At 38.5% G+C, this 138,164-nt stretch overlaps 3 protein-coding genes across 3 annotated transcripts; 1 reads left to right on the top strand and 2 right to left on the bottom strand.

Annotated features, from left to right (window-relative positions):
• Positions 1–3,867: 3,867 nt before the first annotated feature.
• LOC140240683 (phosphatidylinositol transfer protein alpha isoform-like) lies at positions 3,868–27,585 on the bottom strand. The gene is made up of 10 exons (XM_072320436.1): positions 26,981–27,585; positions 18,295–18,325; positions 17,090–17,238; positions 15,133–15,232; positions 9,173–9,253; positions 7,755–7,835; positions 7,029–7,106; positions 6,360–6,455; positions 5,425–5,547; positions 3,868–4,791 (listed from the first exon to the last, which is right to left on the bottom strand). Exons 1-10 carry the CDS (start codon positions 26,995–26,997, stop codon positions 4,750–4,752), a joined length of 798 nt encoding a protein of 265 aa, XP_072176537.1. The 5' UTR covers positions 26,998–27,585; the 3' UTR covers positions 3,868–4,749.
• Positions 27,586–36,209: 8,624 nt separating this feature from the next.
• On the top strand, positions 36,210–38,299 carry LOC140240372 (uncharacterized). Its single transcript, XM_072320141.1, has one exon. It carries the CDS (start codon positions 36,259–36,261, stop codon positions 37,294–37,296), a length of 1,038 nt encoding a protein of 345 aa, XP_072176242.1. The 5' UTR covers positions 36,210–36,258; the 3' UTR covers positions 37,297–38,299.
• A 7,206-nt stretch (positions 38,300–45,505) lies between these two features.
• Positions 45,506–137,850, bottom strand: LOC140241246 (uncharacterized). Its single transcript, XM_072320998.1, has 45 exons — positions 137,714–137,850; positions 111,278–111,369; positions 110,037–110,104; positions 109,226–109,330; positions 106,104–106,180; positions 103,120–103,243; positions 101,934–102,091; positions 85,853–86,012; positions 84,830–84,895; positions 83,849–83,944; positions 82,738–82,779; positions 81,829–81,948; positions 80,970–81,062; positions 78,402–78,494; positions 77,645–77,761; positions 76,487–76,561; positions 75,368–75,463; positions 73,527–73,565; positions 70,448–70,522; positions 69,778–69,915; positions 69,120–69,203; positions 68,330–68,533; positions 67,640–67,735; positions 66,945–67,040; positions 66,259–66,354; positions 65,384–65,537; positions 64,968–65,067; positions 64,462–64,522; positions 63,753–63,860; positions 63,195–63,266; positions 62,372–62,696; positions 61,503–61,961; positions 59,486–60,991; positions 59,083–59,143; positions 58,248–58,382; positions 57,704–57,838; positions 57,105–57,226; positions 56,490–56,631; positions 55,799–55,926; positions 54,964–55,350; positions 51,313–51,372; positions 50,728–50,948; positions 49,618–49,803; positions 48,851–48,962; positions 45,506–47,998 (listed from the first exon to the last, which is right to left on the bottom strand). Exons 1-45 carry the CDS (start codon positions 137,764–137,766, stop codon positions 47,937–47,939), a joined length of 6,999 nt encoding a protein of 2,332 aa, XP_072177099.1. The 5' UTR covers positions 137,767–137,850; the 3' UTR covers positions 45,506–47,936.
• Between the last annotated feature and the right edge of the window lie 314 nt (positions 137,851–138,164).

Below are 138,164 nucleotides of genomic sequence, written 5' to 3'. Positions count from 1 at the left end.
ATTTTTAGAGTGTAGATCCTTTCAAATGAGCAAGAAGGTACTATGATTCTTGCTTAGCAGGGTACTATGATTCTTGCTTAGCAGGTGCATTTCACTTACATGGTGCTCCATGCTATCTTTTTTTTTTGTCGCTTTGAGAATGAATAGAGTTAATTTATTTTTTATCTGTGTTTGAGCAGGATTATCGATGCTGATATCGGTACTCGGTAGCAATATCTGAACTCGTGTGTATTTCGAGTCACCCGCATGCTTCTTCTTCTTCTTCTTCTTTTTTTTTTTTTTTTTTTTTTGCACTAAGAATTCATTTACATCTGTGTCTGTTTGAATTATCTACAGCAATTTTGAAAAAGTGTTTTTAATGTGGTATGGTCTTGTGACTTTTTGTTATTACGTAATATACGCAGCATTTCTTCTTTGGCTCTCTTATCGCTACGCCATCTTGCCGACGCTTACGAGATGTAATGAATAGAAACCGAGATCTGATGTGAAAATAACGTTCGTGTGCCTTCTACGTCACGTTAACTCTTTTAGAACTATATCAGCCTAATATTCTCTTGACCAAGTATAACCCATGGCACACCTCGCCACGCCAGAATGCTTCTTACATTTCTTGTGGGAGGGCAGATCAGTACTCGTTTATGTCAGCTGTTATGTTGGGGTTTTTTTTTCAGGTACAAAATTCAGGTACAAATAAAAGTCATTTTACATCATGCATAATATAGAATACACAATATGACTGACAACAACAACAATCAGTCTATGAATTAGATTCCAGTTGGTATGGGATACAAAAACCATTGGGTGTTTTGCTGAAATGTATTCATCTTTTGTGTTTCTGTTTTGCTTGCTTGCTTTAATAAATGACAACATTACGAAAAATGTATTTTTTTTCTGTCTAGCAGAAAATATTTAGTGTTTTGCATACAGAAAAAAGACATTGTAACATTGAATGTTTTCTTCAGAACCGAGTAAGAAAGGTAATTTGAATCTTCTACAACATTATTTCTTGTAACCGCTGTTTTGCGAGTTACGACACGCTATCACAGCACACGTGCCTTAGCATCTACAACATTTCGAAGCTGTTATATTAATTCAAGGGTTTAATATAGATTTAATGAGATCGTTCTGATATACTTAATGATACTTGACACTACATCAGAAAGGTATGTTTCGAGAATTTCCCAATCTAAATTGAGTGAATTCATATTTCACTCGGCCCGATAATAAAGTGTACAAACAAGAAAAGATAGCAATAAATGTTCAATCAGAATCACATTATTGCTATAGGAAAGTCATAATCTCATTGATTGCTCATCAAATGGTGTTACACGGGCCTCTGACGGGCTCTGCAAAATTTAGATCATTTTCGTACATACAAGTATATTGATATGTATGTGTATAACGTTATAATACATATATATACATATAATTATATACATGACATGTGTTGTTAGTTTATGTGTGTGTGTGTGTGCGTGTGTGTATTCGATATCATGGGTGCAAAGATGAGTACATTTCTGTAAGAAAATAACATCTATAGCATATTTTATATCTATGCACATTTCAATAGTACGATTCATGCTTCATTGACAGATGTCACGTGACTCATTATCTTCTTTACCACACCAGTGGTGGATCCAGAGGGGGCGCAACCGGCGCACGCCCCCTTTTATTTTTCGTTAAAAACGACAGAAATAAAAGAAAAAAAAATGAAATGAAACCCGGAAGTGGCATCAGAAATATTAGTTGCGCCCCCCCCCCCTTTACAGAATTCCTGGATCCGCCCCTGCCACACTGTGCATGGTCGTACATCTTATTTTATAACAAAGTGCGTTCGACGACTGATAATCCATATATATATATATATATATAATTATATATATATATATATATATATATATATATATATATATATATATATATTATATATTTATATATAGGGTTTTAACATATATATATATGATTATGTATATATATGTATATATATATATATATATATATATATATATATATATATATATATATATATATATATTTATTTATTTATATTTTTATATATATATGATAATACTAATAATAACAATAATAATATTGAAGTGACAGATTGAGACAAAGGAAAGGATTCTACGATGTCATGCATTCTTGATGTCTAACTCTTGGAGGACTAAGTCTTGTTCTGTTTTTGTTTTGTTTTTTTCTAACGCAACCACATGTCATATCTATCACCATAAGAACAATCACGCAGTCATAAGACAAAATATGTATGCAGCTGTGCGAGTTACGGTTTTATTTGAGACCTTTTGTCTCACTTACATGAGTAATATAAATAAATGCATTAAAGGCATACAGATAAATAATAAAGGTGGCGATGAATCTAGATTCGTGTATCAGCTCAATGCAGCATACTCGATTTCACCAGCGCATTCATTCCTCTCTCGTTACTGTCTTCCTCACCCTTTGTCGATCATAATTATAGCTCCTTTGACATAATTATTCATAAGCATGACTTTAGAAAGACTTCTGATTGTCTGATAGCGTTATGTTGTCTTTCGGACGACTGCACACCATGACAAAACATCATAATCGGGCAGAGCTAAGGCAGCTAGAACTCAAGCCAAAAAGCAGGCAATCATAGCTCTATACGCAGTCAAGTCAGACAATGAGGGCGCTATCCATAGAGGTTCTACAACAGTATGTGGCGCTAACCAATATGGGAAGCACTACACTAGCATCTTCCGACGTGATTGTTCAATATCATTGCACATTAATTTTGTACTCGGCATTACGTCGTCCGGCGCGTGTAGCAATTCTATAGCATATACCACTGCCTTCACTAAAATCATGTTTTGTCAAAAAAATCAAAACATGACAAGATTCTCAGAGAGCAAGTGGATGAACAACGAATTAAACACAGGTGTCAAAATGCATAAAAAAAGAAAAATACATCCTTTAAAAATATATTGATTCAATAACAATGCATGTCATCAGATTGTGTAGCTGCTTGGTTACAGGCGTAGGCCTCCTTTTGAGAGGCCCCGGTACACATCATATGAGAAACATTGCTTAAAACAACAGGATAAGAATCATGCGGAGAATAGATCTCATTCACATAGTCAAGATAACTCTTGATCTCATACTTAATGGCTAAAAAGCTTCTTTTTTGTCAGTGCGGCAAGTACAAATGCGGCAAAAGTGAAATTCAATCCGATATTCAATAATTCATCAGAAAATCATTTTCCACTGATACGTATGAAATGCAAGAAATATAGTACCCATCCAATCACTGTCCGTGTTCGACGTTTCTCCTCACTCCGAACAATCTTTTGCATTGTTGAATGCGAACATTACACACACTCATTGTTACCTCATAATGGAACAATTACGACATCAGCGCAGAGGGAAAATGGACGGTACAACTACCAATACTAGTAGCACAATGATGCTACGGTCGGGTTGGGCGTAATAAGTTCGAGTAAATACCTCCATTACACAACGTGTAAGCCCGATGCTATCATCGGAGAATGCAGCGATAAAAGTTGCTTTAACTCGTATATTTTAAGTTCAAAAAACTTTGAAAAAAAAAAGAAAAACACCCACAGTGCTACGACTCACGCAAAGTGATTTCAAGTGTCTTCCCGTTTCAATGGGAAAAGTATTTACTTGAAGTCACGTGTAATATCATGGCACTTGGACGCACATACACGATTGTGTGACCCGAGTGTAAAAACATGCAGAATCTTCCATTTTCACAGAGCCGTTGTCAAATCAATTTTCTACACAGGTCTCAACAAATGCATCAAACAGACTTTGTAACGGAGCGATGCAATATGCGTGAGTCGCCAACCCACTCACGATAATATTTATGTTAGGATTTAAAAATGCGGAACGTAATCATTTAATTTACAGGCCTAGTAATTAAACTCACTCGTTATACAATGATCTAATTCTTCTATAATAGTTCAAATACGTGTGTGTATCCATAATTTTTGTGAATGTGACTCTGTGTGTGTGTCGTGTGAGCTGACTATGGAGATAGTTAATGAAAAGAATCCGTGGTCCCATCACTCAAACCATAGAGCGATAACTATCTCTTCAGTAATTGCTATGCACTCTATTCAATTGTTGCAGCTAGACTGCTGCAGTATTGTCTTTACTGAATGGCACTTCGAATCATTACAGCGTATCTTTCGAATAAATAGTGTCGTGTGCTACGCGACATAAATCACGGCGGCCAACATTCACAAATCCAAATCACGGAGATTCCTAAGAGTAGACATGATTTGAAGAAATAGTAAAGGTATCAGGGAGTCTCCATCGGAATCACGTAAACTTGGCAGCTCCGGTTAAATACATGCTATGCTACATAGTACTCATCCCTGATACAGAGATAAACTATTTAAATATCTTTATATCACTAAAACCATAGCCTAATATAATTATTATGATATATAGACTTACAATATAATTTCGGATGTAAAGTTACAACAACTGAGCGTCAATTTCATACCTCTAATCCTTGGGGTTACATGTTTTGAATACTGACTTCATTTACGACTGAAAGCGTATCAATTCACCGACAACCATTTTTTTTTTTTGTACAGTCAATAAACAAATTTATTTAATTCTACCCCGTCATATTGTAATTTAGCTGCAGTTTGAGAGTATGGGAAAGGGGAACGTCATTCGGTCAAGGCCATCAGATCCCCCTCCCCCAACCCCTCTCTCCTCCAGGCCCCCAAATCCTGTGATTTAATGTGCTTGCTGTGACGTCATCCCGTTACGTTCCCTCATCTGTAAGACAAAAGCACAAGGAAAAGTGGTAAAGAGACCATAAATGATATCCAGGTGTTGTGGTATCAAAAAAGAAAAGTTCCAAAACTAGTATATCAAACAAGGAATATCCAATTAAATGATCCCAAATTCGAATTCGGTCATTAGCTAAATCTTGAATGGGCGTTTGATCGTTTTGCTTTCAGGAGACATCGATACCCTAACAGACGTGAATAGCAGGTGTACTGTAAACGATGAATGAAAGCACTGTGCTTCCAATATTTCAGGGTCACCTCTATACGCTATAATATCGGACAGCATTATATGTGATAATAAAAATTTTAACCCCTCCTAAGTTCCATTTTGGAATCTGTTAAGTAGCATAAACAAAATATAAACATTACAAGTATCAAAGCAAAGCAAAGCAAAACAAAACAAAAACAAAAAGAAACAAAACATGCAGGATCACTGAGAATAATTCCGTCGAAAGTCTGAAGAAACATGTCAGACCTGGGTTTGGTCATAACAGACGCAAGTAACGAAGAGATGACATGATTAGTGCAATATTTGCTCAACGTTTCGAGCAACTATTGACGTAAAAATCACATTTAAAAGCAGCTACCCCCGTCCGAAGATGTAAAATAGTTCATTCACCTCGTCCAGTCGCTGTTGCGTTTCCGTCTCTAGCTGGCGTATGTCAGCAATGGTCATTCCGTGACACTGGTCGAGGTAGCTGTAGAGCAGACGGTGAAATCTCAAGTACCGCCTTCGCATGGACTGCAGTGAGAGAGAGGGAGCGAGAGAGAGAGAGAGAGGATAACAACGGAGCGGACGAAGTGAGTGAACGGACAGTCTGCCATTGACAAATTTAGAATTTTTTGTTTCTCTTTTTCTTTGAAAGGTTCGGTTTCGCTTTCAACGAGAAATGATTTACAATCTATTTCGAAGTCAATGATGTGTTGACGTAGTCGTATTTTCCAGCTACAGTACTACGGATTTAGAATATGCTTGTGACATGACATACAGAACCCTGTTTCAATGATTAAATGACGACAAAACTTCACGTGTTGGTTTTGAACGCGTTGTGTGCCAAATGAATCTTGCACACTATACACGTAACAATAAAGGCTGTTAAAAATAAACGATTGGAAACTAATTCTTGTTAAATTTTCAGTTGCAATTGCTCAAAGGGTAATCCCGGTAGACTCAAATTAATTTTCTTTTCCGTATTTCAACATTCTTTTTATAGTTAAAAATTTTCGGCATAAATAGAAAATCCGTACATGCTACACAAACTATATTATTTACCAAACACACACACATACACAGATGCTGTAAATAAATTATATACACCCTATGTATGTATCTGTGTGTCTATTCATGATACGTTTCATGTAGATATTAAGTACATAAGTCATAAATGTGAATTATTATCATTATCATAATCACTATTATTAATTACACACAGACCACAAAAGTTAATATTGCCAACTGATACTCTGATTACATACGGCAGCTTGTTATCATCGTTGTAAAAAATGTAATTTTTTTTTTCTCATACAATACACGTATCTATAGGCACTGGTTACCTTTTTGATTTGTGCTTGGATTTTCTCTTGGAGGCCGAACCATTTGAACTCAGTCTTGACGAGTTTGTAGCAGCACAAAACGGGCGTACACGTGTCCTGCAAGGAAGCGCAAAGAGAATTTTTGTCAGCCGTGACTTGTAGTAATCAAAATACAAATTTCTACCAGATATATAAGTTCCAAGACAATGATAATAACAGTAGTAAACAAACGAACAGTTCAAAAACAACTGCAATAGTTATGATAATGAAAATGATGATGATAACAAAAATACTATACTACTACTACTACTACTAATAATAATGATAATAACAATAACACTCAGAATTATTATTATTATTGTCATTATTATTATTATTATTATTATTATTATTATTATTATTATTATTATTATTATTATTATTATTATTATCATTATCATTATTATTATTATCATCATCATTATCGCACCGTTAATATGAGGATTTAAGGTGATCAAAGTGGATTACTACCAACACGAACACGCGGCATCAAAGGTTATCAAGTTTGTGTTTCGCTTATTCTTTACAAAGTTGTGCTTTGTTAGAAAGCACTGTGGAAGGTCCATGAGGGTTTTGAATGCTTTGCCAAAAGAGCAAGCTGGATTACATTGTACCTTCAGGAGGTAATACTAATGAAAACAGCCTGCATACCTGCCAGTGTCGTCCAAAGGGTCCCCGTTTCACCTTTTGGAACGTCACCTTGGACGGGTCGGTGTTGAACTGAGATTCCTACGTCGAACAAATGAGAAAATATTCACATCTCAATAAAGAATACTCAACTTTGAAATCACTTATACCGGCAGTACCACCTCGGGTATTGATATCCTCTCCTCCTCCTCCTCGTCGCCATCACTATCGCCATCACTATCACCATCACCAAATGACCACCATTTTAGATTTTAGATTAAAATCTATTCAGGGACTGTTTTAAGGAGGTCAGACAGATGTAGAAAGGAGTTGACAGTGATAGAAATATGACGACGGGATACAAAAAAAAAAAGAAAAAGAAAAAAGATTTCAGTCTACTGTCAGTAAAGGAATCATTACAATTATTTATGTTCGCACTTACACGATTCTACACAGATTCGCTACTTTTGACACATTGAATTGGATTACCAAAGGACTGCTTTACAGAGTAAAAATGTCGTATCATGAAAAAAGGTAATCAATAAATTTGTTACATTTCGTGATGTACACTGTACAGATATACAGCAAATATTATTCAACTACAGATGGTATTGATGCTGAACAAACAAGCTTAGAGACATTTCTTAAGCTGTGTGAACTGTACATCATGAAGTCACCGGACTCTGAAATTCGAACGCTATATAAGTTCCTCGATTTTAGTCCCCTTGTAGGGAGTGTTCGTTTACTTACCGAGTTCGGTATCCTGTCGTTGATGATATCGATGTTGACTACCTCTCTCCTGGACAGTTCTTCTGGTCCTAGATCGAATACCTTGATGAGGAAAGAAGAAGTAGGGCAGAGGACAGGAGAGAGAAGACAGAAAATAGAGAGAGAGAGAGAGAGAGGAAGAGATGTAAGCGCCAAAACGATCTCCATTTCCATTGTGCGATGACTTAGTCAATGAATGACAATTAAAACAATGTCAGACCACACGATGATGATTGTGATAACAGTGAAAAAATCTAGGCCTATAATCAGTGTATTATTGGTAATAATACTACTAGTACTACAAATACTCTTTAAATATACAGTTATTGATGGTGGTTATAATAAATTGTGGAATTACTTTCAACAAGGGTTTCGACGGTAAGAACACTATAGCATCAGGACTGATACACACATAATATTATACGATTTGAGTCTACACACGCTCGAATTAAGTTATCCTGCATGTATTAAACCGTAAATACTTTGATGCGAATATACCATGCCCAACAGACGGCTTAACTTGAAGACTCGACTCCACGTTGCCTTTAGTAAACAGAGTGAAATTATGTCATCTTCCCCCTGCTTGTTAAACTTAAAAATCCCGTCACTTTTTTCCCTGTCTAATCTTTAATGAAACATTTTAATTCTTGTCCTCCCGCTTCCGATTATAGTAGAAAGGTTTATTTATTCATATCATATTTCGTAGCCCAGGGGCTAAATTGTGTATGACATTATAAATAATATATGCAGACAAATTTAAACAATTACTCTTTGCTAAAGGCGGGGTTGTCGTTATTGATGTGTCTGCATTGTTATGATGCACACTAATGCACAGGGTATGTAAAGCACTCTCCATTAATAATGATAGGGAAAAATCATTAAAACATGCTATTCACAAAGACAAAGCGCAGAGCATATTCTTTGCGCAAAAAACTTTCCCACACAACCTCACCGGATACAACCGTCCAGTATTATCGATTGAGGAAATGTGCCGTGAAATAACCGTGCATGTCTCTAGAGGGAATTTCCCGTTTCTGTTTCTCATTTGGCAATTTATTCTCACGCTCTGTTTGTTGTCTACAATTTAGAACTTCAGTGCAAGTTTAACAAACATAACTGCTTCTTTTGGCAGTTATTCATAATTATGGATGTACAAAAATGGCTAAGAAATAGAGGGGAAACGTTAAAGTTACGACGATAATAGACCCCCTAATAATAAAAATCATTATCGTTATCACGTCTACTATGATGGTTATTATTACCATCAGTATAATTATTATTATCAATCATCATAATTATCATCGTCACTAAAATTTTCATTACCACTTCATCATCGACATTTTATTCGGCAACTCAAAATGGCGGGAACACGGAAGGAAAATGACATGTGAGTTGCTTACATTGTCAATCTCCCCTCTGTCGTCTGCTATGCTGATGGTCTCCACCACTGTAGAGTAGTTGTCCTTCATGTAACCTGGGTTCTGCGAATAGAATGTTATATGATTATGATAATTTGTGAAGTGTTCTATTTTCAGAAGTGAAAACAAGGGTGCATGTCCGGATAAGCGTCAGTACAAGTTGGACAGTATGTGCTTGAAAAAACAAACAAACAAAAAACTAACAAACAAAACCAAATAAACAAACACAAAAACACGAGGAAGTCAAATAAAAAAAGGGAAAAAAAAAACTCTCCTAAAAAGAAATATTGAAGCATGTATTGTACTGGATGCATACAGAAGATAGCTCACACCTTCTATAGACGTCATAGCCCTCTTAAATTTTACAATAAACCGTAAAATACTGCTTAGGCACTGGAATTACATCCAATCGCTTGTCCACTTGCATCCTCCTTCCTCTCTTCCTCCTCCTCTTTCTCTCCTTCTGCTTCACCTCCTCACTTCGTCCTCATCAAAATTCTTTACTGCAGAAGGTATACATCTTGACGATGACATACGCGAACTTATTCTGCACAACTCTAACCCTCCATATAAATACACATTATATACACTCTGTTGTCAATTAAATCAGTCTGCATCATTGCTTAAAACAAAGGGAACAGACATGTCCATTACTTTTTTACAAATATTTGTACGTTTTTAAAATGTTTCCTATGTTAACAGGACAGTAAACTGCAACAGTGTCGACGCATAGCATCTATCATTTGCGATGTTACTCTTGAGTAAACCCACAGCTCACTTTCAGGGTATCGACTTCATTTGAAAGAAGCCATAAAAATGTGGTTTTATTGTGCCTCATGACAGCAGATGACCCACACTGCCTTCATTCACCCAAGTCAGGGAGCCGGAAAATATCCAGCATTCTCAGCCACTTTCTCTTCCAAAGTTTTGCCATTTTGTTTCTTTCTGTAATTTCATCTGTTTTATTTCTGCTTTTCCTGCGTGAGAACACCAGACGGTACAAGCCAGTGGCGTACCGTGGGTCAAGACATTGGGGGGGGGGGGGGGGCACCTCATGGCAGCAACATCAGAATTGCATAACGTAACAATTAAATGCGAGCGAGCGGAGCGAGCGAGCTTGAAAATTTTGACATTTTACAGTCCCCAAACTGCCGTTTGTAGCTATATATAATAATATATGTATATATATATATATATATATATATATATATATATTTGCTTTGGAAATTAAGGGGGTTGCACCGGGCGCAACTGCTGGCAGTTGCTGGCAGTAACATCACGAGAATGGCATAACGATTAAATGCGAGCGAGCGAAGCGAGCGAGCTTGAAAATTTTGACATTTTACAGTCCCAAAACTGCCGTTTGTAGCTATATTTTTTCGATTTGGAAATTAAGGAGAGGGGGCGCACCGGGCGCAACTGCTGGCAATTACTGACAGCAACATCAGGAGAATTGCATAGCGATTAAATGCGAGCGAGCGAAGCGAGCGAGCTTGAAAATTTTGACATTTTACAGTCCCAAAACTGCCGTTTTTAGCTATTTTTTTTTTTTCGCTTTGGAAATTAAGGAGAGGGCCTGGGCGCACCGGGCACAACTGCTAGCAATTACTGGCAGTAATATCAGGAAAATGGCATATAACGGTTAAATGTGAGCGAGCGAAGCGAGCGAGCTTGAAAATTTTGACATTTTATGTTCCCAAAACTACCGTTTTTAGGTATATTTTTTCGCGTTGGAAATTAAGGGGAGGGGGCGCATCGGGCGCAACTGCTGGCAATTACTGACAGCAACATCAGGAGAATTGCATAGCGATTAAATGCGAGCGAGCGAAGCGAGCGAGCTTGACAATTTTGACATTTTACAGTCCCAAAACTGCCGTTTTTAGCTATATTTTTTCGATTTGGAAATTAAGGAGAGGGGGCGCACCGGGCGCAACTGCTGGCAATTACTGACAGCAACATCAGGATAATTGCATAACGATTAAATGCGAGCGAGCGAGCTTGAAAATTTCGACATTTTACAGTCCCCAAACTGCCGTTTTTAGCTATACTTTTTAGCTTTGGAAATTAAGGGGAGGGGACGCACCAGGCGCAACTGCTGGCAATTACTGACAGCAGCATCAGGAGAATTGCATAGCGATTAAATGCGAGCGAGCGAAGCGAGCGAGCTTGAAAATTTTGACATTTTACAGTCCAAAAACTGTCGTTTGTATAGCTACATATATATTTTTTCGCTTTGGAGGAGGGGGCGCCCGGTGCGCCCCCTGGATCCGCCACTGGTAGTCAAGGGTGTCGGTTTATGTTTATGATTGGGGGAGGTATGACCAGCGAGGGGGCGTCGAAGTGACCAAGCGGGAGAAGGATGTCCAAAATCTGCACTTTATGTAGAGCATCCCCTAATTTGTTTGTGTTTGTGAGTGTGTGTGTTTCATATAGATGGAAAAGTTAGGAAATAGCCAAGGTCAAGTCTTATTATTGGCAATGCAAGGCATTTTAACATAGACTAGTAGTAGTATGTAAAGCAACACTGCAAAATCAATGATCAAGCTTTGATAGCAAGTGTGTACAACCTATCAAACATCACATTGCGCAACATTGCAGCGACTCTTTTTGCCATTCCGATGTTCTGAGTACACTGCGCACATCCTGCTTGTATTCAAAATGCCAACCAGGAATCACACTGAATCACAATCTTTTGTCGTCTCCGGGCTTTTTGAACAATGATTCACTATAGAAATCTTAGAAAAATATCTTTTTTCTTGATCATCCTTTCATGTCGATTTCAAAAGCAGTTTACTAACCCTTGAATTACCATTTTGGTAGGTTTTTTTTTTCTTTTTTTTTCTTTTTTTTCTTTTTCTTTTTTTTTTTTACCAGCGGATTGGGGGGGGGGGGGGGGGAGGGGGCACGTGCCCCCCCCCCCATGCCCCCCCCCCGTAGTTACGCCACTGGTACAAGCTATAAGCTTTTTTGGTATAGGTTACTCCACCTCCATCAACCTAAAAAAAACAACAAACAAACAAACAAAAACAGAAAACCAAACATGACTTCCATTCAACAGCAGAAGCACCCCTCCAGTACTGCTTGACGGACATGTCGAATTGTATTCACAACTCTATGACAGAACTGGTAAACTCTCCCTCAAGTTTCTCATACATTTAATGCATCACTGTAGTTGTAAACTCGCACGTCCTTTAGTTTATGTCATATACGATCTTATGTAAAACGTGTACATAAATGTGACACAAAAGAACGTCCACGGGTGAAATTTTGAATGTGAAATGCTCGAAGGGACATCATCAAAAGACCAAATAAGTTTGTGAGAATATTGCACGAGGCTTATCACACGCTTCCACTTTGCTCTAGTGGTTGGCTATCAAAGCGCAGAGACTGTCACGTGGTGTCACAGTTAGTCAAAGTCACGCAACACTTTTGCTTACCATTTTTCGGTAATACACTACAGTACCCGCATGATCTGTATTAAACTCACGGGTTGTTGACATCGTGGTATTATGTAATAAAACCTCTCAAAGACCTTCATACGCATGAAGCTTAAAGGAGTGTATCGTTTCTAGCGGGACGCTGTTATAGTCCTATAACATTCATGTCATAAACAAAAGTGCACTGATGTACGATCATGGGTTACATGAATTACAATTGAAAAGAACTGATGAGGAAGTATTCTAGTTTGTCTCGATCATAAGGGCGAACCAATCGATCGGGAAACGAGGAAACGTCTGCCCACTGTGCTTTATACAGCTATTATGGGATTGCATTCTGGTACACCATGCATGCAGGGTTGGAAAGAAGGGGGGGGGGGGGGTGCAGAACAGAAAAGGGAGGGAGATAAATCCCGTCTGAAACTAACTGCACGCAACAGAACGAACACCAGGAAACGCAATAAAAAAGGTCACATATTATTTTCCTTCTTACACACAAAACGACAGACAAATACAAACGCACTTTAAATGTCTTTAAAAACGAAACCTAGAAAGGTCCTTCCAAATCAGCGACATCCCTGTTTCCTATACAAGATTTGTTTGAGGTAAAGTGAGTATCTTATATAATAATCGCTCCTCCACCACGTACTTCCCTCCAAACCGCTCCTCCTCCCCCCCCCCCCCCACCACGTTCCGCGACCCCCTTTCAGCATCGACTAAGATACCGAAATATGCTCCAGCGAGAAGCGACACACAGTAAAAATCAACACAACAGACGTTTCATTTTAGTTAAACTAAAAGGGCCGAATTCACGATGGTGGTACAATTGAAACCATGGTTTAAACCATGGACAATTTGCATGAAGCGCCAAGTGTCGCATGGCCTATTTCGTTACGAAGTCAGTCATTTCGTTGACGAAATGACAACAGTTTCATCGAAGAAATGATCATTTCGTTAACAAAATGAACATTTCGTTGACGAAATGACTGATTTCGTAACAAAATAGGCCATGCGACACTTGGCGCTCCACACAAATTGTCCATTATTTAAACCATGGTTTCAATTGTACCACCTTCGTGAATTCGGACCAATGTATTCTTCCGACCGACCATATTGCTGACGCCACTGCTTAAGTGCAGACTGAGAAAGACTGTTACTGTCATCGCTTGTTATTGGGTTAGCCCACTGTAAACATGACAGCACAATTACCATTTATTCTGATTGCTGTTATTGATTTCCATCCATATTTGTTTGATTCTTTCTTCCTCCCACAGTCACGGTAAATACTCGCATTGTCCTTCTATTTTGCTTTCTGCTTCACGAGTCCTGAACACTAGGGACTCGATGCACAATGGCCTGCCACTGATCGTAACAATAGTAACAATACTAGTTACTATAGCAATAAGTAGAAATCTGGAGAGGTGATTGCTGCTGTGACGGTGGCTTATAGCGTTGTGGTGACGTCTATAGTTTAACGCAATAGGGATGTGCAGGTATACAAACCATAACAATATGGTAACAAGGTCTGACTCCTGCAGACTACGAAATGAGGTCAGTTTCCTATGCTTGCCGAATCATTGTTAAGTGGAAATCTATGCCAGTGTTAAGAGGTTAGGTTTTGACACAGCTTACATTATAGAGTTACACAGTTCTTTTTTTTTTTTTTTTTATAGCATTCGACATCGGGTTACTTCATAGGAAATGAAACGCTGCTTCGTTTGTATATGAGATGAGCCATTTTTTACCCGACGTTCCTACGTAAGAAGTTTGCTGTTATTGTTTTTCTCAATATTTTGCAAGTCTGTGTTTGAATTCGGTCCATTCCTTTCCCTTTCATTCTTAATGTGTAAGTGTAGATTTACTGTCCTGTGCAACATTCTGTGTCTGTAGCACTTTGGAACACATTGTACCATGCAATAGAAACGAAACTGATTTTGATACTGCCCTCCAATTTTCATCAGTCGAGCTTCAAGGAAGTTGAACCCTGTAGAAAGAAATGGACTTTCCCTCAAGATCTTCTTTGGTTTTCCCCTCCAAATTTTCAATTCCAAAAATGAGCTATTTCACGTGAAGAGATCATTCCCAAAGTAAATCAGATATGTAGCAATTACAAAAATTAGCGCATCAAGTTTTAAATTCCCATCCGTGGTCAGTGTTGATATCTCAAGTGCGCAATAGTTTGTTATTCGATTGGTTTGAGAAACAACGGAAGGCAAAATACTCCGGCGAGTTTCCTGTACGCAAGTCTACCACTGCGCCCATGGCGGATGAGTATCGATTACCTGTGTTTCTTGGACTTACACTTAATGATGCTCATTTCAAAACAAACCAAACAATAGAAAAAAAAACCACCAAAACAAAACGAGGAAGCGAAGAGCACCACGAACTTTTGATTGTTGTCACTTTTGATTCATGTCCTTCCATCTCATGAGATGAACCTATACTTGATAAAGTGACTTAGCTACACAAGTGACAGTTTTCCTGAATAAAGGGAAGTAGACTTACCGAGTACTCTGTTCTACAGCGGGGAAAACAGTTCGTCGTTTTCTCGTGTATCGTGAACGCCCCGCTGGGGAGGAGCATGCGTATAAAGCCAGGGACTTTCCTGGGGGTGGGTGGGGATAGAAAGGAAGAAAGGGTGATAAGTTCAAATTATTATGCAATCATAATATCATGGCTCTGTCATTTAGTGAGCAGTGGATATACGACTCCATGACTGATACGATTAATACGGAGAATGCAGGTGCCATTAACTTACGTCATGTGCAGAGGTTAAGTTGTGATGTGCATTTTGTTTTTCACCATAAAGTGCACGTTTGTCTCTTCTACGGACACAAAACTGCTAGGAAATGTCAAGATTTTGTTGATGTTGTTGATCAGTGAGCCTCGACGGTGAAGTTTTTAATTTTGACTGAAAATACGTCGGGCATCTTTGGGCGGTGCATTGATCATTTACCATTCAAACGGCATGACCCTAAAAAAATATATGATATACCCTCATAATGTTAGAGCAGTAAAGGTCCAATACTCCATGGGTCATACAGTTCAATGACAGATACCCATATTAAAATAAGAAAGAAAGATCTAGTTATTGTTTGCAGCGAACCGACTAGGCTAGACATTTCTGCGGGTATTCAGCGATGGATGTCCGTATAACAGGAAATGTGTATCTAAGAATATACGTATTATATAAATGTCCGCGTTACGTATACCAGGAACAAGACCACTAAGATGAATGTGGGACATGATGGGGCGGGAACCGAAAGAAATCTTGAGACCCGCATTAGTACCTCCCCCTCTTCCATCGTCATGCCCAATTACCAGACCTGCTGCAATCGACTGTAGCAGGACCACATCAGGCTTCAATTATAATTCTATATGTGCTTTTGTACCGGACTACGCAACGACATTTTTGATATGCATGTAAAATGGATTCAAGCACCGAAATGTGTTGAATAGCTCTGTTACACCACCCATGGGGGTCATCCATTATCGTATCATTAGTGCGACGGTCTATTTTGTTGCAGCATCAGGCATGCAGAACCTACAAATACAAACGGAAAAACACTACCTGGGAAAATATGAGTGTGTAAAATGTGACGGTAGATTTGGCGGAATTCCAGAGTTTATGCTGGCTTCTCTTTTTCATCCAAAACCCAAACAAACAGCCCAAAATGCATTCCAGTTAATCACGCATATCATCATAACTACCCATGGGTTTCGAGCCTTATCATACTGTCGATGTTATGCATGCATACTTTTTATGTATATTATTTTTTTCATTAGATGTTATTCAAAGTATATTCTGAAGTAATATATATATATATATATATATATATATATATATATATATATATATATATATATATATATATGTATATGACGAATAGTTTATACTTTGAGGTAACATTAACTCACTGCCCTAAATATCCAAGCAGCCCCCTTTCGCCTATTAGAGGTGAAACATAATCGGCAGCGCAGACTTTTGTTTGCGTGTACACACAATGCCTAAGGACCAGTGGAGTGAAAAATACACACCCATCTACCTGTAATCAAGCATGGAACAGTGGAATAGGGTAAAAATAAACCCAGCGGGATCTATTCGATCAATACCAGTCTGGAATGATATCAACATTCAAGATTTGATGAAGGTTAAGAACAGTTTATATTCATTCTTGACGAAAGTCATCCCCACCCGCTAACCACCTAGCCCCCCCCCCCCCCAAATAAATGAATGAATAAGAAAGGGTAAATGCATGAATCTTTGTATAAATCTTGTAATGACCTAAAGCTAAAACTCACGCCATCATCTCTGCGTGAAATCAAATAGGCCTACCATTAGATTTGTTCCGTCAAGGCCTTATTCTTACGTATAGTACTCATGGATAGAGCACGTCTGAATGACTTTTAGTCCGCCATAATATTCTGCTGGAGAATGCCGGAGTTCCTTTCTCACACTTACTTTTCCATGTGGATGATTTTATGCGTGTACAGGCACGGCTCCCCATCGTCCGTCTCGGTTTCTCGTCTCACCACCCACTCGATTCCTTCTCCCCCGCCAGTCTCCGCCTTCGACACGGCGCACACCGTATAGAGGCTGGCGATATTCAGCTGCAAAACAAAATATGCATACATGCACACTCATTACAAGCCACGAATCGTTGGTTGCAAAAGGCACCAAAGACGTTCAATAAATCGCCAGAAAAATCGAGTCTACGGTCATCCTTTCTTACTTAGGGTGCACAGGCATCACCATCAAAGACGAATTCCAAGCTTTATGTCTCATTTGTTGCGTATCGTCCTTCGTTTGTAAATTTATAACAATTATGACTGAAAAAAAAATGTTTAAAAAATTAATTGACAAAACATCATGGTTCTGTATATATATATATATATATATATATATATATATATATATATATATATATATATATATATATATATATATATAATACTTCGATATATCTAGCGACCATTTTGAAGTGTAGACATTGTGATCAACAACACTGTTCAAACCTGTTTACGCCCCGAAAATCCACTTTTGACCTAACATGTAAATAACTATTTTTCATCATCCACCCTTTAATCTGAATCAGACTATCCCAATTCTATTCTCTCTGGTTCTATGCTACCCGCAGGGTGCAGTTTAGCCAACCCTAGACACAAGCATCACCACGTCCATGCTAATCGGAAGTTAGATCTCGCTCAGTCATGAGCTTCCGGGGTCACTTAACTACGGTATTTTTGTTGTGTTACTAAGGCGGAAAGGAAACTGGCTGTCATTAACACGGTGTCCAGTGATATCTAAAACTGAAAGGCACAGACGTTATTTCAGAAGAAGGGTGTAGTGGCCAAGCCTAAATGGCCAGGATGAAAATGTGATTTTGCTTTACACGTCAAAGAATATAATCAATAAAGGCATTTTCCTACCTATACATAAGAGACTAACATTTGGACAATATTGTTCTCTACGCGAGAGATGCAACCCATAAGTCAATTATAATAAGCATCAATACCTGTCATGTGGGATAACTAAGAAAAAAACCACGAAAACAGTAACGACGTCAAACCACACTACCTGCTGAAACGATATTTATTTATGATAATTATTAGGCACGTTTTACCAACGCACGGTGATAATTGGACAAAGTAACACTCATTACTTACCTCCTCAAGTGTCAGCGGTAGAACAATCCGGCTGTGCGGGGGGGGGGGGGGGGGAGAGAGGGAGAGGGAGAGGGAGGGAGTGAGAGATGAAATACATGTAAGTGTTAATCGAAATGTGGTAGCAAAAAAGGTATCGTATGGCATACGCCGTCATAAGAATTATACGATTCACTATAGTCACAAATCATGCATAACTGTAGGTTATTGGTTATTTGGTGAGGTATTAAGAGTGTATAATTTTCGTGCTAGGGCCTATATAAGCGTCTTCTCTAAACAACATGGTTGATCATTCTGTATTGACACGGAAGTGTAGACACGATTGAACTCACACTAAAAGAATAATGTACAGGAGAAGTTATTTCTTGTTCATGAGAAAGTTCACTCTTTGTATAAATGAATACCTAATCGTCGCAGCGTAAAATAGTTAACTAATGACGAATAATACAATACAGAGAACGTGGTATATATAGGATGAAAGGAATTTACAAAACATATCTTTGAAGAAAACTTGTAAAAAAAATACTGCAACATCAATGCAAGCAAATTACATTACGCGTATCCTTTGGAATCATTGTGACGTCATATCCAGTCCTCTGATTCATTTTGTATAATGAAGTCTGCATGCTTCTCGTGACTTCATACAAAACTGTATCACACAATATAAACCAGGTGCCAATATTGTGTTCCCACAAGTCTTTCATTGAATAAATGCGAAAGGTCATGTAAATCGTAGAAGATCAACTTCTTTGAGCATTAACACTATTTGGGAGCAGATGAAGGAGAAGAGGGCAATTTGTCTCGACTTTGTATGACTACAGCAATACTTTGTCTCTGAATTTTAAAACATATTTCCTTGCGATGCAAAAGCAGTCACCTCCAAACCTGACGGACGGTGCTTCTTTGCACGGAAATCCACAAACCAGAAAATGAAGACTTATGTCAACTAAAAAAGAAAAAAGAAAAGCTAACCCCATAATGTGGTTAATGACTCACAGCTTCGTATAGTCGGAAAAGGAAGCCACTGTAACGTTTACACAGCAATAATAGATGGTTTGGGTAAACATTCACCTGAATCCACTTTGAAATATACAGGTGCGAACATAAGTGTATGAAATACATGCACGTGAGGCCTTCGACATAAATTACTCACACACACACACACACAAACACACACACACACACATACACACACACACACACACACACACACACACACACACACACACACACAAGATTGGACATGCTGGACAAAATGTTTGCCTGACTACAATCATAGCAAACACACATCTAGGAATATCTAACAATGGCAGCCTTGGGATCAATACACATCTATGACCCAACCTGACCCTACTTTGCGGCAGACGCCATTATTTGAGTGTGCACCTGTACAGTAGACCAGTTGACAAAGTCACGCGTGTTTCACCTTAGCTGCCTCATGATTCTGTTTCATGTCGCACACAAGCTTCTTTCGGTTTCATTCACTCTTGATTGATTGATTCCTTTGCCTCTTGATATTTATTCATCTTAAGTTGAAACGGTATAAACACACCCACTGGTGCGTGGTGTGCAGCGCAGCTAGCTCGTTGGAAGAAACCAGGAAGTATAGCATGTTTAATGTATTTGGTCTGGTAATGGATCTTGGATCACATCCCAGCTCATTACAATTGATTTGAAGATCTCCACTGTCTTTTCAGACTTATGAATTACCATTCGCGATGTATCAAAAATGTACTTGATATCTAAATTAAGTAAAACATGCATCACAATAGCGAGTACTCACAGTAATCATCATATTATTGGAATGACTCCATGGAATCAGTTTGCTCAAGCTAATGGCGATGCGAGGTCGGGCAATAAGACAAGTTTCTCGGCCATGTCACGAGCTACTTTTTCGACTAACATAATTACTGACCGGATAAATACACACAAAGAATAAAGCACAAGGACACAGACAAGACAGACATATACTAGACGCACACACAAATAATGAAATGTCCTTGTAGAAGGCAAATCAATAGTAGCAGGACTACCAGCATGACCAGAGAGCAATGTAAATAGCTCTGAGATTCGTGGAACATTACGCCATCCGAAGTTACCCTTCTCTGGAACTGTTCTGCAAATTCTTATCGAAGGTATTGGCAATGGAAAGCAAGTAATTCAATGTTCCACGTCGCGTGTACACACAGAGTAATGCTAGTGTACTCTCAAGAAGATGGATAAGAACAATAAGTGAGTGAGTTTGTTTGTGAAAGAGAGGGAGACAGAGACAGACATATCGACAGACAGACAGACAGACAGAGGAAGCAGATGCACTCTATGTTGACAACCTGTACATGTATATTTTGACCGGCAAATTCCTTCTCACGCCGTGAAGTCAAGCTTACGCGCAAAACAATGTAAATTAAATCAATGTCAAGTGCTGTATAACGCAAGTTTTAAAAACCATGCATGCATCACAATAACCTTGTGATAAAAAAATCCCAGCAACCCTTGATGAAAGAACACTGCCGAGAATGCCCAACGTAGGTGGCTGACGTCAATGGGAAAGTTAGAAGGCGCCGTACGTGAGTTATTGTTCTCATATGAAATTACATTAATTAATTTTCATAGTTATAGTGGTAGGAGTTACGAATGCGAGGACCCTATCGATCTTCAGGCATCGCACTCTACACACTTCGTGTATATCCCTCCACCAACGCGCATTGTGGCGTCGGTAGACGCTAAAGAGATGATCCATATCACTTATACAATACGTAAAACGATATGGTAATTCAAAGTTAACTGTCATCAAAACAAGAGTAAAAAGCAAAAATAACGCAAAACCATTTGTTTTGCGCTGCTGAGGACATGTGATCGTAACAACCCAGTATCAATACGACACAGGATCAGCTGAGCTTGGCGCAATGAAAATGAAATACCGGACTGCAATCTAATGGCTTAATAGCGAGCTTTATTATCTGCTACGCGAGCGTTAAGACGATGCAGCATCACGGGTTGAACAATAAAAAACAGCAGCCTCGCATATGTGCAGAACACCTTTTTAGCCTAATAACATCGTCCTTAGCTTTCGCGTCGCAGACCTAAATCTCAATTTTGTCATCAACAACGCAGGGCTTTACTACGTACATGATTTATGCATTTTGATCATTACGTGAGACTGAGCTCATGCCTCAACGCTCTTGTGTTGTACAGGGGGGTGAGACGTCTCACTTCCCCGAGTTGTATAACACTTTCAAATTTAATCGCGCGCTTGTTTTCTTGCGACAAACGAGGTAACGACTGTCATCTCACCTATCACCAGTAATTAATATTCTCCTATTGTCTGAATTCATTGGAAAACAAGTTGCATAGATTAGTGTTGTTGTGTGGCCATGCAAGCTTCGATGTTGTCATCACAGGTGCTAGTAACTTTCGGTGTAGAAGTACGCAGGAGATTGTTTGAATGCAATGCAATTATCAAAGAGGAACAGCTGTAAAAGAATGCAGAACTATCACTTGGGATAGAAAAAATGTTGATTCAAAGAGCGAAATACAGACCTTATCGGAGAAAAAAGAGAAGAAAAACAAAGAGAAATAGCAAAATCGTGCAAGCCATGTAACTAGTAAGCCGATCTGAAACGTTCGTTCGAGTTGATGCTTGATATCTCTTCGTCGATCCATACGACCGCTTTTTCACCATTTTCTACATTCGTTTTTCACAAGTGACTGTTTACACGGAATCAAAACAGTATTAGCTTATGACGTTTGCCGTGCAGATGGCGAAAAAAGGAGAAAACACAAGAAGCATAACAATATTATTGTATAGCAGCTTAATATTGTATTTATTTGAATGATGTGAGCCGTATTCGCATTTTCCCCCCGTCCTCTATTATGCTTTCAGTTTGTGCTATTCGGTCGCGAATTTGAACTTATAGCCACTTTTCAAAACTGCTGTTCCGTAAACGCAGGCTATCAAGTTTTTTTTTTTTTTTTTTTTTTTTATATAAGTACACATTACAGCTCTACTTGAACAAAACTCAACTTACTGACATTATGGACACGATAAGCAGTACTGAGAATCAACATGCACACGAAGCGAAAGATCATGTGACATATCTATTTAGGTAGAGCTCAATAGATCGCTATGTAAAAACCAGGAAAAGCGGGAAGGGGGGGGGGGTGGAGAATTGAGTGCTTCAAAGCTCGTCCTGTTTAACTCTTTAACATAAGAGAGGGTGTGAAAAATACAAACAATGTGATCAAATTCCTGGATATTTCTTTTGAACTCTTACTGGACCCATGTAGACGATTCACGCGTGCGTGCTAGGCCTACCAAGTCAGTGATCAAATAGAGTGAAGGATACATGAATTCGTTGTCGCTATGTCGGGCAAGTGGAGGTCGTGTTTGTACAGAACAATCAAACCACAGTGTGCATGTTTGCACACCGGTCTATATGCACCAAACAAAGCATGTTGTCTCGAAGGGTTTACTGACGATGACTCATTCGTCAAACATTCAACGACATTCCATTCATGGACATCATGTCGCATTATGTGCAATAAACATTGTAAGCCTCTGAACTAGACCCCCATTTGGAGAGACAGCTAGACAATATGAAAGGATAAAGCCTCAACGGGAAAAAACATACATAGCGAACACAATACCTAGTAGGGTTACACCTGCTTGTTCAACTTTATCAGAACACGCGGAAGCTAACAATATAGGGCCTACAGACCCTTTCAACATTTCTGCCAAGTTAAGCCATCCCAGAACAGGTAAAAAAAAAAGAAGAAAATGATTAATCCATAGATATAGATATACAATGTATTTTTCTTTATCTACACTACACTATTGTGAGACTCTTAAGTGTTTCAGACAAAAACCACTTGGTAACTATTATAGGCCTACTAGTTTTTAACTAAATTACACCATTAATATACCGTTGAGGAGGAACATTTCGATTTTGTTATCACAAGGCAGTATTTGCCAAGACCCAACATCACCAGATGCAACCTTCCCTTGGGTTTTACAAGAGAGTTCAAGGTATTATTTACAATACACTTAACACGGCAATAATGGGCGAGATTGCACGCCTCTCCTTTATCAGTCGCATGCAGATATAAAGCTGTTATCGAGAGTCAATACCACACTCTCTAATCTTATAGTTATGCCTTGTGTGAACATTATAACCTGGTTTACTCCGGTAAGAAGCAGCTGCCACTGACAGTCCGCCATTACAGCTGATTATGATATTCATTATTTAAGAGAAAAGATCATTAGTTCCCTTTTTATGGGCGTATAAACGAGACCTGCGAGGAAGAACTCTTGGAATCCCATTATTCCTCCATCATCAGCTCATGTACTGACATGGGGTGGTACAGAATGTGCAACAAGCTATTTACAATGACTAGGGCCTATAAATGCTTTACCTTTTGCTGGTGTTGCTGGTGGGCGTTGGTGTGTTTGTTCGTGTATATTGCCTCTAGCAAATTTTCTTTGGTAAACAACACAAAAATTAAAGTTTTAGTTTTGCACAATCAATTATATAAAGATACATTTCGGTCGCATAGAGACAGATAATCGCTTGATTTTCTTCTTTATAACTCGGCTCGAGATTCCTCATGAATGATGCACATGGTAAAATAGGAAAAAAGGCCAGAAGACATCATTTTGCAGGTTTTTACCAGACATTAATTTATGTTGCAAAAACGGAAATAGCAGAACTCGCTCGTGGACGTCGATTTATGATTACCTATATACATAAGAGAAAGAGAAATAGAGAGAGATCGAGTGAGAGATCTGAAATGTTAAATCAGCTTCCGTCGAAGATTGAAAAGAGAATTAACAAAACACGGTGTATACAAACTTTTATTGAAAGTACCGTTTATAGATCTGGCAGTTGTTAGTATGCATTGCTACAAACCTATATTTTGATAAGTCAAATGAGTATAAGATAACGATTTCCGCTATACTCTCGTCACAGATTTTGCTTTATCGAGTGAATTTCTAGATCAGGAAGTAACACAACTGTCATCATTTCAGGGGTTAATTAAAGGTAAAGTGAAAGTAATCCAAATACACACTATATAATTATATACAGAGTTTATGCACACGAATGTATAGCATCGTACATAGGAAAGGCAGTGTCTACATTACATAAACTGCTGTAAGGTTTGTACATGGTAAAGGATATCTCTAGAATTGCTCTTGCCGCCAATTGAGCTGTTGCCAAGATGTTATCATGTCCTGTCTCTTTCACCTTCCCGGAAACTATAGTCTATACTTGTATGTGTGTGTGTTCTCTAATATGTTTTTTTGCGTGTTTGTTTCGATTTGTTTGTTTGTTGTTGTTGTTTATGATTTTCTTTTTTTTTTTATCCACATCGTCTCACGGTTAACTCTGTTTCGGAAAAGTGATTTGTGAGCTAAACTTACCTGCATATGTGTTAAATAATCTCATTTGAATGCAGTATAATGCGCATACCATCTTCCAAAGGGTTCAAAACATAGGTCATGTCCATTTAATATATATGTATGAATATATGTAATCACTTAGCCTACGGAATGGGCCTATGCATTCATCAATAGTGTATGAGTGACTCATACCCTCTTCGCACGGAATGTAATGGGCCTCACAGCCATCATCAACATGTGCGTGTGTATAAATTGGCCACAAACGGTATGTGTACGAGCAGCAACCATGCGAACTGGTTTAGGAGTTGAACGGGTGAAGAACATGTGACGAGGAAGAATTCAGAAGGAGTGAAGATTGATAGAAAAGAATGGGAGGAAGAGAAGGAGAGCGAGTGGAATTTTAGTGAAAGAAGTGAGAAGGGCACGAGCAGACTAAACTATAGAAATACAATTTCGGCAAAAGAAGGGAGACCGAGCGAGTAGACGAACGCACAGAAAGTCCATGTTAATTCTTAGTGTCTTAATAGTTAATTCTTAACAGGGGACAGAAATCATCTTGGGCCCCATTTCATAAAAAAAAAAATGTGATATGATAGTAACCCTTGCTGGAATAGCAATAAAAACGATTGCCATGGTAACGGCGAGAATCCAGCTTCCTGGTTGGCTATTGCTGTACTAAGTTGTCATTTTAGCAAGAGTTGGTACCCTATAGCATCTTTTTATGAACGGGGGCCCTGATCATTAAAATTCGACTCCTAAGTATAGGAAGTAAGACCCAGATTGCCATCTCCAAAGAGTCTCTCTTGGTCTTATTCAAGCACTAATCTCAACAACAATCACCCAGCGATGGCTGTCCCCCATAAAGATATAGGCTAGTGCAATGTTGGATTACACACGGAAAAGGTTTGTCTACAATTAACAATGAGGCAAAGAGACAATAAAAATAGGATTATTTCACGAGGTGACATCAGCTTCCTGTAAACTGCCGGGTGAAGATAAAGGATACTGAACTGGGCAAAAGACACAATATAAAGGATGGCAATCACTGAACTGTATTTCAGTGACCATGCACTGTGTGCCTTTGATCTTAAACAGGTCGGGGATATAACTACTCTTCCCAAGTTTATGTTGGGAGTGTGTGGCCAATTAGGTGATTGAAGGACAATGAACTTGATTGCTTGTTACTTGTTACTTGTTGTAGTAATCCCAATCGTAGATCCAATCTACTCTAGTATATAGCCAGAAAAGGACCCGGGGAGAAGAACAAGACGTTGACTTTATAGGGGAAAGAAAGAGGTGCCTTATAGAGTGTCAAAATTCAGCGTCTGAAGAATACAGCCCACGCAATGGTGATCTCGTACAGGGTAGGTATCACAATGGCAGGGTTATGTTGCTCATGGTGGTAGTAGTAAGAATAGTAGGGATATACATTTCCTATACGAAGTAGTGGGGTAGTAATAGTCATGCGGAATTGTTGTGGCTATTTAGTTGTGGCCGTTTAATGGTAGTCACAGTAGGTAGCATGATGTGACAGATCAGGAACAGAATTAACAACGGTTGTGGCAGTAGTAGCGGTTTGATGGTTTAAATGGTGAATAAAGGCTGTTTATCATCGGCATAAACGATCAGTTTTTCTATGAAGAGATTGAAATATAAGTGACGAATATGCGAATTAGAGCAATACAGGCAAAACGGGAATACGAAGACTGAATTATAGTCTATCATCCATCATGACAAACGCACAAAAAAATCATGGATACACTATACATGTAGGCCCTAAATTGCTCTCATGAAAACGATGAATGCGAGCAATGTTCATTAACGGTATGTTAATCATATCGTATTTGAATATCGCGACATAGTCAGTCGCTGATCGTATATTGATCATAAATAATAAAAGCTGCGAAGGGATCAAAACATAATAATTCCAAATGCAGATTCACACGCCAGTGACGGTCTCACACCCAAACATGCAGACAAACTGTGCCCTACTGTTCGTTCAAGTTATTCATAATGAACAATTAGTAAATATTATCTGAACAAGATAATAAATAGCATTTTAAAACTCTTCAGGGCTGGAGTGAGAGACTAGGAGCTTGCGACAGAATACTACGAAGCAATGGAGAGTGGGCGGTGACTGAGAAAGCGCCGAGCGTGTAGTGAAATTGACTTGAGCAGTATGAAGACGCCACTGCAGATTGTATTTCAATTGAGTATGCCTGAATATCAGTCAACATTCATTGTCAAATTCAACTCATTTATAACATGGTATGATTAGTGAAATATACTCACTATTCTGTGATGTCCATGGCTGTGGTTTGGAATTTCGTTGTGGTATGGCGATGGCAAAGTTCACACACAGACGGCGTAAATAGGGAGAGGTCGAGTGTATTCGTCCGTCGGTGAATTCTTCTCCGCGACAACTGAACGTGTTTCGATACGCTCGCACACTACTACCATACAGCGTATACCCACGGGTGTGTGCGTACTACTGGCGGTGGTATCCCATGGATGACTCACATGGCACGCACCGCGTCCACTCACCAATCGATTCTCCTGTTTACGCTTATGAATGAATAATGCTGATCCGTTATGTTTCTCGCCCGCTGTATCTATGGCCTCCGCAACCTTAGTTACGTAATGTCCTTCGCCTATGTCACTTGACCTTTAGGTGAGCTGAGACCCCGGCTAGGAAAGTCAATGTTTGATCATGTATTTGTAGGTTACTTACTGTTCTTGAAAAGGAAATAGTTATTTACTCTTGAAATTGAATTTGTTTGTTTTTTATGTTTTTTTCTACGAGATGAGTTGCTTGTAGATGAAGAGATGGGGTAGAAAACGGGAATAGAAAGGGGCGTCTCATGCACTAGTCCTGTGGTGTGTCGTGTGTGGCTGTAGCTAGTCGGGGTTATAGTTAGTTGGGGCAGTGACAGTGATGCGATCTTGAATCACCATGGAGCTGACTCCACAGTAAAGTGCGCGCACTTGTCAACTAAAATGCGCGATATTGACAATGACGATTAACACACGTCATAATAAAGCATCAGAGAAAGATAGAGGAAGCGTAGAGAGAGAAGTGATAGAGATGAGGAGGTAGCTAGAAGGAGGGGGAGAGGCAGAGGGAGGGAGGGGAGGGCGGGGAGGAATGAGGCAAAGGGGGTGGAGAGGAGAGATGAGTATCTTGGCGTCGTTCACGCGTGGAAAATAATTGAAGTATCCGGTCTCGTCAACCTGTGTGAAACGTCCGTCATCGTATAACGGCTTTAGGTCATACCTGACATACATACCGATCAACCCGGTCAGTTTACGGGCTTGAATAATAATAATTAAGACGCATTTGAAATACAAGTATGTGTATTACGAGCTGCAAGGATATAATGATATACATGTGGTTGTAGCCTACAATATTTATACAACCATAGTATAATATTATATGTAGTTGTATGTATGTAGGCTATGTATGTACATTATATGAGTATACGTATATAGATATGTATGTTTGTTATCAGGAATATTATGCTTTGCGAGTGTAGTTTAGCTGAAAACATGAGGTCTGGACTCCTTTGGCGACTTTGCAAACATGGTACGAACAATAATTTGTAGAAGGAAAGATAGTTGGCTGACCCCCCCCCCCCCCCATGATCCCTTATTTCTCCCTCTTCCTTCCCCTTCTGTCTTGGCTTCGTCGTCTCAGGAAAACCACCCTCGATGACGTCACTATTCACTGCGGTTAGATGTACCAATGAAGTACTAGGTATAGTGCACAATGATGGGATTAAAAGTGTATTGCGTGCCCGAGCTTCGCGAAGTCAAGAATTATGATTCAAAGGAGAATACAATAATAGTCTGCGGGTTCTATAGGATAGTCACCCGTCGTCTACCTTTTGGTTTCACAAGGTCTCCTTGAATACTGAGCAACGTTTACGTTTCTCTTTTACGATGAGTAGCTGAATTAGGCCTATTAAGTCTACAACGAATTTACTCCGAAATAAGGAAGCTGCGACCGGGTAGGAAATTTATATTACGTGAGTTTAATTAATTCGAGAGATTTCGGCTATTGTAGTACATTGCACAGCGATCATTCATTCTGCTGTTGTGCCCGTCTATTCAGGGATATGGGTCACCTCCCTGGCCTGTGATGACCTTGTAGGGTATCCACCGTCGGACTGCAAGGGAAAACGAACACGTGGTAGCAAACAGAAAAATTGGGTCAACTGTTATCGGAAGTTCGTGAATATGTCACGTAGGCGTCATACACCCGTACCTTTTCGGTGGAAAACAGAAGAAGGAATCCGGACGATTGAGTCAGATGTGCGCTCAGTCATCTTATTAGTAGGTCTACACTACACTATGAATGACAAACATTGTGCTACCACTGATTCGACTTCAGATTGCAAATCTTTATAAATGCGGAGTTTGAATGCACACACATATAAACGCCATTTCCAAAGTTGTTTTTTTTTTCAAGTAAGTACGTCCTCATCAAATAGAAAAACAAAGTGTTTTCAATGATACGGCACTTGTTACTATAATGGGAGATTTAAAAAAAATATATCATTAAGATTATCACATAGTATTTATAGTTTCTTTGTTTTTCAGCAGCTTTAATCATAGGATCGGTTATTTGATTTAAACTCTTCACATCCTCTATATCCCTCTATAGGCCATGTAGGCCGCAGGAGCAGATACAACTGCAATTTTTGATCTTTGTAGAATGATGACAGCAGAGAAAATGGTTTATTTTATTTTGTTCGGTGCAGGTTGTTTTTTACAAATAATGTTATAGAAACAATGTACCTTGAACGGAGTCAGTCACTATAATTGTTAAAAAAAATCATGAAGAATATTCCTACAAAAGATGTTATGTTGTAGGTCCATGTGTGCTGTGATACCGCGCGAGGGATTTCCTTTCCTCAATTCATTTTCCTTATAGGTATACCGGTACTAAAACAATCTGGGAGATTTCAAATTGTGTGTGTCAGACCTTGGATACTTTATTTCAGCAGAGGTTTGTACTCACCATCATATATATAAAACAATCCAGAATAAGGGCTAGCTATCCCATGTCTGCACTTCTTGACCTCTTATACTTCGGACACCGTCTTCCTCGAAGAAAGCTAACAGTCCACAACTTGAAAATAAATATTTCTACAGATAAGTCCATTCCCAGGTGAATCATTTCATTTTTATCTTTTGTTTCAAATTCAACAAATCACTTAATAGAGCATGCGCCTACATTTGATTCATCTATTTATCATGGAGCCCAACGCATATCAAGTTTCGTGCAGAGCTGATTACATTTAGTTTACATTTAGCCATTCACTAGATTAAAACAATAGAATCCCGTGCCTGTGACACTAAAATACAAAAGATCGAGCAAAGAATGCAATCAGCTGAGAGTACAATCCATCTGCGAATATTCCTCCTGTTTTTTTTTTTTTTTTTTGGGGGGGGGGGGTGGGGGGGTGGGTCAGAGGATGTGCTTGTACTGTAGGCCTACTGTAAGATTTTGTAAGATTTTATTGACTCTATCGACCCCCTCTCGGGGTATGAGAGTACAAACATATTTACAATATATGAATACAAAAATATAAGTGATAATGTACATGTACATGTGAAAATAACAGATATGAATAAATATGTTTACAAAACAAGGCGTAAAGGACGTCTAACTACTCTATACCACTACGTGTACAAACATTCACATCTACTTTACTTTCTACAAAAATACTGTCTTTCTTCTTTGGTATTGAAGAGAACTGAAACATAATAATTCTGACAAATTTGGCTAGTTTTTTCAAATGGCAAGCATTAGTTGAATTTAATAATTTGGCCATAATATGTAATGCACTTGGTCTACTGGCTGTCAAGCTACTTGGTAAATACGCAATAATCTCTCTTTGTTGAAAAAGGGACAAACAAAAATATAATGAAATTCATCCCCTATATCGTCGGATGAACAGATAGTACAATGCAATTCATCTGTCAAGCTTGCATCAAACCTGCCCTTATTAACGGGTAATCCATTAGATCTACATCTTAATTTACTTAATGTGATATAATCTTTCTTACACAAGACCTGTAAATACTTCTCTAACATCAAGTTATTCTTAAACATTCTATAATTTGTACAGATTCCATTTGACCATGTTGCTGCTCTCCACTCTTGAATAAACATATCAAAAAGTCTAACTTTTGAGGTGTGTGAAATCCATGCAGCACTAAATCCACCCCCTTGTGCTAACCACACATTCCCTAGCCCTGCATAATAAAAAATATTTGCGATAAATAATAACCATTGTGATTTTGACGGAGAGTTTATGTCTCCTTGTAAATCCAGCAGAAATTTGAAAATTGTACATGAGTGTTTGGTTTCTTTTCCCTTGACTAATCTCAACCAGAATCCAATCATTCGACATTTAATATGGTTCAAAATTACTCCACGTCCAGTTTCACCATAAACCATACAATCAGGAGTACATTTGTTCGCAAGCAAAATTTCTCTTAAGAATTTCCTATGGAAAATTTCAATTTGGTCTATGCACTCATAACCCCAGACTTCACAACCATAGAGTAAAACAGGTAAAACAAGATGATCAAATAGGTGGCACTGTGTGTCCACAGAGAGCTGTAACTTTTTAGCCTTGACCAACATGCTATAAAGTGCTTTTCTAGCTTGTGTGACTTGTTTAGAAATTGCCTTTTTAAAACTACCATTATAATTGAATTTAACTCCAAGGTACATAAAGTCATCTACAACCTCAAGTGGATCACCAGCATAAACGAATTCAGGAATTCTTCTAACCTTCCCACGGGAGAAAATAACAATTTTAGTCTTGCTTGCATTTACAGTCAAGCGCCATGTCTGACAATAAGTTATCTACAGCTTCAAGAGCTTTTTGCAGCTCCTCCGGAGTTTCTGCTAAAATTATTGTGTCATCTGCATAAAGTAAACAAGAAAGACTTAAAGCTTTTTGACATTATCAGAATCCAGGTGGTAAGAAATCTCACTTTCCAAATATTTAAGTCCACCATATGAATTTCCAATGTATTCTTGAAAATCATTCAGATAAATGGCAAATAAAAGCGGGGAAAGGTTTTCACCCTGTCGTACACCAGTGTTACAAATAAAAAACTCTGAAATCTCCCCCCTAACCGCCACACATGATTTAGCACTTTCATAAATATTCTTAATGACAGTAAACAGTTTACCCCTAAGTCCCATCTTCAACATTTTGTACCATAAAGATGATCTATCAATTAGATCAAATGCTTTCTTGTCATCAAAATGAATGCACAGTATAAGCGTTTTTTTATTTTGCAGATAAACATCAATGATAGTCTACAAAACAAAAATATTATCAATTGTAGAATAATTAGAACGAAAGCCAGCCTGTTCTTCACCTAACATATTAGCAGCTTCGAAAAACTCTTAAATTCGATGATTCAAAATGGAAGTAAAAAGTTTTCCTAGACAACTGAAAAGAGTTATTCCTCTATAATTATCAGGATTTGTGTCTATACCCTTATTCTTAAAAATAGGAATGATAATCCCTATGCACCATTCACATTAAAGAACTTTACCAACACATGAAGCATCTCTACGGGACAATTCTTAATGAATTCATTTCTTATGAAATCTTGAATTCATTTCTTATGAAATCTTTTCCACAAGCTTTTGAATTTTTAAGTTTCTTAATCATTAGTGCCACTTCTTCCAAAGTGACTGGGGCATCCAAGGGACCATCTGCCTCAACAATTTCTGAAGGACCAGTACTATCTTCCAGGCCTGTGGGCTGGTCATCTTGGCTATTACCTAAACGACTAAAATGATTAACAAAATCCCCTAATGAAACATTTCCTGTTTTCTTTACTTTGCGTTCATTATTACTGTTGAGTAATTACTGAATACACCTCCAGTGAAAGATTTCCTGTTAGAGATCAGTGATGCCAACATCTACCCTATGGCTCGCTTCCGGGAATTCCATCATCTTGCTTACATAATTATTGTGTGCATGTTGTGCAGTGAGTGTATAAATTATGCATGTTGCACCGAACTTCGTACGGTACTGGTGCATGCTCGCGATGAATTATGAAGGGCGTACCTTTGTCATTATTGCAGTGATGTAGTGTTCATACACCGTAAATCAGGTCTTTAAATAGAGCTAAGGTGAGTAGTATTAATGTACTTTTGTAGGATTACCCGTCGTCTATGTACAATGTATAGAAACTCGAGTTGCTAAGTCTTAGTCATTGAACCACTTGCTTGTACGTAGTCCCACATACTTATTAATTTGTAAGTTCAGTACTACTACAGTGTTGTGGGAGTGATTGAAAGTTGAAAGTTGAAAGTTGAAAGTTTATTTACTCACAACCCAAACTCTGGGTATCGGAGTCCAATGAAAAACATATAGCACATTACAATATCAATAAATAATAATTGCAAATAACTCTGAAAAGTGTACAAAACAACTATAACAACAACAAAAAAAAAATAAGAATGAAAAGCGATTGATGAAAAGAAAAAAAATGTACAGAAATATACAATATATACACGATATATGGTAAAAAAAAAGAAAAAAAAAGGAAATATGACAAGAGAGAGAGAGAGAGAAGGGATATGGAGGTGAAGAGGGAGAGTGAGAAGGACACAAGACTGGTGAATTAACAAAAGATATACGAGTGACTTTTGGTTCAGGAAAAAAAAGAAAAATAGAAACAGAAAAAAGAAAAATGCAAAGACATACGGAAATGAATCCATACGCTAAGTGAACAAGAATGAAAGAAATATGGAGACGGGAACGAGAAGAAGAAGAAGTAGAGAGATGGAAGAAAAAAGGAGGAGAGAGTGAAAAGACAAATAAGTTATATATCAATTGTAAAGAAGGCACAGCCTGTAAAAAAGGCATGTAGTATTTGCAAAAAGGATAAAAAATACTAATAATCTAAACATGTGTCATTATATAATTACAAAACTTGGTTAAATTGGAAAGGACTGTTTTCTTTTGACAATTAAATAATTGATCCATCTTCATAGTGTTGGGTATTTCCAGTAATATTTTTTTAAGTATTTCTTTCGTTGTTCATTAAAGAGTCTACACTGAAAAAGGTAGTGAAATTCATCGCCAATTTTCTCTTCATTACAATGGGTACAAAATCTTTCGTTTCTTGGAATCTGATTGTATCTTCCAGAAACAATTGGCAGTTTATGATTAGCGCAACGGAATTTACATAAAATTTTTGCCTGTGAATCGTTAAGATGTCGAAAATACTTTTCAAAATGAAGATCCTGTTTAAAAATTCGATAATTTAAACAATGAGAATTTTTGTGTACATTACTATGCCACTCTTGTTTGTAAATATCATTTAATCTGGTACTAACTAAACTTTTGAAGCCAGCTAAAGTGAGATGTGATGCTTGGCTGTTCCAAATTGCAGTAAGACCTAAGTTGTTAAATATTTCTTTTATCCTAATTACCCATGTCATCGAATTTTCTTGCCTCGCCGATAAAACATATTGAAAATTATACAAAACATGCGCTATCTTTGACATATTACTGTTAACCAGTTTAAACCAAAACATTAACATCCGAAGGGTCACTGTTTTTTGGTACATGGTATAGCCTGACCAGACCGCTGTGCAATTCGCGACAGCGGCTGCGTGTAGTTAGTACATGGTAGCGCCTCATGACTCATGCGGTATGGCCTGGTGGAGTATATGATAGTGGATATAATGTTACTGATTCATAGCATAACGTAAAAAAGTGTTCAAATAAAAAAAAAAAAAAAACTGGACTGAAATGGATGGATTTCTAGAAAATGTGTGATTGCAAGATATGTGCATGGCGCTCCTTCGCTTCACACAGTCATAGTTCTTCGCATTTGGGCTGGTTGCATAAAGCCCATGCTAACTACACTGGACAGCAAAAGAAAATACCCATTTCTGTCCAAGGCTGCACACAAAAATTCACCACCGAGTGCACCTAGAAATACACAATTTTTGTACACATGTATGCTGCAATATCCATTAGTAATCACATACCCAATAGCAAGTGATTATCTTTATTACAAAGAAAAAAATGACATGCACAGCATCTTGGTCACTGAATCAAAAGTCACAAAATGTAACAGAATTAGCCTTACAAGCCTTACAAGACGTGGCATAATTTTCCTGATGCTGATGGAAGCTTGCTGTAGAGCAGAGTAAAGTAATGTCCTGTCTAAAGAGCTAACTCATTTCATTCTGAGAATTAGCAAAATCAGAAAGGATATCATCCCTAATTACAGAATACACTCATTAACATCATTTTGACAGAACAGGTGTTCATTTTGACATATTGGTTGTTTAAAAATGATATCCATTCAGTGGCCATTTTTGCATGGTGGAAAGTGCTGTTGTGTGGGACTTTTGATTCAATGACCAAGATGCTGTGCATGTCAAGTTCTTCTTTGTTATGAAGACATTCACTTGCTTATGTGCATGTGATAAGTACGGGGCATTGTAGCACACCTGTGTACAAAAATTGTATATTTCTAGTGGGTGAATTTCAAATTTTTGTGTGCGGCCTTCGACAGAAGTGGGTACTTTCTTTTACTGTCCAGTGTATTTGTGCCCCGTCGATGTACACAACGCGAGAGCACTTCGCACGGTGTCTTGTCGGGCAAAACCCATACATGACCATCCATAACACGAGGCATGTCTTCCACTCGAGGGAGCTGTTCACAAAGAATTTAAGTCGATATTAAATTTTAAGATTGACTTCAAATTATGATCAATAATATAAGAATGAAAATTTTGGAGACTTTCAAAGTAAGGGACGCAATATTTTTTTTTTCTGTAAATTTTAACAATTTGAAGTGGATTCTGAAACAGATAAAACTAAAAAAAAAAACAGCAAATTTTTAGTTGTGACTTAAATTCTTTGTGAAACACCCCCCCCCCCCCCATCTTTGTTTTATTGAAATTGAAGTTGCTACTATGCTACGTTCATTGCACCTATGGATGATGCCAGTATAGGCAGTAATTCTCATAGTACATGGTAGTATGTTTTGTCTTATTGGATTTCTTTTTTTTTTTGTGTAACTCCTCTAAAGTAGTAAAAGCCCAAAATGCAATTTATACTATACTGATTACTTCCTGAAATTTCAAACTTGAATCATTTCTAATTATAACGTCTTTACAAAAATTGAGTGTTTATTTTCATTCTTTTGTTGTAGGCTTGAATCAAAAGACAGCCATTATGTATGCTTTTTTTTTTTTCAATGACTTTATTCACACTGGCAGAGCTCTCTTGGGAAGTCTGCTTTACTTGGAAAATTGCATATGAAGCTGAATATCAATCACCATTGGCAGTTACTGAACAATTTTTGTTGTGATGCAGTGAGTGTAGTTAAGTAAAATGTGCAAGGAAGATTCAATTTGTGTCTCTAAACATGCCATCTTTTTCTGTTTATCCCCTTTTCAATAATGTATTATTGCACAACCTCATAATTTTTATTTCTAATTTCACCTGCTAGGTGGGCTGGGCACCCCCAGCAAGCATTGTCTGAGGCTTGAGAGTCGATCAGAAATGGCTGAAACAGAGTCCAGGGACAAAGACATGCCATCAGCTGTGAACTTGTCATCCTCTCCTCCAGAGACCAAGGGGGATGTATCTTCAGGTGATGCTGTCATGGAGGACAGCTCATTGCATGACATAAAGCTCATGGAATCTGGTGATTCCTCCAATTCTTGGATATCACCTGATGGTGCTTTCACCAAGGACATCGTGGAGAAAGGGTCTGGGTTCACATCGCCCAATGATGGAGCGAGATGTCATGTCACAATAGAGTTCCTGAATTCCCCTGCTTTCGTCCGAGAGGAAATTAAGCTGGGGTATCCCCCGGGAGAAAGTGATGTCATTCTTGGAAACGGCTGTGAGGAGTTCTCGGAGGTGGTTGATGCTTGTCTCGAGACCATGCACAAGGGAGAGAGATGCAAGCTCTCTATCTTAAGAAAACAAAATGAAGACAGAAATATAGGAGACACTTGCCGAGCATATGACAAAGATGTCTTATGTTCCATCAGCCTGACACTGCACGATTTCAGCAGGGAAAGGGAAGTGTTTCAGATGAGCACCAGGGAGATTTTGGAGAGAGTATCTCAGCTGAAGTCCTTTGGAACCCAGTGTTTCAAGGAGGGAAAGCAACAGCTGGCCGAAAAATTCTACATCCGGGCCCTACGGTGCATCATCAGCATCTGCCACCCAGACGGAGTGAAGAGGTTGGAGGAGGAGGAGAGAGAAGAGTACTGTCGACTAAGGAGGACTTGCTCGCTGAACCTGGCGGCATGCCAGCTGAAGCACAAACGCTACTCAGATGTCATCACTCACTGCACCTATGCCCTTGAGGGTGACCCAGAGAACACCAAGGCCCTGTACCGTCGATGTCAGGCATACTTGGCCCTGGACGAGTTCGAGTGTGCTAGGGCGGACATCCAGACAGCCCTGGCCAACGATCCTAAAAGTAAATTATTCCTCGAGCAGCACAGACTGCTGGTGAAGAGAGAAAAACAAGTTTACAGCAAATTGTCTGCAGCTATGACTAAGATGTTTGGAGGATCTACATGATACCGATTTAAACAAACAGAAATATATGTTGCACTGAGTGTGCACCACATGAGAAAGAACAGAAAAGTTTAAAGAGATAAAATCCAAAATTGTAAGTTTTGAAGCTGAGGGTCATTATGCTGTAGACCATGTACAATGTTTAAGAAGTTGTGGTTGTGCTTTACATGTTTTCTGCTATTTCAGAGACTCGTCTGAGATGTCATTGAGTCATTCATTCATCATAGCAGCTGGTGAAGTCTGTCTCAGTGAAGCGATTGGTGATTGGATGTCTTTGAATGTTTCACAGATAAATGGCGCTATATATGCTGTTCATCATCAGGGGAATTACTCTGTCATGTCATGTACATTGTAGTTCCACTTTTTACAATGATCACGACAACACACTGCAAATCTGTGCTTGTGGGACTATACAGTTTATGTACTTTGACTGCAGTATCTGCTTCAAAAATGCACACGGAGTAAATCATATGTCACAAGTGAATGAAAAGTGACAAATGGCTAGGCAGGGCTAGGTAAGTTAATAGTTGAGGAAAAAACAGTGCATTTATAGTCTACTGCATCAATACCCTTGTAGCTTGTGGTAGGGATGTTTTAGATAAAGTTCTGTGTCCTGCCTTTTGAAAATGGATGTGAGGTACTTAACTGTCTACCATGCTGCAAATCAAATATATGTCACAATGTTGCATTTCAAGTGTCACTTGTCATTCTATGCAGTAAAAACCAAAGTCATAATTAGGAAGTGAATAGTGAGATATATGTATTCATATAATATTTGGATTGCTCTTTGATGTGTACATGTATCTCTATATATTTAAGGAGATTGATAAAGTTGAAAGATTGGTTATACATTGAACTTGCATTATAGCTATTAAGTTAGCTATCTGTCAATGTGTGGGCATAATTACTCTTTGAGGTCAAAAGGCTTTAATGGAAGCTGAGTTCTGTGCCTGTTTTCTTGTCTGCAACAAGGTCATTTGAAAAGATTCACTTGTACGTAATAAGTTAACACACATTTCAAGTGATAAGTCAGTCATGTTTGCATCTTAGGCAAACTGATGTTTGGCACTTTGTGTAGGTAGAGAGAATCTAAATGAACTCTTGGGTGGTTCTCAGAATCTGTATATATGTGAGTAGTTATGTCCACAACAAAACTTGCCCTCCACTGGGGAGAGCACACCTTTGGAAGATGTCATTCTGCAAAGGATTCATGTGCCATGTTCATGTTTTATGTGGAGGCATGGTGTCATCCATACAGTGCCTGATGTGAATGAGCTACAATGAACTGACAGAATGAGAAAAAATATCTAAGATGGTAGTTTTGTTTGTTCAGAAAGAGGCTGGCATACCAGCAGACATTTTCAACATAATTATGTATTATATTCCTGTAACTGGATGGTTTTCAGCAATGCCGCATTCTCAGCACACTGGCGTACCTTTCACGCTCAACAACCACACGATGACACTTTGAAGAACTTCGAAGCAGACAGTGATGTACAATATGTACAAAGATGGTCGTTTATTGTCTTGTAGATGAAGTTCACAAGTCTTCCGGTGCGGTATAAGAGAGTGGGTATCTCCCACTCAATGAGTGACCGATGAATACATGAATGCTCGAATCAACTAACTTCAAAGAACAAAATCATTCTATTTATAATGATTCTGAGGGTGCAGCACATGGTGCTATGGAAAATTTTGTCTAGCACCACCTAGCAACACCTAGCAACAACATAATGAATATAATAGCATTTACATGCTCCACCCCTTAATAATTTATGCAAACCATCCTCCAATCAGTTGTCGGTTACATGGCTTTAGGCCATGATCATGCCTGTTCAAAAGTGACCATCAGGCTGACCACTAGACTACACTCTACTTTGTCGTAGCGACTGTCCACTACCACCTGGCTGGTCATGATGGAAAATCCCATGTATATATGTGTGGTGCTTCTCCCTCCTCTCTGGGGCTAGCACCCTTCCCAAAACTTTCCATAAGTTTCCCCAGACTCGACATTTCTTATATATTTGATTGTAACAGTTTGTACTGGGGAAACAGCCGAAACTTTCCACAAATTTCCAAAGACTCAACATCTTCTTTGTATTTCTTTATATTATGGTTTGCGAACTCAACAATTTCTTTGTATCCCTTAATATTATGGTTTGCAAAGGAGAAGACAGTTTTCTGCTGAATGATCACCTTTTATACCATAGAGCCAACATGGCGGCTGCAGTATTGATGCACTAACTATATGCTGTAAAATGAAATGTCATCCTTTCAAATGACTGATATTCAATATCATCAATTTGTGGTGCATGTATGACACAGGATTGATCCACTCGCTCTGTCACAATTCCTCACACCCTAGAATTTGTTATAGGTAATAAGTGAAAGGCTGAAAATGTGTTAGCAATTTTATTCCTCTTTGTCATTTTGAAACTTGCCTATGGTTTGGAAAAAAACAAACAAAATTGTGCCGTGCCAATTCTACTTGTATTAAAGATCAGATGCACTTCCCTTTGTAACATTTGGAGAAAATTGAAATGAAGAGCTGGAAATTTGCTCATACTCAACAGTGGTGATCACCATCTTGCCCCTTGTACCAAAGACACTGGGAAAGGGCAGATAAAACATGTGTGGTTGGCTCACGACACTTCACTACCAAACACCGCATGTCATACTCAGCTATCAGTGACATGTTTTCTGTTGCAGAAATAGAAATATATCTGGCTGGTAGATGCAATGCTGACATTAAAATTTGTTGATCTGAAGAGGTGCTTAAATGTTGATTGTATATTCGAGGCCATCAGGGCCCATATACTGCAACGTTTGTTTCTAGGAAATCACCAAAATAATATACAATTTGGATGATTGATACGGATTTAGTGTAATGACATAACAAAGGTAACACCGGGTCCCTCTTTTGACAGCCTTTCCACACATCTCAAGGAATTCAAACAGGGTTGGTGACTGTAGGCCTGTTTTTTACTGGAATGAATACTTGCATTATGCATTTGAGGAATGTTTGTCCTTCCAGAAGACATGATGTACAAAAATAAATGAATGCAATATGCACAAATGAGTGGTGTGTAATCTCTACACAAGGGGGCTTATCTAATTTACCCAATTTAGGACTTGTACAGTATGTAAAGTACAATGTATTTGTTTTCACAAGTACAGAATGCTTACAATGCAATTGCACACCATGAACAAATTGACTTTGCTGAATGGAGCAAAATCAGACAAGCAGTTTGAGATTGGGCTTCAACAAAATAAGACATGGATGAAAAAGCTGATGGACTGTTAAAGTTTGGCATGTCTTTACAAAGAAGTGATTGTGGAATTGTATGAAAATGTATGCAAATTAGATGAGATGATGATCACGTCACAAGTCCCCCACTCACCTGCTCTCATGTCTTTACTTTTATTTGACATTCACTGATGTCAAAAGAAAGCTCGTTAACCTTCATGGGGGGGGGGGGGGGACTGGGTTTTAGTTGCCAGATTATTGACTTTCATAAAGAAAAGTTTTGTTTGTATTACATGTGTAGACAAGCAAGACGTACATTGTGGGGGTTCCATCTTATGTTTCGCTTTGTTTAGTTGGGCACTGTGGGAATAAAAATTGACATTGTGGGAGTATTTTGTCTATTGAGAAAACAATGGGGTACTCCCACAAGTACCTATTGCTAGTTTGTGTGTGTGTGTGTGTGTGTGTGTGCAAACAAAGTAGAGGATTGTGAGCTGATGACTTCATCACTATCTAATTGCATAGTTATATAGTGGTTGCAATCAGTACCACTGTTCCCAAAAACACAACAGAAAAGTTTTTGGAATTTCAGAACCTTATTGCTAATGATGTCCAATGTTTATTATACTTCTACTGCCTGTTTGATTTTATAGCATACTTACCAAAATCAACTTTAGATCAACGTAACTTGGCATTGATATTTTAAATATTCAGCATTCCAGTTCATAGTCAAGGGTGAGTTGGAATTTGTGTATGCCAGATTTTAATACCATTAAAGATGATTTCAAGGTGCATGAGCAAACATTTCGTCTATTCTGATATACATGTACTTTGTTGTCCCCCCCCCCCACAACACACACACTTGTACATCCATTCCACTGAATCACAAGAAAATTTGCAATAAACTTACTTTCGTCAGTAGTTTCCTGTTTTTTTTGTCATATTTATATGTGTAGTTTGGATTTGTAATACAAACTCTACTTGCACTTAGCATCTACAAGGCCTAGGGCATAAAAGTTTTTGGTTGTCCATGTCTCCGTTGATACTGGGCAGCTTTGTTTTTGTTTTTTCTTCTTCCCTGAAAGGCATGGGGTCAAAGTGCATTTATCAAACATGCTTACAGGGCCCCTGAAATCCAAATCCCTGTCGATTTGTGTTGATTTATGATACCCTCAACATCACTTTTGCGGTGAAAAGAATATCTAGAAACATTCCATATATTTTTAATGATAAATGTTATTCTATTTTTCTTCAGATTACTTGGGAACGCCCACAAAAATCCTTCCAAACCAATATTCCTCAAATGACCTCATCTGTCAATCATTGCTAAAGTACTGAAATGTTTAACAAAAGACATTGGAATGCACCTTCTCCTCGACTCAGCATAACTTGCATGTTCCCTCGCCATGTCTTTTGTTAGTGACATTAATATATCACAGAAACATGCACGTTATGAGTACAAACAGATGTCTCGAAAATCATGATTGCATAACCATGCATCGTCACTGACAAAAGATTTGTTTCCCCAATTCCGGTCTTATTTGGCTGATGTGCCTTTTCAAATAAATGCCAATGATGGGAAGCAGCAAACCTCAGAACATGACTAATTTTGTGTCATTGGATTGGAATAACCGAATCGCTTGCTATTGCTCACACAAATAACCCTGCGTGATAGTAAGACATACATGTCCTCTTCCCTCATTTATCTGTTTTTACCCTTGAAAAATGTGCAGAAGAGGTGGATACCTGCATTTTTTCTAATGAAAATGTCTGAGTGGGATGTACCAATGCATACATGTACCACAACTGGACATGCATTTTCCATGATTTAAGACACTTATTGTATTCTGCTCATTTCTATTATCTAAGTTTTTTTGTCCCCGCCGAACGAGTTCGAGCAGGGGACTATGAAACGGGCTCCGTACGTGTGTGTGTCCGTGTGTCCGTCCGTGCGTCCGTGCGTCCGTCCGTGCGTCCGTGTGTGATCAAAATGTTCAAAATGCTACTCCTTCGCCATTTCTAACCCGATTTTGATTCTGTTTGCTTTATATGATAGCACTACATGGGAGCTTTGAAACTTCTATGAAGAATTTCAGTTGTGACCTTTGACCTTGACCTTTGACCTATATTGTACATTTTGCTTCAAAATGCTACTCCTTCGCCATTTCTAACCCGATTTTGATTCCGTTTGCTTTATATGATGGCACTAGGTGAGGGCTTCAAAACTTCTACACAGAATTTTGACCTTTGACTTCTTTGACTTTTGACCTTGATTTTTTGCCTATATTGTACATTGGCTACAAAATGCTACTCCTTCGCCATTTCTAACCCGATTTCGATTCCGTTTGCTTTATATGATGGCACTAGGTGAGGGCTTCAAAACTTCTACACAGAATTTTGACCTTTGACTTCTTTGACCTTTGACCTTGATTTTTGACCTAAATTGTACATTTTGCTACAAAATGCTACTCCTTCGCCATTTGTAACCCGATTTCAATTCCGTTTGCTTTAAGTGATGGCACTTGGTGAGGGCTTCAAAACTTCTACACAGAATTTTGACCTTTGACTTCTTTGACCTCTGACCTTGATTTTTGACCTGTATTGTACATTTTGCTATCAAATGCTACTCCTTCGCCATTTCTAACCCGATTTCGATTCCGTTTGCTTTATGTGATGGCACTAGGTGAGGGCTTCAAAACTTCTACACAGAATTTTGTCCTTTGACTTCTTTGACCTTTGACCTTGATTTTTTACCTATATTGTACATTGGCTACAAAATGCTACTCCTTCGCCATTTCTAACCCGATTTCGATTCCGTTTGCTTTATGTGATGGCACTAGGTGAGGGCTTCAAAACTTCTACATAGAATTTTGACCTTTGACTTCTTTGACCTTTGACCTTGATCTTTTTACCTATATTGTACATTTTGCTACTAAATGCTACTTCGGCGGGGACATATATTACGCACCGCGTAATTTCTACTTTTCCTTGTTTTTTTTTTTTTTTTTTTTATTTTTTTAAATTTTGCTCTGGCTTGCCGGCGGCGTAGATAATCAGATCAAAGCAGGGAAAAATGTTTGAAATGTTTTTGTGACACTTTTGGCATAGACAGAGGCATGCATTAAAGGGATGGAATACACATGTAGTTTTGGTTGAGATGGAGGATTTATTTTTAAAACTTTTGGCAAGATACACTTGTACCTAGAAACCATTTATGAAATATTAAAGAACATACGATTCTAAGAGCAAGTCAAAGTTTATTTGATGAAAATTGGTTTTGAAATGTCCGAGATATCTCAAAACAAAGTAAAACAAATTGGTCATAATAAAAGGTGGGTCCCACTTTTGATTAGGACCTCTTCTTTTGGATATCTAAGCTATTTCAAAGCCAATTTTCATCAAATTAACTTTGAATTGCTCTTAGAATCGTATGTTCTTTCATATTTCTTAAGAGGTTTCTCATTATCTAAAAAAATCATCAACAAAAAATGTTGGAAACCTGAAGTCATCAATCCAAATTAAATACCATGCCTTCAATCAATGACATAATGAATGTCCATGTGTAGTAGGTCCATGCTTACTCTGACTCATTCTTGCCACAGTTTGGGACCGATTGCTGCCATAGGCTCTGAGACGAGTCTTAAGAGATCAGTGCATTTACCTACATGTTTGAGGGGAAAATATAGTGGAGACAAGACTGACACCCACTGTCAAATATCTGGGCGAGATTCAATGCGGTCATGTTGATGTGTGTCAAGTGATTTGGTAATGGTAAATTTTATGACACCCATCTTTCAATTCCAGTGCTTTGACATGTTGTGGTACAGGCTAGGCAGAATATCAAGGTGAAAACGATTATAGTGGAATCCCCTTATAACAAAATCCTCAGGACCGGCAGTTTTCTTTTGTTGTATCGAAATTTCATTATAACCAAATAAACAATAAAGAACAAAAGGTCAGTAATGTTGCGGCTTGAATTTTTATTTCGTTGTAACCGGAATTTTGTTATAACAGGAGTGCACTGTATCTGAAGTTTATGACTATACCTGTTATGAGGTTGTTTTTTATCATTATTTTTACTGGTGGTAATGGAGCAAATTTTAAATGTGGAATTGAAAAAAAAATTTACTTTTGAATATAAAAACTTTGGTGCTCTCTGGTGCTATTGACTGTAGTCCACACAACCCACATCATACAAATACATACTCAATACTCGTAAGTATTATTCTTACTCTCTCCTTTTCCATGCTTTCTCTATGTATTTACATAATATATTCATCTCTTCTCTCTCACTCCCTGCTTTCTTTATTTCTCTCTTTCTCTTCATGGACAAGTCCACCTTCATAGACATGTCGATTGAGTGAATGCAGGAATATCAGTAGAACACATCAGTGAGAGTTTGAGGAAAATTGGACAACCTGTTCAAAAGTTATGAATTTTTGAAGTTTCTGCTCAGTCACCGCTGGATGAGAAGACTACTACAGCGTGTGATGTCACATGTGTACAACGATATAAAGAAAACATAAAGAAAATTTAACATATTTTCACTTTTCTCGCATAATAAACGAACGCCTGACTTACCTCTGTCAGAAGGCAGGGGGAATAATATTGCCCGTAACATACATCAGTGACGGGTTGAGGAAATGTGCACTTTTTCAAACAAATTAAATTTTGTGAAATTCTCTTGATGTTTTCCTTATATCATTGTACACATGTGACATCATACACTGTAGTAGTCTTCTCATCCAGCAGTGACTGCACAGATAATTTAAAAATTCATAACTTTTGAACGGATTGTCTGATTTTCCCCAAACTTTCACTCATGTGTTCTAATAATTTTGCTGCATTCACTTAATCCACATGTATATGAAGGCAAACTTGTCCTTTAACTCATCAGCTCCATGACAAAAAAAAAAAATGAAGAAGTTTACAATAAGCCCACAAAATAACATCACATACAATTCATTTCTGTGTATGTTTTTGCAATTTATGCCGCAATAGACTGATTGTGTGCAGACTTGATATCTGCCCAGATCAAAGATACAAAGTACACGGATACAGAGTCCACCTCAACGATACAAAATTCACCAGATGACATCCTAAAAATATCAGATATATATACAATGGTAGCTAAAAACCTATTTCAGGTTCACGTTACTTTGGCACTACAGTTGAACATTTACTACTAAGACTATATTACAACACAGTGAAGGGTATGGAGGGTGCAGGTATTTCGGCCAGGGACAGTTCTGGTGATGACTGTACATTTACACCTTACTCACAAAAGACGCAGGTTTTAGAAAGTGAGAATTTGCACAAGTTTGGCATTTCACATAGTGAAGCAGAAGACTGATCCTGGAATGATTACAAGCACAGCTAACGCAGAAATTACGCACAATCACAATACTCATTTTTGCATCTTGGTGTCTTTGTGGCTTAAAAAAAAAAAGAAGAAGAAATTTGTTCAAACTTTGTTCAAAAACAGAGAGTGTAAAAAAAAAATTGCACCACTGAAATAGACTTCTGAAAGCACTTCTTTCTTTTTCCTCATGGCATGGCACCTGACCAAATGACCCTTGACACAGAGTTTAATCAACAAGAAGAAAAAAAGAAAGAAGGAAAAACCTGAAAAAGACCTTCAAATACTTTCCATTTCACCACTCTACACTCTATGTCACAGTTTAAAACCTGTACAGAAATATACACCTTATTGCATCTCTTCTAAATTACAATACTAAGATCCTTAAAAGGAGAAATCACTGTTAATACTGTATGCCATGTATTCCTATTGGTGAACCCGATTGCAATTTGCACTACCTTACTACCTTTATCATTTCATCCATCTTGAGTAATGTCGTCCTGAACATAATTATGTAACATCAGAAAGAGATATAGTGAATGTACTACAAGTGTCTGTGCTTGGCCACTGAGCTTCACCAATGCTGTCAGCAAGCCACGAAGTGTCGGGAGAAAGAGTGATGTCAATGAATTGCTTTTTTTATTCCTCTCATTTTACATATTTGATTGCAATAATCCTAAGCACACTATAATGGCAAATGTAAAGTGGCAAATCTCTCTCTAGAGAAACAAACAAAAACTTAAATGAGGGGATAATAGATACAAAAGCTATGCAAAATTGTGAACACACGGGCAAGAATGCAGACATTACAGGAAAAAGAAAAAAAAGATATGAAATATTCACCAGCAATTGGTGGGCACAGCTATGACAGGGTAAACTCAAAAGTCCTATCAATGCACTACAACACAGATATAAATGCTATGACAAAGACTCTGTAAGCATACAAAAGGGCAACTCGATGGATGCCAGACGTTTGATGAGACATTCCTCTCTGTGTCTCTTCTTGGCCTGCAAGAACACGGCATTGGGGCTAAAAAAAAGATTAAGTCAGAGTGCGCCCTCTTTGTTGGGACCAAGTACCGAATAAACCCAGCAGCATGCAACATGAATACTTTGACACACTAGCACTATTCACAAAGCAAACATACACTCATAACATTTACTACCTTGAAGGTCTATAGGTCATAAACCACTTTAAAGCTATAAAAAACAAACAAATCCTACATTCAAACCAATAAACTTTTGTTCTCATGTGGCAACACAAACAGGATTCACACATAAAGAAGACCGCGTCAAATTGTTCTGTAGATAATCCAAAGGTTGCATATTTTGTTTTTCACGGAGTGGTTGACCCACAGATTGGTTATCCAACAAATGGAATGCCCACGCCCACTTGTCTTTCAAAGTTATATGTCTAATAATCAATGTAAGTCTGAGCTTTCAGAGGTTAAAAAAGAAAATAAATAAAATCAGACACATCAGCAACTAATACAAACACAGATGGATCATTGAACTGTGAAACATAAACCAAATGAACAACATAAACTATGAACTGCAATACCTCCCACCATCTCAGCAATAAACATGATAATCACACCTAATTGGTCTAATAAAATGAACCTTGATAAAGTCCACTGCCAAACAAACTGTATCATCTATGCTATGGATTTCCTTGTTCACAGAGAGTAAGCGTAATCAACCTCACATGGAAAGATAGAAACTTTATTGCACTTTGATCAACAAAGGCAACATCATCATTGTTCTGAGAACTGCGCATATTGCCTCTAGGCCACTACTCACTCAAGCTCGCTGCAAGATGCAGTTTTATCATAAAACTAATTCACTGTTCATCCTTCAGTCAGTCAAATTCTGCGATAAATTCACAAATTCCTCCAACGCAACATGTGAACCACTCTGAAGATTGCACAGATTAGATTTTGTTCCATGAGACATCAGTGTTCAGGGTCAATGTTTTTCTCCACATGTGGGACTAAGGCTTCCAAATCAAGTAATGGTAATTTTCAAATCACAAAATGCTCATCCGTCCACTGTTTGTAGGTTTCCTTTTGCCTTGGAGATAACATCATGAGTCTTGCACACTGTTAAAAAGAGAAATCAGAACAGAGCCAAAACTACGGTTACTTCACATTGAACATTGTAAAAACTTACACACATTATACCAAGTACGCATTAACCATTTGCTGATACCATGTTTTGCAAATAATAGCATGAAAATAACAAAGACAACATTTCTACTTGCATGAAAACGCGTATACTTTGTCATATTTACAAGACTGATGGTCTCTGGTGAACTATAAAGAGGTTGATGTAAGGGTAAATAGTTGAAGCACACTGGTTAACATATTCAGGACCATTCCAACTCTGGCATGTAGCCATAAACCTTCCATGGGCATCTTAAGGGGTATAATTTCTCCACACAATGAGGCCAATGCTTTAGATTGGTTTGGATGAAATTTTGCTTCTGTCTATATGAGTGTGATTTATTGTACAAAACATCCTATTGGTATCAAACACAAATTGAAGTAAACTCTGACTGCCAAAGATTCTTGATTCCATTTTAAAATCATCATCTTAAATGGTATCATGGATGAAGCAACTGTCACCATTGTAAGCTGAAATCAAAAATGAAATCTAGTAAACAATAAAAAGGAACATGTCCCTACACCTTGGATACCATAATTCCAGGACAGTGTAATCTTTATTTCATTTTGGATAGCTGATAATAAACATTTCAAATGAGCAAACAAAATCTTTGGCATCTGACTGTAGTAACAAGAGGGTCATTGGCAATTGCCTTTATCACTATATGTTATATGCCAATATTGGATATCACATCCCTTATATCCAGCTCAAAGGCAACACAATCATGAATCCTTTGCAAAGAGATTGCTGTCAAATGAACCACAGCTGTCAATAGAGGGCTCACTCACACTGCCTGATGATTGCCTCCTCCATGTTAGCCTTGTCCCTGTTGGTAGCAGCCAGTCTGTCCCTGGCTTCTTTCATCAGCCTCTCCTGGGCACCCAGCCGCTTCCTCAGCTCCTGTAAGGGACACAACGCCACAACGGATGACAAATTACACAGGGACCATTGGTAGAGAATAGCATCTCATGCTCTCCCATATCTGTGACTGTGAGTACATCACTATAAATACTCACTCATTTTCAAACAGATATTTTATAGAACAGATATGGGATTTGTTGAGTCACACAGGGGGAAGAGTCTTGGTCAACCCCACTGCACAGAAGATTAAAAGTTACACAAAACACACATGGTTCATGTACTTCTCTTGCTCTAACCTGTCAAGCACCAGTGTGCAAAATTTACATTCATGTAGTTCAGATCAGTCAGTAACGGTGACATTATTTCCCCCACAATGGGTTTCGAATCCACAGAAATTTCCTAAAACTTCATTTGTCAAAAAAACAATTTGCTTTTGATGACAGTAGTCTCCCTACACATGGTATAGCCAAGTCTTGCTCTCATCAGGAAAGTTATCATAAAGATCAGTAGGAGGATTATCTTCCCAGTACCAAGTATGACAGTAGCACAGTAAATAGTCAACTAAAAAAAGGGAGCTACTTGTGTGCTACTTGCGTCACAATAGGCAAACATTAATTCTAGACTCAAGGAGAGTTGGCAGCTCTGTTACAGACTTTCAGGAAGGCCTGGCGGCGATTCCAAAACATTGTCGTACCTTGACTTCGTCGCTCTGAGAGTGCTGCTGCACCAGGTGGTCAGTCGTCCAGAAGTTGACCAGGTGGCGACGGCTGGTGTCTAGGAGCTTCACTAGGTGGTGGATGTCACGGGAGAGGTTGGACAGGGCATTGTTGTTGACGTCATCCACATCCCCCCTCGAGTGGGGACTGCTCTCTTCACCAAACTGAGGGCACGAGGAGGAAGAAGTTTGCTCAGTAATGCAAAATCAGAATACCGATGAGCATATTTATACACTGGGAAAGCACAATTATATAATCAGCTTCAAATTCAATGCAGTAACGGATTACAGATAGGAGTGATCTCTTCATATCAGCCATCATATTTCATGGGCAATTGCAGCTTGTACAGCAATCAATATGAGAGAAACGCATGCAAAACACTCCAAATTTCATTCCAACTTGGTGATGAGAAGTGTCACTATTCTTAGCTTCAATCTTTTTACCTTCTTAAATACTTGAGGAGTTGCCACTCATCTGAAGAGTGAGGAAACTAACTTAATATAACTTGAACATCATGTTTTGATTGTAGTTACTTCTTTGGATGTATTATCTACAGGTCTTGTCACAACACACTATAGGTTTGTTTCTGTACGATGAATCTAAAGCAAGAGCTTCAATCTAAACCTGCAACCTACATAATCCTGTCTAATAGTCAATGGTCTATCTCTGCCTTTCACAAGTCTTCTCTCCTCCACATCATATACCTTAGCTTGAGCTAATATCAAAGAGAGCTAAAGGAGACCTTCACATGATTTTTAGACTTTTGCATTTGAACATCTATAAATTGGTGACACTGGGTACAACATTTCAAAGTTTAGTCATTAGGATGAGGAATAAGAATGTTTTCACATTTCATAACAAATCACAATGAACAAGGATGATGACACAGTAGCAATGGCATTGCTATATTACTGGAATATGTGAGCCTCATATGTAATCATCCTTTTTCAGTGTATTGTGTTTTAAGTTTTTTCAAGTATTGGTTTGTCTTCTAAAGGACCACAATGAACTCCACATATCTGCACATGACACCATCGATTTATGCATTACATGATGTGAAATTGCATAAATTGTCTGGATAGCCCTACCTGAGCCAGAAGTGAGAGTTTCTGTCTGAGCTGCATCTCAATGGCTCCCCCAACCAGGGCAGCTTCCTTCACCCCAGACTTGATGGCTTCATAGGTGGACAGCATGGACACAGCGTAGGTTTCCTTCTTTGACCCTCCGTCCGGGGCGTCCCCGCGGGGCGAGGACTTCCTCTTTGACCGACCACTGGTCTGATCGGACAGCAGCTCGAATCCTTGGATGTCTGACCAAATGATAAAGCAAGAGAGAGAGAGCAATTTAATTTAGCACTCAGCCTAAGCTTTGGATTAAACTGTACACAAGCCATTTTCCTTTATACCATTTCAGAGAGCGAGAGACCAAAAATTTATGTTAACTTGTCTGATACCTGATGAAAAAACTTATTAGGCTTCGTAAACACATATGGGTTCTATGAGAGTATCTAATCTTGTTTTTTTTTATTATGAGGCTCTCAAAGACACATTAAGAGCAGGAGTGATGTCATTATAGAATTGCTGTTGTTACAATCAGTGCGATGTTATGCATAGAATTTGATAATTCCTTTCTCATTTCTATTTTTGTTTGCTTCATTATGTCACTTTCCTTACCATCTGCAGCAAATTCTGACACACATCCATTCTCTGTGGTCTCCTTATCAGTCCTCATATCTGAAACACAAACATGGAACCAGGTCAAGATGTCATTTGTGGTACAGCAAAGTCAAGTGAGATTTTGCAAGAGAAGATGTCAAGACAAGATGTATAGTGCACAGCATTCTGATACCTTCAGCTTAGAATGAGGTAGAAGCTGAAATAACATGGTAGTAAAATTATATTATGTATCTAACAAAGGAATTAGAAGAAGGGAATTTATCTGCACATCTTAAGGCACCCAGCTTCAACAATATGTCACACATTATTCACAAAATTGCTGTAAAAAGAAAGGTCTTTAGTTCAGATTTGAATGTATTAATATCAGTACAATTCCGAAGTGGGATTGGTAGAGAGTTCCACTGACATGGAGCAACCGAAGCTCTACCCCCAGAAGCTTTAAGGAGAGCACATGAAGAATCAGTCCTGCACAACGTAACATAAGAGAGTTAATGGCTAGAATAACATTCCGACTTATAGTAGGCTTGCTAAGAGCGAAAATAGGGGTGAACGCTGCATTTTATAGTACAAATGTCCTATTTGGCACACATGTTCCTCAGTACAATTGGAATTTTTTCATCTAAAGAGACAATCTGTATCTATGCAAATAAGCCTTAATTTGCATAATTTATACAAAAATACATATAAAGATTATTAAGAAATATATGTGCATCCAGCAGAAATACCTAATTTGGTAGAAGTGTTCTATAGAGTATGTGGAAACTATTCCTGCAAAAATTGATTTCATACCTATGTAAATAAACATAAAATTTGCATAATTAAGCGAATTATTATGCAAATTGATTTGTAAACAATGAAACCCTCCTTAAATCTCATCCTAGATAGATATAACCCATTGGAAACACTCTATGAAACAAAATGAGAAAAGACCTTCAAAGATTATACAATCATTACCAGCTAATTTACATAATTACTAAAGAAAATAAAGTAAAACATTATTTTCAAAGTTTTTCTTACAGTCTAAGAACTGCATTTTATGATAAAATCTACCAAAGTAGGATGCCTATCCTTTAGTCAAAAGGAAATGGTTTGTTATATCAAAACACTGTTTCTCTATGCAAATACCATCTAATTAGCATATTGTGCATATTAATACCCGAATGTACCAGAAGTCAACGGTCAAGGTCGACTTAAGAAATTGTATCAGTTTACGCGAAGACTCAAGACTGGATTAAGCAAATTTCACCAAACTTGGTCCAAGGATGACGTATGATGGGGCAATTAATTAAGTAAAATCGGCAAGAGGTCAAAGGTCAAAAAGTTCAAGGTCAATACTAAAATTTCATGATTTCCCCCATATCTATGCCATGCCTGAAGGTATTTTTCTGAAACTTAGTGACTGCATACATGTACTACCAAAATAAGATTCTCCAGGGGGTTTCAGGTCAAGTGGTCAAAGGTCAAAGGTCGGTGAAAATGTTAAAATGTTACTTTCTTTTCTCTGTATCTCGCAAATGTTTAAAGGTGTCTTCATGGAACTTGGTACTGGCAGGGATTGTCTAGGGAATTTATGGGTCATTGTCAAAGGTCAGGGGTAAAAGATCAAGGTAAATTGGGCCCTCAAAATTTCTCTATTTCCCTCATATTTTTGCATTGCTTATACGATTTTTCTTGGAACTTAATATATACATGTATTACCTAATGGAGATTCTCTGGGAAATTTCCTGCCAAAAGGTCAAAGCTCTGATGAAAATGCTATATTTCACTTTTTCTTCCATATCTTGAATGTGAATCAAGGTATCATGAAACTTAGTACATATTTGTGCATGTTCTACCTGACAGTGATACCCTTGTTGAGCCCTCCCCTCTCAAGTGTTTTTGTTTCCTCTTGATAAGTAGCAAAGGACATGGAATTCAGTGACATGGTATAGTCATCACAGTCATTGCATTTAATGTATGGGTCGCATGAAAGTTAATTTTGATGCACACATGTATAACATCTGACATCCTTACCTTTTACATTTTTACCTGTGTATATTATTATATTTAATCTTAACCTCTGACATCTTTACACAAAACCAGTTAACATTATTATTTTTTTTTTTTTGAAAAAGCTTCAAGATCATATAGGTCATGATTATCTATACAGGTATTAGCTGGTATGTGGTGGAATATAACAGTCTTTGGACCGCCAGGGAGTTACATTATCCCAAGGGAAAACAAACACAACCAGGGAGAATATGACATTTACGATCCTCGTAAACAGTAGCATGTGACGATCTGTTGACAAATCACATCCTAGTAATTGTAAAGGCCATCTGATATACTATTTTATGGCTATAAACATATTATTTTTGCTTTGATTTTTTGTTGAAATTGACTGATTTTAAGTCAGAGACTTAGATTATTTGACTTAAAGTATAACATCTCCTATATTGTTCACATGACAATTTTTGCATAAATTATTGCCTTATCAAAATGTTATTGTGTATAAATTTCCGAGCATAGTTTCTATGCCATAGCAGCTCAAAGTATACTGAGGGATTTTTTTTTTTCAGAAACAGACTTTGTTTCTAACTCAAGCTTGTAAGTTCTTAATGTGTGCAGATACCCTTGCATTCACATAATTTGCACAAGTTTATAATCAGATTGATGTAAAAAGCCTGTTATTCGCTTGGTTGCCTACAAAATAAAATGAAAATCAGAACTCACACTTTCACTATGGAAGTGTTTTTTGTAATGATTTTCTAACCATGACCTCAGTTGTGTACTGTTTGCAAGGGAAAACAATCATTTTGTAAGCAATATCGTTCCGATTTGCATCTGTTAATATGTAGGCCCTAATGTTATATTTGCATAATCATATTTAAAGAGTGTCACTGTCAATTGCTATTTTTCCCATCCTGCGAAGCATTTATGCAATGAGGGAAAATTGATAGCAGAAATTATTTCAAAGATCAATATGTTTCGAAATTTCACGTCTTGTATACTTATTTGCGTAATTTATGCATAAAATGCCTAAGTTAATTAAATGATATGGAAACAATTTAAGCAAGTGAAAAGTGTTGTTGTGAGAATATTGTCTTATTCTATTTGCTTTTTGGATATTAAGCTCAAACGATTTTAGACATTGTCACATTATTGCTTTTTGTATGTTCTGATTATCTATGTGTAGGTATTGATACGCATATTATGCAAATAACAGGTTGTTTGCAAAGAGACAGTTTGTCTCTTTAGATGAATCATTTGCTTTTGACCCAAGGAACATCCATCCCAGGTTCAAACTTTGTACTACAAGATCCAGTGCTTAATAGATTGGAAATTCTTCAAAAATGCAGATTTTTGCACAATAACTTGCATAATTATGCAAATTTTACATAGGTATGAAATCAATTTTTGCAGGATTTGTTTTCACTTACTCCAAAGAATACTTCTACCAAATTAGGTATTTCTGTTGGTTGCACGTATATATTTAAATAATTTTTATATGTATTTATGCATAAATTATGCAAATTACTGCTTATTTGCATAGATACAGAGTGTCTCTTTAAATGAAAATTTTTCAATTGCCCTAGGGAACATCTGTGCCAAGTAGGATATTTGTACTAAAAAATGCAGCGTTTACCCCCTTAGCAAGTCTACTATTACCAGTGAATAACTTTCTGCTACTGCTGCTCCGTTGATGCTCGTTGCTGGACCGATGTTTAGAGCTTGTGGTGGTGGTGGTGTGGATTCGGATCTCCTCTGACCGTGTTGTTTGCGGCTGGGGCGGCGAGGGGGAAGGTGAGGTCGCCCCCTTTGATGACGGGGAGAAGCTCCGGTCCCGCAGGGCCTCTTCCAGTCTGATCCTGAGGGCGTTGTTGGTCTGGATGCTGTGCTCCAGCTGGATTCGCAGGTGGCGCAGCTCTTGCAGGAGCTCGGACAGGTCCATGCCCGTCGTCCTGTCGATGACGTGGAGGTGGGTGGTGGAGGGGGACGTCTTGCTGGGATGCCTTCCAGTTCTCCCCTGGGAACCAGTGGATGTCCTTCCAGCATCTGTGGGGATAGAATCAAAGACATTTCAGAGTATCATGTTTGATACTGAATAACCAGAAACATAAACGACATGAGACTTTGTGAATTTGAGCCACTGGCTTTTTTGGCAGAATGAAATTTGCAAATTGCAACTGTCACTAAATGCATTGTATAGACAAAATCTTTTGTGTGCATTTTACTTTCACTAACCCTGGCTCCTCACAAAATTTGTGAAAGTTTCAGGCACAATGTAGAACTAACTCTGCCCAGAATGACTCTCCAAATGTAACGACATCTACTCACTTCAGTTTGCTTGGTCCAAAGAAACCGATAATAGCTACTATTAGGCAGAAATCTATCTTCAACTCCATGAACATCAAAATGCAACTGTCATGTACTACCATATTTATTCTGAATGTGCAGAGGACAGGACAATTCTAGAGAGTCAGAATCAGACAGAAAAGCTTACCTCTGCCATGCAGCTGCTCGTATACACCAAGCTCAAAGCGAAGAGAATTTGAAAGCTGCTCGCTCTCAGTGATTTGCTCACGTAGGCGCTGCTTCTCATCAGCCATGCGGTGCTTCTCAGAGAGTAACCTTATGACAGTAACCAAGGGAGATGGGATTTTAGTTAGGACGGGTCCCTCTGTAATAACATCTAGAGTTTCCTAGCTCGTATCATGTCTTTCCAGCAGTTAGGAGACCAAATGCATCCATACTCTTTTCAAGTCATGATCCCCTCTATCTTTCTCTTCAATCATATGACTCCTTGACAGACACAATCTGACTCAGGGGGTGACATAAAAAAGACAGAACACCCACACCCACACATGCACACAAACACTAATATGATAATTGGAGATGACTAGAATGGACCAGAAATGATGCCTCTAGCACCACGACTTTCATTGTGAATGACCAATTAGACACCAAGGTGGATGGTTTGCATAGTGGTAGCATAACAGACAATAGTTTTATTTTACCATGTTTTGTTTAGCTTTTTGCAGATCCACTGTATTTGTATGGCAATATCTTGCTCTAAAAAAAAAAGAAGTATTTTGCTCCTTGTCATAAGATTGTTAACATCAACATGGCTTGCACAGAAGTGATTATGGCTCTGATGGGTTTCTTGTAGGATGGAAATCATTTCATTTATTCACCTCTTGATGTCTGCATTAGCCTGGTCAAGTTCTGCTTTCATCCGCAGTGCTCTGTCCTCCTGCTCTACCAGACGGCGCTGAAGGGAGCGATTCTCTGTGGTCAGCTTCAAGTTGGTCTCGTACAAATACTGGCTGCCCTGGCCTGAAGGTACGAGGAAGGGATGCAGACACAAAGATAAATGAATGGGACTGTACACAGGTTGAAGCTGGGCTCTTGGATTAAGAGTTGCACATGTTGAACACCTGAAATTACTTGATATACTATTGCAAAATGTGTATCACTCACTTATCTGTGGGTAGAATCCCATCAATATGACTTGATAAGCAGAGATGTGCAGGCATTTATTTACTTTGATATTTCTTGCTAGCTGTGCAATTATCACATGTACAGACAAAAATACAATTTGTTACGGCAGATACCTAGTAGTTGAAAATGATGAGTTTGTGAAGACTTTCCAAGAACAACACAAATGCTTAAACATTATCCCTGCCATGGGTATGCATAATTGTTCAAAGGTCTGCGCTGCCAACTTGGAGATTAGTGGGGTCTTAATCTTCGGGCAAAATTACAGGCATCAATACAAGCAAGGCTATGAGGCAGAGAACACTCCTCACCATCTGAGATGTCGGAGCTGGAGCCAGTGGGAGATGCCTTCTTGCGGTCCCTGTGCTTGGGGCTTGTCCTCCTCGACTCCTCTAACCGCTCCCGCAGGTTTACCACCTCTTTCTCGTACTCCCTGCAAATTGGCAACAGCAGAAGCAGACAGCAATGAGAAGAAAGACAATGAATGTCAGTTGAATTAAAATATTGCAGCATTTACAGTTGGCTTCTTCCAACCTTCTTACACTAAACATTCAATATTAGTGGTAATAAATTGATATACACATTTACACTTGTTACGTCTTTGATGGTCTCAACACAAGGATGATACCTTACACAATAGCTGGTGTTTTGTTGCTTTTGTCTTTTTTCTGCTTGTTCTCATCACTTTGATTTACTCCATCCATTTGATAACACATGTTCATAGCATACTCTTACCCATCATGACAATGGACGATCATTTCTCACACCTCCAACCACAAGCTTTCTGTATGATAATGGAATCTTTGAATGCAGAGATATGGTGTGTGTCTGTCTACAGACACAGCAGCTTTGACACTGGGTTTGTGTGCATCTTATTTCCCCTTCTAGATTCTTGCAAGAATTGTCTCACCTCTCCAGGGTCTTCTTGGCTGCCTCGGCTCTCTCCTCCTGCCTCCTGAGGGCGCTCTGCAAATCCTGGTTCTGCCTTTTCTGGCTGTCGAGGTCCTCCTGGATCTTGAGTACTTCCCTGTGCTCTGCTTTCAGCCTGTAGTTTGAGGCAGGACAGAAGTGAAAAATCAATTCAGAGATATGTGTCTGTTACAGACACCAAAGCTATTAACAGAGACTATTAGAAACTATTTTAAATCTGACTGCTGGGAATAGCAGCAAGGGAAGACACCATCAATTCTTGAAACCCAATAATGCAACTCAGCACTAGGTCCATACATTTGGGTGCCCAGGATGTCACGCTTTATTCATTATTTAGGCATGAACAACGTGAAGTTTCAATGTGTTTCATTTGCAGCAATATTACTAGTATTTTATTCTATTTTTTTGCAACTGAATGGAGCCAAATATAACAGATTTTCATATCGCGATCCCCAAACCAACAGCTGATGTGTGTGAAAGCAGGTATATATAGAGAGAGAGACCAGTGCAGAGGAAGTACTCACCTCTTGAGTTCATCTCTGAGGGCATCGGCCTTGACCTCGTTGTTGTGAAGGATCTCCTGCAGCTCTCGGTTCAGCTTCTGCTGGCCACGGATCTCACCCCTCAGCTGCTGGATCTGTTCATCCTTGGCTTGCAGTCTGACAACAAACACATGAGATTGAAATTTGAAGGTGGCTCTTCTTCCTTCCATTTTTAATTTCTCTCTGTCTTTTTCCTTCTGTTTTTTGCCATCCTTTCTCCCTCTCTTGGTTTTTATTCCTAACTTTCATGTTCTAATTTTCAATCATTCATTTTCTTCTTGTCTTAGTTTCACTAATCAAAGACCTAGGCCATCTTACAAACATTTGTCAAGGAAATTGTCTTAGACATTTCATCTTTGACAAATTCTATCCCAGACAGTTTACAAGCTGTTTTTGTTGCCTTTTTAAAGGGTTTGCCCGTTATGGTCCATATGAATATAGAATGGTCAATCTTTTGGTTCGTGCGTACTCCACATATTTCTGCCAGTGCCACTAAATATAGATTCATTCTCGGAATCAAGGTAAACGGAAAATGACAAGGTGTTCCATTTTTATCAATCATTTGCAGTGAGCTGTATGTATGATTTCCAGAAATGTCCATCAATTTACAAGATTCTGCATCAAATTTACTTGAATTTCCACATATGAGGTTTCTATTTTTTTTTACTACACAGTTATATTACAAAATGCACCAGTTTATAATTGTTTCTGACATATATGTACAGGCCACTTCCACATGTGATTACTCATGATAAAGAAAATATTTCAGTTTTTCTCTCTGTTGCCAATGGTGACAATATTTTTAGGATGCACATACCTTTCAGAGAACAGCTCCTGAACATCGTCATCAGTCTGTCTCCTTCCAAACTGGTTTTCTCCTAGAAATAGGAAAGAAAACAAGCTTCCTGAATTCAAATGTGCAACTTGTCTGGTCAAATGATAATCATTTAATAGTGCTCGTATGTTTATGTGACACATATATTTTCACCTAATCTGGTGGTTTCCAATCCAAATTCAAAATTACTAAAATGTGCACGGTCAAATTTGAATGACAGCTTTATGGCACGAGTATTGGGCAAACCTCTGCAATACTTTAACTAATTTCTAACACTGAGAACTGCAACATGTAGTGCTATTAAATGACTTCATGCATTCAAATGTAAACTTCACAGCAAAATACTGACAGTGCATCACTGGTGATCATTAAATAGAAGTCTCACCTCCAAGTAGTCTTGTGATTGTATCCACGACCTCGTTGCCATCCCGTATTCTCTCTTCAATGGCTGTGACCCTCTCAGAGTACACACCCTCCATGGCCGACTTGTTGTCCTTCTCCAGCCCCTTCAGGATGCTCAGGGCCTCTGACAGCATGTTGGTCAGCACCCCCATCAAGCTGCGGAGCTCTGCCAGCTGTTCGTGCAGCCGCCCAATCTCCATCTCCTGCGACCGGATGACCTCCTCGCTGAAGGAGTTCTGCTTCTGCGTCTGCAGCTCCACCAACTCGGAGAGCAATTCTGCGTTGCGTTCCTGGAGGGAGGCGTTGGCGTCCATGACCTTCTCCAGCTGGGTAGTGACGTTCTCCAGGTCCTGCTGGAGTCGCTCGAAGGCATTGCGGTTGGCAACGAGCTCAAACCACGTGCTAGAGTCGGCGGGATCACGGGACGGACTGGCCGGTCGGCTCAGGCCGGCACTCTGGATGCGGGTCTGGAGCTTGCGAATCACGTGGCGGCACCGCTTGAGTTGCTTTTTCAGGACTGTGACTTGCTCCTTGAGTTCTTCCGTGTCATCAGTCAGACCAAACCCAGAAAATGTTACATCAACAACACCAAAGCTCCTCTCCGACAGACTGAGACTGGCAGATGATGTGCTGTCCCTGTCATCGTCAGAGCTGGGCACCTGTGACAGAGATGCCCCTGACATGCGACGGTTGGTTAATCCAAACACAGAGGTTCGCACAAGGTTGGAGTCGCTGCTGACACGCTTCGGAGTGCCTGGTGCAGCAACCCCTGCATTGTGGAGTTGTCGTCTGTAACGCTTGATGCGTTCGGCCTGCTGGTGGACGGTGCCTTCAGTGGCATGGAGTTTGAGAGTAAGAGCCCTGAATCTCCTCTTTGTTGCATTCAACTCACTCTGAGCTTTCTCCAGCTGCTTGTGCAGTGATGGAGGAAGAGTCCTCTGCTCAGCTCTTGGCGATGGCTTGGTGGGTTTGCTGCGATCATCCATGTCTACCTCGTCACCATTTCGTCCCTTCTCTCTATCCTCAGAACTCTTCAGTTCTCCCTTCAGTCTCTCAATCTCGCGGGCCATGTCCACGATCAGTTCTGGATTGAACTCACTCCCCTGTCCCTCGGCCCCTGAGTTGTTGAGTCTGATGTGTCGTTTCAGGAGTTCTATCAGGTTCCTGGCCTTGTCCAACTTCTTCTGGAGCAGAGCCTCTCGTGCCCTGTCGGCTGCAGCCCCTTGGTCCAGGTCCCTGTCCCTCTCTTCCAGCCTCCTGCGTTCCCTCTGCACAGCGTCCTGGAGCTGGGACGAGAGCTGCTCGTTCTCCAGCTTGAGGTTGTCCACCAGGTCCCTACCCGAGTCCGGTGGAGACTCCGGACCGATGCCCAGGTGGTGGCGCAGGGCGGCGTTTTGCTGCTCACTGGCAAGCAGCTTCTGGTCCTTCTCCTCCAGCAGGGCTTTGGCCTGGTCAAGTTGCTGCTTCAATATGGGGACAACATGGTCTCCTGGTTTACAAACATAACATATCCATTGTCATGAAACATATCTTGCCTGATATCTGCATTTACAATGACATTCCATATCAAATTTGATGATCTGAACATGGCATGCATTGTCCATCTATATGAAAGATTTCAGCTTAGTTTTCTGTTCATACACACACTCATCATTCTGATTGTAGTATAACTTCTCAAGACAGAGAATATCATGTTTGTCCACTTTTCAAGAAAGTGAATTAACATTGAGTCTACAAACATATCTTTTTTTTTTCTAGGAACATATCTTATTTTGAGAGGGGGAAAAAACAGAACAGAATGAGTCCATCTTGATATGCTGGTAAAGAAATTACAAAAACAAATGCAAGCTACGTACAATGTATTGCATTTCTAAATCTACATGCATATTTCATAGAGATACTGCATATAATATGTAAAAAACTTCCTACTGCACTTGATGACATTCCCTCATTCTTTTTCAATGAGTACTGACTAAAAAGAGCAGGTTAGGACGCTTCACCTGAACTGTCACTTCTTGCTTGATTGAGTAGTGCCGCATCAAGCTGCTGTTTCAGGGTGGCGTTGTGCTTCTCGCTCTCCCGCAGCTTCTTCCCCAGGGCAGCCAGATCCTTCTGGAGCCCGGCCACCAGCTGCGGGTCCCCGTCCTGCTCCTGTCCAGGGATGCTGCGTAGGCTGTCCAGCTCCTCTCGCTCCAGCCGCTTCTCCAGAGACTGCTGCCGCCACCGGGCCTCTTTGAGCTTGGAGCGCAGGTCGTCCACCTCCTTCCGGAGTTCCTCATTGGAAGCGGCGTTGGAGTCGCGGATGTCGTCCAGGGTGATGGGGGACTGAGGGACGGGAATGTAGAGACCGTTGTCTTGGTGGGAGAAGCGGGAAGGCTGCTGCATCATGTCAGGGTCGTGACCAACACCAAAGCTCCTGCGCTGGGCCTCACTGGCCGTGGTGACGGTTGGCGAAACGTCTGAAATTGAGATGGTAGAGGTATCCAATTATATCATGCATTACTGCAATAGGCATTGACAGTCTATCAACCTTCACCAAACACATGCACTGTTGATGGCTCAAATGCATGCATCTTGCCAGTATTTTGAATCTAATCGAGCTAAAATCAAGACTTACATGCTCAAAATTATTTGCTATATTTTTTAAATGTAAATTCTACAAACCCAAATCTAACCTGCTTAGAGATTAGTTACACTCATGCTTCAAATGGTCCAATCAAAGATGTCCAAAAAAAAAAAATGAATATCATGCCATGTCATATGATGGAAGGTTAATATCAAGTTCCCTGCAAGGTAAATATCAAGTACCCTTGTTTAGGAGTGGTTAGTGCTGTTAGATCACCATTGCCCATAGACATGCTACACTAACCAGTACTGTCACTGCCGATTCCGCTACCCACACCACTGGTGGTGGCCGACTGCACCACACCTTGTCTGTCGATCACCACGTGGAGGTGGTTGCCCTCGTTTGTCCGCCCCATCCCTTCTTCCATCTGGCGTCGGAGGGACTGCATGGCTGCCAGCTCCGCTCCAAGCACGTCTCTGATGGATCCTGACTTGGCGTCAGTCATCCCGCCCCGGTTACTCCCAGCCTCACTCTGGTGCGTGATGTTGACGTTGAGAGGAAGGGCGGAGTGCAGGGCATCGGTCAGCCGACTCAACTCCCGGATCTGGTCCTGCAGAAGCTGCTGGAGCTGTGTTTGTGTTTTATTCCAAAATTCACAAGATGGAAAAAAAAAAAAACAAGGAAAAGTTAGCTAATAGATTCAGGGAGGCATATCAAATGAATGTATTTACATGACAGACTGGACAATGCTTACAAGTGCTACACTAGTAGAGTGTAAATGTCAGTTATTAAATACAGCCCTGGAACAAAGTAATGTGAAGAAGACTTACTTACCCGTTAAATGGTCTTTAATTAGAATGTGGTAAAATTGCTTGATTACTTTTTTTTTTCTTTAAATTAAACCATTGTAACAGCATAGATTTCCCAGATGAGGTGACATCAGATGATAATTCAAACTCAAGCAGCTGTGGGGAACGACACTAAATCATCATCAACATTGAAGGCTTAACCTACAGCTTATTGAACTCTTCAATGAAATACCACGCACACTGATTCAACAACAACAAAGAATCTAAGGACCTACTACGGCAAAAGACAAATGAAATCGAGTAATGCTGTCACAAACCTGATCTGAAGAATCACTGCCACGGGGACTCTTCTCATTGTCGACAAACTTTGAATTTTCCATTTTCAGTTCCTACAGAATGATAAGTAGAGAAAAAAGAGAGAGATGAAACAGGGTCTTTTCACAAACATCCATGTAGATATTTTGCATTTGTTTTTCCATCTTTAACCTTATGTTTTAGAACTCTGATTTATAGAGGAAGCAATCAAATTGCGAAATATTTTCAAGTTACCTGTCTGACAAAGAAGCGTGAATCAACATTTTGGCATTCATTCAGTTAGGACAACACACTACTTTTGTCCTACTGGCGGGCATCATCTCCCATGAACACCTATGCACTCAAAGTGTTCCCATTCATTATTTGAAGTTATAATACGAGGAGTTAACTTGAGAGTATATACAGAGTATTGACACACAGCCATTCTCATACAGCAGTCCTCAAATGACCGTTCTCAACTGGCCACCCTCATCTGGCCATCCTCACAGGGCATCCTCACACAGCTGTCCTCAGAAAGTAATCCTAAAACACTGCACAAGACCATCCTCAGGCATCCCTACCTGGTATAAATTATCCTTGATCCTGGCGGCTTTGTTGAGGGCGTCGATGCGATCCTGCTTCTCCTGAAGCTCATCCTCCAATTCTGCTATCCTCCGTCGCAACTTGGCCTATACAAAGAGAGAGAGAAATTAGCACGTTGAGCAATAAGAAAGCCAGAACAAGACAGATTCACACTGTAAAACAGACTTCATGACACAGATGACAGCATGATAGTTTGCAAATCATAGCTCATCGACTGTCGGTGTATGGCTCATACAACTTCATATTCCACAATTCCTCAATTATTATTACTTTTTTTTTGTTCCTCTAAAGAGCAAACTAACTCATGGTTACAACTTTCACTTTGCTAGATTAGTCATGGACAAAACAAGCATTTCTGTCTGTGAAATAATTTGCTTTGAATAGATAATTATCACAACCACAAAAAAAAAGAATACTTTTCCTAAACTCAAAAGCACAATCAGGTTGAAAAAAAAAAAAGCACAGTAATAAAATAATTCCTTCATTTTCCCTTATATCTATTCAATTCCTTCAGGTCTTTTATTTATTTATTATTATTGTTGTTTTTTCAATTATTGTCATAACCAGTTAAAACTACATAAATGTGAGAATCTATGGAAAGCAATATGTGAAGTGATGGAGTACTTCTGTGATCCTGGACCGTTCTGTACTTGACACACTTATCGAGTGAAAGTCCCTCTCACTCACCATGGAGTGCTTGTTCTGTCGATCAGCCTCCTGCTCATCTTGTAAACTCTCCAATGATTCCCTGCGAGGAGAGGAAAATATTGTTAATCACACAGTCAATGATGCTGTCATGCCAATGATTTTTCTCAGCACAGAACAGGTGATTTTTTTCCCCCAGTAATTGCATTTCAATATCATGACAAGAGATAATTTCATATCACAGATGCTTAAAAAAAAAAAAAACACCCCAAAACACACAGATGTCTGCAGCACTGTGATATCCTTGTGCTTAGAAATATGATATTAAGCGCTCTATGAATATTATATATTATTATATCTATTTAATGAGGTCATAAACTTTAGACACTTGTCACTCTTCTCTGGCATGCTACTTTTCATGTTTGCTTCCTTGAATTCACAAATTCTGTTCGTCCCTTCACCAATATGAATAGATGCCATCACAAAGTCATTAAAAATTACTAGATAAAGAGTCCTATCTCCTAACACTCTGGAAGGATCATACTCACTTGGCTTTGGCGAGAAGTTTATTCTTGTTATCCAGGTCTTCTTTGAGAGTTGCTACATAGTCTTCATCAGGGCGGTCAGACTTCAACTTTGCAATCAGGGCTGGAAAAAGAAATATACCATTCCTTAAGTAACTTACTGATGCTAGCTTCATCAAAGATGCATTTTAACTCTGATTTAAAAAAAAAATCAAAAAAATCAGCTGGCTTAACCGAAGATGCATTAAATACTGATAAAAGATTGCTGCTAATAGAGTGTAACAATAAAGAGAGGCTAGCAAAGTCAATCACATTTCTCTATTGTCAACTTGCACAACCTTAACAGTGGAAGACTTTGACAGATATTATAGACCAGTAAACAATAAAGACATCAAACATCCAATTGTATGGTGTTCTTCTTTTATTTTCACAATGCTCACCATTTTTCTTGTCCAGCTCTCTGGACAGCCGGTCAACATCATCCCTGAGCCGAGCAACCTCGGCCTGGTGTCCAGGGCTGGGTGAGGCACGGACTGCCGACTGCTGCATGTCCAGGAAGAGACGGTCCTTTTCCCTACCACTCTCGAGGAGTTTCTGGAGATTAGAGGCAGGTTTAGAAACTCTGTCTAAAAAAAGTTTTCCTTGTTTTCCCTTAAATTTCACACAAGAGCGTTCACTATTGATAATGATATGATAATGATAAGGTCTTATTTATCTAGGGTAGCCTCTTCAGTGTTGCCATTGCTCTACCAGAGGGCCCTGCAATTATTATTACCCCGGCGTTGCCAGGTACCCATTTATACACCTGGGTCAAGAGGGACATTGTGGGTAAAAACACCTTGTCCAAGGACGTAAGCACTGCGCGGGATTTGAACTCGGGTCCTCCGGTTGGGAGTCGAGAGTCTTATCCACTCTGCCACAGCGCCCCCACTATTGTGAATATGTACTATGTAACATACAACTGTCTTGTTAATCCTCCACATTTGCACAATCCTCATCATACATTTTTCATGGAATACTGGTGGAATACTCACAAGGTGTTGAAGTAAGTAAGATTTCCTTTTTTCCCCTTTTTTCAAAAACCTGTATTCATCTTCCTGTTTGCTTATGCACTCTGGTATTTTCTTGTTCACATCTACATTCATTTATTTCTATATCACGTTTTATTTTCTGTTTTTAATGATGTGTTTAGTAAATCTGAATTTGTATCAGTGAGAGAGAGAGAAAAAAAAGAAAGAAAAAAAGTAAAAGAGCTATGATATGAGGTCTCCTTGTGCCTTCTGGAGACATGCAAAGAAAAAGAAGGATTCAATACCTCAATGGTCTTGTCTTTCTCAGCCAAGGCATTCCTCAGTTTCCCCAGCACTGCTGCCTGCTGCTGGTCAGCCCTGGCTAGTGTGTCTTCAGCACTCTGAGAAGCACATGAAATATAACATTTTCATTTCAACATATGAATGTTTGAACAATTTGTAGGTATATGTATATACTAAGTATGATATACCTTTACCAGCACATTACTTAACTTTCTGAGTTTCAAAAGAAATTTCTCTAACAAATACTTTTAAAAGCATCTCCCAATTGATAAACATCTCCCAGTACCATTTTTTGTCCCCTGGCAAATTTCTCTAAGTCTTTGATAAAAAAGAGGAGTTATATCTTCTATAAGGTAAACTCATACATTTGTATTTGGATTTTTAAGGGGAGTCGGGAAAAGTCTCTTGGAGATTACAGCACAGAGTACAATAAGGACAGGGGCCATCATAAATGCTGCAACAAAGCTTAATTTGGTAACATAATTTTTTTTAGAACACTTCTATGAAATCAAGGTTATCACAGTAAAGTATGATAACCGAACAATTAAAAGTAGCAGAGGTCTCTGCAAATCAACTGCATTGCATTTTGAAAACGATCATCTGGAGTAATATGAGAAAACTGCTGATTTAGCTATAATGGTACATCCCCCCAAAGCATAGCAACAACGTGATGAGACCCATAACATACCTGCAGTTCAAATTCTTTCTCAGCAATCTGCCTCTGAAGGTCTCTGACAGCGTTGCCACTGTCAACCAGAGCCCTATTGTACTTGTCGTTCAGATCCTGTGGGGTGTAGGGAGGAGCGGGAGGGACATAGTAAGAAGAAGGAAGAGGATAGATATGGTGGCATGCACAGAGACAGCACAGATAACATACTGTGAACCAACAGATCGGCAGGCCACTGTACTACTAGGGTACTGACTTCCTAAGCACTGACTGACTTCCTAAGTACTGACTTCCACATCATCAGAAGAAAATGATGTGGAAAACAAGAGAGTCCCTTGAGTTAGTGAGTCATTGCCATTACTGACATAAAGATAATGTAACATTACATAATATTATGGGGGAGGGGAACAAACCTTTGACTTTTTAATTTTGACAGGTGGTAGTTAAAGAATCACATACTCAATTTCAGCAAAAGTCCATTTTCAAAAAAAGAAGAAGAAAAATCGCCAAAATCAGCTTTCCGCACATTTTCTTCCCTTTAATAATCACTGACTTTATATGGGTAACCTGACAACACACCAAGTATACAGTCACAAGATTTGTACCCATGAATAGCTATCCCTCACACAAGAAAATCACCTGAAGTACACTACTTGTACAGATGGATGGCAGAGTTGGTATTTAATCTATGCAAGTCCCATACTTGCTTTTCTCACCTTTATCTGGCTGTCCTTGTCTCTGATAGTATGAAGCAAGTCTTGGGTGGCCTTCTCGTTCGCTGCGGCGACATCGGCTCGCTCCTGGACGATCTCCTGGACGACGACAAACAGAAATCAATGAGAATAAGAAGCATTTCAACATAATGCTCAAAAGCTGAAAATGAAAGCTGTTGTGAACTCATTTTGGCAACCTGTCAATGACATATGGAATATTGGCCCAAAAGAGGAGTAACATTCAGCATGAAAGAAATGATCATTAGAATTGGAATTTGGCCTCAACCTCTCATGTCCCACACACAACACTGTTGTATCTTTCATCATAATTGTGTTAGTGTTTATCATTATTGCTTCATACGGTAAGTAAATAATTCTCCCCACTTGAGTCCCTTTTTTGTGATTATATGGCTCTTTTTTTGGTTGTAGAATTGTCAAAAACCCCTGCATCGCTAAATTCAGGACTAAAAATTGGCAACACATGTTAGAGGATTACATATCCTGATTCTATCTCAACCTGGCAAATATATGTAAACATATCTCTGATTTTGTGGAGATTTGGTGAATGCAACCAGTTCCATCTCATTCATCCCATATCAGATGTGCAGTGAAATTCAGTGTTGCCAATTTAGTAAGACGATGACTTCTGCAGGCCAATTCCCCCAGGGATAGATGGATTAAGGTAGTACTCGCCTCCAGCTGCTTGTCCTTGGCCCTGAGCCGATCATTAAGCTGTTTGATGGCCTCGTCCCGTGCTGCCCCACTCTGCTCCCTCTGCTTCTGCTGAGCTCCGCGCTCCTCCTCCAGCTCCCGCTCCTTTCCTGCAATGGCTGCCTGGAGCCGACCTATGATGGCGTCCTTCTCTCCCAGGGAGCGCTGGTGGTTGTCCTCCGCGTCCTGTGGATGGTTAGAGAAGCAGGTGTGGAGAGTCATTTTGAAAATTAGCATTACTACATCTCAGACTGACTGTTCTGCTTTTATTGTGGATGGACCGAGTCTCATGCACAATGGAAGGAGTCAAAAGAACCTATACCAAAGCGATCCAAGAAGCATCAGGCATCTCCAAACCATGTCACATACCATTGTAGACATGATCTTATATCACAGTAATTTGATCTCCTTTCCTTGTCACTTGCTGTTCACTTGGGATCTTCCTTACACCTCTTCACACATGGGCTGTGCTTCTTTTTCAACCACATGCCTCTCACAAAGATCATGAAAATTCATGACACATCATGCATTCACGCATATTTCTTTAACATGAAAGTACACAGCATTTCAGTATGACATGGCTAAAAAAAAAACACATTACACCACAGATGACACAAAAGACAGCAATTTTATTTCAGTATCTGCATCTCAGTCTGTTGAGTAACAGAAGATTGTTAGATTGTTAATGCAGTAGGTATTTGCACAGTATCAATGTCTTTTTGGTTCTCAAACAATGATGATGAAATATAGGGATGGGGCTTATCTTACTCACCTCATTTGCTTTGTTGAGCACCCTCACGTTGTCCGACAGCTGCTTGTTCTTGTTGTCAAGATCCTTTAACTTTGCCTCTAGTTCCTGTAGAGTGCAAAATCATGACTTAGTTCATGATGGATTTATTCCATTTACTGGTGAACTATGGTGAAAACTATCAAGGCAGATTTGCCTACAGCATAAATTAAGCTTTGATTAATAGTCCACGATCACCTATTTTCACAGTAATGGATAATAATTCAATAAAATATTTGTCATTTATAAAGAGTTACAGTGTAACTCTAAATATCTCACAATCTAAGCAAATTTCACCACATTCGTATCTAATACATGTACATTAGGACTCGATACAAACTAAAAACAGAATTCCTGTTCTAACTCAGACGTCTATAGTAATGAGCAAACTTTTGCTTTCTCTTTTGTGTTTTTTAAGCCCCTAAGATACTTTCCTCATAACAAATCACATGTAGTTGCTCTTCTATAATCTCTTCTCAAGAAAAGAGCAAGCATTAACACACTCAGCCCCAACTCCAATCAATCTTTGGTCTATAGGGAATGTGCATTATAACATGATCAAGCACATCATTTCTGACAGGGGAAGGCACAATGTGGTTGGACACACACATTCCCAGGGGATGAATTTCCTCCACATACGAACCCCTAATCTGTTGGCGTCCTCCATGATCTCGCCGTGAGCCTTTTCCAGGTCCTTCTGGTGATCCTTTAGCGACTGCTTCAGCTTTCTTAGCTCCGCCTCCTTTGCCTCCAGTGCCTTTGCCTTATCCTCATTGGCCTCCTGCCCAACCAAAAGGAGGACAGTGGTGGTAATGAATATTAATCATGTTCACACACAACCCTACCATATTTCTCATCCATACTGGGATTACATGCATATGCTTTGCATTGATTAAAATTGCATAATTGTTTGCACAAGTATTCATCTACTGCTTGCACAGTTTGTAAATGACATCTACCTGCAACTTCCAAAAAAGCAAATACAATCTTAAATGCTATTTGTTTTTGTTTTGTTTTGTTTTGTTTTTCAAGAATATATTTAGTTTGTTTGAGGCATTCTACTGCAAGCATACCTTGAAGCTACATGTACACTGCCTTGGAAATTAGAGATACAGAAATTCAGCCCACTATAAAGGTTGGCATGAAAATGCTTAGGCATGGAAATTTCATGCAAAAGCATTATTTGACCAATTATCCCTGATTACAAAAAGAGTGAGAGAGGGATTAAAACAACACCTCACAGTTCATTCTTGGTCATTAGAAACAAGGTATCAGTGTAACAGATCACATGACTTAGTGAAATAAAGGTTCACCTGTATAGCCTTGTCTCTGTCAGCTAGCTTGTCTCTCAGATCCTGAATGACACCATCAGTCGAGGCATATTGAGCCTAAAGGGAAGAACAAAAGCAAAATTCTTTCTGGTTGACTTGTGAAATTTTGACATAGTCTCAAGTTTCTGTCCCTACAACATCCAGGCTTTTCTCTATGTTGCAATGATTATGACAGCAAAAAAATTATCATACTGGGAATCGAAAGTTCAAACAAGAAGCATATAGTTGTACATGTAATTACAAATTATATGAAACTGGTGGTAACCTTATCAGTCAGATACCCTGTGTGTGGAAGCCCTGGACGATTTACCATACAAAACTCTTTGAAATGGTATCATTCACCATAAATTATTTGAAACTTACACGAGAGGTTCTGATGTAGACATAACTTGATAATCATCAATTAACCCAAGCATGGTACACTACCATGATGTTCAAGTCACATGTTACTTGCTACGAATGGCAATAAATGCGTATGTCTCTCCAATGAAGTGTGACCAGACTACTATCGTCTGTGTTTATGCGTCATGCAAACTAACCAGCTACAATCAGATCCAACTACTATTATCAAAGTGATAAGATAAAGAAATCTCTACTAATAGTAAAGATTCACAGAAGTAACAAACTTGATTGACTGGAAAATATATAAGTCGAAAAAGATGACTTCAGAACACACTTTTAAAACAAATATACTGCACACGACAGACGAGAAAACACTCTGGGAGACTGGATAATCGCAATGTGATGTCAAAGAAATGTGGCTATGTAGTGATGTGAAAAACAGAATACTCCATGGAGAACCATTACTAGGAAGAGGTGCAATACAGTGAAACATGAACTACTTCTGAGATAGTGCACCAGGTACATTTGTTTACTTAATTGCTCAACAAGTTGACATTTAACAAACAGAAACACACCTAACAGATTAAACAAGTGTGCGAAGCACAATTTAGAGGCATTGGTTAACATTATAGAGGCTGAAATTTAACATTTGTCTTAAAGCATACCTGCCAACATTTCAAGATGAAATATCTTACTCGTGGATTGCAAAAATCTTATTTTATATGCAAACTGAAGTTAAGAATCTTACTTTCGGTCAAATCTTCAGAAAATACACATGAAAGGTATATCTAAATATTTTTTTAAAAATCTGATTTCTCTGACAGAAAATCTGATTTTGCTATTTTTAACGTAAAAAATCTCACTGAATCTGATAAAATCTTACTAGTTGGCAAGTATGTTAAAGTTTTGCTGCCTGAGCTGCATAATCTTTAATTGGATGAAAAACACATATGAACGCACACAACAGTTTTGAAAATGTAATATGCTGTTGCAACTGAGATACATGCATCTATGAACAAATATCACCATATAGGATGTTAATCGAATGTTTCAAATGTGGTTTATCATGACTCTTAGGTTGATGGGGAAAACAAAGATCTGAATATCTTTAATCCAGTCACTCTCAGATATTCAAATATTCTGAAGCAATCAACCATCAATCTAATCTGCAGGAATTTTTCTGTTCTTTTTTTTTTTTCTTTGCTTCATTGTCAGTATGTTACAGGGCTGTGCAGCTCAGATTTCTCAAACTAGAAAGCACTGTTAAACAGTGCCTTCAATTTCTGTTACATGTTTCTTTACAACCTATTGCATGTATATTTTGTGATACCAATAACAGTGGTTAAATTAGTAAATAACTGAAATGGATTTTGTAAGTGCAAGAGGAGAATAAAATAATCAGTTGAAGCTGCCATCTATAGTGCTGAAACAGCCATTATGGCAATAACATGCAGTGTGAGTTAATGCATCAAATTCTTATCAAACCAAATGCATGCATGCTTTGTGCTTTCAAATATACATGTACCAGCTAGATTGCAAACTGGTCACAGGTTGAAAAGAAAAAAGAAGAGAAAATACATTTCAACAGAACATCTCTTGATTCATACAATTGTAACTTCCACCAAGTTTACAGCAAATACCCATCAGAGCGTGTTCCCAGGCTGATATAATATTACAGGACAGTGTGCTATACAGAGTGATGATACAGTTTGCATGGTGATACTAATGGTAAATGTGCAGAGAGAATCCAAACCCATCCATGGAACAATGTACTTCCATCTAAGGAGAGACATCACTTGATTGGTGCACGTTTATCAATAGTTTTGTGTATGAATATTCATATTGTATATGTACAAAACAAATGAGGTAGAGAAGTGTCAAGATATGGAGGCAGCTGACAGTATATGGAATATACTAGCTTGGTTGCACTGTACAGTTTTTGCTAATTCTAATATAATATGATAGCATGATTCGAGTATTGCAATTGCTATAACAAGCACGAATGAACTTTGAATTGTTTGATAATGTGTTACATCTATCTATTTATTTCATCTATCCATATAAAAAGAAGAAAATATGTAAGGTTATATCAATCTACTACAACTTCAAATATCCCCCCCCAAAAAAAAAAAAAAAAAAAAAAAAATCCAACAACAACAAAACAAACAAATTGATAGTTGCCTGAACCTTCCAAAAGTTTAAAAAGTGGGTTTTAAGATGTCAAAGTCTGGATTCCACAAATGTCACTTGTGCCTTAACTTTTAAAAGGATTTTCTAGTTTCAACAAAAAAATAAAAAAACAAAAAAATAAAATCAAGACAAAATGTTAACAAATGTGATTTTAATACACTTTGGATTGCTGGTGCAAAGGTGTCGTTTGTTTGTTTGTTTGTTTCCAAAGAAGAACTGACACTGTTCTCTAAAGCTGCTACATATCATTACCAGGCATTTTTTTTTTTTTTTAAGATGAATGAACAGTTAGTGCTGTCTATTACAATATGAAGAAGTCATGAAGTTGTCATACACATATATACATATCCATACATCACATACCTTTCAGCAGTATTACTATATGACAATGTGTTAACATGCTGACATGACATGGTTACTCAGTAAAGTTAGAGAGATGTAATAAACAAGCAAAAGTACTACACAAGTTAAAGAGTATTCACAGATAACAAGGCATGCTCTGTGCAACAACCGATGTGTGAAAACTTACATCCGGCAAGCTGGCATTCTTTGCGAGTTCCATGTAATCCTATGCAGATTAGTATGTTTGTGTGGTTTGATGGAAGAAATGGACATGCACATTACAGTGATACAGCTTAACTTGGCTACACTAGGTAAATACTTACTCATTCTCTCACATCAAATATTGCATTATGGATATAAATAGTGCTATCTAAACAGGCATAAAGTTTACAGCCAAAACTATCCCATCCCTACCTAACAAAAAATATGAGTAACAAAAAAAAAAAAGGAGATATAAACAGCAAATAAAAGGTGTACTTTATTGAAGCAAACAGCTGTCCAACAAGATCATAGGTTTTAAATTACCACTCAAACATGGCTCCAAGAAAGTCAAAGTACAGAATCATTACCTTCTAGATGTACAAATTGTATGCTACATGTACTATTATATTTACACAGACAAAATTAGAAAACAGGACTTGGGACAAATATAATGCATGGGGACATATTTAGGGTACATGAAAGGATGTGCCTTTTCCATTGCTGAATCTAACAAAATGAAATAAATCCACAGACCTGTTTTGGACAATTCCACTTTAATTGAGGAATGAAAAGAGAAACCAGGTGACTGCACATTTTGCATTCAGCGAGAACCTTTTCGTGAGTAGACTATTGTATAACGGATTAGGTTAGAAAATCACAGCGTGCATGGTGTAAGAGTGACTGTGTTATGAACACATTCAGATTGTTATTTTTTTTTTTAATAGTTAACTCAGCTCTGGTGGATAAGACAAGCATGTAATGTACAAAAAAAAAAAAAAATCTTCATAACAAAGCAAGTGCATTGCATTCTTTCAATACAAGTAGGGCTTGATGTAAAGATAATCGAATGAAATCCAGTGTCTTTAATACACCTGCAAATTCAACCATCTCTAACGTCATCAATATTTTTATAATGTGTAATATTCTCATGCATGCAGTGAAATGATTATCTCGATACTACAAAGAATATATAAATCATCACCCACCCCCCCCCCCCAATACACACACTGTAAAAAAATAACAGACACACGTTATAATGCTCTAAGTATTCAATCCAAGGAACTGCCACTATGTTCTTGAGGGATGACCAAAAAAAAAAGAAGATAAACAAAAAAGTCTTCTTTATCAGGAACATGTTACATTGTATCCTACACTTTAAGCTGTGGTTTATTTGGCACATGAGTAATCACATCACATATACTATTCTTGTGAAAAACCAACCCCCTCACTCCCTTCCTGTCCCCATGCCATGTTTAACAAATGAAGGCCACTGCCTGTATATCTGATTTTGATTTCAGCAGTCACAATACAGGGATGTTCTACAACTCTTTCTGTGTATTGTTTGGCAATTAGCCTTTGAGGTGGCAAGTTTTCTTTGCCGGCTGGCACACAAAGTTTTCTGAGAATGAAGTCCAGTAATTGCCCCTAAATGTTAAACAGCCTTCGTGTTTAACTATTATTCATTTGTTTAAAACAAAATAGGTATGTCCTGACTTAAACTTATTTAATGCTTATAATGTCATCTAGAAAAAAAAAAAAAAGGATTGTCTCCTCTTATCTGCATAGAATGTGATAATGAAAGATGTTGCAGTTTTCTGAAAACATACACAAATTCAATGTCCCAATGTAATGAAACTTTTGCTCATATTTTTTTTGCCTGATTTCACACCATGCCATACAATCTTCTTGATAGTAAACTGGAGTTTCACTTTAAATGAGGAGGCTGCTCCATGCGAAATGTGTATGTGTGTGTGTTGACATGGCTGCATTTATTGTGCTCAGCTTTGTTTTGTTAGGTGGAGTAAAGCCTTGAGGTGCTAAACTCACCTTAATGAGTCGGTCCTTCTCCTGCAGTCCCTTCGTCAGCCTCTGTAACGCCTTCTCCTTGAGCTCCAACTGTTGCTGGCTATCATCAAGGAGGTTCTACGCCAGACGGGAGAAAATTGGGGGAGTTCAAAATTCAGACACCTTCTGACATTTGATTACTTATGAACACATCACAAGTGCTGCATGCATTCTGCTCCCTGCACAGTATGTACTCTTTGCCATGCTGTGACAGATTGAATGCATTCTCAAAGTTGTCCTTGTCTTTTTAAAATTCAAGGCAACGCTGAAACCTCTAATGAAAGACTGCTGCTATTCCAGGATTGTTTACACAATCTTCCTCATTAGAGAGCTATGTATATCATACAAGTCAGTGTCTAGGTTTTTATTTTAAGTTGACATTTTGACTTGGGGTTTGTAATTTACATGCGAACCGCCCTCCAATCAAGGATTCAAACCTCTTTGATATTGAAAAAATCCAACTGAAATAAAACAATAATGAATTTATATTTCGTACAGCTGTGAAACTGCATGACATACAAAATGCACAAAATATGAAAAATACATTGTATCATTTTCCTGTCCTCATTCCACATCTTTTTTTTTTCTACTTATGTGAAAAAGTCAATAATCATCTACATTGCCTGCTTTTAAAACAAATACACATTTTTAACCAGAATGAAATTGACACAAAAAATTATCATTCATGTGTTAAGCTATGTAACATTGCAAATACTCATAATATTAATATGCAAATTAATTAAATTCTTGTGTCACGTTGTTTTTATTGCCACTAATAGACAAATTGCCCTACATTGACATAAAGAAGCACTAAATTAATCAGCATTTTATAGTAGCCATGATAAAAAAAAAAAAAAATCATGGGCATCAAATACTAGGGCTGGACTAGTGGTTAGAATGGCTGTCCATTGATCAGGAGGTTGTTGGTTCGAATCCAGCCCGAGTACATATGTGTATGATTTTTTTATCATGACTACAACTAAAACACTGATTAATACTGTGCTTATTTACAACATGTACGTCAATGTAGGGCAATTTGTCAATCAGCTGCGACATTGATATATTTTGATAAAGGAAGATATCAAAGCTGAACTGCTATACCTGGTAGTGTTGCTCAATAGCATCAGCATTTTCTTTGGCTTGTGCCTTAGCGTCCTGTAGTTGGTCCTTCAAGAGCTAGAGACGATAGATTGGGAGTCAGGAAGAAACATAGTACCATTATCAAGTAAAACATACCTAGAAATGCCACAACAAGAACTGTACCCCCCCCCAAAAAAAAAAAAATAAAATAAAATAAAACAAAACAAAACAAAACAAACCACACCCACTATGTAGTAAAACTCTATGTATGATTTCTCATGATAAAATTGCCATAAGAGTATACTCAAAGCAAGCAAACAGAGGCGCTTATCAACTTTTGTCTGTTTTTTGTTCATGCATTCAATGACAATATCATTTTATGCAACAATCACATACTTTGAAAGAACTGAAGATATTCTCGCTTAAGATGTATCCATTTTGACAATCGGTGCATAGATACAAGGAAGACATTCACAAAAAGTTTTCCTTTATAAAGGGTCTGAGATTGTAGTTTAGCTTTGGGGGATCATGCTGTACAGGAAGAAGGAACATATGGTCTTCGATTTTAGCTTGACTCTTGCATGTCGAGACATGAAACTTGATAAGATCTCTTCCCTTCTGGTCCCTAGCATGTTTTTACAAGTTGTCTACATCCCCCTTTTCTCCCCATTTCTAAAAATACCAGCAATGAACTGGTAATGTGCAACTGTTTCATGTAACAAACTCAGAATTTGAGTTTTTGGAAAACATCCAGTTTGGCCCTTTGCACTTTGTTGGATCCTTCGAATACTGAAATATATTCAAGAGCAAAGCTCATATTTTTACATTTCTGTAGAAATATCATAGAATTGATCTGAACTGAATTGAAATAAATGATACCCAAAATTACTTTCACTATGTCCTAGCATTTCAACATCATTTGAGCCAACATCATACATACCATCGCGACAAAAACATTCTTACAAACTGCAAAATGCAACACACTGTCACTTCATTATTACCATTGAAACCTCTTAAGGAGTAATAAAGGTTTTGGAGTGGGGCTATAAAATCTAAAATGAAATGATATAAATTGCAAAATTATGCCAGTCAGGTTGACGTACATAGAAACAGATCTCTACAGGCTGATCATGGAATCACAGAAATTCACAGACAAGATGGAGGAGTGATAATTCTTACCTTGAGTGCATCCTCCTTCTGTCTCATCAAGCCATCAGTTTGGTCCTCAGACTCTCTCCTCTCATCCCTCAGGCGATCCAACTCCTGCTGCTTGCGAGTCAAGGACCGCTGTAACCTCTGTCATGAGATTCACAAGGGTGACAATTCAACGGCCCCTAGATGTCTTACACTTATTTAGCTGTTGCTTATCAAAATGACAAGTTACATTTTCTGTATAAGTGGAAACCACTCATGTACAAAAGTCCAATTACAGAACTACCAAGCTAGTCACGATATAGAGCCAATGGTATCAATTGGCATATCATTTTACATAAAAGAAAAAAGCATAAATAAAAAAATTTTCAATCCTGATATACTAACACATCATTTCACATGCTATAATGGTTTGAAATACTATTTTGCGTAATGTATCCGTCAAACATTGTGCGAGGTTTGTATATTTGCGAATTTCTCAAATCTAAAAACATGCATAACTATAAACTCTGATTCCGACGTGAATGTGACGTGTACACATGCCACTTCTCCGTTCAGCACTGTACTCCACAATCACCAATTCAACCAACTGCAAAATTTTCGGGAAGTTCCGATTCGCAAAAAATTAGACTTGCTAAATATATGGCATACACAGTATTCTACTGCAGCAGCACCTTCAGGAATACACTGTTAATTTATATGCATATATCGTCCAAACGAGTCTTGAGCGATTATATGATCACGATTCATTGATGTACTGGATGTATAAAGTCTGGCGACATACCTCATTTTCCAGGTCCTTGCCATGGATATCAGCTCTCATCTCAGCAAGCTTGTCCTCCAGTTCAGACATGGTTGACTGCTGCTGCTCTATACCCTGTGTTTTGATGTAAAGATTAACAGCATTAGCATAAATCAATGCATCATCACTCTCATGAAAGCTACCACTGGCATTATCATCATCTACACCGTAGAGTACTTTTTGATATCACAGTCATCACAACCATCCATCATAATTGCATTCTTCATCTGTATCATAACATTGCGACAGTCTGTTTAATCCCTATCATCATCTGCAGCAACATTCTCAAATGGAAAACTTCTCCCCTAGTACAAATACAACTTGTCAGAAAGAAAGCATTAGTTCTTCAGAAAAGTAGCATGTACACACAATTCTGCTGAACCAAAATTTGAGTAGAGTGATTTCAATGATGCACAGACCTAAAGTGTGTGTGTGTATACAACAGAAAAATCCTGTCGTAATCATCAATCAACCACCCTTTGGCTTTGAGGAATCAAAATGTGCTCTTTTCTCCAGAACTTGCTCTATGAAACAACATTCTCGCAATATCCCAAATCGTTTGGTTGCCATCCCCCTGCAAGAAAGTCAAGAAATCATGTACACCACTGTATAAGAGGGAATATTGTTACTGTCATAATTACCAATTTTAAGAACCAGACATTAGCACTTGGTAATGACTTCCATGTCCTCTTTATCCACTGATGAAACCCGACTATGATCCATAAGAGTAAATCCCATAGAGCATACAGCAGAACAAACATTTCAAACACTGCTTCCAACATTTCTGGGCAGCTTCACTGTCATGTTGCTCCAGTTGTCTAATCCAAGGATCCAAATCCACAAATTATAACCAATTTATTCCTGCAGTGCTTTCTCGTTTCCTGTTGTTCCAAAGAATATTTCCATCAGATAGGTAAAGTGTTCCACAAAGGAAGAACTGAGATTTGTGACACCCTTTCCAAATGGACTGAACATATCAACTGCGCTATCTACAGGTGGCTCTCACTTTGATGACAAAAGGGTGTACAAATGACCTTCAACCACTGGACAGGGATCTCAGTGATCCAGACACACATTTGTTTACAAACATGCCACGGCTTGTCCGGAGCATTTGACGGCAACTCTGTGGTTAATACCTGCATTTCCTCCATTCTAATTCAATCCCAACTAAAGGTGACGTGGACTTTAGGACATGTCAATGCACGTTCACACACACACACACACACACACACACACTACAAATACCTCTTACACAAGAGGGAAAGTTTACTCCCTGGTACATGGACATGGAATGGACGGGGTCGTTATATTGGTGTATAATTTTATAGCTGTGGATGTGGAAGCACTCTCAGATGGAGTCGTCCATGTTTTTGTTTTTTGTTTGGTTTCTCACACAGTGAGTAGGATCGAGTCATTTGAAGACACGCGCTATGCAGGATGAACCAATAACTGGCCACAGAAGAGTTGATATAGGACAACTTCAACTTTGCATCTCCTACACGTAAATGTTCTTTTGTCATCATATGGGACAAGACATCCCCATGGCACTACAACGTTACATAAATTCATTGCCTTCAGGACAACACCGGCATGTCATCAAAGAACAACAGCATTGCTTCAGAGGACAAAAGGATTTTGTACTAAGCGAGCATAAAATCTAGGACTAAAGTGAAAACAAACTGGGATGATTGTGATGACAGGTAGGTCTCTAAAATCTAAAGGGTGGCTGCATGACAAATATTGTCAGTTTCGAGCTGGGTGATAACTTCTGCAGCATAGCAAGGTAAGTTGGTCATTTTAGCAACCGTTGTAACAATAAAGATCTGGTAGGCCATGATTTCACCATTTATTGTAGTAGTCACTGAATACAAAGGTGATATACGTTTACTTTGCATTTTGTAAAAATCCTCGACAAGAAAGAACAAAACACTTTCTAATTTATGTGTACATTTAGTATATTTAAAAAAATGCCAGAATGAGAGTGAATGCTAAGCCATTATGTTCATCTTGTCTTATTCTGAAAAAAAAAAATTCTTGAAATATGCCAGATCATTTCAACAGCTCTCAGGTCAGATAGCTTTTCAAATTGTTCTGTAAAATTACTTTCCCCACACTGATGATTGTTCCACTTACGTCGACTGCAAGTACACCTGCATACAGTCCTTCATACATGCACAAGCAAACATATGCACAGACACACAGAAGCAAATATTACAATAATCTGTCTAAAATATGTTTGGCAAAACAATGAAATACAGGCCTAGGGAAGAGAAGGGGTAAAAACTTACTCAAACTGACTCATTTACAAGGCTGTAGACTGACAAACGGGACTCGAGACGCTTTGTACAATTACTAAAGTTTGGTATTTTGTCCAGCATGGTGTAACTGACAGTGGCTGCAGATGCACTTTATGTTCATCGCTGGTTATTGCATCATTTCCCGTTGCACTCATAAGCACCTGCTTCACCTAGCATGGATGGTGTCTTTGTTCTCTACAAACTCTTTATAGTGAATAATATCTAAATTGGACATCGGGAGTTGGCAACTTGCCTCATATTTCTTCCTCTCGGCATTGTGCAAGGCTGTGTTGGCTTTGGTCAAAGCATCCTCCAAATCTTCAATCTGTTCACAGAGCTGCTGGATCTGTAACAGGAGGGTAAAGATATCACTCATATCACCACACTGTCCATCACATATTGTTAACTTGCCCACTGCCTAGTGGAGTGGAGAGTAATTATTCATAATCTTAAACTCTCATAAGTCTTGAAAACAGGGGGCTAAGTGTTAAATTACTTTTTCTTTTTTGCTGTGCAAGTGAGCTGTTGATACCTTTATTGAGATTTTTTTTTTTCCCTTTTCTTCTCTGAATTGAAGCAAATTGGAGTGAGCATTTTCAGTATCAGACATGGGAAAGAAATGTGAATAATACTATCATTTTTGCTTCTAGACATTCATTTTCTTTGTGCTTAACATAGCAATATCTGTCTCAGCAACTTTCAATGTGGGGTTCGAATGATTAACAAATTGTATGATGTTCCATTTCCTTTTTCGTTTGGTTTAGATAGCTCATCCATCAAACCCAATTGAAAGTTAGGGTTGATTTTTACGACATAATCAGACACTTATGGCACATTTCAGTTTCTCTCAAAGCACTTCTCTGCAAGCTATTAATATAAAGAGCCACTGTAACAGATGAAGAAAGAGAGAGAAAAACAAAAACAAGAACATGCTGTTGATTGAGGACACATTTCAGTTTCTCTAGAAAAACATTCTTGAGAGCTATCAACATAGGCGGTATTGCAAAAGATGGTGGGAAGAAAAAACAAAACAAACAACAGCGACGTGCATACATTCATGGCTACCACGGATGTTTTCAATATGGAGGACCATGCTTTCATCTCCACCTTACCTCTTTGTCTTTGGAACGGACGGTGTCTGTCAGACCCTGGATGGCCCTGTCTCTCTTCCTGCCGTTACCCTCCAGAGAATCCACTTCCTTCTCTCGGTCCTTGATCTTCCCATCCAGTTCCTACCAGGAAAGAAATGGGAAAAAAGGGGAGGTTGCTATGGCGACAGCACAAAAACTTTCCCCTACTCAACAGACATGGTTTGCTTCCTTGTCGGGCTCAATTTCAACATACGTGTATGACATGTTGCAACCATATAGTCAATGAAACCACAATAATCGTATGTCATTACATCAGCATATTGAATAATCTAACATATTCATGTTCTCCACTTAGTCATGAGATTATTATTATTATTTTTTTTTTTTTATTTTAGTCAAAATCTCAGCAGGATTCTGAAGATGTATTACAAATCATGATGCACTTGAGACCACTCAACTATTACCTTTAATATCAAATTGCACAAAACTTACTCTGTAAATTATTAATTTATGTGAATACAGACTTAGTGCATTGGACTGTACTGATGACCTACCAAAAAACAAAGTACATGTAATAAGAGATGATATGTCATCACATTCTTTTGAATGCCGTTGAATAGATCTAACCCAAATTTTATGCTTATAATAAATTCATTTCTTTGAAAAAAAGAAGGAAGTCTGATAATTGGATTAATACCAGTCTTTGCAGCATAGTATGGCTCAACGCTTGCATAGGTTCAATTTTTACCACTTAATAAAGGGCCATGACCGGTCATGATACACTTATCTCTAAATCAGGTGACCTTAGTACTGCAGACACTAGATTTCCCTCCGTAAAGTGGTCACATGACCACAAGGAAATGTGGACTTCAAGGAAATCTGTCTTTCAGCACTGCAGTGAGTGTTAGAAGAAAGGAAAGGCATTTTTACCTTTATGACCTTCTGTGATACTTTCAAGGCATTCTCCAAATCCTGAATGTGAGACAAGAACAGAGTAAGATTGATATTGATAATAGAAAGAACAAGATGCATTTTAACATAGTTGACTGCACAGTTTCATCTCCTCCAAGTTGGCAACATATTCTGTGACATGGCTGCACAGAAAGAAATGTATGTTTGAATGCATAGCATTGTAGAACTAAGCCATAGCATGCTGATTATACCACCTGTTTAAGTTTAATGGCATGTACATACATCTTTAATACACACAAAATACTCAACAGAAAGATGGCAACACTTCATTCAATTCATATTGCATACAGAGCACATCCTATGTTCTGTTATACATTGTAAATTGAAATTGTACAAGCTTGTGACATACCAATAATTTTTACCACATGTTGAACAAAGACAGCTTTACTACAGAAAGCCAAGACAAACTGCCCATCACTACAGGTGAAAGTTAACCTCACATACAACAACAGAACTACAGAGATAATTTCATCTATCCAAGCCCCACAAACAAAACAAAATGAACTAACAAAGCAAAGCAAAGCAAAAGGAGAGAAAGAAAAATGGAACAAAAAGAAAAGAAAACAGAGAGACAGAGTTCCTGAGGGCGCCTGGTATACCTCTATCACATGTTCATTGCTCATGGGAAAGAGGCTGCCCATGTCATTTTCACTTTCCAAACTAAATGTGTTTCATGTTGTGATTCACAACAATTGAGTTGCATACTGGAAGGAATTGGTACAAGACACAAAAATAATTTCTATTGAAGCATTACCTCTATTCTTCTTTCCCTTTCCCTTTTTTGCATGCTTTTGCAGTTTCCATGCTGACTGTGAATAGGGCTAAACTCAACAATTGTGCTTCGTACTTTTGACAGAAAAGGGAAGAGTCTGTAGTCTTTGCATGATGGTCACAAAACCACTCAAAGGCTTGTGATAAAAGCAAAATGAATTCAAAGGTACATAAGACACATTGTGCATCAAATCACAATTCTTTGCCTTTGATGGATACATGTGAGTGTTTATTTTTGTACCACCTAGCCAAGTAGAAAGCAGATACAATGCATAGTGGGAATCCCACACAAGCTTACCTTGATGGATTTGGTTTTGTCTCTGACCTCATCTTGGAGCTGTTCTGTGGCTTCCTCAAGGTCACGAACTCTCTTCTCTTGTTCCAGATACACATCCTGTCAGGAAGAGTGTTTAAAGTAGAGTTTCAACTACAGTCAAGGCTTTTTTAATTCACAAAATACTACAGTTCTACTATTATTTTGCTCATTCTACACTACTTTCATGACTACTTTATCAACAGTGCAATATGGGATAAGAGTAAGATCTGCAATATTCTACTATTAGATGCCATGCATATGATTTGACTGTATTGCGATTCCTGTTTGCTGCAGTAATTATACGTCGGTAGAATATAGCATATTCTTACCGCAATTGGACATACTTTCAAGAAAAATATTTTTGCAACATGAAATTTCGCAAATTGCCACAACGATGAAACTAATTAAGTGTGCACTAATGGGGGTGATAGGAATTGGATTTCACGTCCACAATGTTTCCAATAGACCTGATCTGTGCAGTATTAAAATTCTAATCATGCTTTGTTAACACAAAAAAATTGCCATAACACCCATAAAGCTTGCTGGAGCCTTGCCATGCTTAGCAAAACCTGATGAATAGTATGTGAATTCCTGCCAAAGAAACTTACAGTTCGGTAATTTGAGGGAGCGTGTGAATAAAATGATTCATTGCTAGGCTGCAGGAGAAGAAACACCCATGAATTCTAACACACTAAAGAAAGTGTATATTGAAAAAAGAAGTCTCTACACAGGTATCATGCCACAGCACTCTGTCCCTTGCTGGCATTACACACTCCAGCTCATGATATACACACAGGTCAGCGATTGGCTGAAGTTCTTGTAACAGCTGCTTGCAGCTGTGCAATAACACAGACAAGTAATGATGACTTCTTAAAAAATATTTCCTTGTAGAGAAACGCATGACACTTTTGACACACTGCAGTCCCTGCTAGCTGGATGGGTGGATGGGTGAGGGCAGCATACCTCGTACTGTTTGCGTATTCTCTCCTTGTCCTTGTCCTTGTCCTTGTTGGCATCCTGCTGAATATCCTGCAAATGAAACACAAAACATTCTCAGTCACAGCCCTCATCTTCTAACAACAGTAAGGGACACAGACGGTATGACATAAGACAAATGCATCCCTATAGTTGCAGCTGTCATGGTGTACAAGAACGCAAGAACTGTGTTTACGAAGACGTGAATATTTATTGTCAATAGATGGTCTCTGTATTACCCACATCATTGTACTAATACTGCATGGATTCCAATTCTGACGTCACACCCCATTTCTTTCTCTCTTTTTTGGGGAGGGGGGCAATATTGGAGATAAACTTGAATCTAAAGACTAAGTACACTATACACAAGAATCTGCTGACAACTTCATGCCTGGTTACTACAATATCTGCAGAATTTAATTCTAGGATGAATGTCTGTAACATTTTATAGGGATAGCACAATCACAAATGCATAATTACATTCCATTTTTCAAAGGGATACACTCAAGTGAAGTGGTCTGTGTGTCGTACTTCAAAGGCGAGCTGGCAGTATCACACCAAACTTACACAACTAAAGTCCTTCATAACATTAAGGAACACACATTATGGTCTATTGCATTTTCCTAATGCCCAAAATGAAGCAAATGACATCATAAATATTGCTTGCCCATAACAGAAAATCTCTAGATATCATTCCCAATGCAAGGAGAATTTCAAATCTTCATATATATATATATAATTTGCTAATTTGCAGCCACTCAGGCTGTTAAACCTTTGTATGCTTTGAGTGCAAATTGGCACAGAAAACCCCATAACATTGTACACACTGACCAAAATCTCTGGCACATAAAAGGTTAAGGGAAAGGAAACAAGCCCTGTTGTACAATTACAATGCTTGCTGTATTCAATGTATCATTAGGGGATAAAAGTGGGAGTAAGTAGCCACTTGCATCCTTTGACCATTGGCATGGCACTGCAGACCTTAGGAGGCCTCTTGCCCAGGCAACTCACATCTAGTTCCCTGTTTTTCTGCTGGAGTTCCCTCTTGAGTTCATTGACCTGCTCCTGAAGGGGTTGGACCGTCTTCCTGGCTGTCAGCACCTTCTCATCATTCAGGTCCCCGATGATTTGGTCCTTGGCTCTCAGGGCTGCATTCAGCTGCTCGATCACTCTGCGAAACAGTAAAAAGAGGATTGGGGAAAATAGGACTTTCGCTGCATTACTCCATTCTAAGGACAACTCCTTGCTTGGACATACTTGTATAACAGAAGAAAAATGTAGAAAAAAATATCTTTACATGTCTTCTTGCATAGCATGATTCATCAAACAAGAATAAACATCTTAGAAATTCCCAGGCAAGGAAACAATGTCTTTTTTTTTCCCTTAATAAATTTATTACTATAAATACTGACTCACAAAGGCAACCACAATCATGACCACACACAAATAAAATCACAAACATCATACACTGAAAAAAAAAGACTTAACACACACACACACACACACACACACAACATACACACACAAACACTAAACACATGCCCTATTCATGTCCAGGGGAACTTTATGGCTAATATCCCATTCATTAAAACTTATTTTCAATAGAAGATACAGAAAAATCTGTGACTCATGCAGACTCTCGTAAGCCAGCCAATTAGCATCAAGGGCTTTCTAGAATCCTGTGGTTTTGAAAGTTACCAAAAATCAAATGAACATAAATTATGAGATTAGCGTGCCAGGGGCATTTAGTTCATAGAAACGACACGCTAAATTATGGTAAATCAAGTTCCCCATTATCCGCACCTGCACTTTTCACAGAACACAACTTAATCTATCACGAATTCCACCTAGAGTTTCACTCAGTTTGTAATTATGGGGATTGGGTTACTGTTCCACACAAAATGGAGTGAAATCTAATAGAGTTAACAGATGAGAAAATGCAATGCATTCACACTGGCACTCAACTGCACTTTGACAACAATACATGAAATACTGTCCTTTGTGAATGCGAAGGCCCTCTCGAACAGAACATTTATGTCTCTTGAAGAAAGCACCAAGGCAAAAACATGAAGACTTACTAGCATGGCTGCCTAACATCAAAGTATATTTGCCATCACTGCAAAATGAAGGCAAAACCAAATCTTACTTCCACTCAAAAGAGATTCAAAGAAAAGGATGGGATTTGCTGAGTCTTTGTGACATTCACATTTGAATGAGAATGTGGGAGGAGTCTGTATTTACAAAAACATAATCAAAACAGATGACAATCTGTGCTGGTGATTCTTCCAACGCTATTCTTTGTAATAACTTCTCCAGGCACTAAATGGCAGTAAAAAGGAATACAGGCATATTCCAAATAAGAGTTCACACAACTTGCCTGTCTCTTCAAAGATGGCCAAGAGAAGGGGGGGGGGGGGGGGGAGAGAGACCTATGGGGATAGAGGGCTATCTCTTATTCACTTCCACTACTTTGATGTGTCTTAGATGCCACACCCAGGGGGGATAAGCTAGCCTCACTCACACCCTAATGCACTCACTCACTCAGCCATTGACGAGTTCTGGCAATAACACAGATGCGCGTGCAGGGACGCTCTCTGATTCAGGCCAGGCTACACATCCTGCTGACATTTAACTGCTGTCACAGACGGACAGAACCCATTACAGCAGTTACAGCTCTCCTCTGACGCACAGGAAAAGGTGCAGAGTTGGCGGCCAAAACATCTCGAACAAATAACAAAAAGAACTACTACCCTCACAAGCAATGCTCCATTTTGAGGCCGATCAGTGCTTGATACTACAAGTCTGTAAAAACAGAAAAGACACGGCCGACGGATTTATTTTCAGCAAAGGACACTTGCACCTGTGGTATTACGAGGGATATCTACATTTGCACAAATCACACATCAGCTGATGGCCATGTGAATGAGAGTCTGGTCTAGAGAACTAGAACATTGCCTAGAAGTTCCTCATTTGAGCAGCCTCTAGCTCTGATTCAACCCTGACAAAACCGAAGCAATGAAATTTCAAGCAGCTTGATAACAATGTCAAAAAAGTCTGGAAAACATGTACCTATTTCATTTTTCTATCCATTACATCGTATTACAAGGTATTTTGTTATATTTGATGTACATATCTTTCATTGATAAATATGACAATTAAAATATAAATGACTTCAAAAAGAGAAAACAGTCAGAGTATGTGCACAATCATTAGCACATGTTGCACACTCTACATATTTTGCTGCAGTTGACTGATATTCACAGAAGTAACAATTTGACAAAATATTACCACCCATACGTACAGATTGTAATTATCCTCTAAAAGGAATACTATACTTGTCTTTCAATAAGACATGACTATCTGCTTTCTACTTGCATGGTAACAAGCAATCTAACAATGCTATTTGGCAATGTCAGGCAATGGGGTAATGGGGAGTGAAGACATCTGACAATGTTTGAAGAGTTACAAGATTAAATGCATTACCACTTCAAATCCTCAGGGATTCCTGCTCATCCAGTATCAGTTAAGGATAGCGTTCCCTTTGTTTCTCTTCTCTCTTTTCTATCTACACATATCTGCCTATCTCTCACATCTCCATCTCTCACTTTTACATTCCCTGTCTATCTCTACCCTATCTCTCACATCACCATCTCTCACTATATTTCTACCTCTGTCTATCTCTACCCTATCTCTCACATCACCATCTCTCACTATATTTCTACCTCTGTCTATTTCTGCCCTATCTCTCACATCTCCATCTTTCACTATTTATCTACCTCTATCTCTACCCTATCTCTCACATCACCATCTCTCACTATATTTCTACCTCTGTCTATCTCTGCCCTATCTCTCACATCTCCATCTCTCACTGTTTATCTACCTCTGTCTATCTCTACCCTATCTCTCACTGTATTCTACCTCTGTCTATCTCTACCCTATCTCTCACATCACCATCTCTCACTATATTCTACCTCTGTCTATCTCTACCCTATCTCTCACATCTCCATCTCTCACTGTTTATCTACCTCTGTCTATCTCTACCCTATCTCTCACACTGCCATCTCTCACTATATTTCTACCTCTGTCAATCTCTGCCCTATCTCCATCTCTCACTGTTTATCTACCTCTGTCTATCTCTACCCTATCTCTCACATCTCCATCTCTCACTATATTTCTACCTCTGTCTATCTTTCTGTCTGCCTCTTTCTGTCACTCTCTGCTGACAGGTGTGAAAGAAATATTGCACGTTGTTGTATCGAGGGACTTGCCGCAGCTCATGATGTTTATAATGTACCTGATGCCATCTGAACATTCAGCGCATTATTTTTTTACGAGGCTGTACCCTCCCTGAACCACGGTCTTAAGGTGAGTCATGTGGAAAGGCAGCATCGAGAGAGTGATAAAGTCTTCCACTCTAAGTACCCTTGTTTGTCTGTCTCATGAAACATGCTCATCTGGGATTGATCTGATAAGGGTAGCGAGTAAATGAGTCAAGAGTTGGGCATAGTCGGGTGGAGAGAGAAAGGTACTGAATGATATCACACACTATAAACCTTACATCTCATGCATCTACTCACGTTGGGTTCTAGTTTTGTGAATGATATGTGGGATTCCAACTGTTCATAATTTCTCTTCCAATGTCAAGAGATAAATTTGACCTCTCTTGCTCTCTGATGTCACTATGGTGGATTTGTATCTTAAAATACTTCTTTTTATATAAATACTTGATGAATCAGGGGGGCATTTTATGAAGCGTCTTGTCACACATTTTTTTTTTTTCTGACAAATTGCAATAGGCTACTGAAATCCTTGCATCTGATTGGCTGAGAGCAAATTTATCTGACAAATTTGTTACACAAAACATTTCATGAAATGCCCTCAGAGCTCAACATGACATATTATGACATAATCTAGACTGATATTTAGATGCAACTGAGCACAGAATGACAGTAAATATTCATACATGGGTCAGTTTCGGGAGTTGTAAACCCTGCACAATGAATCTAGTGGTATAGATGGATTTGTACAATTGCACACCCTCAAAGGTTCCATACCCCCCCCCCCTTCTTCACAGTGAATACTGACATGACAGAAATAGGGAGTACCCTGTCAGTGAGCTATATGCTCAAATACACTATGATGAAAAAGAAAGAAAGAAGAAAAGAATGATTATCTAATAGGGCCAAAACTTTTACAAGTTAAGTTACAGAAAAACATTTGTAAAGGTCTTCTCTAGCATAAAATCAAACAATAAACAGAAACCAGCAAACAAGCGTATACTTAAATTTTGTAATCATGAAAAGTAATCTCAGGCCACATTCCTATCATTTTGATCTCATCATCTTTTGTACCTAGATGTTGAAAAGACAGAACCCCTATCACCTACAGATGTGAAAGTCATACACATGCAGTTTGCAATATCACACTCCTTGGCACACAAATCTGGTCTGGTTTTATTACATATCCTGTGTGCCACTCTCTTACTTGGAAGTGCATGGAACACAACTTTTTTTCTGTATTTTTTTTTCTCTCTCCTTTTAAATCTACTAGGGGGTCACACACATACACACCGATGCCAGCAGAATCTCGAACAATGATTTTGTTATGATCTGGGACAGGGCAAGCTAACAATGCCCAGCCGTGTGAGTCACTAGCTTGTGAAGAGACCTGGCAATGTGGTTGTCATTTAAACTTAAAGGTATACTTTCTTAACCCCTAAACTAGGCTAGCTGAGGAGACCACTGGCGAGGGGTGCAGAAGGCAAGAAGGATTAGGCAATATATACTGAATAAATGCCTACGGGTGACTGCTCATGTGTTATCCTTATAAATGCTTGTTTTTATTTTACAGAACCATATTCAAAGGTGATGCCTTGATGGAAAATTATTTTAAAGTAGATTGAAGTCTTGATAATATTAACTCTCATCATCATCATCATCATCATCATCATCATCATCATCATCATCATCATCATAATTGTCATCAATGTAATACAATAACAATCATACTTATGATGGAAATACAGGTGAAAATTAAACAGTATAGGCTTGGTCAGAGTTTTGCTGTACATTGTCGTTCATCACTCAAGACTATGCTCTTACCGTTGACACTCCGATGCAAAGTTTATTGTGAAAGTGAACATGATTAATCATCATTCAATAGCAGCTACCACTCCTCCTGTACATCTTTAAGTAACAACCTACATCGTGCAATGTCTCTGTTTCTATTCGTCAACAACACAGGATGTCCCACACAAAGGTAGTGCACAGTCAAATAAGAAAGAGGAAAGGGTATTTCATATATACATGCACATACTGACTAATGTTCAAAGTGCTTCTAAAGACTGAAGGATTGTGCAGACATTGAACATGGCTGCAGGAGCAAAAAATTCCCATATCCTTTCATCTTTGCATGTTTATCAAATGTCTCACAAATTCTATGTTATTATAAAACCCTATGACACAGATGGTGATATGAACATCTGAATATAACACATAAGACTGACATTGGTCAAATGCCATAATATGCCCTAAATGCCAAACATAGCATGGGTTGCATTCAAATTGCAGTGGAAATAAGTAATTGATCCACATATTTTTAGCCACTGAACGTCACCCTATGCGTCAAAACTTTTACACTTGGCTTCACTCATCCCAAGCCGGGAATAAATGCACTTTTCACAGGGAAAAATAAAGTGATGAAGTAATGCTAGTCACAGATCGGAGCAAGACAAGGTTTGGCATTTCCATCTAGCAACTGCAACATGCTAACATCATGAGCTGCGCGAAAAAGAATTAGTGGCCACTTGCGAATAAAACCTCATCCTCAAAATAGGAAAGACTCATTACAAATGCATCCCGGCAGCTCGTAAATTTGATCAGAGCCAGCTTGTCAAGCTGCCAAAATCAGTAAGACATGCTCCCTTGCCTGCAGTATTCATGTTTCTGCTGGGGGGTGGGGGAGGGGGTTAGTTAGGGGCTGGGGACATAACCCCCTGGGACTGATTTCCACTAAACAGGTGCGCCTTGACACCCTGTCATGACTGGCAACTTTTCTGACTAGAGTGACCCAATCGCATTTCCAGGCACTCCTTAGCCAGACGATGAAAGGTGACGCACGGGTTGGCATGGCAACCTGGGGTGTAAAGGTCATTACAATTAAATAATAATTTGCCAATGATGCGAGCTTCGGACAATATTTCCAGGTGGCTGCATGGGGCATGCTTCTTTCTCACACTCGTCACCCTCTCCCCCAACATGTTTGTTGTGTGAGAACATTCAGATTGGCCACAGAACAAAGCATGTTCCTGAATACGCTAAGAAAAGAGAAAACATTTTGAAAGTTGCCATGTATGTATACATTCATGTATATGTACGGTGCATATTCTTCAAATCTGTGCACAATGTATTTAACTTTTTTACTGCCACAATTGTGTTTGCCAAGAGAACAAAAAACACACAAAAAAAACCAAAAACAACAAATCAAATAACCAACAAAAGAAAGGACATAACCTCAGCAAAAACTTTTTTTTTTTTTTTTTCTACAGCACTAACTGCCTGGCCATAGGGATTGCACTTCTACTGAGCTGGGGAAGACTTCACAGCTGCCCAAATCCTCCTTACTATAAACATGCCATCACACTTTATGAGCAAACTGATCAGATTTTTTTCTTTTTTTTTAAATGGAGGGGGGGGGGGGACGGGACAGGAGGAGCAAACAAAAAATAAACCATCACCAAGAAGGAAACTTGCAAGCAGTTGGAAAGGTCCGTTCATGTGATCTTTACTTTCCAATCCTCCAAATTTAAAGGGGAAGGCTAGTAACTGATCAGTGGGAATCAGTGGAAATGCTGGGAGATGATATCGGCAATCCTTATGGGATTCATTCAAGAGTTCATTGTATATCTATTGTTGTGTGAAAATGATTTGCTTCAGAATGGTCTCATATTCAAGTAATGTGCAGATTAATGCTCCGTCACTGACCAGGGACGCTAACCTGGAAGCATTAAACTGCACATTACTTGAATATGAGACCATTCTAAAGCAAATCATTTTCACACAACAATAGATATACAGTGAACTCTTGAATGAATCCCATAAGGATTGCCACAATCATCTCCCAGCATTTCCACTGATTCCCACTGATCAGTTACTAGCCTTCCCCTTTAACCTGTGCTAAAAATTATGAAAGGGGGGGGGGGAAACAGATGTATGGTAGTGTTTGAGGGCCTAAAAGGTACAAACTGTGCCAGGGGCCATATTTCTTCTCAAAATATATCAATGTTGCCATCTACTAATGCTGACATGGACAGAGATACACAGACTAACAATTTGTCTGCCAAAGGAAGGGGGGGGGGGGGGGGGGGACACAGTTTTCAAAGCCAGGAGAATTTGAGTGGCTAGCACCAATACACTACAGGCAAGCTTACCAGCTCATCCAAGCCCCTTACCCAACAACCTCTACAAAAATTTGAATATGAGGTAAAGGGAAATCTTCACAAGCTTGTGTGCAACTACGTGTATCATGGGAGACATATTAGTCACAATAATACAATAATATCAAGTATTAATGTGCAGACCTGTGTAAATTGGAAACAGCATCATTAGTTCAGTTGTAAGCACACTGCAATCAAATTTTAGGAATCTTCTCGAACAAGCTGTGCTTTTTTCCCTCACAACACAGATCCACACTTATGCTGAACTCCCTACACAAACAGGATATGACTCCCCTGATGAATTATTTGATACAAATCTTGCTGAGACAAAAGACGCAAAATCTAGAAGTGAGATGTGCTATTTATAGGATTTCTTTAGGAAAATATCTCTGTTTTAATATTAGTCAGGGTGGGAGGTAAAAAAGAAGCCCATGGATATGAGGCCCTCGTTAGAGCACACATAATTTTGCTATCTAGAGAGAGTTCACTCCTGCCACATTTTGAATAAGTGACTATATTTCAAGAGCAGTACTATGAATAACAGATGCAATCTTGCAATCTAAGTTATCTTGACCAACCAATCCTTGAATATCAAAATCTGGATGACAACCAAGCATGACTCAAGACTCAAATTACCTGTATGTCTCCGGCATTATTGTGACTATTGCACTATCTGCAGTGTTTTTATTTTTATTGTTGTTGTGGTTGTTGTTGTTATTGTTGTTGGTCTAGGTAATAATTTGAAGCATACCAAGTTCTTTAGAAGAACAGCAACTGCCATAACTGTAATTACACAAATATGCAACTACACATGTTAAACATGAGAAAACTAAAGCAAGTACACAAATGGAAAAATAAACATAAGTTTGAGAAAGGAAAACATGGATAGAAAGCACACACACACACACACACACAAAAAAAAAAAAAAATCAAACTCAGAGCATAATGTAAAGATAAAGATACACTGAATATGTCCCTGAGCCTTCCTTAGGTTTGACTACCCATCTGTCAATGCTATCAATTTCTCTCTAATCTTTCAGTTGATTCATCTATGCCTGGGGAGCACAGCAACAAACATGTTTTGAGAGTCTCTCAATTCCAGTGCTAAATGATATCTAAACTGTATCCAGGAGTTCCTAATGTGGGGGATATTAAGTGTCATGATGAAGTACCTTCAGGACATCCCCTGACCTGGGTAACTTCATTAAGGAGTGTTCAAAAATATATATTAAATGCACATACATGGACACAGAGTCTCAAGTAGGGGCAGTGATTTTCCGTTTCAAAAAATTGCCTTTTCCGTTTCAGAAAATCATGAATTCCGTTTCAACATGGTGAAAAAACGGAAATTCCGTTTTCCCATATGAATTGTACACACAAAAAGTGCAAATTCCGTTTACATGTATTTGCATGCAAAAATGAACAAAAATTAAATGATTGCTATTTGAAGTTTGTGTACCTATGTAATCGCATATACATTCATACATGTTATGCATAGTGTATACCTGATGATTTCCAACCTCTGTACCACACACCCATGAAGACAAATGAAATGAAACATCAGGATTACAATTTATTTATTTTGACTGTCAAAACATGCACAGGGATCTCACTTAACTTTTTTCCTTGGTTGCCAGCCGGGCAACCTATAGAGTTTTTTAGGTTGCCAAAGGGTGGTTTAGGTTGCCAAATGGCGGTTTAGGCTGCCACAGTGATAATGTTCGAAGAGTATTGCGTAATGTGTAAATCTGAGAGGTTAATTATGGCGATGATAAAGAGGGCTGTTTACACTGCTGTTTACACAAATTAAAAGAAAAATATACAAAGTGAAATAAGTCTCTGAGTCTCAACTAGTGACTTACTAGTCAAGTGTTTTTATTCTTTTAGAAGCTGCAAACAGAATACATGATAATCAGTTTAATAAGCAGTGTTGATAAAAACTTCAGCACTAAAAGAACAATCAATCTATCTAAATCTTTCTTCAGTCAATACATTGTAATCCAGTTAATCATGCAGTGGGACATTACATATTTGTGTATCACTATCAAAGCCTGGCCTGCAGTATCAACAACTATCATTATGTCCTCTTTCTTGACTTGCTAGTCAAGTGACTTATTACTGTCTAGTCAAGTCTTTTTATTCCTTCAGAAGGTCTTAACAGATAAAAAATTTCAGCACTAAAGGAACAGTCAATTTATCTTTCTTCAGTCAATAATCCAGACAAGAAACTAGCACTCATTTCACTCTGATCTTTCCTCACTCTGGCCTCGGGTCCCCCCCCCCCCAAAAAAAAAAAAAAAAAAAACCAAACAAACAAACAAACAAACAAACAAAATAAAACAAAACAAAAACAAAAAAACAAAGGAAAAAAACCGAGGAAACACACACACACACACATTGCAACACAACAAAAACCTCTCCCCTACACCTTCCCGATTTCCATGTTTCTGTGAGGTGAAACGACATGTTCAAATACAAGAATAAAACAACAGTAGATATTGATTGAAACTCGACACCCATTCATGCCAGCCAGGCCAGGCTGCCATGTAACTTCAAAGCACATTCCGACAGCTGGCTGGCAAACCACATGGCAGAGGAATTTGCGCGCGCGTGTAGATTGCGCGACTGGAGGAGGGAGGGCCTGGGAACAGCCCCTTGGTGATTAGTCTGTGAGTTATCAATAGCAAACCTTTTGAACAACTGCAAACGTCATGATACAATTTTGTCTTCCTTTTGGACTGAAAGAAAAACATCAAAAAGACGAGTTGAGTGTCACAAATTTTTACATAGCCATGCAAAAAGATTACTACACTCATGTCATGGCAAGAAATGAATCAATATTCCAAGACAAATACAAAGCAGCCTCGGGTACCTATAGACGGTGACATCGAGACGCCATGCATTCAACCATGCACGTTGTTGGGGAGCAACATGTTGGAGTTGGCAGGGAGAGGTGATCCTTGAGTTTGTGAGAACTTCCCGATACTCAGTGACAACACGATTGTAACAATCTCAAAACAAAGCTGATCCTTGTGGTCTCACGCCCAGCAAATCTGCGTGCTACTTCTCAATTCGAAGGAACTTTATCTCTGATCTGTTGAGTTGTTTTTGCTGATTCTTAGGAACTTTTCATGCCTGAAGTTCAAATGGATGGTTGCCAAAAATTTCATGATTCACAAAGCTTCAGAATTTACTGAAACATTGCCTACTATATTCATATGAAATGTCAAATTTAGAGGGTACAAATCAATGTGGACGATCATCCACATCTCATATTTCAAATGCAATTAGACAATATTTCAGTAATTTATTTTAGACTGTTGATGCTGCAGTAAAAACATCAGAAATTTCATATGAACTTGAAAGTGTTAGGATGAAGACAAAAAAAAAATCTCGGCAGAAAACAAATACAAGTCTTTTTTTATTGTCACTGGTAGTCACACTTGTGTTTTACAGATTGATAAATCAATAGGTGTTATAGTATTGTATTACACATAGTTACAATCTCATAAAAAATGTGACATTCAAACACCTAAATTAAGCTCATCAAATATCGCAGGTAAGTGAGCTTAAACGAAAGAAATATAAAATCATTACATTTGTAATCCTGGGTCTTCGCCCTGGGGCTTCGACTTGAGCTATCTTTAATTACCGGTAAACATTCTTTCCCTGTTCATCTCCAACACCCCAGACAGTTCATGACCTCCAAGAATGCGCCAATACGCGCGGTTTCTTCTGTTGAATGGTCTCTCTCTCTCCACCCCTCCCCATTCCCCAGGCCAGTCTGGCACCTTGGCATCATGGAATTTTTCTTTTTTTTCTGCGTGAAGTTGGTGTTCACATCATGCATTGTGTTCTATACACACGACACATGTGGAGCAGGCAGGCATAGCAAGTCACCACTCGACTCACCTGCTGGCAGCTTCTAATACCGCGAGCAGAAAACAGCAGTTTTTTCTGTTGCCGCTACTTTTACTGCCAAAATACTGGCTTTATCATCACACATTATTCGGCGAGACACACATTGTGTTTTGGAATATAAATGGACTTTCAGTTGGTGTTGGATTGAGTAAGTGTTCGACAGTGTTCGACAGTTATTGAAACTCAAGTCTCCGCAGTCTGTGAATATCGTGGACATGTAATAATGATTAATTTACAGCTTCTGTTGGATTTATTTTTACTTTCATGTGTTTTATTTTGTTGAAAAGTGATTTTCCGTGTGGATAACTTTTTCCGTTTCAAATGGCCGTTTCCGCGTTTTCCGTCCGTTTTCCGCGATCGCGGAAAATCACTGTCCCTACTCAAGAGGAGGTGATATCAATACGGCCTGGCTTTCCGTTAGGAGATGAGAGTGAGATCTGTGATAAAAGTATGAATGACAGAGAAATGGCACGCTAGGTAGGGCCAGCTTGACTCGACAACCAAACTTTTGCAGAAATGTGTATGAGTTTGGCCAGTGTGCGAAGATGGTATTGATTTGCATGCATGGAAGATGTCACGTAAGCATGTTGTACAGTTGCAAATATTGCACAACATAGGTTCTAGGTGTTCATTTGAGATTTAGTGACTCAGTTTCTCATGGGTCTGCCACACGTTCTGCCAAGTTGACATGGCATACATCATACATTGCATGTCACATCTTCGGGCAGGTACATTGTAGCATGGAAGATGTCATGTAAAACACATCGTACAGAATGTTGCACAACAAAGGCTCTAGATGTTCCCTTGAGGTTTAATGACTCAGTTTCACATGGGTTCGCCACAGGTACAACTGCCATATTTATATCCCGTCCTAAATTTAAAATCCTATGTCACATCTACCGGCAGGTATCGTACCAGGCTTCAGTGTGCAATGCCTCAACAAAGGAACACTACCCATCGCCAAAACTTCTGCTGCGTGACGTCGCCATCCCCTGATATTATCAACACTGTGGGCACGCTCCTGGGACCTAACGCCACAGTGTTTGCTATTCAGTCACATCCATGACTGGGTGCATATTTTCGTCACAGCGGAACGTAAACAAAACACAATGGCGAGGGGGCGAGAGCTACGTGGGCTGAGGGGCATCGCGGTGTGTGCCTGTGGCTGGCATACCTGCCAGACATTGTGATGGGTGTACCTGTCAGACATTTCGATGTTTCAACCGCTGCGATGAAACATGCTCAGGCATTAGAGCTTCATAAACATGATGTGGTAGGATGGGATGATGATTAGAACAATATTGTAAAACCACATTATCACTACGTGCAGACTATTAATGGGTGTCTGTACTCCTTTAATCTTTACATTTATTCATAGCACAACCACAAAATAATGAACTTTGATACTTATGCATGGAAGACTTTGTTTTGCAATCATTTTGTCTCAATCAGTGTAGACAACTGGCAAGATTCATACTCTGTGTGCTTCAAATGATTCATATCAATTTGTTCAATACAAGACACCATTTCAAATCCAAGGTGCTCATTCAAAGTTCTAAGCATAACATTCTCTTTTTAGGGGCAAATCTTGTAAACAAAAATTGTTTATATGTTCTTGATCAGTAGGTCATTCATACATGAGGAAGGAAAAACTGCTGTGAGAAACGAAGAGCACATGGTACATACAAACTCAAACACCTCACATAGGGGATATGTGCAGTAGCTAATATGAGGAAGTACAAAGTGATCTCTACTCTACAACTAAAAACAAAACAAAACAAAACAAAACAAAACCATACACAGCCATTCTATATTCTTAAAGAATATGACACCTGGGAGGCCTCAAATGAAAACAGCTAATTTCCTGACCACAATTCCCTCCATTTGGAAATCAATAACCCCAAAGCTGACATGGTTTCACATTCAAAGGAAGGGCATGCAATCCACTGCTGTATCGAATAAGTTCAATTGGTAGAATGCATAACAGCACAAAAGAAAAAAACTGTAGTCTCCGCAACCATGACAACCACATCTGCACACCATTAATGAGACACCATGAGCTAAAGATTGGCCGGGACATCTTTCACAGTGTGAGCACAGGATTCTGTGTGACAACAGCAAGCCTCCTCCCCCCCCCCCCCCATCCCCACTCATAGCTCAGAGACAAATTCAAGAGTCGTCTTACTCAAGAGAATCAATTGGACAGCGAAACCGCAGTGCCAGTGGTTTCTGTAATGATTTCTCCCCTCAGAGGGCACTAGGGCTTGCTCCAGAAACATCCTGAAATATGAACTGTATCCGACACGAGCACTACAATGCTTACACACGGAACTAGGAACTTTCAATCAGCAATTCCGCGAAACACAACACGAGTAGTCTACACTCCAGGAATTAACGGACAGTGACTGCTCAGTTTTATGCATGTGGGAGACCTTCAGCTGGGCAAGATTAAACACTGAGCATTCATAGTTCTCAGTTAGCATAGGTTTGATAAATGATAACAGCACTTTTAAACTTGTCTGTCATTACGAAAGAGAATGAGCAAAAACTAATTATTGGCAGTTCAAGATCACCCATGCTTTGAGGATAGAGCACAGTTTTGGTTTTTCTAATAAAGGCCAGAATAATTTGGGAAAATAATTGTAACAACATTATCACTAATTTTAAGGTGATTTCTGTCTACAAAGTCTTTCAATGAGCTCCTCAATGCTATGATAAAGGCATTATAACAGTGCAGCACATTCTAAACTGTTTAAGCTTTCATATATTGTTTGATCTTTGGCTAGCTAAACTAAGAGAGAGAGAGAGAGGGGGGGGGGGGCAAAGAAAACAAAACATAGGAAAGAGGGATTTAGAGAGAGAGAGAGAGAGAGAGAAAGAAATCTGTTCATTTCATGTAAGAGACATTGTACAATATACAATGAGTCTTGTGTTAAACAATCCACAGAACATGCATTGGTAATTATATCATTATACATACTTTTTTTGTGTGTGTGGAAAGACTGCTTTGTACTTTGAGCCCCCTCAGTTTAAATCCCCCCCAAAAAAAAACAAATAAAAAAACAACAACAACAACAAAAACAACAACAACAACAACAACAAAAATTATAACCTGAATGGCAGCAAGTACTGGGTCATATTATGGGAAGAAATAAAAAAGAAGGCATGAGCAGCCAATACAATCATTTGTCACCCCTGTCAAAATGCAAACCATGGATGTGTGAATATGGTTACATAGCTATTCAGAACCTAATCATGTCTTGTGATTAGGAGCCCACTACCTTCCAACAACCAACTATTCCAGGAAGAAGGAAATAGTTATTGGGAGTAGAATGCTGAAGGTAGATTCCCAAATTTCGTCACACCTGCACAAATGACAGAGTCATTTACAGGGGGGACTCCCTTCTCCACAAACTGCCGTAATCACAGTAAGCGGTGAATCAGTGTTTTGTGAGCTACCCTCCAGCTACCGGCATTAAGAGTCAAAATAAAATTACAAAATCCAATAAAGCCCCGTCTTGCTACCGAGGCTGAGGCTTAAGACACCCTGCATCAGGTCAAGGCTGTAACTTTAATTCTTTCTCATTTCGCCAATCAGCCACAGCGGGGGCCCATATCATCTGACAGAACAGATTATTTCTCACTCTTTAATGTCTGTAGGTGATAGATACTGCACCCCAGCCTACCAAAACTATTTTTTAACATGTGTTTGCTAGCATGGATGGTGATAGCATTACAAGATTAAGAAGTTCTTCACAATACCAACTTCCCTAATCAAATAACTAGTGAATAGTATCTTCTTTCTTTTTTATCCTTTCCACACTCCTCTTTCTACTTTGCCACCAACAAGAACAAAATAATTCAGTTGCCTATTCTCTGTATCTTATGAGATCATCAATAAAATGCAAATAAAATCCTGTGTCAGATGCAGTTCAGGCATGCCACTAATGTTTATAATTGACTATTCCTGTCAAGATGTTGGGGAGCTCCCTTTTACAGAACAAAAAAGCAAACAATTTTCACACAGCACACTGCAAATCTGAATGGATGCCACATGCTTTTGTAGTTGTTTTAGAATTCCAGACACCTCTCCACATGTTCCTTTGGCCTTCACTGATATCAGTATCCATGCCACATAAATGTGGTCATGATGGCACAGCAAAATGCTGTCCAAATTTCATAACAGGACTCTATCTCGGACGGGATGTGCGTATTTCCCGGTCACAGCGTGGTTAACGAATGACTCGCGCTCTCCACTTAAAACCTTGGCACATGTCCATCATACTACACGAACAAACATCATCTCCACCTCCACCCCACCCCATACTATACTATTGCTGTAGATCTGACCATTTTGAACATTGTATGCAAGGTACAGCATGCCGACTTGGAGCACTATCAACTTTTTCAGGTGCAGACATAAATGTGACCTCACTGACCATTGACCCAGCTCAAAGGACAGGTTGATGCTCATGTGACTTTTTGCCAGTGCCCACCCACATATCCTTTACAAGATGACTCTAACTCAAACTAGTGTTGAACTGTTACTGAGAATGAGTCCTATTGTGTTTGGTTTTTCATCCCGATGATCTTTCAGGCAGGAATACCCTCTTCTTTGCTTTGGGGTTCGCCTTTATTCCAATTCTGGTAGATACACAGTACGGTAAAAGTTTATGAACTCAAAAGGGAATAGCCCTGCTGCAAAGCTGTGTGAAAAAAAAATTCAACTTGACCCACCTGTCTTTATCACCGAGCAGTTCCTTGTTGTTGGCCTGCTGCTTCTGCGTTTCAATCTTCTTGCTGTGAAGGGCACCCTCTAGGTTTTCTTGTGTGGACTCCGCGTTACTGAGTTGCTTCTCCAGGCCCTCCTTCACCCTCTGCATCTCGTCCAGCTCCTGTTTGAACACAAACGATCACATTGCAATGGCAAAAAAATAGTGCAAGGGTTAATGAAATTCATACGTGGGCCTTAACTGAGGTTTTGTCTGAGATTAGGAACATGTTGCACTAAAAAAAAAATAAATAAATAAAGAGGGGGGATGACTTTGAGTTGCCTTTTTACCTGCCTGCTTGTAAAACTAAAAAAAAAGAGAAACAGATATTTTGTGCAAGACAGAATGGTTAAATTTGTCACATTGTAACTTCAAGATATTTTGTTTCAAAACACTGATTGTATTTGATTGATGCTATGTAATAAATTTTGTATCTTGGGAGTAAAGAAGACCCAGTGTGGTAACAAATAACACAAATATTAGTTATCCAGTCAGCAGGCAAATCAGGTTTTGAGTATTCATTTGCTTGCAGGGCCACATACTACAGTATATATTTGCTACACATTTTTTTTTTTCCCCTGGTTGCTTTAGTTACTATTTCTGGAAAAAGGAAGGGGCACAGGTTTGAGGAAAATCCTTGATTGGCAAAATCGTTAAGCTGCAATACAGCCATCAACTAATGGCCTACTAGTAGTTTGCCAAGGCAGAATGCAAAGTCTGGCAGAAAGAGCTCTGTCAATTTCCACGCTGTTGGCAATCCATGTAATCTGTGACCCATCTCACAAATATGGGGGAGAATTTATGCTTTGTTGAATCCAGCTGTGATGGTAAATGTTCTATTTTAGAATCCTGGAAAAAAAAAATCAAGAAGAGTAATCAGACTTGGGCTGAACATCTAAGTCTCTGATGTCCCTTTATGTGAGATCAAACATACATAAGTCAGAAAATTAAACATAAGTCTGTGAAACTCAATTCTGATAGGTTGATACCTGACTTATGTTTGATTATATCTTTTTATGCAATAGGGTCCTGGTGTCTATACAGTTAACCAGAGACCTTAGCTGGTCATATTTTCCACCAGAGCTCTTTCCTGCAGATGAGCTGAGTTGAGAAGTCATATACCGGTATATATTGGTAAAGTCAAAACTCACCTGTTGAATCCTGCGGCATTTTCCCTCCAGCTGCTCCCGGAGATGATTGAGGGCGTCCTCCTTGTCTTCAGTCTGCTTCTCTGCTAGTACCTCCTTCTCATGGGCAAGACTCTCCACAGCATTCCTACGAATGACGTGATTGGGGTGAGAAGAGGTATGAACTCTTTCTGACATTACAGGTGGTAGATGGTTAAAAATAATAATATGAATAAATTACACAATCAAATAAAGACTTTAAGAACCATAAGATCAAGCTGTCAGAAAAAAAAAAAACAAAGAAAGAAATGAAATGGTACCTGGCCAACTACTTAAGACATTGCAGAGCGTACCACTATTCAGTTTTGCCAGTCATGGCTGATAAATAATATCTAGCTGATTGAAACTGAGAAGCCTCATCAAGACTTGATCAAGACTTGAGTAAAATACTGTATACGCCGAATATTTCGCGAGGTTTTTATTTTTGCAAATTTTGTGAGTCAGGTGCTATTCGCGAAATTAAAGACACGTGAAAATATTGACTCTGATCCCGATGTGGATGTGACGTACGCATGTACATTTCTCCATTCAGTACAGGACTCCACGATCACGAATTTAACCACTCGTGAAATCGTTGGGAATTCCCAATTCGCGAGAATTTAGACTCGCGAAATATATGGCGAATACAGTAACAATTTAAGTATGAAAATTGGTTGTTGTTTCTTTCTTTTTTCATATACATTGTCAATCTATCTCCACTCATCCTCTCCTTTTTTTATCATTTCATCCAAAAAAAAAAGGAGAACCCAAATGAAACATCAAAATAAAGGCACTTGCTTTTGTTGAGACAAGTCCAAAATGCTAGCTGAAAAGATAAAAACAAAAGAAGCACCATAAAAACATCCATGCCCTCTGTAACATCCATGTGACAATAGTTGCACACTTTGTCACTAAGGTGGCATTTAATAGCAGGTTTTTGTTCTCGATATAGTTGAACTTCCTTCATCTAAAAGGCATGTCATCATTCTGGCAAGCCAAGCATAATTCAATAGTCCCAACTCACACTATGCATTCAAACAACTTGTCCTTGCCTTATTCATCGCTGTTAATTAGTGACTTTTAATTAAGGAAGTAACACCTTCATCAACGTAATTGACACAATTTACAGCTTTAATCTGAGACAGGCAGAAAAGAGATGAAGTGAGTGTTGTACTTAGAATCCCTAGATTAAATAAATCAACTGATGAGTAATGGCAATTATATGTTTGAAATATCAGGTGAAGAATGAAGGCAGATCATCAGTAATTGTTCAACTGAATACTGAATCACAGTAAATTCATCAGCTTTACTAAATATTTGCAAGAAAGGTACATTTGTATATTTGATACAAATAGAAACAGAATCTGATGCTACTTCAATAAAGCAAGTACCCTGTGTGAACTTCTTGTAGTTCCACCTAATCCATAATTTTCTAAATATGGAACATATCATTGCCTATATTACAAACCCAACATGCAGGTAGGCAAATCATTAATACAACTTTAAGTCTACTAATCTATAAATGCACATATCTTTACAGAGGTACCAGCTAATTTTCAGTCATTGCAGTGATGAGAACTGAACGTAACTGTAGGGCACACGCACAAACAGCAATCCTGAAGAGAGCATACCGTAGGACTGCACAACACTTTGCATAGAGTGAGACTACAATTTGTCAGTGAAAATGACATACACTGTACATGTTCAATTCCTCACTGGGAATACCTCATGAGGGTGAATGACCTATAGGTAAGCCACTCATACTACGTATGGCATGGTACAAGGTTACATCTTAGGTGCATGGTTCGCTGGCACGCCTGTATGAAGTATTGTGAACACTCCAGAATAAAACATGAATAAAACGAAAACAAACCAGAACCAAATGGTCAAATATATATCACAACTTTGACTGAAACTGCCCAAACGCAGGTCACTTTGCCCTAACGCATTTGAGATTATCAATGGACAAGGGGTACTTCTGGTAATTGGGGAGTGAGGATGAGTAATATGTTCATGACCCACAATTGTGAGATAAGACAGGGAAAGGATATCAGTGAGGTTTTATAAAACTGCCATTTATCAAACTTTATCTTGTCACCACAAATGTACGATACATACACCTCACAACTTTAATGGGCTTGTTTGTGTGTATGTATGTTTGCTATTCTTTAATGCCTTTTCAAACACATGGACCAAAACATCATATGCAACTTACACCAAGTCAAAATTGGAAATTACTGCCTCAGTGATGCAACATTTGAAATAATATTCCATGTTTCTGTGTTGGTATGCAGCAACCCAAGGTCGCACACAGGATGCAAACACACAAAAGAAGCTATTTTAGGAATACAATGTGTTCCATTCAAGCACGATTCATGCTCGGCATGGCTCCTGATATAGTTTACGTATCCCTGTTCTAGGAACAGAATGCACGAGAGCACTTAACACCCAACTACAACTTTAATAGTTCCGGGTGTTTATTCTTTGAAGCAAATCACCTATAAACACGCCTTGATTACCTTATTTTTTGAAGGAGTGTCTAGAGTTTTATAACTTCTTTAATGTACTGTACGTGAGATTCCAAATCTTTCACACAGTGAATGAAACAAAAATCTGATTTTTAATCCTCCCTGAAATAAAACATATCAAAAGACTTTTGAAGTATTTGTCCTCATGTGTCACTGGCTTTAAAACACAGGATTTATGACAAAGGAAAAAAAACACATGGGTAGTCCTCAAACAAGTGGAGTATAGTTCTAACTCTCACTGTGTCCACTATCAAATTCTCCCCTTTATACCCACACGTATTACTACTAACTGGCTGGAGTATGTACCTCTTCTTTTTCATACTATCAACAGGCATAATATTGTCATTATCTGTTCTTTTTCATACCATCAATAGACGTGATATTATTATCTGTGTTTTCTTCATGTCTTAGTATCATCATCTCTTTCATCACAAAACTTACGATGCTTTCACCAGCAACTGCTGCTTCTCTGTCAGCTCCTTCTTCAGGCTCTCGACCTCTACTTTGAGTTCGATGTTCTGGTGAGTAAAGGGAGAAAGATAAAACATTGAGGGTGGATGTGAATCTATCCATTCACTTTGCATGAATCGAGTTTCGCCCATGGACACAATAAACATAAATATGAAAAGTTAATGGTTCAACGAGTACAATATTTTTCCCTGTAAGTGCATGTTTTTGTTCTTGTCTGGATAAAAAACAAAAGATAATTGTAAACATCTCTTTTTGATAATTTTGCTTCGTCACTGTTTGTTCCTGCTATGCAAAAACAGAGGAGATGATAAAGTGATATTGAACATGTTTATCTCAAAGAAAAAGACGTGAACTGCCAAAACTTCCTCATTTTTAAGGGACATGCAATTTTGTCTTTCATCATATCTACTCTGTAAAAACCCTACACTTGTTTTTCTTTTGATTAAACCTGTACTAACAATAGGAATGTGCCCGTCTCTGCGAACAGCAATAGTGATAAAATATAACGGTAACGACAAACTATGGATCACTCCACCCAGGAAGCATGTGTTGACCTCAGACTCAAGCTATAGTTCTATATTAGGTTATATCACCGACAGAAACAACCAACTACTAAAGTTACAGATCAGAAAGAGAGAGATAAGGGGGGGGGGGGGGAACACTTTGGAGCTGCCTCAAACAATGGAAGGAGAGATAGAGCACTAAACAGGTGACTCGGTGACTAATGGGGGCAAACTAATGGCACCCACTCTGTTGTTGCACATGACCTTATTCTACTCACAACGCTTTTAGCTGATGTGATGCATTTAACTCTTTGTATGCCAGTGTAAAACCTACTGTACATTAGATTCTGGGACTGCAACAATGCAATGCTTTTGGAAAACATTGTCTCTCAAAGCCATGCAAATTTAAAGAAATTTGTAAAATATACCAGTAAGCTGAGACTTATAGTACTTGCTGATCTTTATTTTCCCACTCAATCTTGAATGGCTGGCACATTGAATGAAAATTTGGCTGTAGGTAACATTGCAGGAAAAACTACATTCCACTTGAAGTGCTGTTGAAAACTTTAATGTGCTATTCAAACAAGGCAAATTACGATTGTTGACATTCATTCCCTTCACTTCCGCCTCCTTGTTTTTACAGTACATGAGATTTGATTTGAATTGATGTGTGACCGCTAAGAAAGCAATGAATGCATGTAAGCAAGCAACCACCAGACCAACATCTTTACAAAGTTCTTTAAATCCAGTCTGAAGAACTATGCAATAAGGATGAAGTGCCTTGCTATGGGGACTTGAAGTGCCTTGGGGGGGATGAAGTGCCTTGCCTCGCAGCCAGGGGACTTGAACCAGTAACCTCATGATTGATACAGTGTGTAGTCTGGGGCTTAACCACTGAGCCACATCAGTTCCTCATTGAGCAAAAAGAACCCCCTTCCCCCCCAAAAAAAACAAAAACAAAACAAAAACAAAAACAAAAAACAAAAACAAAAAACATAACAAATTTAACTCAGATCACAGTTGCACTTTTGGAACAATGCTAGGCTTTTGTTTTTGTCACTTTGCCATTTTCCACAATATATAATCTATATGATTGACGGATGCTGTTGTTACTTTATCGTGCATCCATTGGTGACCATGGCAATTAATACCAGGTTTATTTGTGCCAGAAGCTGTGCCAGACACATGATCCATCTGTTTGTTTGGATTATGCTGGCAGCCCATTTTCCCCAAATCCTGCTTTTGAAAATCTCATCCTATCATCTTTCCTGTGGAAGCAAATTCCACTCGATGATAAACTTAGAAAAATGATCCATGACATGGGAGCAATATGGGCTGCATGCCACTGAGTAGAATTATAGATTTGGCTGGCTAGTTTCCTGGATTAACTTCCATTTTGGAACGCTTCTGTTTTCACATTTTATTTGCTTACAGACTCGAGATGAATTGTTGAGTAAAACCCTGTTCACAGTACTGGTCAGTTTTATGCATAAATATAGATCAACTGTCTGCAAACATTTTGTCTTCAAAATGTGTGCCTGAGTTTCCTTGAGTTCCTCAACCACAAAGTTGTATAGTCTCAATGCAAACAAGTTTTGAATCATTTCATTATAGTCCATTTTCAGTCCTGTAAATGGCTCTCAGAGTCTTACGCAGTAAATCTCAAGAAATTACATTAAAATATATCGTGCTTTACAAAGAAAGCAGTCAAATGCAATACCAATGTGCTCAAATCTAGTCGGAACTGTCTACCTCATGTTTATGCTCCTAACACACTATGCATGCATTACAATGTAAGTGTCCGAGAAACACTGGATTATTTGGAAGTGTTTTGGGCTGTCACTTATCCATTAATTTTGTGTTTTCAACTTCCCTTTAATCTGTCATTACCACTGGTAATTCCACTGCATATTATACAATGTCAATACAATGATCAATGCCATGGGCAAATGATTGCCCCCCTTTTATAGAAATGATGGGTTCTGTGCCTTTTCTTGTCACACACATCACTTTGAGACGTCATAAGTTGGCACTTCCTCCTGCGCATTCCCAGGACCCCTTTGGATTAATATGACTATAAAGGAGGATTATTTCTACACTGTGGGAATGACAACATATACCAGAGTGCTTGTGAGAATGCACTTCTAGTATACACAGAGGGTAATGGTATAAAGACATTAGAAAGAGAATTCAACAAAATGTAACTTTTTTTTATAATGAAAAGTGATGAAGTTCCCATTCCTGACTTGTTACTGACATTCATATTGAGGGTAACATTATTCCCCTGCTTCAGAGAGAGGAAAATACGCGCCAAGTGTTCTTTCATTATGCTAGAAAAATCAAAACATGATATATTATTCCCTTTGAATCTTCTTTGAATATCATCACCCTACTGTAATATCACATATTTTTGTAGTCATCTTGTCCAGAAATACGTATAGCTCATAACTAAAACTCATAAACTTTTGAAGAAAGTGCCTGATTTTCCTCAAACTTCATGGATGTGTACTATAATGTTTCTGCATTCATTGAATCCTCACAATACAACCCATTTTAGAAAAATTCCCCATTAAAGGCTTTGAGACTTACTGTGGTAATGTCATCATTGTCTTCAAACTTTTGCTGTATTCTCTCCTCCATGAAGTAGATTCGCAGCTTCAGGCTGAAGTTCTCCTTCTTCAGCTCTGAGATTTGCTGTTTGATAAAAACAGGCAATCACATTCATCAGAAAATATATTTTTTCTCTCTGTTGTTTCGCTACAATTATGGCAAGTGTTCAAGCATTATTTTGCAAACTTCTCATTCAATTGTCATGTAAACAGACATACTTACAAAGAATAATTATGCAATCTGTCTCAATTTGTTTTCTATCATTTTTTTTTTTTTTGGGGGGGGGGGCAGATGTGTGTTTACTTTAAAAACTGTATGTCAACTATTCAACTGTTCAATCAAAGATTTATAGTGTCTTGGCAATAATCTGAACACCTAATACCTGGTATTCACTTTCTCTTAAAACTTTGCACATATAAACTGTACACATCAACAAACCTCTAGAATTCTGTGCATAATTTAAATTATCACATTAATTCCCAATACATAACTTCAAGGTAATTTTTTTAACTCAACTGTAATGTATCAACTGTAGAAATAATTTTGAGCATTCATTCATTCATTCATTCATTTAATTATTTGTTCACTTATTATCTCTTTTTTTTTCCGGGGGGGGGGGGGGGGGGGGGGGGGGGGGGATAACAAGAAATTGATAAGTGAATAATCAGAATACATAAAACAATATATCAGAACTGTACCAGGGAAGGGGGTGGGGGATTAAAGAAAAGACAGACAGGAAAATGCATTGTATGAACCATCAAATAATAATAATAATAAAAAAAAAAGTTACCTGCTCATACTCCTTCATGGTGTGTGCTCTGACCGGCGACATCCTGCCACTTCCTACCTTCTGTATGGCTGTAATAACACAATACCACCACAACAAAAGAGTGTTACCATAGCAACTCATCCCACAACATCCATACCACATTAGTTGGAAACATCACTTGGTGAAAGAAAATTTATTCATGCCCTATCCATAAGCTTTGTATAGCTTGTATGTTTCTCTTTGTTCTTTTTGTAACTGCCACATTGTACTGTTGTTTTGTTTGTGTTCTGGTTATCTTTAGCAATGAAACAAAGGCCTATAATATGAAATATATTTTAAATCTTCAAACGAAAAGCAGACGTTCAAATTGTCACGTGCCTTCCATTCCCTTAACAGATCAGCACTCATAGCGACCCCATTTCCTATTACTCCTCTCAGCAGGAAATAAAACAAAACAGATAGAAAAAAAGGTTAACAAATACATTAATGCGACATGGAAACGTGCAAATGTGCACATACAAACACTGGGTTTAGATATCAGACATTCATTGTACCAGTGACATAATATCCTGAATAAATACATTTCATGGTAAACAAATTAAAAATTTGAAACTATACATTGCAAAGTAACATCAAAGTCAAAGGGGTCATTAAAGAGGGTGACTTAATTCATTACTCTGGGTCTCAAATGTACTAGATGTTATCAGAACAACATAATTATCATGGCAGTGTGCCTATTAAGAGTTTCCTATGCATTGGTCTGCAAATCAAAACATGGGACATATATAGAGGCAACACATTGAATAAACTACATAAAACTGACCTCTTCAGACAAGATAAAAATTGTGTGGCATCACATTCACTGAAATAATTTCTCAATCAATTTATGTGAAAGAAACTTTATTTCTCTCTGTGGTAAGAATACAACATGATGCAGTTATAAAAGCCAATAGTCTTGACAATAATACCCTTTATAAAATATAAATGTTTTCAATTTTATATCACTACACTGTACATACATTATGTATTATTACTAGCATAATGCAAGTAATTCAATGACAATAGATTCTAGTCGCAGATAAATGCACAGAGCAAAGGGAGAAATGGTTATACAAAAGAGACAAAGAAACAAAAAAACCTAAATCAAACAAAGATATTCAAGGCAGCATTATTGTTGGTTTGCAGCCAGAGAAGAATAACAAGGAAGGAAGTAGGAATGTTTAGAGCACACTCGAATAAATAAATGTCTGATTCTTTCCTACCTGGAACAGAAGTGTCCGGGAAGTGGTCACTGAAATTGGCTGCAGTGATTTCAGGCCCTGTAGTTACATTGGGCAGCTGGGAAAAGTTGATGCTGTGGAAATAAAATCAGAAAAATAAAGCATATCAAACTGGGGTGCCTTGAAAACTTCAACAATTATAGCAAAGAAAACTGTTTTTGTTTTCAAAATAAAATATGCTGAAAAGATCAAAGCACATTTCCAGCTTGACCTTCATAACAATCATTTATTCTGGGTTATAACAGCCACTCTAGTGTATACACTGTTCTCTTGCCATTATCATTATCCCAGAACTACAAGGTACCTAGTTTTCACACCTCAGCCAAGAGGGACAAAGAAAGGTACCCTATGACATCTCGTCCAAGAGAGAATATGTCGCACAGACTTTGAACCAGGGATCTCTCATGTACAACTCAAGGGCCTTATCCATCTGAACACACTGCTCCTACTTTTAAACCCATTGAGGACGGTTTGATTTTGCTACTACACACATTTCCCATAGACACCTGCCCGAGTACAAGCGTATACTCGGGACTCGTCCTCAACAGGTTAAGATCCTCTTTTCGGGTGCTTGAAACTCCATGTCCCATGCTCTTGGTGCGCAGACCACTCGAGCACTCCCTGAAACCATGGCAACTCCAGATTAGTTACTAACTTTTCATCAATTTCTGACAATTGCACACAGCATGAATGTGAATGACCAAAAAACATGACCTGAAAGGACTCCCATATGCAGCCAAATCTGCAGTACATACAATGTCCATTTCCCAATCAAATTAGTAAATTTATTTTCACAATCTAACAAATACTCAGTAGATGAGGCAGTACACATATGTTGAATAATTAACCAAAGTACTTTTTTTTTAATGTGCCAGTGCACACACCAATGTGAGAGATGTAAGGTGATGACACCATCACCTCATTCAATTAGCATTAAATCATTTGCAACCAATAGCACTTCTCTGTGGAAAACAAAACGAAACAGAATTAAGCTAGAGCTTCAAAATTTTGAAACTTTCACTGCAGTCTTTCCACTTTTGAAGAAACTGCCACCATTCCGTTTGCTTGATCATGCACCATTTAATCCACCAATGTTTAAACACAGTGTGGATTTCCACTCAAACTAACCACGTATCATACATTGTCCAAGGTATTCATGCACACTTTTACTGTATATCCCATGCCATCTGTGGCCAAGACATGTCTGGTTTCACTTTCCTATCCTCAAATACATTTCTCTACAATGATAGGGATGCTTTAGCAGCGCATTAAAAACACACATTCTTGTCCGCTTGACTTTCAGTGTGCAATATGAGAACGTATTCAATATGTAAATTCTCCATAGGCTACTGTTGTTAGTGGCTGTGCAATAATACACCATATTCTGTCATGTCTGTTGCACGATTGCTTGCTGAGCACATGAATGCTTGCTACTGTACTATTTAAAGTGTGAAAGTGTGTTGTAAGTCACAAGTGCGCAAACATCTTGCTACACAGGTGCAAGTCATTAGATTCTTTTTCAGTGCAGAGTCAACCTCAAAGTCTTGTAGAAGTATGGGACATTTTACAGCTTAATATATCTTCTCTAAATGATGGTTATTAATATAATGATGATTATATTGGATGGCTTTTAATTCATGAAATACCAGGGAATATTGCATTCATTGGGCAAACATTGCCCTCACCTTCAATTTGTGCAATATTGGCCAGCACAAACTTGTGCAATATTCCCTGGTATCCCATTCATTGCCATCCATTATAATACAAATGTATGACACTGCACCATTAAATTCATCCCATCTTTCCATTAACTGTCTGCAGTGAATTACCAGAATTGGGGGGGGGGGGGGAATCCTCCCAAAAGATGTTTTTTTCACATTTACATTTTCAGAATTTAATACCACTAATTGCTAATGGTTCATGGAATCTATTATAGAGGACAGCCCTTACTGTTGTAATTTAGTAATTATGTTGACAGATGACAGGGCAGAAAAAGGGTTTTCAACAGAAATATTGTGCACCTTTGGAATATATTCTCTGCTGAAATGAGGAATGATTAATTTCTTTGACACCATCAACTGACAGCAGTACTGTGAATACTAATAAGCTACACACACACACACACACACAAAATAAATATTGAAGCCGAACTAAAAAAAAAAGGCAAACACAGTTTAACTTCACCTGGCCTTTAAAAATGCAATTTACTACAATCGCTTCATGCATTCGATGTTCACACTTGAGTGGAAGATACCTCATTGGGAGAGCCCAAGGGTAATTTTAACCATTATTGCACACCTATAATATTGGCACCTCTTTGTTGGGGGTAGAGCAAGCCAATGACTTCAATTGAACAGTGTAATATCAATGGCTTGGATATCCTCGACTTTATTTCATAAAAAGTCACTATGATATCAACTCTTGCTGCTACGACAATGGTAATGGTAATAACGAGAATACTGCTTCCCGACTAGCTATTGCTACCATTCATGTAAAAACTACTATCCCAACATCTTTCATGAAATCAGAGTCAAGGTCTCCACATAATGATAAATGTGAGCAGTACTTCCTTGACACTGACAGATTAGTACCAGTAAAAACATTACCAGGTATTAAAGCCAACATGTAGTTTGCACTTGGGCATACCATTCAGTCATACGTAGTTTGATGACAAATTTCTGCTTTTGGTATAATTTCCACCCCATTTCTTTTCTTTCTTTTTTTGTATGGACATGGCATCCTATCATCAGGTCAATGACCAGTTTTGCAGTGTTGTATCTTATCTCCTTCTCACGCAAAGTTTCAACAACAAAAAAAAAAAAATGGAATGCTTTGGCTTCAACTTTATATTACCACTGATTTCCAAGTACTTGGGTACCAGGATAAACCTAAATGTACTGTATGTGGCCAAGTATGAGAAAGCCAGTGGCCACAACACTGCTATCATTGTGGAGGACAGTCCGTGTCAACAAACAAGCAAATCATGGACACTGTAGAATAGGCAGATAGGATTGGTCGGCAGATACGGACACGCACAAAGACACACACACACACAAACACACACACACAAACACACACACACCAACAGCCACACATGCACAAGAGGCAAGGCCCACATCCATGGTCCACATGAGGGCAATCTTAAATTTCACTTTTAAAGACAAAACAAACAAACAAACTAATGTGTACCTTCATCCTCTACATCCATGGGACAGTTGTAATCCAAACCATATCTACTGGACTAAAAGTAGCCAGATGTTCACTGACGGTGCCATCCCTGCATCACTCGTCCAGTCTGGCAGCGGGACAAAGCCACCGAATCCCAGCAATCATATTTCCTCGCACAAATCACCACACATTGCAGTCACTGCTCTGACTGGGACACCCAATATTGATTTCTGCTACCAATGCAGGACGAAAAGTAAAAAGCTGACTGTGTGTCTACACTGGATGTATAGTACCTATGTTGCCCTCCACAAATCAGAGCAGATAGATGGTGCACCAACAGCTGGCCTGACATCAGAGATGTAACTGAAGTGAGAGACTGTTTGGAGTGGACCAGGTTGGAATCATTTTCATTGCAGGGATACATAGACCTTGTCTTGTATGTTAAGGTTACTCATAGTCTTCTATCTGAGACACCGTTTCTATAATGCATAACAAAAGTAAGTAGGTTATTTAGAGAGAACATTGTTGTTTTTCTGCATAATTATGATATAAACCAACCATCTCAATCTCTGCTTTTTATGTCACCTAAAGACATTACCAAAAGCCCGAAGCTGAAAGACTGGACACAGCAGTATACATGTATATCAAATTCACTTTTACTCATCGGTAAAGTGCCAGGCCTCCACCTGACAAGTCTTTTGCAAAATGATTGACCAAAGACCCACTGCTTCATGACCCCTTTGGGTCTGTTTTTCAAGGCTACGTCAAGTGCGATTACTTGCCCATTACTTGGGGCTGCTGCATGTGCATCTTGGTAAACAGCTGTCGACCATGAACTCACCATCTGTAGCTATACCTGCTATGTTCACACTTGTCCCTAAATCTGAAAACCCTTTTGGTTTTGGTGGTTTAAAGACCCAGTAGCAAAGTGATTAATGGATTGCCCAATTCATTTCGCTGCCACCATTGCATTTGAAAACCACAAATTTTATATATGAAGTATAGTACCAGTCAGTGAATATGTGCATCGAAGTTTACACATCGGAAACAGCTGACTCCAATCAAGTCATATTACAAAAGATTTCTCAGCTGTGTATTTACTTGAAACACAGAGATTAGTGATAAAGCTGTACAATTCGTTTTAAAAATGGGGATTCTCACATATATATCAAAGCTGGGCCAGCCTTCCCACTCCATAGTATTCCCAGTTCTTTAGAGTCAGACTGACTGCATCTACACCAAATACTAAAGAAAGACCAAAGAGATCATGTTTATGTAGCACTAGGAATTGTCTACACTACTTCAAGCACCAATTTCTATTTTAAAGTTTTCACCTACAGTTTTCAAACATGCCTTCTACATAGGTCTGTACATGTGACTGAAAGTGGGTAGAGGTGTGGGATATCCACACACTTTTACATAGTGTACGCACAAGGAAACACACAGTGCCCGCAGCTTGTATGGGAGGTAAAGTGAGCTTATGAGTCGATATACACAATGTATCATGAGCACAAATAATGACATATGGTCATGTACAAGCTGTACGTATTTAAAAAAACAAACAAACAAACAAAAAAACAAACAAACTTGCACTGTTCTTATGCTGCTATCATCCATATGATATTACAAAAATAATCCTAAGAATTCTCATCAAGTCATACAATGTATTCAGCTGTAGAATCAGTAGTTTACAACTGACGGTACTGTAGCACACTGTATTGTCCACATCCATGATTATGTGCAAAAGGTATCAGAGAAAGCCCACAAGATGTTGGTTTTCTCCTCCAATGTCTATACATGTGTGAACACTACAGGAGTATGCCTCATGAAGCCAGCTATAAACAAGGTGGGTCAGAGACCATAGCAGATCTACCTGATAGCTGCTGACATCACACAGTGTCCATGCGAAAGAAGTAAGCACAAACAACTTGCCCTTTAAATAGTAAGATGTTATAGATTGCTCAATGAAAACTGATCAACGAGGCATCTCTCCCTCTCCCTTTTCCCTGTGCTGACCACCCCAAAAATCAGTGCTCAGTTCTGTTCATAAATGCCTGAAATTACCAGGGTAACTGTTTTAAAAAAAAATGATTTGTGAACACAATGCAAAAAAACAACAACAACAACAACAACAACAACAACAACAACAACAACCATGATAGTACCTGTTTGTGAATTTGGCTATTGAAATGTGAACCAGTTATTAAAAAGAAAAGAAAGTAATCAGGGGGGGGGGTACAATATCGTGGAGGCAAGGACAGATTATCTGGTATCTCTTTTGCTTCTTCCTGGAAGTGAATGCAAAATGCTTAGTTTATCTCACCTATCTGATGCAGAAAGTGGAGTTGTTAACTTCCTGGTAACATGCTACACATAATATCCATTATTAGATTGAAGTGTACAAACTTACAATTAATAGGGGGGGGGGTACAAATCAGAACAGCATGGGAGAACTTCATGAAGATACAGTGACTGTCCATCATTAAATGACAATAATTATTGATAACTTCCTAAAATGTTCTTACCAAAATGTTGCTGCAACAAACCCTACAGACCAAGAGTCCTTGTGGCAGCGCAACATCCATTATAGGGCAGCATGTACACAACACTCGTAGGCACGCTTTCACTGAAATTAAATGTGTGTGTTGTTTCACCCAGTATTGCTTTGCTTCACTGGTTCAAAGTCCATGATTAGCCAATAATGTTATCGCTAGATCAAGGTACCCTGCAGTTTCTTCATGGAAGAACTAATTCAACTGATACCTTACTTTCACTTTTCATTGTTTTCAAAGGTTAAAGCCCGAGAACACATTTAGAAGCTCACACAAATCTACAAGCCTCCACATTTTTGTACCTATTATGTGTCCAAATAAGAAAAAAAAAAAAAACCAACACACACTTGAAATGTGCAATTAGAGTTTCACCAAAATCATATTTGACAGACTCAAATTATTTTGGTTGATTATAGAAAATCAAATAGCCCCATATACAGTACACACATCTGCGTTAAAATTTCAAGTTAATCACCTCTACAGTAGCAGGTGTATGCACATATTATTTCATTTTGTTTGTCCATGACAAGTTCCATGCCCTATCACTATACAAATGATGGATGAAAAATGAAGCAAGTTCTTTGAAATATCAAAGCTTGTAATTGTATTTTAAAGCATACGCAACAAGGTTACATGGAGGTGTCGTTATCAAATGTTTTTGATACAGATTCTACAATCTCGTCTCCATGTTACCATCTAAATGTAGCAGAGCACTCTTCAATCTCACTTGCCTTCCTTTAAAAATTCCTCATTGTGAGTTTACATTGTACTTATATGTTCAAATTGTGAATACATTGTGAATCCTGAATACGTATTGTGTAGTGCATTGTCTTAGATTATGGTTGCATTACGTTAAAAGTACAAACCCTCCCATGATGTAATACAAAAAAAGTCATTCCTACGGTACATGTACATATGCAGTACATTGGAGCTCACATGCTTGCACACAGCTGTTGTACAGGTCTGCTCACAAATTTGCGCCAACCTCTCTTGCGGGACAAAACAACAGCAGTGTCATGTGTATTTGTGTTTGTGTGTTCAGTGGGCGTGTAGCAGGGGCGTTTTCTCTATGTTCAATCTCTGTTAAAAACTACCCAAGTCGTGTTTTCATACAGCGCAATGTGGTTGTGCCAAGTGCCATACCTGCCTACAGCTGTACCACAACAAACTAAAATGGCAAATTCCATCTGTGCACTCACGGTTGGTGTATTTTGCCCACATTCATTCTTTGTCCAAGATGGGCCATTGCCATCTCTCATGAACTTTAAAAATCATTTAAAAATTCCTTCATTAACAATTTAATTCAAGACCGTGACACACACAGACTGTAGTTTCGAGTATATGTCACCAATCATGAAATTATGCAAAGTGTTCAATATCATGTGTCAAAAGCTTGAAAAGCAGGTAGAAAACAGCAGACAAGCAAATGCCTTTACTTTCCATGCAAACAAGCAAAAGATACCTCTTCAGATAGTTCTAAAGTGATTTGGTAAATGTTGCATTCTGAAATAGCAAAGATCAAACTCAAAATAAACCTTCATAGTCACCATTAATTATTCGTTTGTAATTGCATAACACAATAAATCAAACACTTGCTTGAAATTCACCTAAAAATTTTACATAGTTGAGGGAAAAATGCTGCAACATTAAAGAAACAAACATACATACGTGTATCAGAAACAAACAAAAAGACCTCAAAATAGCCATCCTGGTCTTATGACCACGATATTTGGGAGGAAATCCTAATTTGTGGTGTACACATATTGAATCTCATGAAAACTTCATTTCATGAAGAAACCTACCCCTTTCTCACTTTTGCATAAGGCTTAAAGGGATCTTATAGTTCTGGTTGAGAATTACAGTGTAACTTCATTTTTTTATCATTTTTTGGTGAGATAGTGAGAAACCTCTTATGAAATATGAAAGAGCATGTAATTCCATGAGGATTTCAACTTTTTTTGATGAAAATTGACTTCAAAATAGCGGAGATATCCAAAACAGAGCAATCCTATTAAAGTGTGGGACCCACATTTTATTACAATCATTTTGTTTTACTTTGTTTTTGGATGTTTCAGCTATTTAAAATGCTATTTTCATCAAATAAACTTTGAATTCTTTTTAAAATGGTATGCTCTGTACTATTTCATAAGTGTTTTCTTGGTATCTCACAAAAAAGTTAAAGCCCAATTTTCATCTCCACCAATACTGTACCATCCCTTTAAAGCCAACAGCAAGACTGAAATGGTAATATCTGAAATATATTCTTTCACACGACACTTACGATGCATTGTACGAGGTTCTCTGGAAAGTGCGTGTGTGTGTGTGTGTGTATGTGTACAATACGTGTACAATGGGGGAGGAGGGACATGGGAAAAACTTTTGGGGAAAATTCCATACTACTTTAGTTCTCATCTTGCAGAAAGTATGGAATTATGATTTACATCCTATATGTACAACATATAAAGCTGTACATCTAAATATCCTCTTTCGCACATGATATCAGTATCCATAAATGTAGACTGCGATGATGAAGCAATATTATTTTGTAACACTCTCCCGTATATTGTACTTTTAGAGAGGCAACATAAACATATCAACTGAGAATTTACACATTTTAAAGGTACTGAAATAAAATATCAAAAGAAATACTGTGCATTTGTAATCAAACTTCTAACTCACAACAATCACGACATACAGTACAGGGAAATCATTGCTTCTCCCAGTTACATCAGTAAGTTACAAACTTACCAAACAAACCAAGTCTATACAAGTGTACTTTACTGGATAGGAAGGTCCATCACTGCAGTCCAGTCACTCTGAAATTTGTTGGCCACATCAACATTAAATACACATGGCACCAGGATATTAACTGTATACGAGTAATCCACATAATATGACACAGTAAATTCTGAACTTGAAAGGTACAATCAACACAAAAATGATGGATAGTAGAAATGGCTCCCACTGATCAATGTGACACACTCCAGTAAAACTATTATATAACATAGACCATGTACTGTGTATAGCACGTTTGCATTCTGGTTCCCATGTGAACAAGGCCTACACACCAGGACATACAGTACTAGTCAGTACTGTATCAGCTGGCCACTTCCGACAACTTCCACGTCACTAGGCTGGATACATTGCAGGTTAAACGGTAATACAAGTCATCAGCAGGTCATGTGACACTGTTGTTGCACTAGTCCAGAAAGGAGAGTGAGCATTGCATACAAATTCATTTGGGGAGGACCAGGGAGTTGGGAATCCCACTTCCCCCGGGGCCTTGGTAGACTGATCTCAGTAACCAACACCAGTTTCTCAGGTTGCTCGGACTGCAAATCGGTTGACAGGACCAATTCATGGCATACAGCATACAAAACACAGCTGAAGAAAAAATAAATTACCGGTACATGGTAAGTTCAAGGAGGTTCTGGAACAGTACAGTAGAATAAAAGGAAGGTGTTGTACAGTGTAGCTTTAGAGTATTAAAACAAAAGCATGTTGGAATACTACATGCCAGTCCTTAAACTCCTTATGAAAATATTCAGGCATATATGCACAAAAAAAAAAGAAATAGACTTCGACAATTTCAATGCTGTTACTTTCTTAAATAAGCAATATAAAACACAAGCTACATGTATGATATTTATTGACTTTGTTGCACACAAGGTTCAGTCTTGCCCTGAACATTCATTCATACCGAGTGTAAATCCTTTGTACTGGTCTAAATCTAAAAATCCCTTCCTTGATCAATCAAACTTTCTATCCTGGGAGAAAATCCAACAACGAAGAGATCAGAGAATGTTTCATTAAAGTCGAAAAAAAAAAAATTGCTCAAAGTAAACAGTTTCAATAGTACCACAATTGTATGCAGAGTATCAAATGTTATCCCAGAAATGTGATACTTGTGTCTCTCACAGGTCATTCACAGTACATTTAAAGGCTTTACTAGTAAATGAGCTGACAGCACTCACATGGCCTTAGATACATGTATCTCACATTAATTATTGCATAAGGGCAATCACAACATTTTTACTTGTTACAATTCAAGAAGATGAAAATTTGGTCTTTACAAAAACTTTGCAAAAATTTAGAAATGCAAAATTTGTATGAAGGAAGGTAGATTAAAGTGGCAGATATGCCAGAAATATCTACAAAATACACTTGTAATTGTAGATACATATCACTTTGGTGATTCCTAAAAGTTACAAAAGTGTAACTAATTTAACTTTCACAGTAATCGTGCACACAACTTAGAAAGTGTAGAGTACAGTGTGCAAGTAGACACTTGCTGCTCTAGCGGCATACAAAATGTGTGCTGCTGCATTATTAAAAGTCATACATTACAGCTAGCAATTCCTCTTTAAACATGAGGAAGAACATAATTCATTACTGACTGCATCATTGAATAAGACAATGATAAAGTCTGTAAAAAATGTATATACCAATTGTAGCACAAATGTTATAGGAGGAAGCAACCAGGAACCTGTCTTTTATATAGGTGTGTTTTTCCCTCATTTGGTTGCTATTATAAAGCAAAAGATAAGGTACACTGTATGTATTACTAATGAGGAAAAAAAAACCCCCACATAAACATGTATCAACAATGCCCTGTGTGCAGGAGAAGAAAGAAATCTGGTGGGTGTTTCTACTCTTTTCTGTGGAATTTTACATGTTTGCTATGATGGCATGATTTTTGCACTGCTATTTTTGATTTGTTAATCTATTAACATAGTATTTCTCAACATGATTGATAAGAATTTCAGCATTCAGAGTTTAACACTATAATGTTTCCAATGATAATGTGAGCAACATGACTTCTTTTTAAGGGTACCAATTTACCACTTCTGCTTCAATTTGAAATACGCTGTCTCTGTCCCTGTTTATTTCAAGACCCAGTATACAGTTATACAGTTATACAGCTATATTTACCCAATGGTAAATTGGTATAAAGTATCTACAGACATTTCTCCAAACTGGTTCCCACATGTAACTATCCAAAAATGTTAAATGTCTACAAAAAAAAAAAAAAAAAAATGTGCAGTCTTACAACTGTTGTATGCATCAGCACTTCAATGACTGCTCATAACCACATAAAGAATGTTTGTTGCTCTGAACATCATTCCACAGAGGTGAAACGACAAATGTGGTGTAGACATTGTCTCTAGTGCCTCCACCCCTTTCTGCTGAACAATTCTACATGTACGGTAGTTGGAGTTGAAAGAGTATAATTTTATAAAGTTTGTATTATAAAGTGGTGGGGGCCAGAATGACTACTATCCAATGCCAAACACGTAAAAGCAAGGCTATAAATGTTTCGCGGATCGGGACTTGCCGAGCAGTTGAATTCGTGATCATGGAGTATAGTAATGAAAAGAGAAATCTACTATACGTGTGCGCATCACTTTCATGTCGGGATCACAGTTCACATTTTCATGTGTTGCTACATTCCCAAATAGCACCAAACTTGCGAAATTCAATGAAAATAAAACCTCAACAAAAAATATGACGTATTCAGTAATTTGCTATCATCAAGCATTGATATGAACAATGAAAGACAAAATCACACCAACATGGCCATGTTATACATCAGTCATTGTGTCAATGTCAAAAAGGGATGTAAACACACATTAGTATGGTCATTTGCAGTCAGTGACATGACAATACATCGGGTCATCAATCAAAGTTATGACTAATGACAGAACTGAGGTCTACATCCAAACAGCTTAGAATTAACATTCAGGAGTGGTATGTGACAACCAAGTTTAACTGCCGCAAAAACAAATTTTGCAATTTGTCAAAGGCCACGTGGCGGTTAGAAGGTCATTTCCGGCCGTTAACATGGACCAGTCACTTCCCCACTACACACAAATTCAAAATCCTGCAATACTTAACTGCCAAACACGGAATCAAAATAACCATACATGTAGATCTGATAAGGACGCTGAAGGAATTTCAATCTCGACTACTTCCCTAAAAACAGGAAATGTGCCTCTGATTGGCTGAATGGTAAAGTGAAAAAGAGTTTGAAGCCTCATTTACTTTTTATATAAATTGTGCATCTCACAACAGCCTGCAAAATGCAAGTTCTACATAACAGTATGCATACATATGGCTACTCATGAAAGAAATGGGAACTAAAATATTTCGGGACCTGCACCAGATGTATGACTTGCACCTTATGTATTGAATCAAATACTGTCAAGTATACCAATTAAACATTTTCAAAAGTATCCTAAAGCCACCAGTTGGGCCTATACATGCAAAGTCCAAATGTCTTTTATACATGTAGCTAACTGGGAACTTACATAAAGCTGTGGTCCTTCTGCCTTCACAGTCTACAATGTAGTATCTCCTTGTAATTGTTGGTGAAACACAATGGAAACTCTGCATGAATATATATTTTTTCCTGGTTGTTCCTCAAAATCGATCAAGAGCTTTATATTTCACACATTACAAGAATATTGTGGGCAGTACACCTATCAAACATTTCTGGCACAACTTGGTCAATGTAGACTATGTCAAAGTGAAAAGTAACTTCAAGTTGCATATTAAAACAAATGCCTAGAGCTTTTCTCTGTCGTAGCACAAAAAATGGTAACGGTAGGCTGGTCATCAATAGAGCACAGCCCACATGTTCAAGCTTTACCAACTTTTTTTTTTTTTAATACATTGGTCATTTAATACTCATTCAAGTATTGCATTTCAGGCGACAATATCATTGAGCAGCTTTAGCATACACACTGAAAAAAAAAAAAAAAATCAGCCTTGTCATCAGATTGTCTAACATACAAAAGGTACTTAACGCCTGAGAGAAAGGGGGGTGGAGAAGTATTCCAAAAATGTGTACTTGGCACAAATAACAACCTGGAAATAATCACACCTTGTTAATTCTTTCATACTTTTTCTGCAATTAACACGTTGAGGACGGACTGATTTTGCTACAACACACATTTCCCATAGACACCTGCCAGAGTATACTTAGGACTCCTCCTCAACAGGTTAAGTTCTACTTCTACACGTACAGTTAAAGAGTTATAATTTCTTTCCAGAAGCATTATGGTGCTCAAGCCCATCATGGCACTTACAATGCATAGTAACTGCAGGAGTAAGAAGAAGAAGAAGAAGAAGAGAAGAAGAAGAAGAAAAAGAAAAAACAAACAAAAAAACAAAAACAAAGAACGAATCGACATTTTCCCTTCTTACGAGAAAATAACAGCTACATTTATATAATATACAGTACAGAATTCATGATCAATTCAACCATTTATACAGTTGAACCTCTATTATCCGGCCTCCCTTTATCCGGATCTCTCTATTATCCGGACGCAATCTCGCCGTGATATTTTCTTAATAATTACGGGAAGAAAGGGGGATTCTCAACTCCTTGAGAACTCCTACCCAAACACACATGAATTACATATTACTTCCAATATGATTAACATACATTGCATCAAATTTCCTTCCACATTGCTTACCTTCAGACATTTCAACATCCCGAAACATCCCCAAATGTAACAATGAAAAGGTTGCAGTATACACATTACTACATGTGGTACTACAATGGGCTTCATCAGTACATGTGTATGTATATGTACATGTACAAAGCATTGAGTCTCCCGTATCCGGCCAAATCCCTTATCCGGATGAGCCCCGGTCCCGACTTGTCCGGATACGAGAGGTTCAACTGTACTTACTTCACCCTTTCCGTCTTAACAGTGTTTCCTGATTCTTCTACCAGAGCTGTGCGTATTGAGACACCTAGTGTACATTCAAACTGCCAAAGTTGCATTACCGTAAATGTGTAATACCTGGCAGATGGTCATTTAATATCTTTCCCTTTATTCCTTGGATATACAAACTTGAGGAAAACCAGTCTTGGACATCCTGACTGTGTTTGTGTTAGCACGTTTTATCCCACTTCCTTCCTTGCAAACAGCAGAGTGTGTCTCTTCCTTCCCCAGTAGACCACTTCTCCCACTCTACTCCAGGATTGGCGGCATCAGAAGATGCCTACACTACTTAAGTCTCCCCTTACCACTGGCAAAACTGCAATGAGATATTATGGTTCTTGAAGGAGCTGGCACTGAGAGGCTTAATACACACTACTCTGCGTGGATAACTATTTACCACATCAGTCCTTTGAGCAGGACAGCGTGATAATCCTTTTCTCACACAAATCAGATGTTGGTAGTGTAAAGAGGTTGAGGATTTGTTCAAATAGCTATTGGGGATGTGCAATGTAGGATTTTTTAGTCTTCTAGTTTGTCCTGGCTGACACTGCGAAGTGAAAGTCTCAGTTAAGTCTACAGTGGTTACCAATTTCATGATAATTGATACTGCTGATAAATGACATAATGTGGATGAAAAGTTGTATGAAAAATTTAGAAGTTATCTATTCATCTACTGTAAAATTCAAGTATTATCTTTAAATAAATGTATTCATGATCATTCATTACTCCATACAGCATGTTCTTTTTTTTTTGTTCCATTAATGGGATACATTTAAAAAGTAGAGTGACAACCAATACATAAAGGTTTACTACAAAAATGTAATCATACAAAGCACTACATAAGTGTAAGGCCCCATACAATGTCAATTAATTTCAGTTACATTGCAAGTAGACATTACGTACGTACATGTATGATGAGTATGAACCATCTCTAATTTGAAATGACATTTTCTTCTGATAGCATATGTATGAAAATGTGATTTATACAGTCTGGTCCTATCACAGCTGTACCATTCAAATAATCATTATGTTGAAGAAAAAACAGACAAAAAAAAAAAAGAGACTGTAGATGAGACTACTCGCAACATTTGTGTGTGTGTGTGTGTGTGTGTGTGTGTCTATTGTAATCAGAAGCTCACCCTACACTTTCTATCTTGACAAAAGAAGAATGTCTCAAACAAATACTGTGCAGAATTTACAGGAAACCCTTTTAAAGATGTACAATGTGTTTTTTGTATAGGAAACCCTTAAGATGTACAATGTGTTTTTTGTATGTTCCCCTCTTGCTACACTGTCAAAGAGAAGAAATCTTGCTTTGATTACTTGAAGTAACACTTAACCTTCAATTCTTTAAAATATCAAAGTGGTATCAAAGGGGGGGGGGGCAAATAAAAGAGGGGGCCACATATACTATGCCTTCAGTAAAGAGCAGGAATTTTTTTATTTTTTTTATTTTTTTTTTTACAACAAACGTGTTCCTGGACTTGAATGTGGAGATCGTACAACGGGCCTGCAAACACACATTCAATGATGATCACGTTAATTATAAAGTTTGCATTATAAAAATGAAAAACAAAAAATGGATGGGGTGGGGAGATGGGGAAAGACATGTATTCTGTGAGATATATCCTATTTTACATCACCAGAGTACCATGTAAGTATGGAAGCAATAAGGTCACCCCTGGATATTTAAAGGGGAGAGACAGGTAAAGGAGAAAGGGTAACCCCTTCGTAAGCTTTATACCAGACTGCACCAGTGCCATCATACATTGTACCATTTTTCTTTCAATTATATTGCAGACGGGGCATTGCCTACAGACTCTCAGCCAATTAAATAACTTTTGAAAGAAAAAAAGCACGAAATCATTCAATGTCTAAAGACCCTCAAGACAGGCCAATGTGTGTGTATTTTATAAGTCTATGATTTTGTAAACAAAATGGATAAGGGTCAACTGTTACAGTATAAATTTCCAGCAATTATATTTTGTAATGTCAAAAACTTCTGCTGATAGTTGTTTTATGAAACCTTATGTCTTTCCAATTCAACAGGTCTGCAAAATGGGTGAAGCATCATCAAAAGTGAAAGTTCCTTGCATTATATGCATTATCATCAATCATATGATTCAATTGACATTTCCCTCCTTTTTTTTTTTTTTCAGTTTTGGCACAATGCATACAGTACAGTACATAAAGATGCGCAATCTGCAACTGAGCCTGAAGTATAAAACAATTTAAACAAAACAATTGTCATTCAGCAGTTTATTTGCACTAAGCAGAGTGTTGAGAATTCTCCTGAAACTTCTTCATCATCACATGTATCATCACCCTTGTAACAAAAAAAAAAAAAAAAAAAAAAAAAAAAAAAAAAAAAATCATTCATAACAAAAGGAACTCTTCAGTCAGAATCTCTGCAATCAATTCTGATGTTCATGATTTATACAAAAAACAAAACGATTTTCAATAAAAGACCAGACTCCATTAACTTCAAAATTTAACAGTTTCAACAGTCCTCACCTCTTGTAAGTGCAAATTCCACATAATAATCCAAGGTAAAATGTTCAAACTTAAGAATGGACCAAAAATGCTCATCAATGACCCTTGGAGCTGCACAAAAATCCACTCTGTTGAGTATACCACAGGACTGTGAAAAGTTTGTAGAATCAAACATTGGGCATTGAAAGCAACACTTTGACATTAGAGTCTGGTAACTTTGGAAAGGTGATGACGTTCAAAAGTTCCCAAGAGTTCAGTCACAACAAACGGATTGTCAGTGAAAGTCTTGACAACACAGGACAGCACCATAATACACAAGAGTCTGGCTCTGCAGGGCATTGAATAGGAGCGGGCAGCTCAAAATAGCTTGCATTACTTTATGATTGCGATCAATACACTTTCACACGCGTCCTAGTATTACTGACACTTGCTGCAATGGTGTGGTGCACAAGTAGAATGTTATCCAAGTACAGCCATAAGCTCTGTGTGTACTTTACTGTACACAGATCAATATCTGTCTCTCTCTACTGCACAGCCTTGCCAAGGCCAGGAAGTGAGCCTACGCTCAAATTCGAAACAGGAAGAGATTGAGTTGATTCACCAAGCGCTCTGCTCTGGCTCTACGCGAAGCAGACCTGGGACCTTCCCTTAGCTTTGCACACACTCCCCCCTTTACTACTACACACTGGTGGGACAACCATTCTTGCTAAAGACATTGGAAAGTCAGAGACGCCACCTAATGGCTTTTCCTGTTTACAGGAAGAACTCATTTGTGCCCCACTTGTTGCAAACTCTTCATTTTTTAACGGTTGATGGCGTACTGCCACTTGCAACAAAATCATGAAATTGACTGTCTGAGACTTACCACTGTAGCACTTCGTACTGCTACAATCGTATTTCAAATTCATACTCTATTCTTCAAGCATGAAATCAGGTGTGTCTTCTATAGGAAGATGCAGGTAGTGAGGTAGTGGGAAACTATTGTACCATACCGGGTACTCAAATGTAGGGCTACATTGGTACAACATCCAACAAGAACAGATTCAGGAGTTTATCACGGAAACACTATTTTAATTGGGCATTATTTCAACGGGGAGTAAGTGAAACAATATCAGTAGTCTCAAAATCAAAAGCAGTTAATATCACAATATCTCACAGCACAGAATGGCTCATTTAAAGAAAGCTACCGGTACTTTATCTGAAATCCAACTCAGTAAAACACAAGTGACTGCCCAGTGACATCAGCTTTATAGTACTGTATAAGCAAGATATTTTCGCAGCATGAAATTTTTTGGGCATTGGAGACAAAGGCCTTTTTTTTTTTGTGATGTCACGGCCATGAAATGCCTACATTAGCTAAGTTAGAGTACTCACAAGTCAGAAGTAATTTGAATTTCTATAAATGTACCTTTGAATATTTCACTGTGTCCATACCTCCTACATTTATATACACACACACACACAAAAAAAAAAAAAAAAAAACACTTTTCCTATAGCTTAACCCTTGCTGTGCCACAGACTTTGGGCAATGTGTGAAACGCTTTTGGGTTTTCGGAGCCAATCAGCACTCAAAGCACACAAAGTACTATTTAAGATACCTGGTACACTGTACATTAAACATTCTCTTGAAGAACTGGTATTGAAGCAAGAGTTTGCCTCAACAGCATGGATCTCTCACTTCTTGTTATCAATAAAGTTTTGACACATCAAACAAACTTTATCTTTACAAAAAGTGCATCTTTCTTCACTATGAAATTAGGTTATTTTGGTCGAGCCAATGAGTGTGGCTTGCCAAATTTATCATGCCAGCCATAATCACTTCCCACTACATTTTCTTAATAACAAACTTAAGTTCAATCCTGGAATTTGAGCATTATTGTGATTTGATACTACAACATATTATGCCAGAAAAACAAGAAAGCCTTTTATATCATGCAACATTCATTCAGTCACTCAATTATTACCGTGAAACAGGCCAGGCATACTGTTCCATGGGACATGCAGTCGGGTTTCCGATACTACTCTTGCCATGGGAAATCCGGGCATGCAACATTGATGAACAATTTTTCTCCATATTAGTGAGCACAAGTGTCCGTCATGAAGGACAGTAGATTACATAATCCGTACATGCCCTTCAGTAAAAGAGAAACTGTTTAACATTCTCAGTACCATTGTCTCACAAAATTGATTTCCTTTGCTCTAGATACCGTAGCACAGAATAATCTTGCCATTGGGTATGACAAGCCATGAAAGAAAAAAAAGAAAACATACAAACAAATGTACGTCAAGTACACTCCACATCCATAGAATTTTAGTCAGAAAAGTTCATGTTATTCCAGCTGCAGCTCCTAAGCACTGGGCATTACATCTAGAGATGTGACTATTCACGGTATATCCTCTGGCACTCTCCCATGGGTTTCTTCCTACTCTACATCCAACATCAGGGCAGCGCTATTTGAGTAAAGACTATCCATGTACTTTAAATACAATGCGTGCATGGGTGCACAACTTCCACGTGTGTCCGTTTCAAGTCACCTCCTTAAATCTCTTAAAAGCTGCTGGAACTAGTGACACGCCAAACATACTATAAGCTGTCCTCCCACACAATCTAGTGACTCACAGCTATTAAGATTTAGGGGGATGGGGACACTCACTCTCCACTGACGTGACATCAAAAGCACCATATGCTTTGTTGCTGAAATGGCAGGGCCTACATACGGTCCACAATGCACAATACAATGCAATATATGTGTAGTTAATATCAAAGTGGGGTTGTGCCTTTTTCTTTTAAAAAATATGAAAGATTCAAAAGAGGGTATGGCTAACCTTACCCCCCTATAAGTGCTGTAAAATGGACACTCCAGGGATATCCGTAATTGTGACCTCAAAAGAACACGTAAATTGATTTTTTTTTTTCTTTTTAAGTACAAATTTGCATTCTTGCAATGCTAGAACAGCTATCCTACAATGCTGCTATGATCCCACAGGTGTACTCTGATATTGAATAATTGATGAAATTACTATTGTTACACAGTGAGTATTTAATGCATTCCTGGATGCACACAGACATTACACCTGACTGTAAAAGTGGATATTTTCGTGAGAAGAGTTTTGTGTGTTTTTAATTCCGTGGAATTAAGACATTAACTATTGGAACATATGGCAAGCAAAAATATTTGCATGTTTTTATTTTCGCGCTAGTTTCTGGTTGCGTGAAATGTGCAAAAAATTTCAACATCGCGAAAATTTCCACTTTTACAGTACAAGTGTACGTATCATCAATTTAACAATACTGTGATATTTTGCATGGTATTGTCAAGTTTCAAAATTCAGATGACATATTACGCAGAAATCAAATCAAATGAGATGCGAGTAATATCCCCCTTCTTCATGCATTACATTTGTTTGACTGCTACTGCTGAGAATGAGACTGAGATCACAGCTTGTTGAATACAGCCACTGTATGGCACTACTGCGAAAGTACACTGCAATTGACTAACAGTGCCGCATCAAAATACTGGTAATGCTATGGTCTGTCAGAGTAAATTTACATCTGAACTTCAAATTGAGCGCACAGATTTTGCAGATCTCTACAAGTTTTATTTCTTTGAAGTGAGATTGACCCTGAAATTGCATGAAAACATGAACGAAATTGTGACCCAGCCCACGTCCCAGTAAAACTAAAAGACAAATTTGGAAAAATGATGGCCGAAATCATAACCCTTGTCTGACTGTGTGTACATGTATGATACTTTCTGATCATAACTGCAGGTGTGTGGCCCCTAAGCCCCTAGATTGCCTTCAATACCAGAGATACATGTGTACATGACCTAGCTTTGCTGATATTGTCTCTAGACAAGTTCAAGACACCTCTACACTCTACAAACAGTCTTGAAATTTGTAAAATTACCTTTCTTTACTGATCAAGCTGGTAGCAGCCCACTGGACTGCAGTCAAATTGTGAACTACGTACTCTGATATCATATCAACTGCTTGTGTCAACACAAGAGCTCCAATTCAACTTTCACCCAAACAAGTTATTTCCAAAGCAAAGGATTATTAAAGGTCAAGAAAAAGAAAACACCCAGAAGTTTCTTGACCCCGAGTGCACCTGTAATAGTAGACCATCATTTTTTTTTTTTTTACTTTCTACTATTTTTGAATATGCAAATAAAAATATCACCAATTTATGTTGGGTTTTTTTTTGTTCTCTTCGACATCTTTTTGAGCTGCCACAATGATTTTTCTGGATCCTACTTTTGTGGAGCCAAAAAAAAAAAAAAATCAGAAATGATATCATGCATGCCCTTTGTTAGAATCTCCTCTGGTAATAATATAATGTATACTAAGTAGTGCTTAAATTCGCTGTCGTACTGCTGAGCAATGAATACTGTATACACCACATATTTCGAAAGGTTTTAATTTCACGAATTTTGCAAGTCAGCTGCAATTTGCAATTATGAATGTGAATGTGATGTACGCACATACATTTCTCCATTCAGTACAGGACTCCATGATCGCCAATATAACCACTCGTGAAATCATCGGGAAGTCTCGATTCGCGAAAATTTAGACTCGCTAAATACAGATTTTGTATATAGCGTATACAGTAATCTACACAAACCAGTGGTTGTACTGTAAGCCTGGATGGAGCGCACTCTTGAGAAAGCCTCAGCACATGTACAATGTACATCATGAATGGGAAGTTGTCTTTGCACATTCTCAAGTATATGACGAATGGTCGCTTGGGAAACGCTGCGCCAAGGATAGTTCAAAGGACACTAATCCAGGGTTCTTTCCTTTTCATCTCAATTCCCCGATATGAAAGTGCCGATCCCAGAGTGAACACAGCGAGTTTTTCTTTGGCATCTTTAAAACGACATACTTCTTTTTCCCTTTCCCTTAGTTTCTATGTACCAAGTCTTGCGGTATTGGTTGTTTAAGATGAAGTGGTTGATGTAGGTTTGTTGTTCTATATTGTGTGTGTGTGTGTGAGCGTGTGTATTTGAAATAATAAAATAAGAATGTAAAAAATGTGATTATGTTGATCATAAAAATATTGAATTATGGCCTTTGGTACTGTAGATTAGAAATCAAACAGAAAGAGAGGAAGAAACAGGAGAGAGAAGGGAGCTACATAAAGAGAAGTGAAAAGAGGGAGGAGACAGATAAAAGAGAAAGGACGGCAAAAGGGGAGGGGGTGTGAAGAAACTACATTGTATAAACTAGAAGATATGATAAATGAGGTTATTTTCATCGCTTTGCGAGGGGGTGGTGTGTGACATGCCATTGGCATTGCATGCTGTCATTGATGCACATTGTAGCTGTACCAGGGCTGCACATTAACCCATTTTTTTTCTACTGGTCTGACAGACAGGTCTGACCTTAGGTACCCAGTTTTTCCATGTTTTACTGATCCATTCCTGAAAAAGTTACCGGTCCAACAGTAATTTTTACTGGTCAGGGACTGTCGGATCAGTGTCAGTGTGCAACGTTGGCTATACACACACAGTGGGTAATGAAGGCGATATCCAGCTTCTCTGTGTGTATGGTTTCTGTACAATAATTAGTGTACATGTACACACGGCGGTATCCAGCAACTTGGGCCATGGCTATAACCACACGTGAGTGGCTGAATGGTAAAGACACTCACTTGTGATTGTATGCATTGCCTTTCACATACTGATTTGAGCTAAAAGACTGACTTTTATGCCATAAAACTGGAATTTAAGCACCCTGTGTGAAACAGCACTAGCACCAAACATTGTTGATTGCATAATTCCTGCATTCGCATTGCAGCAGGCCTATCAACTCAATTTGTCACGCAATGACATTTTACATTCCATGTTTTGGAACTAGTGTACTTCTGCACCACCTTGTTAGTGCACTTTTGCATCACCTCGTCAAATGATTTCTAAACATGCATGAACTCACCCTATTAACCTAACATAATTCCATCATTTAACCTTCAAAGTCCAGTATATGTTACATTTTGACACTTTTCAAGTGTCTGAATAACTCAATCACTTGAAATGCAGCCCTGGCGCTACGTACAAGCAGTCAGTACCGTACAAATACGTTCAGCGTATGCAGTAACAGTCAGTTGTTTAAATCTAAAAGTAGCGATCACAGCAGCTTCTGGTATGCTGTCTTTGAAAAGCTAAACTTGTGTTTCCCTTTCCTCAGCCAAGTCTAGCGATAGCAGTTTTCTACACAAATGCTCAGATAGCGTTTGATGGTTGGTTAAAGGTGCGTGGTCCCGGCGTTTTAGTCAAATGCGTACGCGGGGGCACGGCGCAAGTTTCCTATAGAGACTTACGCTATCAACTCCTCTTTGGCGCTTACGCTTTGGCCCACTTCCCCCGAGTCCGAAGAAGTCCGATTCACTGTAGTCAGTGGTCCGGTCACAGTTCGGCTCATGATTCGGCTGAGGGGGATGACAGCTTTGGCAAACTTTTTTGTTATGTCATAATAACAAGCACATACAAAAATTGTATGCACGCACCCTGGCATTGCTACAGACTGCGCGATGCGTAAAGAAGACAACGAAGGCAACGTTACTTAGCAACACCTACGCATTTTACTCTTGATGACAGCTCAACTTCGGTAATCTTCGTATCAATGCTAACGGTGATCGGCAGTATCATCAACAGCGCCATCTACACTACCGGGACTATGCCCCTTTAATGGTGTGTGTGTGTGTGTACAAGCGTTGTGTGCACCCCTTTTTATCTTTCTCTTTCTTTTCATTCTCTCTTTTTCCTTTCATTTTCAAGTAGATCTTTTCCCTCTTCATTAGTAGGGTGTCTGGAGTATTTTTCTGACTTTTGAAATTCTTCGAAAAGCAGACTATGAACAATTTCCTATGAAAGAGAATTATGTCATTAACCCGTTGAGGACGAGTCCCGAGTATACTCGGGCGGGTGTGTATATGGGAAATGTGTGTTGTAGCAAAATCAGTCCATCCTCAACTGGTTAACACATATAATTTCATGGCAAAATGATGTTTCTATCTCTCGAAATTAAGCTTTGAAATCCCGCCAATATTACAACTTTTTCGCGCCGAGAACGAATGAAAAGCGGTCCAAATCATGTTCGCAAATTGCACTGAGAAGCTGCATGAGCATGCTGATCTCCAGCGACAGGTAAATGAGCACACAGCAGTTAGCTAAAAAGCGTAACCAGTGCAAGAAGCCACTCCCCTTTTGTCGTCATACCCTGTGCGCTGCGAGCGTACGTACGTACAAGTGTAGCTTGCTACTAGAATTCAGTCTACATTCAATTCGCAACATTCGCAGTAGTCAATGAGCGCCCTACGTACAATGTAGTAACCCCGTATTGCAAGTGTAGTCCTTGAAAACTGTGGAGAGCGGAGAGCATGCAGCGCGATTGTCAGCCAGCAGGACAGCCAGCGTGAGCATGGTTCGAAGAAAATGCAGACTTCGATTGTCAAGAGCAGGTGCTCGCAGCTTCCATGAAATGTACAGGCTACAACCTCTACATTCTTGGAATTGACGCCACATTATCATTATTTGTACTTGCATAAATGGCCAAACAAGAATCTTCTGAAATCTTTTGCCCACCCTTTCTGTCGATCGGGTATTCGCAATAGCTACAGTGTAATATGTATATTTGTCAAGGTACCGCTACATAGTACCAACCAGCAGGCCTAAGCGTACCTGTATTCAAAATCGACTTCTAAGAGCCAGTGGTGTTATGCTATGCACTGCCTCGAGCATTGCGAGTGCACTTTTGAAATAATGAACATGATCTACAGAAGATCAATTCCAATCCACATGTAACTTGATTCTATCAGACCTTTAGTAGAGTCAAGAAAATTCTCTGTTTTCAAACTGATTAGCAAAAAAGTATGAGATTTGTGAGCGTGACTATACTATTCACAGAGTGCTAGCATGCTATGTGATGTGTTGTATAGCTATTGCAAGCGACAGCTCAGTTTCCTTGTTCATCGCGATCGAAGAACCTTGTGTGTGCAGTGACACGCTTACGCACGTAAGTACATTAACACAACACACACACACATTGTACACACACAGCACACAGAGGTAGCTTGTGGCTGCATTGGGCACTGCATGCACACGCGATCCACATGCCGCAGAGGCCATGTGGTAGACGGCAATGTATGTTAAATTTACATTATGCATAAGCCCCTTCACACCGACGTTACTATGGATTCTTGCATACAATTTAAGCCATGCCTAAAACATTCACTGTGACCAAAATATTATTGCAAAGGGTATCTTCACGACAATATCCCCACACCAAAATGTGGAGCTACCAAAAAAACTAACCGCACCATCAGATTCAGCATATCCGCAACTACAGAAGCATGTCTCACGGTGATACAAGTAGTGAAGCAAATCCTGACATATGGGGATAGATGGGATTTTATCAATACATCAATTTATCGTTGGATTCATATACCGCCGTTCTGACAAGATATGGAGAAAAACTTCCTCTTTCATATGATACCAAATTTGTCAAGATTTGTTAACAGCATGGTCTGAGGATTTTGCAATTAGGTGATATTTGGCACAAAAATGTGGGGTCATCACTGCGTAGCGTAGGCACATGACTCCATTGTGTTTTATGGAACTTACGTGTGTAATATTAGATAGGGGCGCATTTTCGTCCAAAGTTTGGCAGTGCGCGATGAGAAATTTTGTTTTCAATCTAAAACTTTAAAACTCTAAAAGTTTCCTGTTCAATCTTATTTTCTACTGCTCTGTTGTGGTTGTTTTTTTTTTTTTTTTTTTTTTTATCTTTCCCTCCCTCTACATCATTCTTTTAAGTTTTATATTTTTTTCTTCATTTTCCTTCTTACAGAGAATTTTCTTTATTTCCTTTTCAATCTGTATCTTTCTTTCTTTCCTTCTTATTCATGTTTTGTTTAAGTTTTGATTAATTTCTCTTCCATTCCATTGTAAATAGTCTATATTTTCTTTCTTCGTTTTCTCTCATTTTCTTTTCTTTTTCCTCAAACCTATCATTGCAATCCCTCCCTTAATTAAACGTATACAATTGTACTTGGCTTTACAATGTATGTTTCCTTTTTTTTTTCCTTCCTTGTTTTCTCTTAAAATCTAGCATTTATCTTCACTCTGTCCACTCAGTTTTGCCATCCATCTGTCTCTTTCTCAATTCAATTTCAAGTCTACTGCACTCGAGTCTTGGGTTTGGAATCGACTTTGAAATCCCAATTTTGACTCTCTTGTCTTTAGACCCATTTGTTTTTAATTCATACACACCCTCTCCCTCACACATACACACACACACACATCATACTTGCCAACTCTACCGCATTTGGCGGTAGACTAGCGCTTTTGAAAGATTTCATTAGCATTCAAGCTAGCGCTGCTCGCATAGGCATCCTGGATTCTACTGCTTTCTCAAATGAAAATGTTGGCAAGTATGAGTGACACACACACACACATTTATTTATTTATTTTTTCATTACTAACGTTAGTAGGGGCCTAATCTTTACTGTGGAATGTTCGCGTGCATTTTAATTTCGCAAATTTCGCGAGCAGCAGCATTCACAAAATTAAAATGCACAAGAAAGTTCTTAGACATCTACCAACAAAATCATGACTGCCAGTGGCAAGTCACAAAAATTTCATGCTGCGAGAAAAGCTGTCGGCTCCAATTCGCAAAATTGTTATGCCACGAATCTATCTACATAATCTAGTTCTAGATCCGTAGTCCTATTTGATTCCAAATGAAGTATAATTTCTCAGTCACACACACATAGCCTGCACCTACCTTTAGTACCTGATCAGTAATTACTGAACAACAATGTGAATGACCGCAATGTCACCAACAACAACCACTGTGAACCAGGTTAACCTCGTCAAACTTCAATTAAACACAAACTTTGACAAAGCCAATTAAGCTATTGAATTTAAAATAAGAATCAGTCAGTGATCATTCATGGTGCTGATGACACTGATAGTGATAAAGTGATAGAACCCCCGTCTACTTCAAATAGTGTAAAATTTTTACAACCACATCACACGACACCGTCACACACTGGTCTGCTGGTGTAGATTTTCTAACGTAACCAACACGACCAAGTGGTTAGATCTAACGTTTTAGACTGTATTTAGTCCCCAGTATTACTCAATAGCTCGTTGAACACCGTTATTGGCGTTATCTTTCTACGTCTCTGCTCTGTATACACAACACGACTACCGATTTACGTACAAAAAAACCGTGTATTTACTCAAATTACTGTAACGTTTACGAGATAAACGTTACCACTGAGTCTACCGTAGCGTATGCCGTATGTAGAACACATAGCATAGATCATGTACTGATGTAGAACGAACGTACACCGCCGCATCACGTATTCGATATTGCATTGCACGTCCGTAGGCGCAGCTGCAGCGGTTAGCAATATAATAATAGACGCTAAATGTTAATTCAAATCTATGCTATGAGAAGAAAAGTACCTTTCCCCAAAGTCCACGGGCAAGGTTGGGTCTTCCCCAGCCATAGAATCCATTTTGATCCAGCCACTAAGACGAAAAATGAATTCTTCAATCTCTTAATGAATCCCCCGATGTCAAAATTGGTGTTCATTTGTTTACCGCCATGATGATTCAAGCTCCGAATATGTACGCTGAGTACAAGCCAGTCTTCCCGTGCGTCTGCTACATACGGTAAAGTGACGGGATGGAGGCGCAGCGAACAAATACGGTTGCAGGATCTTCGGTCAAAGTCTGTGAGATTTTGGCGGCTGCTACAGTATGCTACGCTCGGTGTCGTGGTAACGTTTCCGCTTGAGGCCCTATAAAAGGAAACCCTCGACCAAAACCTGGATGGAGGTTCCATAGGCCTAATCAAAACAGAAAGCACTCTTTACATTTGGTTTACATTTTATTTACGTCAACACGGGCCGCG

Source organism: Diadema setosum, chromosome 17, assembly GCF_964275005.1.
Source record: "Diadema setosum chromosome 17, eeDiaSeto1, whole genome shotgun sequence".
NCBI classification, from domain to species: Eukaryota; Metazoa; Echinodermata; class Echinoidea; order Diadematoida; family Diadematidae; genus Diadema; species Diadema setosum.
This window is presented reverse-complemented; position numbering and strand designations above follow the sequence as displayed.

Excerpts from the sequence above, each read along its gene's own strand:
- LOC140241246 (XM_072320998.1), bottom strand. The coding sequence starts at position 137,766 with ATGGATTCTATGGCTGGGGAAGACCCAACCTTGCCCGTGGACTTTGGG. Across the intron at positions 84,896-85,852 it reads AGAAAAACAGGGAACTAGAT|GATATTCAGCAGGATGCCAA; the intron begins GTGAGTTGCCTG and ends TTTCATTTGCAG. Across the intron at positions 63,861-64,461 it reads GACAGAACAAGCACTCCATG|GCCAAGTTGCGACGGAGGAT; the intron begins GTGAGTGAGAGG and ends CTCTTTGTATAG.
- LOC140240372 (XM_072320141.1), top strand. The coding sequence starts at position 36,259 with ATGGCTGAAACAGAGTCCAGGGACAAAGACATGCCATCAGCTGTGAAC.
- LOC140240683 (XM_072320436.1), bottom strand. Across the intron at positions 15,233-17,089 it reads AAAATCATCCACATGGAAAA|GAAAGTCCCTGGCTTTATAC; the intron begins GTAAGTGTGAGA and ends ACCCACCCCCAG. Across the intron at positions 7,107-7,754 it reads ACGACAGGATACCGAACTCG|GAATCTCAGTTCAACACCGA; the intron begins GTAAGTAAACGA and ends TGTTCGACGTAG.